The sequence below is a fragment of the Hylobates moloch genome, unplaced genomic scaffold (genome assembly GCF_009828535.3).
Source record: "Hylobates moloch isolate HMO894 unplaced genomic scaffold, HMol_V3 SCAFFOLD_3, whole genome shotgun sequence".
Lineage (NCBI taxonomy): Eukaryota > Metazoa > Chordata > Mammalia > Primates > Hylobatidae > Hylobates > Hylobates moloch.
In genome coordinates, this window is record NW_026652278.1 from 72,536,084 (window position 1) to 72,679,847 (window position 143,764).

Consider the following 143,764-nt stretch of genomic DNA (forward strand, 5'->3'; position numbering starts at 1 on the left):
GACCTGAGTCTTTTCAGCGCCTCCTACTGGGGCTGGATTAGCTGCATCTCAGGGGGCACTTTATTTCCTACATTTCTAAGTCACAGGGGTGGGGGTAACTGGGGCATTCACTGTTGACCTCCAGCACCTGAAGAGGTGAGCTCCTGGCAGGGGTTGGTTATCATTCTAGGAGTTAGAGCTCATACAAGGCCAATGTCCTTTTTCACAACCCACAAGGATGATTCTGCTATAGTTTTAGGTAACGCAAATATTTCCTCTCTTGGGTTTTGGTTGAAAAATAAAGAGGTCTGCCAACAGACAGCAAAAATCAAGAACAGTAAACATACAATGTCAGGTTCAATCAGACATGAATCAATGCGAATACACATGGATAAACTCTGAAATAGAAACATGGCACCATAGTTTAACTGACACATATATATACTGAAAGAGTCCAGAATGTCTCCCCACCCCTAAAGTGCTGAACACAGCAGGGGGCTGTAACTGAGTCAGGAGCTATTTTAATCTCCCTTGTAAAAAAGACATAAAAACGGCAAAGAACTGGACAGACTGCTAGTCAAGAATATGTAACTGTTCATGGATGAGATGGAATTCACACGTATTTTTATTTCTTCCAAGCAGGTACAGAGACTCAAATGTAACCCTTTGAGCTCTCATGCTTGAGGATGTGCTGCTACCTGGCCTTTGAGCTCTGTGCTGGCATAAAGCCCAAGGCCTGGGCAGGGCAGATGATCAAAGTAGGGAGAATTTTAACACCAGTCACGGGACACAGTGGGGAGCACAGACAGTAGGGTTTACCAGGCAATGCTGTTGATGTTGATAGTCCTAGCAAGGCTGGCAGTTCCAGGAGGAGGACCAGCACCTCCAGGATGTATGACTTCCCATGGGTGATGTGATCCTTCACATAACCATTCTGCTCCAAGGTCTGCCTTGTTCCCAAGTGCTATACACTGATCTGCACCCATCACAATCACACACGTCTCACACAGACTCCAGACTCTGCAGCGCCCAACTGAGTACTCACTCAAGCAAGATGAGGCTCCTTGGCGGTGCCATCTTTATTATTCCCAGCCACAAGTTATAGCCACAACCTCTCTTCCATTTAAAGTGTGCGTCACCCGCAGAAGAAAACAGGTGCCGGAGTTCCCTCCCATGATTCAATTCTACCCTCCCCTGGCCTTCGCACGGATCCCAGTGGTCCTGGCTTGGATCAGGCCTACAGCTTACTTCCCAGGCACGCTTCCAGGAAGGCAGTTGGGGTGGGGGGTACCCCTTTATGGCTCTTCCCAGGTTACATGGGAACTGGTGATCTCGGTGGGGTCTCAAGTAGAAGCCCTGAATTAGTGTTCGTTAACGAACTTAATCCTTTGTCCTAAACCGGGCTCTAGCTCAATTCAAAGATAAAGGGGGGGTTAAACTTTAAGAAAAATGGCATTTTTTTCCACATCACTGATACCCCAAGAGAAGTTAATAGGTCTACCTTGTAGATGCAGGGAAATCAAAAGGTCAAACTATAATTTTTTATAAAAACTAATTAATTTTTTTTTACGCTTAATTTTTTTTCTTTTCTTTTCTTTTCTTTTTTTTTGAGACAAGGTCTTGCTTTGTTGCCCAGGCTGGAGTGTAGTGGCACGATCTTGGCTCACTACAACCTCCACCTTCCAGGCTCAAGTGAACCTTCCACCTCAGCCTCCCCAGTAGCAGGGACTACAGGCATGTGCCACCATGCCTGGCTAATTTTTGTATTCTTTGTAGAGACGGGGTTTCATCATGTTGCCCAGGCTGCTCTCGAACTCCTGGGCTCAAGCGATCTGCCCTCCTCAGCCTCCCAAAGTGCTGGGATTGTAGGTGTGAGCCACAGCACCCAGCCCAAACTACAAATTTTAATAGAATTTTAAACCCAACCACTGGCCAAAAGTCACTCAGGTCAAGAATTCCTAATCCACAATCACATCAGTAGGAAGGGAAAGCACTCGTTCTAACACAGATCCAAGAACCAATGGCTACCCCGGGTACCTTAACAGCATCAACTCAGAACTTAAAAAATCAACTAGAGATCATCCAAGGAACCTAAGTATAATTCTACAAAAAACCATCTCATCCCCATTGCAGCAGGCCCCAAACTCCAGTGTGGCTTCCATAGGCCATGGAGAATGGGTTTGGCTCTTGTCACAGGGTTAGAGCCCCATGATGGGGTCTGAGGTAGATGAAAACAACAGGGTAGCCAGGGGCATCTATAGAATATGTTACAGAGCTGCCTGGACCTCATGACAGTTGCAGCTCAGTTGCAAATCCCAGACGGCTCTATTTGCTTAAACCAGTTTTTCCAGTGATGCTTACATGCTGACTTTCTTGGTTTCTATAGATGCTTGGTTTCAAAAATAAAACTAAAATAACAAAAATTCCAAATCCCTCAAATGGAACAAATAAATAGTAGTAACAATATTTACATGAGTATGTCACATTGAGAGATTCCAGCATGACCAAGGAATGGAAAATCCAAGAACGTGCCCTGGCCTGTGCGGGGCTCAGGCCTGGCTCACCGTCAGGTGTGAAGACACCATGGGGAGCCAATGGATGTATGCAGTGAGCTGGGATGGATCATGCCACCTGGCTGGGCCTTAAGTCCAGGGTGGCAGGGTGTGTAGGAGCTGTGGGGCTGTCTATGGATTAGGTTTCAAGCAAGCAAACAATAAAACCCGCAGCTCTCCCGAGCAGTGTGGCACAGTCAGGGTCACTGGTGTGAGCCGCGCCCTATCAGAGGAGAAGCTGCTCCTGGGGATGTCAAGGGGGCTTCTCTGATTGCTGGCATAGGTGGGGACCTCAGGACCCCTGTCCCAGGGAGCACAAAACTCTTCACATCAGCTGGAGACAGGACAAGGAGTCAAGGTCAGGCATGGTCCCCTCTTTCCTTGGACTATGTGACAAGGGGGATGTGGAATTCATTTGTGTCGAAGATCAGGGGCCTCTTGGGAGGGTTCGGGTCCCTGTCGGCCTTGTGAAGCAGCTTGAAGAGCCCGGTTCCAATGTTCATTGGGATTCCCATGATGATGCACTCAGACACCCCTGAAATCAACCAGAATGAACATCAGAGAGCCTCTAAACACAAGGTAGGTTTTCAGGAAGAAAGACTATTGGCTTAAGTGTCAGAAAATTAGGATGTGAGTCCCAGCGCCACTCCACATCAACTGACTGAACTTTGGCAAATCCCTTTCCTTCCCATCTAAAAAGCGTGGCTGTGGAGTGCAGACAGGGGGATTCTGCGCTTTCAGGGAAGGGCAGTGCTTGCTCATAGCCCAGGAGCTTGTTGGAGACAGAGTCAGCTCCTCCAGTTCTCCTCTCCCACCTGAGCCGAAGGCATCCTGGGAGGGCCCTGCCTTTGAGAACACAACTTAGCAAGAATACTGAAGGATGCTCAGGAAACTCTAAGTTTGCCACCCAGTGCTTCCTTAACTTAGAGCCTCCAAGAAAAGCAAACGACTGGGACAGTAGTGAGCAGAATACAATCCCCTTGGAGACTGCAGTAGGCAGCTGTTAGCTGTGCTCAGGGGAAGGGGCCAGGCCAGGCTTAAGAGCATCTGAGCCTTGATGATCTACAGCCCTGATGAGAAACACCCAGAAGGCAGGGCACCAATAGAGTTACAGGATCAAGGGGGTGGTGCAGCTTCTTTCTCCAAGCCCCACGTCAACCTGGCATAAGGCTTGAGTCTACGATGAGCAAGCAAATGACTACTGTGTTGTAGACTTTGTGCTAACAAGGAACCGGAGAGGCAAACAACTAAATTAAAGACCAACATGCAGTGAGGGCGAACACTGGGTTACAATGTGCTGAAGGACCAGGAGGAGGGGAAACTTCAAATTGGGGGTGGGGTGGCAGTGCCAGGCAGTCAAGGAAGTTGGTGGTAGAGAAAGGTGGTGGTGTGTGGGGCCGCAGAGCTGCAGCAAAGGCCCGGTTTCCAGGTGTCAGGCTTGAGTGCTGGGTCTCAGCCCTGTTGTCAGGCTGACTTTCTCTTCTCTTGGCCTTGGGCCTTCTTCCAGTCTTCCGTGTACCTCCCTCTTGCCCCACTCTAACTGCTGCTCCTTTTTCTTTCCCTTCATGCACTTTTTTTTTTTTTTTTTGAGACGGAGTCCTGCTCTGTTGCTCAGGCTAGGGTGCAGTGGTGCGATCTCGGCTTACTGCAACCTCTGCCTCTCAGGTTCAAGAGATTCTCCTGCCTCAGCCTCCCGAGTAGCTGGGATTACAGGCGCCTGCCACCGTGCCCGGCTAATTTTTGTATTTTTTTTTAGTAGAGATGGGGGTCTCACCATCTTGGCCAAGTTGGTCTTGAACTCCTGACCTCGTGATCCACCCGCCTTGGCTTCCCAAAGTGCTGGGATTACAGGCATGAGCCATCACGCCCGGCCCACGCTTGTTTTTCAATTTTAAAAATATTTAAATAGACACGAGTTCTCATTATTTTGCCCAGGCTGGCCTCAAACTCCTGGGCTCAAGTGATCGTCCTGCCTCAGCCTCCTGAGTAGCTGGGACGATAGCAACACCATGCCTGGCTCTCACCCTTCTTTATCTTAGAGAATTATGTAATATTTCTTTCCCTCCATCTCCAATCCCTGTCCCTTTTGAAAAGAGAAAGAGTTAATCTTAGAGGCAAAAAATAGGCATATACTCTAATGATGCCGATCTGTACAAGAGCAGGAGGTGAGAGAGCAAAGGGCTACTGGGAAGCAGAGCTCTGGCCTGGAAACAGCAGCCAGACTTGGAATCCCTGCGTGAGCCTGACTGGTGTGTGCCGGGGGCAGGTTGCTGGCCCTCTCGAACCCCAGCCCCTTACCAGCTCCCACCCCAGGCCTGCAGCGTCTTCCTGTGGAATCAGAAAGGCTCGAGCAAAGCTCAGTAGTCAGTGCTGGTCTCACAGAAGAGGCAGGGAAGCCAGACACTGGGGAGAATTCCCCTTGTGCTCTCTCTCCCCCAGGCCAGCACAGCCCCATAAAGCCATGTTTTGTCGAGTGGCGGGGATGAGGCATGGCGCAGAGCAAGACTCTGCTGGTAGACTCGACAGCAAGTGAGGTCACCTTGGTCTTCTGACTTGTCAAAGGGCTTAATATCCACACCCCACGGGTGGGTTGAGATACTTGGCACATATGGTGCCTGGCACAGGGGCTCAGCAGGCATCGATGGCCACCTCCCAAGGACAGTAGGACACTCTGCTCTGCCCAGTGCCCAGCCAGTACCCCCTCCTGTCAGCCCTGGTGTCACACACAGGGGTCAGGATCAGTGTGGCTGACTACAAAGTCAAGGGCTAGAAAAATTCTTACACACCCAGGGTTGCTCTTTGCTTCGTGGACCAAAAACCATCTGTTCTGACACAGGGAAGTCATCTAACAGATGTAAACGGGGATGCAGGATGCTACAGTCAGGCTTTGGAGATAAAAGATCCAGCAGTTCCAATTCGTGATCTATGACATTATTCTTGAAAAAATAAACGCTCTGCCACTCAGTTTTTTTCATTCTCTTAGAAGCCTAGCCATGGTCTAAGTCATAAATAGTAAAGGCCTTTGATGCTGTTCATAGAAACATCAAACCTACCACACACGGAGTCCTTCTGCCCGAAGTAGGCAGCGTCAAAGAGATGGTCAGCCGTCTTCTCAAAGGAGGCCAGCATCAGCACACTCTCCTTCATCTTGGCCAGGCCAAACCTAGTGATGCCCAGGACTTCACCCTGTGTCAAGGGAGAAAGAGTCACGGTGGTACTCACAGCAATGGCAAAAGCTCGAAACCAAAGCACGGTGCACCTTCAGTATAATCAACAAAAATCCTCCAAGACCCAACGTCAGGTGTTTGAAAGGCCCTGGGGAGCTATGTGTCTGCCCTCTGTGTCCCACTGAGGTGGTCAATCATTGGCAACATGGAACTTCACACTCGCATCCAGATGCCATCAGAACAAAGAAGAATTGAGAACTAGAATTCAGAGACTAACTTTTAAAAAGGGGAGTATTTCTGAAGAGATTTCTTATGGCTCAAAGAACTAAAAATAAAAAGAATGTAAAAACCTCAAGTATGAAGAGAATTAAATTTAGGTAATTCTACTCAAAGGAATATTGTGCCATAATTTTAAAAGTATATTTATTAAAACCATGAAACAAGATGGAAAATATTTGTGATGTTAAACAAAAAGTCAGAACAAAAACTGCATGCACACAGTTTCCTGCGACTAAAGTAAAAGATGCACAAAGAATAGGACTTCACAGAAGATGTCAAACCGACAGCCTCAGGGTGGTAGGAAATGGGCCATTTCCCTCACCTGGTTTCTAAATATTCTGTAATATACTATCGACTTGTTTGGGGAAGCCTTATGAAAACCTGCTGCCCTAAGGCACAGCTAGAGGGAAATACTTTTTTTTGGAAAAGAGAGAAAAAAAAATCAAAACAACCAAGCCACCTCAGCCTCCCGCCCCCAACTTCAGATCATGTTAACTTATTCTTTCCTGGGAATGGCTACATGATGGATGGGTTTAATAAGAAAGAAACACCTCAACTTGCCATGGGACTCTCTGGGCTTTGGCAGTGGCTAATTTTGCTTTAGGATGGATGACATTCAGGACGAGGACGGAACCAAGCTCCAGCTCTCTTCACTCTACCGACTGGGTGTGAGTTTGCCATGAGGCTGTAACTCTCATATTGGGATTTCACCAGGACACTCAGCCTGACCAGCATACTTTGGTTTTTGAGCAATGTTCACATCTTATTTTCTCTCTATGATGGTCCTCACAGCAGCGTATTCTACATGTCTTAGAAACTCCACAGGCTTATTCTCCTGAAAGTGAGTTTTGGGATGCCCAGGCAGCCCGGGGGCCTCCTGCCCACATACCTTGTAGGTCATGAGGTCGGACAGCAGCATCACGTGCCTCCTGTCGATGCTCATGCCGTGGTTCACCATGGTGTACTGGATTTCATTGATGATCGTTGTCCGGGCAGCCTCGATGCCCAGAGTTTTCTCCACCTACAGAGAACCAGGAATGAGCAGAAGCAGCCCCTTCTGGGAGGCCACTGCAAATTCTCTCCACTTCCTCCTCTGCCCTGCAGGTTCAAAGCAAACCCTGTGCCGTTTTCCAGAAATGGATTTCTGGGCAATTTTTAGTTGTAGACCCAGGGCAAATGGGATGGTCAGAGAAGTATGCTGGGAGGCCGGGCACGGTGGCTCATGCCTGTAATCCCAGCACTTTGGGAGGCCGAGGCAGGTGGATCACGAGGTCAGGAGATTGAGACCATCTTGGCTAACATGGTGAAACCCCATTTCTACTAAACACACACACACACACAAAAAAAATTAGCTGGGCGTGGTGGTGGGTGCCTGTAGTCCCAGCTACTTGGGAGGCTGAGGCAGGAGAATGGCGTGAACCCGGGAGGCAGAGCTTGCAGTGAGCGGAGATCAGGCCACTGCACTCCAGCCTGGGCAACAGAGCAAGACTCCATCTCAAAAAAAAAAAAAAAAAAAAAAGAAGTATGCTGGGAACCAGTGGAAGGCCTGCAGATGGCACAAGACAGCCTAACCCTAAGGCGACCCCGTGGGCTGAGTGGTACCTCATAGGTGTTATTGGAGGTGGTTCGGGTGCCCTTCACACCGTGTGTGGCCATGACTGCCCGCAGGTTATCACCTTCCACCAGAAGCTTGTACTTCTCCTTTCCACTCTGCTCGTCAATGTGGATGACAGCTCTGGACACCTCTGGAATGCCCTGCACCACCACCTGGATTCAGAGACAGAGAAAGCTGTGAGGACGGGGTAAGCCATGCCCTGGGCTGATCACCTTGATCACCCCAGCTTTCAGCAGTGGTCATCTGTGACACACTAGAGCTAGTTTTAGGGATAAGGGAGAACAGAAGTTGTTCAGGGGACTGTACCTCATCCTAACGTCAGTTTTTTGATAGAACAGAGAGGAATCTAACAGACTAACTCCTTGGGGATAAGGCCAAGAAGAAATGAAGAAATGGGACTAAGTGACAAAGACCTTAGGTCCCAGCCCTGGGTGTCACACCACAGGGAGATGCTGGGTCTCCATGAGAAGCGACTGCTGTTTCACCTTGGGGAGATCCTCTTTTAGGAACTGCAGCACGTAGTACATGGAGCTCTTGCTGTTCTCTCTGGGGGTGACACACACCACAGCCTCACCATGAACAGCCACGTCGCCGGGCTTCACACGGAGCTTGGATGTGCAGATGGAATATCGCACTGTCTCTGCGTTCACCTGCAACATGGCCAGGTGTAGGTGTTACTGATTCCAGTGTTTTTCTTCGTTTATTTTATTATTGCCCCTCTAAGAAGTCCTTTTAGTCAGGTTTGTTCTAAGCAGCCCCCACCCGCACCATGAAATTAATACCATAGACATACTACATATCTGTTTTATGTACTATATGTGTATATATATCTGTGCTTTATTCATAAAAAGAGTAGTTTTTTTCATCCACAACAAAATATTTGCCCTCGAAAATTCATGCTCAGTTCATGGCAACACACGCAGCCTCTGTGGGAAGCTCTAGGGAGGCTGGAGGTTGGAGGCCAGGCTAATTAAAAGCTTCCGTGGGGCCTCCCCTTTACCTGACTCTTTCACAATGGTTCATGTGCTACGTTCCTGGATACAACTCATCTCTTCTGCAAAGGAGCCACAAGGCAGGCAGCAAGAGACAGGCTAGAGAAATCCCCAAACTGGAGTGTGGGTTGCTGCATTTCAGAGTCAACTGTTAATATAGGTAACATGAACTTGATGCGTGAGAGAACGAGCTGAGAGAATGTGTTTTAAGGGCTAGTATAGCCTTAACTACCCGACAGAAAGAAGAAGGTGTCAGGAAGTTACTCAGTTTGCACCCCAAGTTGGTCTGTTTGTGAGAAAGGCTGATCATCTTTCAACTGTTGCCTATTACCCATGCGTGCCAGTTTAAGAAGCCAGGTTAATCTCCCCAACTAAAAACATTTACTGAACTTCCTAGGCTAGCTGCCATGCTGGGCGCTGGGGACCCACAGATGAGTAAGACACAGCCAGCCCTAGAGTCCTTCTAGACACTGGGAAGAGGGACAACAAGACTGCTTACCATAATACCGTGTCACAGTGAACTGGTATTGTGGTCTGCACAAAATTTCAACTAATTTTCTGTGTGTCTTTAGATGGGTATATTCATATCAAGGTCAGGTTTAGAAAGAAAATGTGAGGGGACAACAGAATCACAAAAACCAGAAACCAAACAGAAGCTTCTGCAATGCTTCCTCTGTCTTGCTTAGCTCTTGCCCTAGTTTATCAGTACCTATCTTGGGACTAACAGGATGACTTCCTCTCTACATTTAATTATGTGACTCACTTCCAGTCTCAGAAGCCTAATCCGTTCCAGGGAGAGCTTGACGAGAATAAAGCAGTCATCAGGAAGAAACACTTCTTCAATATACTCGGAAATCTGGAGTGTCAAAAGATCAGAGTGTTAATCAGCCGCTTTCCCCTTTCCTAAGAGCACGCGACTGCTTGCTTTTTTTGAAGAGCTAGAGTAGTGTGGACGCCACAGACTGGTCAATAGATGGCAGCTGATTTTTACACTTCCCTGCAACATTGCTGAGCTAGTTTTCTTGTTATCAATAGGGATTTCTTCTTACCTCTCCCAAGAGGGTTTTCTCAATTCTCCCTTTCACGAGGCGAGCATAATCTGCGTCGTCATCCTTGTCTAGCTGTGCTGTGATAATTGGAGTGCTGTTGAGAAGCAAAGGAAAAATGGCACTAGCACAAGGGAGGAGCCTGTTTGAAGACCACTGCTTTGTTAAACCCAAGTGCTATTTAGAATCATAATGTTACTAGCAACCCCAGTTTACTGAGCAAGCTCCGCCTCCCAGGTTCATGCCATTCCCCTGCCTCACCCTCTGGAGTAGCTGGGACTACAGGCGCTTGCCACCACGCCTAGCTAATTTTTTGTATTTTTAGTAGAGATGGAGTTTCACCATGTTAGCCAGGATGGTCTCCATCTCCTGACCTCGTGATCTGCCCGCCTCAGCCTCCCAAAGTGCTGGGATTACAGGCGTGAGCCATTGCGCCCAGCCGACTATCTTTCATTTAATGCTATGTATTATCATTTTGTTAAATATAGGTCATAGGCAAAAATCATTATTTTTGTCATCAAAGGCACTGTAATACATTTCTATTTCTTCTAGCCTTAGATCAACTAGAAATCCCATCATGAAATCACCAGGGGCTCACAGAATATGACCACAGGGCAAGTGGCAGACACCTCAGTCAGGCCTAGTTAAGCTGGAATAATGACATCAAAAGGATGAAATCTCCACTGACACATTGCTCCAATTTTTCCAGTCATTTTTAACATTTTCTCTCTTCATGTTACTTGTGGCCATAACAAAACCATTGCTTCTATTTTGACTGTATCCGGTTTAGACTTTTTCTTGAGTGGCTTTTTAAAAAACCAAAATACGATTAACACAACAAGCATGCCACCCAGAGTTTGAGACACAGTCCTATGAGGATATCACACATATGCATGTGACACGAGGATCATTGTTTCTCAAGAAACAGGACAGGCATGTGTGGAACAAGAGGGAAATGAAAGCAGGCACCTGATGGCCTTGGAAGCGTTGATGATCTCTTTAATCCGGGGCACGCCCAGGGTGATATTCATGGAGGCCACGCCTGCAAAGTGGAAAGTCTTCAGGGTCATCTGGGTGCCTGGCTCACCAATGCTCTGGGCACACAGAGCGCCCACTGCAGAACCTGGCTCCATCTGTGCCCTAGAAGGCAAAGGTATGGATGAGAACGCAGCATGCCAAAGAAAAGTCCAGCAAAACTGCTGGGGAGAGGCTTCTGGTTATCACCTTTCAACAGAGAATATAGATGCTATTAGGGTTGGGAAGGGTATGTTTGTGACAGAGAAAAAGCCTGGCATAGACCAGAAATAGGTGCAGACAGGGGAAAGTAATGGTCAGAGAGGGGCCAGCAGTGCAACTCAATTCTGCATGGCTACTTGTGGTCAGCATGTAATGGATGCAGAAAATCTAAGTGGTCTGCTAACAAATGGTACTGGTGGCAAACAGAGCAGTGGCATCTGCCATATTCATTAGCAGTTTCCCCGTGGGAAGAAGACACTAAGAAATTTCCTTGCAATTATTTCCGTATCTTGGAGCATTCAGCCTGGCAATTCATCAGACCCCTAGAGAAAATGTGACAGAATCTGATCAAATACTGGCAGTTAACAAGTGAGCTGGCGCAGGGTTTTGTACACATGGGGAAACAGAAGGGATACGTGAGACCTATGTAGATGACCGTCAGTCTAAGACAAAAGCATCCCTACCTCATGTACTTGTCCCTGCAGGTCTCCAGAAACTTTTCTACTTGGGTGGGGGTGATGCGGTCCAGCTGGTACAGCACACGGGGCTGCGAGAATACAAGCCAAGCACAGAGTTAGGGCCGGCGGCACCTGCAAACAGCTTGGGGTTCTAATGCGTCTTGGAGGAATGTTACCTCTGTTGTGCCGTTATCATTGATGCCATATTTATCTCTGGTTTTCTTGATCTTCTCAGAGACCCCCTTAATGAATTTTTTTATTTCCTGAAAGATTACACAGCAAACATCATTTGTAAGTTTCACAGTCATGTAGATGACATATTTCATAAACCTCAGTTGTATATGACAAGTCCATCATATTTTAGTGTTAGCTTAATATATAGTATAAAGGACCCAATCTGGATACTGCTTCTACTACAAAGTGGTTTTCCAAAGAACACACCACACTGTCCAAACCCCAGACACACACTCCATTGGTTAATGTGTCTCTAAGGCCTTCTCCTCCAACTGCTCTCATGGCACTATCTACAGAGCCCACAAAGTGTGTGGGAGCCTTCGTTCTTGCTCTCCCACGTGTCACGAGGGCTATAACACAGCTCAGAACAGGTACAACTGAAGCATTTACACTCTTCTTCTATAGATTGATTTTTGATGGTTTCTTCTGAAGGTATTATGATCAGTTTAAATACTACCAACTAAAGCACAGCTTTGTTGACAGTAAATGCATTTCAAACACACTTTGAGCTTACCTTCATTTCAAAGAAAACACTCCCCAAACCCAGCTTATCTCTTCCCCTCTGGTAACCACCTCTCCCCACAGGCCTAGGCCTACGCTGTCTTCTCACACACAATCAGAAGTCTGTAAGGATTCCGGGAAACCACTGTCAAAGCCAGATGTGAAGCAGCAGCACATACTGCGATTCCCACTATATTTAAGAATAGCACTCTCAGCCCTGGGAGGATGAGCAAGTAGATCAAGAAGAAGGTGAAAAATACACAGGTGGAAGATCAGGGCAGGGCTAGAGACTACAGCCCTGATTCAGGTTTTCTGGCAACCACTCAAATGGGTAAAACTATCTGTTTTAGGATTTACAGTGTGTCTGTGAAATAGACCTAGCCCACCACCACTCCTAAAGCCAGGATCAGCCAGCACGTTCTCCTGGGGAGTGCTCACAGGGAAGAAGCACTTACAGAGGAGCGGTTAACATCCTGCTCACAGTGGGTCAATCATCAAGGGCTATAGACTGGCTCTTAAAGAAATTCTCAGGGTGAGGTGATGGCACCTGCCATGCAGTAGCAACCATCCTCCAGAGGCCATTATCTTGCCATCCTGGGAGCTGGCATTGGCTGCTCTGGTGTGGCCCAGGGACAGGATAGTCTCTGAGAATATGGGGAAGAGGAGATAGACTGCCCCTCCTTTGTAGCAGCAAGGAAATCACAGTGGCGGTAAGCTTGAATGGCACTCTGGCCAAATGCAGGCATCCAGCTGCTCTGTGTGTCTGGATGAGTACAGACACCCACACACGGAGGACAAGCAGCTTGAGGGCAGGCTGCATACTGTGGTGGCTGAGAAGCCTCGTGAGGTTCCGTTTCTTGATTCTGGGGTAGGCTGAGGGTCCCCCAGAGAGAAGGCCAGCATGCCCTACCCAAAGTCCACTCAGCCTATTACATGGCTGAAAATGCCTAAGCCTGAACCAAGAGCCCATTTTTGCAAAAATAAAATCCTATAAGGTACTCACAGACAGCTTAAGACTTCCTAGCCCCATTCTATCCTAACCTTGCAAAAAGAAATCTCATTAGCCTCCTAACTAGCCATTTCTAGTTACTACCCTTTCTACAAGCAAACCGCTAGAACTTTATGTTCTTGTTAAAATAGCCTTAGCATCTGTGTCCACATGGTCTTATGCCTTTCCCAGCCAGCTGCTGCCCAGCTTGGCAAGACCTCCCTGTGAGGTGGCATGGCGTTAGCCCCACCACACTAGAGCAGAAGGCACTGAAGGCCTGAATGAGGTCAGCGCTTGGCCAAGGCAACCAACCTCTCCATGAAGTCAGATGCTTTCTTCAAAGTCTTTTCTCTGAACAGGGGTTTCTTCAATGTAATCTTTGCCTACTGGGAAATTCCGTCTGTCTCCCAGGAGCCCAGGCAGCCAAGGGGCTACCTCAGGGGCCCATCACCTCCTGGCCGTCAGTTCCCATGAATACTGCTTTCTCATGACTGCCTGTGTTGGCCCACTCTGTTTCTTCCCACTGAGAAAGTGCAGAGGCCCATGGAGGGTGACCCTGCAGCCCAATCATTATTCTACATAGAAAGGGCTTTTTATTTAAGAAGTTTTACCAGCTGGGTGCGGTAGCTCACGCCTGTAATCCCAGCACTTTGGGAGGCTGAGGCGGGTGGATCACCTGAGGTCAGGAGTTGGAGACCAGCCTGGCCAACATGGTGAAATCCCATCTCTATTAAAAATACAAAAATTAGCTGGGCATGGTGGCACGTGCCTGTAGTCCCAGCTATTTGGGAGGCTGAGGCAGGAGAATCACTTGAACCCAGGAGGCAGAGGTTGCAGTGAGCTGAGATCGTGCCACTGCACTCTAGCCTGGGAGACAGAGTGAGACTCTGTCTCAGAAAAAAAAAAAAAACAAAACACCACCTTTATTAATTCGCAAGAACTTTAGAGTTCTCAAGAAACTCTTTTTAAAGAGAAACTTTCCTGATTCCTTGTTATTAATGATGAGTCTGACACCGTGTTTTCAGATACAGTTACCTTTTGCAAACCAGAGATGAAAAATAAAGCTGGAGAGGGCAGTGAGACAACCTCTCCTGGCATGGCTCTAACAGAATATTCAAAGGCATTTGCACTTGCTGCCACTGAATTTTTCCTCTATATATTCAGTATAAGAGGGGGCTTTGCCTGGCAGTGGCTGGGTACTTTTGAGAAAGGTCCCGAACGAAAGCCATCTTGGCCCAGATGTTGCCATTTGATCACCAGTTGTTAAAAGCTGCCTTACCTGTTGGCACAGGAAAAACAGGAGCAGAACCTAAGGCCAGCCTTAGACCCAGAAGGTTTTCATCTGCAAGGGACTGTGCACACATAGGGAGTAAAAATAACACACCTAAAACAATCTGCCAGCTTAGGCACTGGGAATGACATAGCTCAGCTTTCACCTCAATGGACACACTTCCTGTGGGTTTGCTGAATGACTTTCCCTACACAAAGGTTCTGGAAATTAGGTTTAAAAATAAAAAAAGAAAAACAGCTCACTTTTTGGAAATGAAAACTGAAACAATCTGCTAACAATTCACATTGAGTCAACCCATGCACACTAGAGGGAACAAACTCACAACATGGCTATTGGCAGGCAATTCATCACACGATTAACCAGAAGTTAGCGTCTCATGCTCCACAGCAGGCCTATGAGCACGGGCATTCTCCTCTGGCAGGGACCTGGGCTCAATGCCACTCAGGAGTGCCTCTGTCACCTCAGCTCTGATACGGGCTAGGGCTGGAGAACATTTCACGGGCTCAGACACATCTGTTCTGGCCAGTGGATTTTGGACCCTCTCGGCAAATCTGAGCTTATCAGATTGTGAGCTGCCGGTGGCAAGGACATGTTTAGTCATCCTTGCATCCCCAGGATCTGTGGACTGTGTGACATATGGTGAGGGCTAAACCAATGCTCACTGAATAAACAAATGCTGCCGGATAGGAGGTCACCTGTGTTAAACCTTTTCAAGGGCAAGAAAGGAACCAGTCCAAAGCAAAGCAGTGTTTGCCAGAACCGGGACAGAAACCTGCTCTTTCTGGCACTGGGAAATGCTGGGGTGCTGCTGGAGTGGGCCCTTTCTGTTGGCGTTCACAGCGTGCTAAGTACGTTACCTCGTTATAACTCTCATAACCTGTCTCAGTTAACGTCTTTGAGGACAAACAGATAAATACGTAAACATGAGCGTGAAGAAAAACCAAATTACAACTCTAATTTGTTAGTTAAAAAAAAAGAATAAGAAAGCCTTTGGAGGGGAAAAACAGACAAAGGCACCCAGCCTTGCCACATTCTTGATTTTAAAATCTGGAAGAGTCTCTTTTTCACCTTTCACACCTTGACACATGAACACAAGAAGCGAGGAGCTTCCTTAACACAAATATTCTTATTTAAGCTTCACTGACTGTTTTTATTTTTGATCTACTGAAAGAGATACATTCTTCTTTGGCCGCTGATCTTGTGCCACATTTGAATTACTATTTAGTACACAAAGGAAACCATTTACTGATTTCTGTATCCCTTTGCTTTTGATCCTAACCATGATTATAAACATGAAGGAGCTGCCTGAGCAGGTCAGAACCATAAAAAAAACAAAAAACAAACGAGCCAAAAAACCTTAAGAGGGTATCAAGGTAACAGCCCCCTGGAAGAATAGAAAAGACTGATTCAATGGATTTTTGATCCATAATATAGCAAAAGAAAGAGCAGTTTAAAATAAACGGTATCAAAACAAGACTACTAGTACTAATAATTATTGGGATTCAGAATGATTGAGGGAAGAGTTGGCTCACAGGATAAGTAGGCTGGTGTTAGGGACAGGGCTCAAACAAAATCAGCATTTTTCTTCTAAAAGGGGAAAAAAACATTTTTCTTCTAATAGGGAAATGGCTTGAGTGAAGGACATAAACTAAGAAAGTCATGAGATAAATTCTGCATGTTGGCTGGTGAGATTTTGCCTTGGCCATTTTTGAATGACTGCCCATTTTTTTTTTTTTTTTTTTGAGAATGGCGTCTTGCTCTGTTGCCCAGGCTGAAGTGCAGTGGTGCCATCCCGGCGTACTGCAACCTCCGCCTTCCAGGTTCAAGCGATTCTCCTGCCTCAGCCTCCCGAGCTGGGAGTACAGGTGTCCGCCACCACGCCCGGCTAATTTTTGTATTTTTAATAGAGACAGGGTCTCACCGTGTTGGCCAATCTGGTTTCAAACTCCTGACCTCAAGTGATCCACCTGCCTCGGCCTCCCAAAGTGCTGGGATTACAGGCATGAGCCACCACGCCTGGCCCATTCTTGAACTTTCTAACAAAGGAACAACCCTACCTTAAAAAACAAAAACCCAGCTTATAAAATCCACTTGCCAGCCCTTGGCAAACAGAGTTCTTTACGACAGCCAGGCTGGGTGCAGTAGCCAGCACCTGGCAGAGCTCACCTGCAGGAAGCTGTCCTGGCAGCAGAGGAACTCACTCTTCTTCATGATGGACTCTGTGGTCAGGATCAGCTCGTTTTTGCTGAGAGCAGGCTCACTCGGACACGGGAAGACTGCCTCGAGTATTAAAAGAAAATTACATTATGTGTGGGTGCCACAGAGAGGGGGCGGTAGTAAATGAGAGAACTTACAAAGGATAAAATGACCTTACCCAAGGTGAGCTTTTAGCAACCTGTGATTTTTCTTTCAAAACAAATTGTGGACTCTACCTTTCATGTGAAGGTGAAAACTGGATAAATGGATACTCCATCCTACGCAAAAATTTCTGGGCTATTCAGCAGGTGTTGTCTCATCACTTCTCAGCCTTCGCCACCCCGCTGCCCCCCACCAGATTTACATTAAAAATACAAACTGTTATTTAAAAAACTCAAACATTTCAAGAGTGAAAATACTCTCCCACTTCTGAAGCTCATACATTTCTTTTTTTTTTTTTTGAGATGCAGTCTTGCTGGATTGCCAAGGCTGGAGTGCAATGGCGCCATTTTGGCTCACTGCAACCTCTGCCTCCCAGGTTCAAGTGATTCTCTTGCCTCAGCCTCCCAAGTAGCTGGGACTACAGGCATGCGCCACCACGTATGATTAATTTTTTTGTATTTTTAGTAGAGACGGGGTTTCACCATGTTGGCCAGGCTGGTTTCGAACTCCTGACCTCAAGTGATCTGCCCGCCTCAGCCTCCCAAAGAACTAGGATTATAAGTGTGAGCCCTAGCAGAATTTCCTCTTTTTTCCTCTCCTCTGCTAAGTCCAAGTTGACTCAATGTTTTAATGGCTGCATTATTATTCTTTTGTATAGACAGACCATCATGTATTTGAACTATCCTCTACTGATGGTTTGCCTTTACTGTAAGCAGCCTGGAAAAAACATTCTTGGCATAGTTAGACCATTTCTAGAGGACAAAAGGAGTTTCTGTAAGGGAAACTATTGGGTCAAAAGGGACACGTATTTAAAACTCAGAATGATATTGTCCAACTACTCTCCAAAAAGGTTGTTCCAAGTTATATTCTCAAAATATGTGAAGTGTGAGTGCTTTTCAATACCCATGACTTACAAAACTGGTCTCTAGTACGCTCTACTTGACACGAGCGAAACCAAACAAAGCACCCTTCTGTTGGCATTTGATTACTATCAACACTAGACTTTCAAATGAAAATAACTTTTTTTCTCATCTTTTTTTTTTTTTTTTTAAGACAGGGTCTTGCTCTGTCACCCAGGCTGGAATGTTGTGGTGAGATCAGCTCACTGTGGCCTCAAATTCCTGGGCTTAAGGATTCACCTGCCCCAGCCTCCTGAGTAGCTGGAACTTCAGGAGCATGCCACAATCCCTGGCTAATTCTTTTTTTTTTTTTTTTTTCCGAGACGGAATCTCGCTCTGTCGCCAGGCTGGAGTGCAGTGGTGTGATCTCGGTTCATTGCAACCTCCAACTCCCTGGTTCAAGCGATTCTCCTGCCTCAGCCTCCCAAGTAGCTGGGATTACAGGCACGCACCACCACACCCAGCTAATTTTTGTATCTTTAGTAGAGACAGGGTTTCACCATGTTGGCCAGGATGGTCTCGATCTCTTGATCTTGTGATCTGCCCGATCTCTGGCTAATTCTTTAAAAAATATTTTTTTAGAGATAGAGTTTTTACTCTGTTGCCCAGGCTGATCTCAAACTTCTCGCCTCAAGTGATTCTCCTGCCTTGGCCTCCCAAATTGCTAGGACTCTAGGTGTAAGCCACTGTGTCTGGCCTTTTTCCTTTAAACATTGGAAATTAAAAAAAAAAATTTTTTTTTCTTTTTTTTTATAGAGATGGGGTCTCACTTTGCTGCCCAGGCTGGTCTTAAACTCCTGGCCTCAAGTGATCCTCCTGCCTTGGCCTCCCAAAGTGCTGTGATCACAGGCATAAGCCATTGTGCCTGGCCCTTCCCTTTTAATATTGGAAAATTATACAGAGTAACACAAAGAAAAAAGATACTAATCCAGTGCTTGGGATTATAAATACTGAAGTATTTATTAACTGCAAGTGATAGTCCAAACGGTACTTCCATCCTAAAGAAACTTCCTTAAAAACACTCTAACCCCAGATATGATGCTAAATCTTACTTTGATGTTGTCCAGAACCCTTTTAAACTCCAAAGGTTCATCTTTTCCCTCCATAGCTGCAGGATCTAAGCCATCTCCTCCGTAAATGAACTGGATAATATCGCCAGTAGAGCTTCGGACTGTCAGATCATACTGGGAGCAAAGATCTTCAAGAGATTTGACAAGCCTTCGCTAAAGGAAAAGGAGGAAAAAGCTCAGCTGCTTTGAGAAGACTAGTCACATGGGGAGAGGATAAGATTTGCAACTCAAGAGTCTCAAGGTTACAAGCACTTTAATCACATAAAAATATTTTATTAGAAATCCTTTAAAAAGAGTCCTCTCACCCCAAGAACAAGAGCAAGAATGCCTTACTAGCCTGTGCAGTGGGATTTGGAATATGCTCCAACCTCCAGCATTTTAGTGTATTTTAGAACACATGCAATTTAAACCGCATCACCCACAAAGGACTCTGCAAACACTGTTTACCTAGGCTGTTTTACCTTCCTTCTCTTTCTCCCTAAGGTACAAATTAATGCAATAGCTTTGCATTTCTAAACAGAACTTAAGCCAGGACCCCTGCAGACTTCAATATGAATTACAGAGGATCAGGTACAGGCCCTTTTCTGGGACAGAGGGGGAAGAAGAGAGAACAGGGACAGTATTGTGTCTGAACCAGCAGGCAGCAATGACTTCTCAAATCTGCTTAGGGAGAACAGTCCACCAGCTGAACACTCCAGCCAGCAATGCTATGGTGGCTCAGTGAATTAAAGAGAAAGAAATCTTCCTCTAGGCAACTTCAAAACAAAAAATCCCTTATGCCAGAACTAATTTGGTTTACGTTAACACACTGCTCTGGCAAAGTCATACTCTCTAATTCAAAAAGTAAAGACAAAAAAATTAAGTCAAAACACACATTATGGCAAGAGTGGTAAAAGTATTTCACGGTCTATTGGGTTTCTGACAAAAGCAGCATGCTCCCACACCGAAGGGCAATTTCCCATTGAAAGATGATTAATTGTATTCCACAGATGACACACAAAAAAGATGATTAAAAGTATCAGACAATGATACACGAGGTACAGGAGAGATGATGGAAATAGGCGTCTACTGACTTGGAAATAGGTGTCCACTGTCACACTAATCACAGTGTTTGTTCTGGCCCACTCATTCACATCTCTGGTTTATCTACCCCTTTTCCAGCTTGCAAAGGGCCATGCTTCCACAGTAGGGAAAGAGAAGACACAAAGCCACAGCAAGTTCGTGGCCCAGCAACTTGTAGTGTTGACTTTATCTGGTGTTTTAAGTAGTTAAAAACATTACTTAAAAACAAAACCAAACCAAACAAAAAACAGTTAAATTATTGAGTGGAGAGTACAGGGATTGAAAAGACATCTTTTGCCTGTGGTCTTATGGAAGAACACAAGAAGACGTATTTTTCACTCCTCAGCCATTAGGGGTACTTTTGTGGTAAAGTTTGAGAAGCACAAACGCTGAGAAGCCTCTAGTTTAGCCCTGTGCCCTAGAGTCTATTGTCTCAGAGCTATACACTCTCTGAGGAAATGCTTTCCTTCTAAGCATTCAAGCCCAGGCTGATCTCAAACTTCTCGCCTCAAGTGTTTTTCCTGTCTTGGCCTCCCAAATTGCTAGGACTCTAGGTGTAAGCCACTGTGTCTGGCCTTTTTCCTTTAAACATTGGAAATTAAAAAAAAAAATTTTTTTTTCTTTTTTTTTATAGAGATGGGGTCTCACTTTGCTGCCCAGGCTGGTCTTAAACTCCTGGCCTCAAGTGATCCTCCTGCCTTGGCACTGGAATAGGTCATTAGAGTTAATTAGAATGATATTAATAATGAGTTACATAAATAGTTCCAAAGAGAGAGGCAGAGGCCTCGCAATAATCCTCATTGTCACGTGTTAGTAAAGCGAGGCTTATTGAAGTTGAATGACATATCCCACAACGTACTTCCAGCCATGTTCTCCTGTAACAACGCTTTGCTATGCGTGGCTCTGGCCTGGTCTTGATCATCATAGGATGATTTGGAACATACTACATTTTTTTGGTTGTTCATTTCTAGGGCATCTACCTTTCTAAATTTTTTCCTTTTAAATTTAACCCAAGACTAGACAAACTACAGCTCATGTGCAAAACGTGCAAACACTCAATAGTCAAAACCCACAGAGCTCTGTCCTGCTCTGTTGCTAATGGCCTACATTTCTTCAGGTTACCTGCATGTATCCCGTTTCAGCTGTCTTTACAGCCGTGTCGACTAGACCTTCCCGGCCGGCCATTGTGTGGAAGAAAAACTCAGTTGGTGTCAAACCGGAATAAAAGCTATTAGCCACAAAGCCTTTGGCAGCTGGGAGCTAAAGAGAGGTAGAAAAAAGAAAATCAAACAAAAAAAGTTCAAGGCCCACGATTCTGAAATCCACTCAAATCAGAAAATGCCCCACCTTGAGACTATAAATACCTGGCCAGTATATTGTCATGAAATGGCAGGCTTTCTTTGCCCTTTCCTTATGGAGAAATACTTTATACCGGGGACAAGGAGAATGAGGGCCCAGCCAGGGCTGGTGCTGGTGCCAGTGGCAGGCAAATGGCCCGGGAGAGGGAAACCTAAGATCCGGATGCTCTCCTTAAAGTAGGCAAGCAGTCAAGGACCTCAGAGGACACCCTGTGGATGGAGGCTGCCTGCCCATTCCCTGGGAAATGACACCTTCAAGATATCCTTCCTGTGGGCCAGACCTGCCCACCTCCAAAACATAACCATGCATTGTTAATGTCTACAGGGTTTCATTCTGGGCACTGAAAATGTTCTAAAAGTAGATTGTAGTGATGGCTGCACAGCTCTGTGAATATATTAACAGTCACTGAACTGTATGCCTTACATGGATAAATTACATATGAAGTATACATGTATTTAAAGTTTATTTATTTGTAGAGATGGGGTCTCGCTATGTTGGCCAGACGAACTCCTGGCCTCAAGCAATCCTCTTGCCTTGGCCTCCCAAAGTGCTAGCATTTCAGGCATGAGACACTGTTCCCGGCCTGAAGTGTATCTTAATAAAACGGCAAAAAATACATATATAAAACTCCACATGAAATTGGCCAATGGTCTTTGATCTGAATAGGTCTGTGTTCCTTGGAGGGAAGTGTAGATGAAGAGATCTTCACAGTTCTACCTGATCTGCTACTGCTTACCTTTGAGTGTTTTTCAAAGTGAGGCAAGGACCTGTTTTCAAAGCCGTCTGGCACTCGAGAGCCACTGATGGCCTGCTGTCCCACACAGGCAATCATCTGTGATATGTTAATGAAGGAACCTGGGGACATGGGCCAGAAATGTAACATTCATTTACCAAAATAACACTAATTGAAGTGCACGCAGATCGGAAGGGTAAAACAGCAATAGGCCCTTATGCTCAACAAGGTCATGGTCCTGGAAGAGTAGAAGACAGAAATACAGTCAAGACAACAAGGAGCTGTCGGGAACCCAAGAAAGGCGGAACGAGGGCAACAGGAGCCAGGAGCATGTGTGGGTTGGAGGAAAGGCTGGGGAAGTGACAGGCGAGTCTTCAAGGAGGCTTCAGCAAGTCCAGGTTGGACTCCTGTAGGACATTATGATTTGGACATAAAGGGAGAGGGGGAGGAATTCCAAAGTGGGTGGAAAAGTGGGAAGCAAAGACAGAAGTGGGAAAGTGTGGGCTATGTCCTGCGGGCAGGAAGCAGGAGAGCAATGGGGTGAAAGGCAGCAAAGTTAAAGAGATTGGACTTTATCCTGTTAAAAAAAAAAGTGTACAGAAATAGAAGCACAGAGGTTTTAAATTTGAATGCATTATCATAAAACCAAATGCTCTGAGGGCCTCTGTATCTACAAAATTAAAGAATTCTGCCACATCATTAAGTATATTAAAAAAATCCCTGGCTTTCTTCTTCTTCAACCTGCCTGACCTGCTGGGCTCAAGTGATCCTCCCATCTCAGCCTCCTGAGTAGCTGGGATGACAGGCACAAGCCACCATGCCCAGATAATTTTTTTTTTTTTTTTGTATTTTTTGTAGAGACGGGGTTTCGGCATATTGCCCAGGCTGATCTCAAACTCCTGGGCTCAAGCAATCCATCGGCCTCGGCCTCCCAAAGTGCTGGGATTACAGGCATGAGCCACTGCATCTAGCCTCATTTTTTTTCCATTTGCTCAAAGAACCCTCGAACTCAGAATCCACACACATTACCAACAAGTTCCTCCAAAGCAGTTACACTTCCCAAAATGCAGATAATTAAGTCTCTCTCTCTCTGATTTAAAAAGATCCCCTTCAATAAATGAGATGCCTGTTTGGAGTTGTAACTATCACATTTTCTGGAGCCAAACAGCCTGTATGGAGAACACACTGCCAGCAGGTGAGAGAGGGGCATGCACACCTTTGGAGCCACACAGAGCCATGGTGAGGGGGCTGTTGCTCTTGTCCAGCTCCCGGAGGCAGGCACTGCCGGCGTGGTCACGGATCACAGACAGCTCCTTCAGGATCAGTGCCTAGTGGGAGAAAAGGAGATCCTTGGTAGGTTGTCCTCATTGCCTCTGTGGATTAAAAATGTTCAATCTAACATTTAAAGAAATTTGAAAATACTGAGGCAAGATGCCCGATTTCCGATCAATAAATGTTTCAGAACCTTAGAGGAGCAAAATGCCCTGGCTATATGAACATGTGCATCTTCTACAAGGCTATAAAATCAGTGTATAAAGCAAAAAGTTTTTCTTTTTTTTTTGTTTTTGTTAGTGACAGGATCTCGCTCTGTTGCTGAGGTTGGTGTACAATGGCATAATCACAGCTCACTGCAGCCTCAAACTCCCAGGCTCAAGCGATCCTCCTGCCCCAGACCCCTGAGTAGCTAGGACTACAGGTATATGTCCCTGCCAGGCCTGGTTAATTTTTAAAATTTTTTTGTAGAGATGGGGTCTTGCTATGCTGCCCAGGTTGGTCTTGAACTCCTGGCCTCAAGGGATCTTCCTGCCTTGATTATAGGCATAAGTCACCAAGCCTGGCCTAAAACTGACAGTAATAAAAACTTGAAAAATCCTTTAAATGGCCCATAAGGTAGAATGTATGGCTTTGTGTATGCTACCCTACACAACAAAATATCTGTATACAAATAGCTGTGTGGACACACACATGCACCCCATACAAATGTATTAAGATAATATGTGGTATGTAAAAGAGAATTGCTTGTACTGTTTGTAAATTTGTCTTTCTACTTTTTCTTGCCAAGCACACATGTGAATGTCCACAAGCTAGGCATGTGATGAGGTGACTTAACAAGAATATTCCAGCTCATGAGCTCATCCACAGTGACTCCTCAACTTACAAACTAGGATGCTCAATCAGTTACGAGTCTGGTTCCATGAAAAATTGCTGCTGCAGAGGCCTCATGTAATTTTCTAGGAGGTACCAGTGAGGGATATCCTTTTCTCTCTCTTTAAGACTCAGTGAAAGTAAGATTAAGAATGAGCTAATGGTAAATACCTAATAAAATTCTGGTTTCTCCCTGCTTTAGAAAATGTATTTCATCAGAAAACTTCCTAATGCTTAAAGAGCCTTTCTTCCACACTCAGGTGAATCAAAGCTCAGTGCCATGGGTTATCGGTGAGGCAGAAGACGGCCAGGTCAAAGCCTGGTGCACTCAGACTGCTGAGGGAGTTTCAGGTTCTCACAGGTTGGTGGTGATTCTGATTCTGACCCATGCTGGTTGAGATCTTAGCTAAAATAGTTTCAAATGAGGGACAGCAGGCTGGGGATGTGACTATTAGACATGAATTCTCCCTCTTCTGCATCCAAGTCTCTTTCAAAGACCATACATTCAAAGAGCTGTGGTGAGGCTGGGCGCGGTGGCTCATGCCTGTAATTCTAGCACTTTGAGAGGCCGAGGTGGGTGGATCACCTGAGGCCAGGAGTTCGAGACCAGGCTGGCCAACATGGCAAAACCCTGTCTCTACTAAAAATACAAAAAAAAATTAGCTGGGCATGGTGGTGGGTGCCTGTAATCCCAGCTACTCAGGATGTTGAGGCAGGGATAATTGCTTGCACTCGGGAGGTAGAGGTTGCAGTGAGATGAGACTGCACAACTGCACTCCAGCCTGGGCGACAAAGTGAGACTCCATCCTAAAACAACAATAACAGCCGGGCGCGGTGGCTCACGCCTGTAATCCCAGCACTTTGGGAGGCCGAGGCGGGCGGATCACGAGGTCAGGAGATCGAGACCACGGTGAAACCCCGTCTCTACTAAAAATACAAAAAATTAGCTGGGCGTGGTGGCGGGTGCCTGTAGTCCCAGCTACTCGAAGAGGCTGAGGCAGGAGAATGGCGTGAACCCGGAAGGCGGAGCTTGCAGTGAGCCGAGATCGCGCTACTGCACTCCAGCCTGGGTGACAGAACAAGACTCCGTCTCAAAAAAAAAAAAAAAAAACTGGCTGGGCGTAGTGGCTCACACCTGTAATCCCAGTACTTTGGAAGGCTGAGGCGGATGGATCACGAGGTCAGGAGATTGAGACCATCCTGGCCAACATGGTGAAACCCTGTCTCTACTAAAAATACAAAAATTAGCTGGTCATGGTGGCATGTGCCTGTAATCTCAGCTACTTGGGAGGGTGAGGCAGGAAAATCGCTTGAACCAGGGAGTCAGACGTTGCAGTGAGCCAAGATCGTACCACTGCATTCCAGCCTGGCTGGAGTGCTTCATAAAACTATGAAGAGTGAGACTCCGTCTCAAACAAAAACAAAAACAAAAACAAAAAACAAACCCCCAAAAACCAAAGAGCTGTGGTGTCAGTTTCTACTTGAAGGATGCTGAAAATAGAAAAGGCAGGAGCACTCAAGTACCAGTTATAGAAGCGACCTGAGTGTGCCACCGGAACAAGAGCAGCCCCGTGTGGCTGAATGAACAGATGGCTATGTTTTCAACACCTGGATGTGAAAGCTAGGAGGGACATGAGGATCTGATGAAAGGCCCTACCCTCAGGAAACAAATGAGGACACACACAGTGAGCCCAGGGCCCCAACAGGACAGACGCCACTGCCTTGACTTGCCCCACTCCTTTGCTACCTCTCTTCATGGCTCAGCACAACCCCAGAGGGCACCACCTTAGCCACTGTGCACGGAAAGTGGCGACCCTGAACCAAAGGGCCGGGCTCACCTCCAGGGTCTCCTCAGCAGTGCAGCCAGGCTGCTGCTGCAGCTTGCCCGTGTTCAGGGCTTCGATGTACTCATCACATTTCTTGTAGCCAGCATTCAGCAACTCATACTTGGCCTTTAGCAGTCCTTGGCCAGGTGTGACATCACCGATCCCAATTGAGAAACCACGGTTAGCTGTAGAGTTGGTACAGCAGGAAGAAAGGGCCATAAATGAGACTCAGCAAACCTACTAAATATAATTTATGCCTGCTAGATATAGTTTGTACTATATATAAACGACGTATGTATAAAGTATAAAAAAGTGTATATTTTCACAGAATTCATCACAATTCAATTAAATAATGGCTTTCTTTCTCAGTCATTAGGGAGTTACACAAAATGACTAAGACTCAACTGACTTCTCTCAGAGACCTTACGATCTGGTGGGGAAACACAATACTGTTTCCAACTATTATCTAAAGCACAGTGACATTAAACACTAAAGGGTGGCCTGAGGGCTGGGTGCAGTGGCTCAGGCTCGTAATCCCAGCACTTTGGGAGGCTGAGGCAGGAGGCTCGCTTGAGCCCAGATGTTTGTGATCAGCCTCGTCTCTACAAAAACCTTAAAAAATTAGCCGGGCATGGTGGCACATGCCAGTAGTCCCAGCTACTTGGGAGGTGGAGGTTGCAATGAGCCATAAGCACATCACTGCGCTCCAGCCTGGGCAACAGAGCAAGACCCTGTGTCACACATACACAAAAGTATTCTCCACCTTTGATGGAACTAGATGCCACCATTGATCCTAGCCACAATATACTGTATGTAGAAATAAAGAGAGTAAATGAGTGGTTTCTGGCTTAGCAGGATAGGAAGGTATGACCTACAAGTATCTGTAGATGAGAGGACTAATGGGCCTGGAAAGGCTCAGAAATGAGATCATTAGGTTCTGCAAATGCTGGAGATGACGAATGTGCTGGAAACAAGGAAACCTAGTGGAAAGTCTGTATAAGGAAGGCTCCAGGCCCTTATTCCTGTAGGAGATGGGAGTTCACTCCCAGCGAAATGGAATCAGAGAGGCTCTGGGTCTAGGAATACCAGGCAGATGAAATAACTGTAAACAAGAGCACTGAAGGAAAGTCTGTATATTCCATGCTTGAGAACTCTAAGCCTGATTCCCTGCGCAGCTCCCGGAATCCCAGTAGCCAGGTCTCTAACCTAAGTTAGGAGATGGAGACTGCAAAAGACATCTCTGGGAAATCAAGCTTCCCTAGAGAAAAGTGTTACTAATAAGGATATTGGGTAGCCCCTCAATAGATTTTTTTCCTCAATAAAAAAACTGAGAGGTCCATCAGCCAGTCAGCTCCATTTCCAATCAGTGCTTCAGTCCTTACTCCTGAAGGACCACCAGATGTTTGAGGAAAGATTTTAACATGAAAGACAAAAGACACAAATGCACAGGAAAAAGAAACTAAAAGGACACAGAAAATTCAGGAAGCAAATATAATAAAACTATGAATAATATTCTCTCAGAGTGATGAGAGAAGATACATTCAGGGATCAAAACAAGAAAGCTTTAAAAACAAAGCAGGCTGGGCGCAGTGGCTCACGCCTGTAATCCCAGCACTTTGGGAGGCCGAGGTGGGTGGATCACTTGAGGTCAGGAGTTCGAGACCACCCTGGCCAACATGGTGAAACCCCGTCTCTATTAAAAACACAAAAATTAGCCGGGCATGGTGGCAGGCACCTGTAGTCCCAGCTACTCAGGAGGCTGAGGCAGGAGAATCACTTGAGCCTGGGAGGTGGAGGTTGCAGCGAGCTGAGATTGCGTCACTGCACTCGAGCCTGGTGACTGAGCAAGACTCCGTCTCAAAAAAAAAAAAAAAAAAAAAAGAAACAAAAACACTACCTGTAAGTAAGAATATTGAAAAATATTATTGGAAATTAAATACATGATAGTGATAAAATTTTAAAAATCAACAGAAGTATTAAAAGATAAAGTGAATCTAGAATAAAGAGATGGCAAACGGAAAAGAAGATAAATAATTAGATAATTAATCTAGGAGTTCTAATATGTAATTAACAGAAGTTCCAAAAAGAAAGAACAGAGAAAGTAAAAAAGAGAAAATTATTAAAGAAATAACATAAGAAAATTTCCAGAATGGAAGGACACACAGTTGCAGATTAAAAGAAATTACCGAGTGCTTAGTACAGTGAATGAAAAAAGACCCACACCAAAGGTATATTGTTGTGAACTTTCAGAGTGAGAACAGAGAGGATTCTCAAAGTTTCTAGAATGAAAAAACAATTCAAGGGCCAGGCATGGTAGCTCATGCCTGTAATCCTAGCACTTTGGGAGGCAGAGGCAGGCGGATCACTTGAGCCCAGGAGTTCAAGACCAGTCTGGGCAACATAGTGAGACTTCATTTCTACAAAACTTAGTTGGGCATGGTGGCACATGCCTGTAGTCCCAGCTGCTCGAGAGGCTGCATGAACCAAGATCACACCACTGCACTCCAGCGTGGGTGACAGAGCAAGACCCTATCTTCAAAAAAAAAAAAATCAAATACAAAAACTGGGGAATAAGAATGACAATACCGGTTAACAACTCTGAAAGCAAGAAGAAAGTAGAGCAGTACCTTCAAAATTCTGAGGGAGAATAATTTTCAATCTAAAATTGTATACCCAGGCAAGTATAAGAGTAGAATAAAGTTTTGGGGGGCATGCAAACATCACTTGACTCATGGCCCACTCAAAGCATGAGCAAACAAACAAACAAAAAAAATAGAACAGTGAAAGTATAGTAGGCAAATATTGAGTAATCTTGGAGAACTGAATCATGGACAGCCAGCCCCGAGTGTTCTAGTGCTTCCACAGGTACCTTGGAAGCAGCCCATCAAGGATGTTTTATAATCTAACCCTGTCTAGAAGACTGTAGGGAGCTACTGCTGGTTTTGAGAAGAGAACTGAAAAGCAAATTCAAATCTGTTGTGAAACTATTCAGTACTGAGTTAATTTCATTAATAACAGCATACATGATTTAGCCTGGAACGAGTATCTTTTTCTGTATGTATATGTGTGGTGGGGATGAAATGGCAGTAAAAGAACAAAATAACATAAATCCTTAAGTCTCTAACAACTGCAGCTTTAACTAAAAGAAGGATGCTGAGATACTCACACAGGTAGACAGGAGCCAGCCTGGCGAGCCGTGACATGGCATCCGCAGCTTCATTCTGCCCCCAGTCTCGCAGCAAAATGTAAAAAATATTGTTCTTGGATCCTGACCCCAGGGTTCCTTTGTCCATGCTGCCACTCATCAACTCACTGTTCTGGATTGTAACATCTGGAAGAATGATTATATATTTAGACAACAATTATTTATTACTTTGCCTTATTCCAAAATGAATTTGAGACAGTTGAGACAATATGTTCCCATACTGACACTTAAAGCAGAACAAACAGGAATTCTCCTCAAAGCCTTTTTTTTGGAGGGGGGGGGAGGGGTTAAAGGAAAACTTGGGAATTTTTGAAAAATATAAAAACTCCAGTTAGTGTGTAGTCCTAACTGTGAAATATACCAGTTGACTCTCACTCTCCTCATCTGTGAACTGTGGGTAACAGTATCAAGCACTTGTCATCTTTATGTTATGGGATATTTTGAGCATCAGATGAAATAACATACAGTGAAGTGCTCTATAAACTGTAAACAATTTGTTACTCATATAAGATATTAACAAAGGTACCATCATGTACAGCCTATATAACAACCAAATGAAATTCATATCCAAAAAGAAACAAAACACAGTCTAAAACAAGAAGCTGAAGTATTTTAAAGATCAGAGAGCATATTTCCAAAGAAATAAACCTGAGGAGTATCAGTGCCCTTCAAAACATTTGCTCTTCATTAGAAGACAGCAGAAATCCTGACCTTTAGAAGAACTCTGCAATTCAGTTCTTCAGTACAGAGTCCTGGAGATCCATTTCTAGTCCCAAGGTCTCGCTAGCAAAGCCCATTCTAAATCAGTGCTACTCAAACTAGGCTGCCGGGGAACTGTTTGGTAGTGGTCTGGGTGAGCGAATGCGCTCACATCAGAAAGTAACTCAATGGATGCTGGCTAAACAGCAGGGCTCCGTGGACTGCACTTCGCGTTGAACTGGTTTAGACAGACTCAGATGACTTGCATGTAAATCCTTTCCCTGGCTGGGTGTGGTGGCTCACACCTGTAATCCCAGCACTTTGGGAGGCTGAGGTGGGAGGATTGCTTGAGCCTAGGAGTTCGAGACCAGCCTGGGCAACGTAGGGAGAACCTGTTTGTCTTTATTTAAAAAAAAAAAAAATCAATCCAGGCTGGGTGCAGTGGCTCATGCCTATAATCCCAGTACTTTGGGAGGGCAAGGCGGATCACTTGAGGTCAGGAGTTCAAGACCAGCCTGGCCAACATGGTGAAACCCCGTCTCTACTAAAAATACAAAAATAAGCCAGGCGTGGTGGTAGGCGCCTGTAATCCAAGCTACTCGGGAGGCTGAGGCAGAAGAATTGCTTGAACCCAGTAGGTGGAAGTTGCAGTCAGCTGAGATTGCGCCACTGCACTCCAGCCTGGGCGACAGAGCAAGACTTGGTCTCAAAAAAAAAAAAAAAAAATTAAATGCCTTAAATAGTAAAATCCTTGTTTATTGCCCCCCCCAAAAAGATGACAAAATAAAGACAAACTACTAAGTGAGAAAAACTAGTCACTTAAGACAAAACACAGAGAGAACATTCTAACCACTGCGTCACATGTCTACATGATCTCTATTTTTAAGAGAAATGGGGAATTACATCTGAGAGAAGAAATACCAGCTACATTTTCCTGAAGAAAAAACTTTCCACCCAAGGCTTAGAGAAACAATGAATTTGCTTGCTTCGCGAAGGTACCAGCAAAGCTGATGACCAGCCACTTGCTTTTCTGTCACGTTCCTCCTCCTCCCCACCCGAGTTCTGTCCACTCACAGGAATCATTGGCACAGAGATCTTCCCCTTTGCCACAGTACTGCTTGCCCTTGGTTCGCAGGTTGGCCCTCACTGGATTGTCATCGCTAGGCCTGAGGATGACACTGAAGATCTGCTTTCCGGTCCACAGGGTGACAGGCTGAGGGAGGGGAGGAAGCCTGAGAGTCAGTGGGCTAAGCCTGGTCTCAATCCCCCTTCAGTAGACAAAGCCAGGCGGCCCAGGGACTGCACTCAAGCCTGGCACCAACACGGTTCCACTCATTTCACCAGTCTACCCCCACGGACACATACACACACCTGTACACCAACACACAATTCCCACACACACCTTTAGGATCGTAGGCGGTGGGAGGCGAACTTTAATTTTCTCATCCTTGCCAACCAGTATTGAAGCAATGATTTGGCAAGCCTTGGCTCGATCAAAGAAAGTGTCCTTGAGAGTGAGCAGATAGGCACCTAAGCATTAGGAACCAACACAAAACAAAGAAAAGGAATGAAATTGTGAGAATACTGCAAGGTTTCAATTTTAAAATAAATTTGAACCATGACCAACAGCGTGAATTGAAACAAACAGCCGCTTACTAGCTTTCTCCTCCAACTAGGATCTACCTCCACAGGAACGTGACTTTGTTTTGTTCACTGCTGTATCCCCAGGCAAAGTGGACAGATTCTAAGCCAGACACTAGGTTTAGAAAATGCCCAGTCCATGAGAGGAGCTCACTAAAGACTTGCCAAATTAATGAATAACCAACCAATTAAAAAAAAAAAGAAAAAAAAAACCACGGGGAGGTTCATGATCAAACTTAGTAAACAAAAAACCAAATTAAACACAGGCTATTAAAATAGCTTTTCAAGTCATCACATGAATCACTATGAATGAGGAACACTGTGTTCCAGTCAGAAGTCTCCTTTCAAGTGAACTTCACCAACCCACCTGTTAGAAAATCCTGAATAGCAGCAATCAGTGGTTCCCCATTCCTCGGGGTTACAAGATTTGCTTTAGTCTGTAGGAAAAGTAAGCGCAGTCAGTTAGCTGTTCTCGGATGCATGATGCAGCCCAAAGCCTGAATCACAAGGTTTTTGAATAGTTATGAACAAATACAGAGTAGCAGAAGGACGAGGCTGAGAAATGAAAGCCAGGGGTCTGAATCCCAGCTTTGTCACTAACTCCCAGTTCCTTTATCTGTTAAGGGGAGAGAAAAAAATACCAGCAAGATTGACCTAGGAGGGTCCTACCAACACCAAAATGAAATACCAAGTGAAGTTGTTTCAGAATTCTATGAAAAACTCTACCCATGTAAGAAGATTTTATTGTTGTTTGTTTTTGAGACAGAGTCTTGCTTATAGCCCAGGTTAGAGTGCAGTGGTGCAAATATGGCTCACTGCAGCCTCAACCTCGTGGGGCTCAAGTGATCCTCCCAGCTCAGCCTCCCAAGTAGCTAGGACTACAGGCCCACATCATCATGCCCAGCTAAGTTTTTGCATTTTTTTTGTGCAGACGGGGTCTTACTTTGTTGCCCAGACTGGTCTCGAACTCCTGGGCTCAATTGATCCTCCCACCTCAGCCTCCCGAAGTGCTGGTATTACAGGCATGAGCTGCTGCACCCAGCCCTATTGTTATTACTATATGCGCTTCTCCAAAGAGAATTCATTTCTGTGAATGATGAGGAGCGTTGTGACCTCTGAAGTCAACCAATTCCACACTTGTCCACAATGATGACAGAACTGTTAAATGTCCCTTGGTTAAGACATTACGTTCTAATAATAATCAATCCAACAACAGAATTTAATTAAACATTTAATGAGGGCCTATGTTGGGCAAAAAAGGGTGTTAGGTAGTAAAACATAATTAACTCATGTAAAGAAGGCTCTGTGTGTATGAGTACTTTTGCTCTAATCTTGATATGAAAATGCACGTGTATATTTGTGGGTTTTCTGGGCCTTTTCACCCAGAAAGCAGGGTCCTCTCAGAGAAAGGCCCATTACCACCTACTTCTGAGCCACTATCCAAAGCAGGGACCCTTCAACCAGAGTGGGAGACAGCTATTCAGCCAGATGTGCCTCTTTATTGCACACTGCCTGACTGCTCTTACTCCTGGTTTAGAGACTCTCTCTGAGGTGGGATACAGGTAGTCTAGGGGTAGAAGCAGAGTGCAAGGGGCTGAGATTCATGTATTTTGAAAAGGTCTCCTGGGTAATTTGGGCCCACATCCAAATTAGAGCCCTATGCACTCCACTGAGAACAGCATTGCTAAATCAGAATGATAGGTATTTTCTCACTTGAGGAAACTTGTCCACATGGTAACTAAGGATTCTTCTACCCCAAAATCCTTGGAGACTTTGTTTTATTATTGCCATTTGTAACCAATGAAATATGCAGTTTTTAACACAATGTCCACAGTAGGGATCCTCAATGGCAGAGTCGACAGCAAAGTCTAAATGGTTGGTTGCAAGCTGATAGCTGTTATTTCTAGCAGCATTCTAAAAATTACTTTTTGTTACAAAAATAATATATGCTCATTATAGAAAATATATCTAAGGCCAGGTGCAGTGGCTCACACCTATAATCCCAGCATTTGGGGAGGCTGAGTCGGGCGGATCACCTGAGGTCGGGAGTTCAAGACCAGCCTGACGAATGTGGTGAAACCCTGTCTCTACTAAAAGTACAAAATTAGCTGGGTATGGTGGCAGATGCCTGTAATCCCAGCTACTCAGGAGGCTGAGGCAGGAGAATCACTTGAACCTGGGAGGTAGAGGTTGCAGTGGGCCGAGATCATGTCATTGCACTCCAGCCTGGGCAACAAGAGCGAAACTCCGTCTCAAACAAACAAATAAATAATCAAACAAAAAAAAAAAAGAAAAAGAAAATAAATCTAAACATATATACAACTTAAAACCCCAAAACGATGCATGCAATACTAAAAGCCTAAACCAAAACAGGTTAAAAGCATCACATCAGAAATGGTAATAAATGCTTTGGGAGGCAGGGACACTTACAACTATAAGACTTACCAGTTCCTAATATAGGAGGTTGGAATACAGGAAAAAAGAAAGCCCGAAGCTCTAAAATACTCAATAGTTGGGGATCATGAAGTTCAGGAGGGGAGAATCCTACACAGCAGGTGCCATGTCCCACTGTGCTATTGCTGGGTCAGGAGTGAATAGTACCTGTAGTGCCAACAGGTTTTTTTTTTCTTTCTTTTGAGACAGGGTCTTGCTCTGTTGCCCAGGCTGAACTGCACTGGTGTAATCACAGCTCACTGCAGCCTCAACCTCCTGGGCCCAAGCAATCCTCCCACTTCAGCTTCCTGAGTAGCTGGGACTACAGGCGTGCACCACCACACCTGGCTAATTTTTGTAGTTTTTGTAGAGATGGAGTTTCACCATGTTGTCCGGGCTGGTCTTGAACTCCTGAGCTCAAGTGAACCACCTGCCTAGGCTTTCTATAGTGCTAGGATTACAGGCCTGAGCCACCACGCCAGCCTGTGCCAACAGTTAAAGCCCAACTGTAAGCTCCTTAAGAGCAGGCACGTGCCTCACTATCACCGATCTCCTGCAGCATCTACTGGGCACTCCTTACGCATTTGTCAAATAAAGTGGTGGTAAGAGTTATCATTATGTATAATACTGCATCCTTTAAGAAGATGAAGTATGTAATATAGTTTAGGAAGGTTTCCATTCAGAATGTTCAATAAAATGTGCTGGTGCTTAAAGAATCTTCAGCTACTGGAAAATTTACTTAGGTAGGACATCTTCTTCCCCTGTGACCTCCAGCATTGAAATTGCTATATTCTTTTCTTACCTTGACATAACTGGCCCTCATGTATACATTTTCTCCCAGAACCCACATTTATAGGCCAGAAAATCCCCTCAATGCATCTGTTACAGACCCTAACTCATGTACACACTATAATTTCCACGAGAGATTCTTCAAAGGCTCAAAAGAAACCAATAAAAAGAGAGATATATAGGCAGTTAGTGGTCGGATTTAAGAACAGAAAGAGACGTGAAGGACCTCTTCAAGGAGAACTACAAACCACTGCTCAATGAAATCAAAGAGGATACAAACAAATGGAAGAACATTCCATGCTCGTGGGTTGGAAGAATCAATATCGTGAAAATGACCATCCTGCCCAAGGTAATTTATAGATTCAATGCCATCCCCATCAAGCTACCAATGACTTTCTTCACAGAATGGGAAAAAACTACTTTAAAGTTCATATGGAACCAAAAAAGAGCCTGCATCGCCAAGTCAATCCTAAGCCAAAAGAACAAAGCTGGAGGCATCATGCTACCTGACTTCAAACTATACTACAAGGCTACAGTAACCAAAACAGCATGGTACTGGTACCAAAACAGAGATATAGATCAATGGAACAGAACAGAGCCCTCAGAAATAATGCTGCGTATCTACAACTATCTGATCTTTGACAAACCTGACAAAAACAAGCAATGGGGAAAGGATTCCCTATTTAATAAATGGTGCTGGGAAAACTGGCTAGCCATATGTAGAAAGCTGAAACTGGATCCCTTCCTTACACCTTATACAAAAATTAATTCAAGATGGATTAAAGACTTACATGTTAGACCTAAAACCATAAAAACCCTAGAAGAAAACCTAGGCATTACCATTCAGGACATAGGCATGGGCAAGGACTTCATGTCTAAGACACCAAAAGCAATGGCAACAAAAGCCAAAATTGACAAATGGGATCTCATTAAACTAAAGGGTTTCTGCACAGCAAAAGAAACTACCATCAGAGTGAACAGGCAACCTACAAAATGGGAGAAAATTTTCGCAACCTACTCATCTGACAAAGGGCTAATATCCAGAATCTACGATGCACTCAAACAAATTTACAAGAAAAAAACAAACAACCCCATCAAAAAGTGGGCAAAGGACATGAACAGACACTTCTCAAAAGAAGACATTTATGCAGCCAAAAAATACATGCAAAAATGCTCATCATCACTGGCCATCAAAGAAATGCAAATCAAAACCACAATGAGACACCATCTCACACCAGTTAGAATGGCCATCATTAAAAAGTCAGGAAACAACAGGTGCTGGAGAGGATATGGAGAAATAGGAACACTTTTACACTGTTGGTGGGACTGCAAACTAGTTCAACCATTGTGGAAGTCAGTGTGGCGATTCCTCAGGGATCTAGAACTAGAAATACCATTTGACCCAGCCATCCCATTACTGGGTATATACTCAAAGGACTATAAATCATGCTGCTATAAAGACACATGCACACATATGTTTATTGCGGCACTATTCACAATAGCAAAGACTTGGAACCAACCCAAATGTCCAACAACGATAGACTGGATTAAGAAAATGTGGCACATATACACCATGGAATACTATGCAGCCATAAAAAATGATGAGTTCATGTCCTTTGTAGGGACATGGATGAAACTGGAAATCATCATTCTCAGTTAACTATCTCAAGGACAAAAAACCAAACACTGCATGTTCTCACTCATAGGTGGGAACTGAACAATGACAACACATGGACACAGGAAGGGGAACATCACACTCCGGGGACTGTTGTGGGATGGGGGGAGGGGGGAGGGATAGCATTAGGAGATATACCTAATGCTAAAGGACGAGTTAATGGGTGCGGCACACCAACATGGCACATGTATACATATGTAACAAACCTGCACACTGTGCACATGTACCCTAAAACTTAAAGTATAATAAAAAAAAAAAAGAACAGAAAGAGCCTGGCTTCTTTGGCATTGTTAGTTGTGGTGGTGTTTTCATGTAAGTTTCCCTTTGCCTCCTTTCAAGCAGCTGTTATGCAAAAGCTGGGCTGTGCCACCCTACATACCCCCATGAGAACAAGGGCCTCTGCTTTAGCTTCTTCTGTTTGAGGAAGATGAAGGTTCATTTCATCACCATCAAAGTCAGCGTTATAGGGTGTACAGACACACTCATTAAATCTGAAGGTCCGGTGAGGCTTGACCCTGGCCTGTGGAACACAAAACAAAACAGGAAGAGGACTTAGGCATTTATCCAAAAGCTTCTCTGTTTTGAAACATTAAAAATGGCTTCCTGGAAAACTCGGCACTGGCTTAAGAAAGTAGATTTCCAGTATGTTCTGTCAAGTGATATATATCATTTAAGACTCATTCCCAGCCTGGCTAACATGGTGAAACCCCATCTCTACTAAAAATACAAAAATTAGCTGGGCGTGGTAGCACATGCCTGTAATCCCAGTTACTTGGGAGGCTGAGGCAGGAGAATTGCTTGAACCCAGGAGGCGGAGGTTGCAGTGAGCCAAGATCGCGCCATTGTACCCCAGCCTGGGTAATAGAGCGAGACTCCATCTCAAAAAAAGAAAAAAAAAAAAGACTCATTCGAGAAGCTTTATTAGATTGAACCAAAGCAGTGAATTTCAACAAAGGTGCCAATGTGAAGGCTCCCACCGGCCAAGGATGTCATGGTTTCAAGTATCAAAAAGATTAACAGCAGAAGTTGATTAAAATAAACCAACTAAATAAAAACCCATGTGTTTATAATGACACTGAAAAAAGAGAAAGTCAAAACAAAAAACTCCAATCAATCTAGTTGGAAGTTACTGAGCACTAACTCCCCTTTTTTTTTTTGAGACAGAGTCTCACTCTATTGCCCTGGCTGGAGTGCAATGGTGCAATCTCGGCTCACTGCAGCCTCTGTCTCCCGGGTTCAAGCAATTCTCCTGCCTCAGCCTCCTGAGTAGCTGGGATTACAGGCATTTACTACCACGCCAGGCTAATTTTTATATTTTGGTAGAGATGAGGTTTCACCATTGGTCTAGAACTCCTGACCTCATGATCTGCCCACCTTGGCCTCCCAAAGTGCCAGGATTACAGGCATGAGCCACCGCACCTGGCCCTTTCTTTTTAAAAAAATTTTTTTTTTTTCCTAAGCACATGAACACAGGAGAGCACTAAGTTCTTACTTCCCAAAATGACAATAAAGGACAAAGACTTAACCATTTACACAGCCTTTGCTTTATGAGCTGCACCTCTGGGCAAGCAAACAGACCTAATTAACAAGCGGGTATTTTCCATTATAAGAATTCTAGGTAATAAATGTGAAAGGAATGATAGATTCAAAAAGTGGGGTTCCATTTTGTAGCCCAATAAAATAACACAGGCAATGATGATAAATTAATTAGAATGAATTCATTGCTTGCATCTTGACTCAAACAAACCACTAAAAGACATTTTTGAGACAAATGGGGAAATCTGAATATGAACTAGGTATGGACCTGGGAATGCCAAGAGATGACTGTTAATTTTGTTAGGTATGATTACAGCACTGTGGTTATGTAAATTTTTCTTACAAATGTAAACTGGATACATATTGAAAAATGACACAGATGTGGGTTCATTGAAGAAAAATGGGAAAGATAAAACAAGTGTGGCTAAACCTTGAAAATTATTGCACATAGAGGATGGGAATATGTAAGTTCATCAGACCATTCTTTCTACTTTAGTGTACATTTGAAAATTTTCTTTTTCTTTTTTTGAGATGGAGCTTCAGTCTGTCGCCTAGCCTGGAGTGTAGTGGTGCAATCTCAGCTCACTGCAACCTCTGCCTCCTGGGTTCAAGCGATTCTCCTGCCTCAGCCTCCCAAGTAGCTGGGATTACAGGCACGTGCCACCACATCCGGCTAATTTTTTGTATTTTAGTAAAGATGGGGTTTCATCATGTTGTCCAAGCTGGTCTTGAACTCCTGACCTCAAGTGATCCACCTGCCTTGGCCTCCCAGAGTGCTGGGATTACAGGCATGAGCCACCACACCTGGCCTCAAAATTTTCAAATAAAAAAAATTTCTACTTTTTTTTTTTTAGAGACAGGGTCTCATAACGTTGTCCAGGCTGGAGTGCAGTGGCTATTTATAGGCGTGATATAGCACACTGTAGACTTGAACTCCCAGGCTCATGTGATCCTCCTGCCTCGGCCTCCTGAGTAGTTGGGGCTATAGGTGTGTGCCACTGCCAGTCAAAAAAAAAACTAATAATTATATTTTGTAATGTTCCAAAGCCAAGCAAAACATTCCAGAAAGAGAAGGCTTTAGTTAACCCTTCACATTCTCACAATCATAATCCTATCATTACAAACTAATTCTTAGTTATTTCTACTGTTACGTAAACAGACTGATATAATGTGTTCAGACTACCCCAAAATGAATCTAGAAAAAAATATTACCATAAGAGCCTGCTTAAACACTGTTTGCAAAGGCTCATGGATTAACAGCTTTACAGATAGGAGAATCTATGAATATTGAACAAATTAAAGCTGTATTTTATTTGCATTTTAAATCTCCAGAGAAAGGAACTGCTGCTGTTGCAAAACTAAATCACCAAAAAAATATGGTTTAAGGTCTTAGTTAGAGGACTACTGCAAAGAAAAAATCTTTTAAGCATTTTAGTTACTTAGTTAATATGCAAAGTTAAATCAAAAGTCAATTTTCTGGCTGGGCACAGTGGGTCATACCTATAATCCCAGCACTCTGGGAGGCTAAGGTGGGAGGATCCATTGAGCACAGGAGATTGCGACCCATCTGGGCAATACACCAAGACCTCAGCTCCACTTAAAAAAAAAAAAAAAAGGCTGGGCACAGTGGCTCATGTCTGTAATCGCAGCACTTTGGGAGGCCAAGGTGGGTGAATCACCTGAGGTCAGGAGTTTGAGACCAGCCAGGCCAACGTGGTGAAATGCTGCCTCTACTAAAAATACAAAAATTAGCTGGGCATGGTGGCATGCACCTCTAACTCCAGCTACTTGAGAGGCTAAGGCAGGAGACTCACTTGAACCTGGAGGCAGAGGCTGCTGTGAGCCAAGACTGAGACACTGCACACTAGCCTGGGCAATAGAGTGAGACTCTGTCTCAAAAAAAAAAAAACTGGCCATCATGGCACATGCCTGTAGTCCTAGCTACGGCAGGCTGAGGTGGGAGGATTGCTTGAGCCAAGGCGGTCAAAGATGCAATGAGCCAGATTGTGCCACTGCACTCTAGCCTGGGTAACAGAGTGAGACTGCCTCCAAAAAAAAAAAAAAAAAAAAAAAAAGGTCAATTTTCTGCCATACCTATTTTACGTAAGTTTATGCACACAACACATATACGTGTATATGTTTTTGTGAAACCATGCTAGTCACTCTCAATTAAATCCTCTCTTAGTGTTTTGTATGAATATTATGTTGCAAATATTAAAAATTTAATGTTAAAGCTTACTAAAAGGAAGCTTGAAATTAAAAAGTTTCACTCAAACTAAAATGCGAGAGAAGAGGGAGACCAATAGTTATGAAAGCTTGGGCCAGCTGTAGGGGCTACTCACGCCTATAATCCCAGAACTTTGGGAGGCTGAAGGAGGATTGCTTGAGACCAGGAGTTCCAGACTAGCTTGGGCAATATAGTGAGACCCCTGTCTCAACCAAAAAGAAACAAACAAACAAACAAACAAAAAAACAAATTAGCCAGATTTGGTGGCACATATCTGTGGTCCCAGCTAGTTTGAAGGCTGAGGTGGGAGGCTTGCTTGGGCCTGGGAGGTCAAGGTTGCAATGAGCCGTGATTGTGTCACTGCACTCCAGCCTGGGTGACAGAGCAAGACCCTGTCTCAAAATAAAAGTTATGAAAACTTGAAATAACAGGCAATTTTAATTTTAGAAGTCCACTGTTTAGCACTGAACAGTCATGGCAAATTTCTACATGATGGAAAATTAAAAAAGCAGTGCTACTCACCAGATGAGCCATAATGCTCAATTTGTGCAGCGATGGCTGCCGATTGAATAGCACCACATCTCCATCAATGAGGTGTCTCTCTACGATGTCACCATACTTGAGCTCTTGAGCCATCTTTTCTCGATTTCCATATTTCAAAAACCTGAATGTGCAACAATAAACATGATCTGTGAAAACAAAGTTCTCTCACCAAGTTTCTCCCTCTTCAGATCAGGATTCAATCATTAATACATTATTTCACCAAATCTAGGATGCCTCCATTTTTTTTTTTTTTTTTTTTTTTTTTTTTTTTTTGAGACAGAGTCTCGCTCTGTCGCCCAGGCTGGAGTGCAGTGGCGCAATCTCGGCTCACTGCAAGCTCCGCCTCCCGGGTTCACGCCATTCTCCTGCCTCAGCCTCCGAATAGCTGGGACTACAGGCGCCCGCCACCGCGCCCGGCTAATTTTTTGTATTTTTTAGTAGAGACGGGGTTTCACCGTGGTCTCGATCTCCTGACCTTGTGATCCGCCCGCCTCGGCCTCCCAAAGTGCTGGGATTACAAGCGTGAGCCACCGCGCCCGGCTAGGATGCCTCCATTTTAATGTCATATAGTTTTATGTGCCAAGAAAAAAGTTCCCTATTAAACTATGACAGGGTGGGCAAGGTGACTCACTTCTGTAATCTCAGCACTTTGGGAGGCCCAGATGGGCGGATTGCTTGAGCCCAGGAGATTGAGACCAGACTGGGCAACATGGGGAGACCTCGTCTCTACAAAAAAATACAAAAATTAGCCAAACGTGGTGGGGTATGTGCCTTTAATCCCATCTACTTTGGAGGCTAAGGTGGGAGGATCACTTGAGCACAAGAGGTGGAGACTGCAGTGAGCCATGATTGTGCCATTGCACTACAGCCTGAGTGACAGAGACATCAAAAAAAAAAAAAACTATGATAAATTGATCTTAAGATATGTCTGGTCGGATGTGGTGGCTCACGCCTGTAATCCTAGCACTTTGGGAGGCTGAGGCAGGTGGATCACCAGGTCAGGAGTTCGAGACCAGCCTGGTCAACATGGTGAAAACCCATCGCTACTAAAAATACAAACATTAGCCAGGTGTGGTGGAGGGTGCCTGTAATCCCAGCTACTCGGGTGACTGAGGCAGGAGACTTGCTTGAACCTGGGAGGCGGAGGTTGCAGTGAGTCAAGATCGTGCCACTGCTCTCCAGCCTGGGTAACAGAGCAAGACTCTGTCTTGAAAAAACAAAAAAAGATATATCCTAATTTTAGAAATGCTAAAAGCCCTGAGAGCCCAGGTGACACAGGCAATGATCCACGTTATATATTTATTGTATTTCTGAGACAGAGTCTTGCTCTGTCGCCCAGGCTGGAGTGCAGTGGTGTGATCTCAGCTCACTGCAACCTCTGCCTCCTGGGTTCAAGTGATTCTTGTGTCTCAGCCTTCTGAGTAGCTGGGACTACATACGTGCGCTACCATGCCTGGCTAATTTTTGTATTTTTAGTAGAAAAGGGGTTTCTGTGTCATGTTGGCCAGGCTGGTCTTGAACTCCTGGCCTCAAGTGATATGCCTACCTTGGCCTCACAAAGTGCTGGGATTACAGGTGTGAGCCATCAAGCCCAGCAATAATGATCCTCTTTAGACTTTAGTATCCATGGTATTTTGTCCTCCTGGATCCAATAACATTACAAGCCTGAGAACAAAGGAGCACTTCATGTATATTCAATGACTGAACAGAGCAAATGACATACCCTGGCTCGCGGAAATTTAAACAGATATTTTCCGCATGCCAAAATGTCACGCAAACTGTATTCTGGATTGCATTCTGTGGCTGAGTATGACCACAGTGAGCTTTGCCATGAGAAAGCAGTTAAATCCAACTAGATTGGGAAAAGATTACCTTTTCATCTGCGTATGTCTCTGCTGAATGAAGTTTGCTCCTGGGTGAACCTCAGGGCCATTTTGAACCAGTTTCCTCAAGAAACTGATGTTTGCTTTGTTTACCTGCAGTACAACAAAACCACAATAAGTTACTCCCAGGTATCTAGAAGCTAACAAATGATACTGAAATGCGTCTTCATCTTTACTTTCCTTGTACAGATTCTAGGAGAAAGAGAGGCATCCTGGGCAGCCTGCTGCCTATGGTCTTGAGTATAATGTGAACAACAGACTGGCAAACAAGCGTCCAGCTTCCAGTGTGAACTCAGCTGTTTGCTCACTCAGTGACATGGCCAATTCCTTTCCTGGTGCTTGGTTTCCTCACTGGTAAAACGGGTAGGCTAGACTGATCTATAGGGACCTTCTGTGATCCTAGAAACAGGTGGCAACTTGATCTGCAATAACTTACCGGGGGCTTGTAAGGTTTAAAAGTTGTGACACCAGCACCACAAGCCCTAGTCTGCATTGAATGTGTTCTGGAACCTCTTAAACAATTGTCTTGTGGAACACCATTTTGGAGAAATAAACTCTTGGATCATTAGTAACTCAGCTGAGGACACACAACACAAGCTGACCAGGAACATCTATGATCTGGGCTAACTGTGAGTCTCACAGGTAAAGCTAATCAATATTCTCGTTAGCAGGCCCTGCAGTTATCTAGACCTCAATTAAAAAAAAAAAAAAAAAAAAAGTACTAGCTGGGTACAGGGCCCTGTAATCTCAGTGACTTGGGAGGCTAAGGTGGGATGATCACTTGAGGCTGGGAGTTCAAGACCAGCCTGGGCAACATACTGAGAATCCCATCTCTAAAAAATTTTTTTTAAAAATTAGTTAGGCATAGTGGTGTGCACCTGTAGTCCTAGCTACTCGGGAGGCTGAGGCATAAGAATGGCTTGAGCCCAGGAGTTTGAGGTTACAGTGAGCCATGAGCATACCACTGCACTTTGGCCTGGGTGACAGAGTGAGAGTCTGTCTCTTAAAAAAAAAAAAAAAAAAAAAAAAAGCCAGGCCAGATGCAGTGGCTCACGCCTGTAATCCCAGCACTTTGGGAGGCTGAGGTGGGCGGATCACGCGGTCAGGAGATCAAGATGATCCTGGCCAACATGGTGAAACTCTGTCTCTACTAAAAACACAAAAAATTAGCTGGGTGTGGTGGCAGGCGCCTGTAGTCCCAGCTACTTGGGAGGCTGAGGCAGAAGAATGGCGTGAACCTGGGAGGTGGAGCTTGCAGCCACTGCACTCCAGCCTGGGCAACAGAGACTCAATCTCAAAAACAAAAACAAAAAATAAAATAAAAGGCTTTCTGGGTATGTAGCAATAGCCTTAAGATGTTCAAATGCTTTGACTCAGCGACTGTAAAGTTTTAAAAATAAAAAATCTATCCCAAGAAAATTAACTACGGATGTTTACCGTTTAGTTAGTTTAAAATATGAGGTATGAACCAACACAGAAAAGTGTTTACTTTTTTTTTTTTTTTACGATGGTCTCACTCTCACCCAGGCTAGAGTGCATTGGTGTGATCTTGGCTCACAACCTCCACCTCTCATGCTCAAGCAATCCTTCCACCTCAGTCTCCCCAGTAGCTGGGACCACAGGCGCCTGCCACCACTCCTGGCTAATTTTTTGTATTTTTGGTAGAGACAAGGTTTTCACTGTGTTGCCCAGGTTGGTCTTGAACTCCTGGGCTCGGATGATCCATCTGCCTTGGCCTCCCTAAGTGTTGGGATTACAGGTGTTAGCCACCATGCTCGGTCAAGATGTTATTAATTGGAAAAAAAAGTTGCAAAAAAGTATAGCATATATATGAGTACATACACATGAAGCTAGAAACAACTGTGGCTGCAGATGGTTTAGAGAATATATACCACCATATATGTACAAAACAAACTGGGAAGACACACACACTCATATAAACCAAACTGTGGGTTGAGTGGGTTACTGGGGACTTTCTACTGCCTGTTGTTTGCAATACCAAAATATAACGTAAAAGACTAAATTTAAAACAAGAATTGAGCAGCTGAGTGGTCACTTACCTTCTCAGGAAAAGTTAGAATTTTGGCCACATGAACTGGCACAGCTACCTCATCAATCCGGAGGTTGGGGTCAGGCGAGATGACTGTTCTGCCAGAAAAATCCACTCTCTTTCCTGAGAGATTTCCTCTAAATCGACCTAAATAGCCAAAAACATGTCATAGGTCCCCATGGCATACCATGTGCTGATGGGAACAATAAGAACAGAGAGACTGAGGAAAGCCTGTGACCTCCAATCAGAGAAGCTGGACAGACACTCCATGAAAAGGAACCAAAGAGAGTGGGCTGGCTTCTGCACATCTTGTGGGAAACCTACCCTGTTTTCCCTTCAGGCGTTGGACGAAGCCTCTGGTCCACTTCTTGGGCGCCATGTTGAGGGGAATGCCCGAGAGCTCACTGTTAATGTAGAGGGCACACTGCAGCTGCAGGAAATCCCAGTCCTCCATGATCATCTGGGTCTTGGCTCCTGAGATCCGATGCTAAAACCAGCACAGCCCGAACAGAAACAAACCTGGTCAGTTTGACTTTTCTCACATTTTCTTGACCAGAAGTTTTTGGATGGATATACTACAAAACTTACAAGCAAATGGGAGGCACTGACCTTTTTAATAACATCGTTCAGGAAAATGATTTCTGTCAGTTTCATTGTCAGATCATCTTCATTGGTGCCAGACTTCAAATCACTCACAACGGAGGGTCTGATACACAAAGGAGGCACCAAAAGTCGTGTGAGAATCAAATCAGATGGCTTTCCGGCTTCTGGGTTCATCAGAAGTAGAGGAACATCTTCAGCTGGGATTCGTTTAAATAAATTCAGAACTACTAAGGGATTCAAGTTTTCCTATGGAAAGGAAGAAAGGCAGAAATGGAGATACTATGTTAGTTTTCCACAACTTGGGCAAGGTTTTCCTTCACCATGTTTTCTAACCTATCTGTCACTAAGGATAAGTGACAACAGAGATTTCTATGGATGACATGCTATGCTGCAAGAGCCTTAAAAATGTGTATGTCCAAGATGGCTGAATAGGAACAGCTCCGGTCTACAGCTCCCAGCGTGAGCAACACAGAAGACGGGTGATTTCTGCATTTCCATCTGAGGTACTGGGTTCATCTCACTAGGGAGTGCCAGATAGTGGGCGCAGGACAGTGGGTGCAGCGCACCATGCGCAAGCCGAAGCAGGGCGAGGCATTGCCTCACTCGGGAAGTGCAAGGGGTCAGGGAGTTCCCTTTCCTAGTGAAAGAAAGGGGTGACAGACGGCACCTGGAAAATCGGGTCACTCCCACCCGAATACTGCGCTTTTCCGACGGGCTTAAAAAACGGCATACCAGGAGATTATATCCCGCATCTGGCTCGGAGGGTTCTACGCCCACGGAGTCTCGCTGATTGCTAGCACGGCAGTCTGAGATTAATCTGCAAGGCGGCAGCGAGGCTGGGGGAGGGGCGCCCGCCATTGCCCAGGCTTGATTAGGTAAACAAAGCAGCCAGGAAGCTGGAACTGGGTGGAGCCCACCACAGCTCAAGAAGGCCTGCCTGCCTCTGTAGGCTCCACATCTGGGGGCAGGGCACAGACAAACAAAAAGATAGCAGTAATCTCTGCAGACTTAAATGTCCCTGTCTGACAGCTTTGAAGAGAGTAGTGGTTCTCCCAGCACGCAGCTGGAGATCTGAGAACAGGCGGACTGCCTCCTCAAGTGGGTCCCTGACCCCCGAGCAGCCTAACTGGGAGGCACCCCCCAGTAGGGGCAGACTGACACCTCACACGGCCGGGTACTCCTCTGAGACAAAACTTCCAGAGGAACGATCAGGCAGCAGCATTCGTGGTTCACGAAAATCCGCTGTTCTGCAGCCACCGTTGCTGATACCCAGCCAAACACGGTCTGGAGTGGACCTCTAGCAAACTCCAACAGACCTGCAGCTGAGGGTCCTGTCTGTTAGAAGGAAAACTAACAAACAGAAAGGACATCCACACCAAAAACCCATCTGTACATCACCATCATCAAAGACCAAAAGTAGATAAAACCACAAAGATGGGGAAAAAACAGAGCAGAAAAACTGGAAACTCTAAAAAGCAGAGCACCTCTCCTCCTCCGAAGGAACGCAGTTCCTCACCAGCAACGGAACAAAGCTGGATGGAGAATGACTTCGACAAGTTGAGAGAATAAGGCTTCAGACGATCAAACTACTCCGAATTACAGGAGGAAATTCAAGCCAAAGGCAAAGAAGTTAAAAACTTTGAAAAAGAATTAGACGAATGTATAACTAGAATAACCAATACAGAGAAGTGCTTAAAGGAGCTGATGGAGCTGAAAGCCAAGGCTCAAGAACTACGTGAAGAATGCAGAAGCCTCAGGAGCCGATGTGATCAACTGGAATAAAGGGTATCAGCGATGGAAGATGAAATGAATGAAATGAAGCGAGAAGGGAAGTCTAGAGAAAACAAGAATAAAAAGAAACGAACAAAGACTCCAAAAAATATGGGACTACGTGAAAAGACCAAATCTACGTCTGATTGGTGTACCTGAAAGTGACGGGGAGAATGGAACCAAGTTGGAAAACACTCTGCAGGATATTATCCAGGAGAACTTTCCCAATCCAGCAAGGCAGGCCAACATTCAGATTCAGGAAATACAGAGAATGCCACAAAGATACTCCTTGAGAAGAGGAACTCCAAGACACATAATTGTCAGATTCACCAAAGTTGAAATGAAGGAAAAAATGTTAAGAGCAGCCAGAGAGAAAGGTCGGGTTACCCACAAAGGGAAATCCATCAGAATAACAGCGGATCTCTCGGCAGAAACTCTACAAGCCAGAAGAGAGTAGGGGCCAATATTCAACATTCTTAAAGAAAAGAATTTTCAACCCAGAATTTCATATCCAGCCAAACTAAGCTTCATAAGTGAAGGAGAAATAAAATACTTTACAGACAAGCAAATGCTGAGAGATTTTGTCACCACCAGGCCTGCCCTAAAAGAGCTCCTGAAGGAAGCACTAAACATGGAAAGGAACAACCGGTACCAGCCACTGCAAAATCATGCCAAATTGTAAAGACCATCAAGGCTAGGAAGAAACTGCATCAACTAATGAGCAAAATAACCAGCTAACATCATAATGACAGGATCAAATTCACACATAACAATATTAACTTTAAATGTAAATGGACTAAATGCTCCAATTAAAAGACACAGACTGGCAAATTGGATAAAGAGTCAAGACCCATCAGTGTGCTGTATTCAGGAAACCCATCTCACACGCAGAAACACACATAGACTCAAAATTAAAGGATGGAGGAAGATCTACCAAGCAAATGGAAAACAAAAAAAGGCAGGGGTTGGCCGGGCATGGTGGCTCATGCTTGTAATCCCAGCACTTTGGGAGGCCGAGGCAGGCGGATCACGAAGTCAGGAGATCGAGACCACGGTGAAACCCCATCTCTACTAAAAATACAAAAAATTAGCCGGGTGTGGTGGCGGGCGCCTGTAGTCCCAGCTACTTGGAGAGGCTGAGGCAAGAGAATGGCGTGAACCCGGGAGGCGGAGCTTGCAGTGAGCCGAGATTGCGCCACTGCACTCCAGCCTGGGCGACAGAGCAAGACTCCGTCTCAAAAAAAAAAAAAAAAAAAGGCAGGGGTTGCAATCTTAGTCTCTGATAAAACAGACTTGAAACCAACAAAGATCAAAAGAGACAAAGAAGGCCATTACATAATGGTAAAGGGATCAATTCAACAAGAAGAGCTAACCATCCTAAATATATATGCACCCAACACAGGAGCACCCAGATTCATAAAGCAAGTCCTGAGTGACCTACAAAGAGACTTAGACTCCCACACAATAATAATGGGAGACTTTAACACCCCACTGTCAACATTAGACAGATCAACGAGACAGAAAGTTAACAAGGATATCCAGGAATTGAACTCAGCTCTGCACCAAGCGGACCTAATAGACATCTACAGAACTCTCCACCGCAAATCAACAGAATATACATTTTTTTCAGCACCACACCACACCTATTCCAAAATTGACCACATAGTTGGAACTAAAGCTCTCCTCAGCAAATGTAAAAGAACGGAAATTATAACAAACTGTCTCTCAGACCACAGTGCAATCAAACTAGAACTCAGGATTAAGAAACTCACTCAAAACCGCTCAACTACCTGGAAACTGAACAACCTGCTCCTGAATGACTACTGGGTACATAACGAAATGAAGGCAGAAATAAAGATGTTCTTTGAAACCAATGAGAACAAAGACACAACATACCAGAATCTCTGGGACACATTCAAAGCAGTGTGTAGAGGGAAATTTATAGCACTAAATGCCCACAAGAGAAAGCAGGAAAGATCCAAAATCGACACCCTAACATCACAATTAAAAGAACTAGAAAAGCAAGAGCAAACACATTCAAAATCTAGCAGAAGGCAGAAATAACTAAAATCAGAGCAGAACTGAAGAAATAACTAAAATCAGAGCAGAACTGAAGGAAATAGAGACACAAAAAACCCTTCAAAAAATTAATGAATCCAGGAGCTGGTTTTTTGAAAAGATCAACAAAATTGATAGACCACTAGCAAGACTAATAAAGAAGAAAAGAGAGAAGAATCAAATAGATGCAATAAAAAATGATAAAGGGGATATCACCACCAATCCCACAGAAAGACAAACTATCATCAGAGAATACTACAAACACCTCTATGCAAATATACTAGAAAATATAGAAGAAATGGATAAATTCCTCGACACATACAGCCTCCCAAGACTAAATCAGGAAGAAGTTGAATCTCTGAATAGACCAATAACAGGCTCTGAAATTGTGGCAATAATCAATAGCTTACCAACCATAAAGAGTCCAGGACCAGATGGATTCATAGCCGAATTCTACCAGAGGTACAAGGAGGAACTGGTACCACTCCTTCTGAAACCATTCCAATCAATAGAAAAAGAGGGAATCCTCCCTAACTCATTTTATGAGGCCAGCATCATCCTGATACCAAAGCCGGGCAGAGACACAACCAAAAAAGAGAATTTTAGACCAATATCCTGGATGAACATTGATGCAAAAATTCTCAATAAAATACTGGCAAACCGAATCCAGCAGCACATCAAAAAGCTTATCCACCATGATCAAGTGGGCTTCATCCCTGGGATGCAGGGCTGGTTCAACATACGCAAATCGATAAATGTAATCCAGCATATAAACAGAACCAAAGACAAAAACCACATGATTATCTCAATAGATGCAGAAAAGGCCTTTGACAAAATTCAACAACCCTTCATGCTAAAAACTCTCAATAAATTAGGTATTGATGGGACGTATCTCAAAATAATAAGAGCTATCTATGACAAACCCACAGCCAATATCATACTGAATGGGCACAAACTGGAAGCATTCCCTTTGAAAACTGGCACAAGACAGGGATGCCCTCTCTCACCACTCCTATTCAACATAGTGTTGGAAGTTCTGGCCAGGGCAATCAGGCAGGAGAAGGAAATAAAGGGTATTCAATTAGGAAAAGAGGAAGTCAAATTGTCCCTGTTTGCAGATGACATGATTGGGTATCCAGAAAACCCCATTGTCTCAGCCCAAAATCTCCTTAAGCTGATAAGCAACTTCAGCAAAGTCTCAGGATACAAAATTAATGTACAAAAATCACAAGCATTCTTATACACCAATAACAGACAGAGAGCCAAATCATAAGTGAACTCCCATTCACAACTGCTTCAAAAAGAATAAAATACCTAGGAATCCAACTTACAAGGGACGTGAAGGACCTCTTCAAGGAGAACTACAAACCACTGCTCAATGAAATAAAAGAGGATACAAACAAATGGAAGAACATTCCAGCTCATGGGTTGGAAGAATCAATATTGTGAAAATGGCCATACTGCCCAAGGTAATTTATAGATTCAATGCCATCCCCATCAAGCTACCAATGACTTTCTTCACAGAATTGGAAAAAACTAAAGTTCATATGGAACCAAAAAAGAGCCTGCATCACCAAGTCAATCCTAAGCCAAAAGAACAAAGCTGGAGGCATCACACTACCTGACTTCAAACTATACTACAAGGCTACAGTAACCAAAACAGCATGGTACTGGTACCAAAACAGAGATACAGATCAATGGAACAGAACAGAGCCCTCAGAAATAACACCGCATATCTATAACTATCTGATCTTTGACAAACCTGACAAAAACAAGCAATGGGGAAAGGATACCCTATTTAATAAATGGTGCTGGGAAAACTGGTTAGCCATATGTAGAAAGCGAAAACTGGATCCCTTCCTTACACCTTATACAAAAATTAATTCAAGATGGATTAAAGACTTACAGGTTAGACCTAAAATCATAAAAACTCTAGAAGAAAACCTAGGCAATACCATTCAGGACATAGGCGTGGGCAAGGACTTCATGTCTAAAACACCAAAAGCAATGGCAACAAAAGCCAAAATTGACAAATGGGATCTAATTAAACTAAAGAGCTTCTGCACAGCAAAAGAAACTACCATCAGAGTGAACAGGCAACCTACAAAATGGGAGAAAATTTTTGCAACCTACTCATCTGACAAAGGGCTAATATCCAGAATCTACAATGAACTCAAACAAATTTACAAGAAAAAACCAAACAACCCCATCAAAAAGTGGGTGAAGGACATGAATAGACACTTCTCAAAAGAAGACATTTATGCAGCCAAAAAACACATGCAAAAATGCTCATCATCACTGGCCATCAGAGAAATGCAAATCAAAACCACAATGAGACACCATCTCACACCAGTTAGAATGGCCATCATTAAAAAGTCAGGAAACAACAGGTGCTGGAGAGGATGTGGAGAAATAGGAACACTTTTACACTGTTGGTGGGACTGTAAACTAGTTCAACCATTGTGGAAGTCAGTGTGGCGATTCCTTAGGGATCAGAACTAGAAATACCATTTGACCCAGCCATCCCATTACTGGGTATATACCCAAAGGACTATAAATCATGCTGCTATAAAGACACATGCACACGTATGTTTATTGCAGCACTATTCACAATAGCAAAGAGTTGGAACCAACCCAAATGTCCAACAATGATAGACTGGATTAAGAAAATGTGGCACATATACACCATGGAATACTATGCAGCCATAAAAAATGATGAGTTCATGTCCTTTGTAGGGACATGGATGAAACTGGAAATCATCATTCTCAGTTAACTATCGCAAGGACAAAAAAACAAACACACATGGACACAGGAAGGGGAACATCACACACCAGGGCCTGTTGTGGGGTACGGGGAGTGGGGAGGGATAGCATTAGGAGATACACCTAATGCTAAATGATGAGTTAATGGGTGCAGCACACCAACATGGCACATGGATACATATGTAACAAACCTGCACATTGTGCACATGTACCCTAAAACTTAAAGTACAATAAAAAAAAAATGTGTATGTCTTTTATTCCAATTTTTCAAGCCAAAAATTCCACTTCTGGTAATTATTCCAAGGGGTGTAACTTCAGAAATGAACATAAAGATTTAGCTACAAGAATGTTCACAAAAGCTGTTTTTTGTTGTTGTTCTTATTTTTTATCCATGTGACAGAACAGGAAGGTAATAAAAGCTGTTCTTAATAGTGAAAAGTTGGAAATAGCCTGACAGTTTATTGGCTAAATAAAATCATGGTATATCCCTATGTGGAAAAGCAGCAAGCCATTGGGGGAAAAAAAAGATACTAGACAAACACAGCAATTGACATAAAAAATGTCCATAAAATATTGATAGCTGGAGGCTGGGCGTAGTGGCTCATGCCTGTAATCCCAGCACTTTGGAAGGCCGAGGCAGGTGGATTACCTGAGGTCAGGAGTTTGAGACCAGCCTGACAAACATGGTGAAACCTCGTCTCTACTAAAAATACAAAAATTAGCTGGGCATGGTGGCACACGCCTGTAATCCCAGATACTTGGGAGGCTGAGGCAGGAGAATCACTTCAACCTGGGAGGCGGAGGTTGCCGTGAGCCGGTATCACGCCATTGCACTCCAGCCTAAGCAGTAAGAGTGAAATTCCATCTAAAACAAAAAAAAAAAGTGTTACTGGCTGGGCGTGGTGGCTCACGTCTATAATCCCAGCACTTAGGGAGGCCGAGGCGGGTGGGTCACCTGAGGTCAGGAGTTCGAGACCAGCCTGGCCAACATAGTAAAACCCTGTCTCTACAAAAATACAAAAATTAGCCAGGCATGGTGGCGGGTGCCTGTAGTCCCAGTAACTCGGGAGGCTGAGGCAAGAGAATCGCTTGAACCTGGGAGGCGGAGGTTGCAGTGAGTCTAGATCGTGCAACTGCACTCCAGCCTGGGTGACAGAGCAACTCTGTCTCTAAAAAAAAAAAGTGTTCCTGTTAAAAAAGAACTAAGGTAAGCCAGGGTGCAGTGGCTGACACCTGTAATCCCAGTACTTTGGAGGCTGACGCAGGAGGATTGCTTGAACCCAGGAGTTCAAAGCCTGGGCAACATAGCAAGACCTTGTCTCTACAACAAATTAAAAAATTAGCTGGGCGTGGTGGTGTGTGCCTGTAGTCCCAGCTACTTGGGATGCTGGCGTGCGAGGATCACTTGAGCCTGGGAGGTGGGGGCTGCAATGAGCCTTGATCACACCACTGCATTCCAGCCTGGGAGACAGAGCGAGACCCTGCCTCAAAAATTAAAATAAATAAATAAACAAATATATAAAATAATAAAAAAAAAAGAACTGAGGTAAAAACACAAACAAGGGGCCAGGAATGGTGACATATGCCTGTAATCCCAGCACTTTGGAAGGCTGAGGTGAGAGGATCTCTTGGGCTCAGGAGTTTGAGACCAGACTGGGCAACATATCAATTAAAAACATCTCAATTAAAAACAAAAGCGGCCAGGCGCGGTGGCTCAAGCCTGTAATCCTAGCACTTTGGGAGGCTGAGGTGGGCGGATCACGAGGTCAGGAGTTCGAGACCATCCTGGCCAACATAGTGAAACCCTGTCTCTACTAAAAATACAAAAAAATTAGCAGGGTGTGGTGGCAGGCGCCTGTAGTCCCAGCTACTCGGGAGGCTGAGGCAGGAGAATGGCGTGAACCCGAGAGGCGGAGCTTGCAGTGAGCCGAGATGGTGCCACTGCACTCCAGCCTGGGGGACAGAGCCACACTCTGACTCAAAAAACAAACAAACAAACAAAAAACAAAAGCAAAAACAAAAACAATTGGTGTTACAAGGCCAGTCCACATTAGCCTTAGTGCCAGATAAACACTGTTTGAGACCAGACTGGGCAACATATCAATTAAAAACATCTCAATTAAAAACAAAAGCAAAAACAAAAACAATTGGTGTTACAAAGCCAGTCCACATTAGCCTTAGTGCCAGGATAAACACTGTTATGGTCAAATAAGAATTACTGGAGAGCTGGCTGGGCGCGGTGGCTCACGCCTGTAATCTTAGCACTTTGGGAGGCTGAGGCGACTGGATCACCTGTGGTCAGGAGTTCGAGACCGGCCTGGCCAATATGGCGAAATGCTGTCTCTACTAAAAATATAAAAATTAGGTGGGCATGGTGGCACATGCCTGTAATCCCAGCTACTTGGGAGGCTGAAGCAGAAGAATTGTTTGAACCTGAGGTGCACAGGCTGCAGTGAACCAAGATTTGCACCACTCACTCCAGCCTGGGCGAAAGAGTGACACTCCGTCTTCTGTCTCAAAAAAAAAAAAGGAATTATCAGAGAGCTGTCGAACTAACTGGACCTCTCATTTTGGAAGAAAGTGGGTGTCTAGGGGTGGGGCGGAGGTGGGGGAGGGGGTGTGCGTGTGACATGTGGAAAAGGCAGGCGGAAGGCGGGTGTGCATTCTCAGGCTCACCTGTGCCCTTCCCAGCAGAGGCTCCACTTCTTTATTATGTTCAATGGCTGTTTCAAAAGACTGAAGGAAATTTGATACAATGGGATCCACCACTTTTTTGTTGGTCTTGTATTTCTCATGAATTATCTTCAGCAGTCCACACTTCTTTACAGTACCTATAAGGGTTAGTTTATTTACCAAGAAATAAAAAATTAGGTTCTCAGATTGGCCAGAGGTTGTAGTTTGGTTAATGAAATTACTGAAACTACTATAGCAATGAAAGATGAGAGGTCCATTTCCCAATAGGACATCAGTTGTTGGGCTCTTAAGCCTAATTTATAAGGAGAAAAGCTGACTCCCAAACATTACGTAAACCTAATAAACTAAACAGAAGACAGTGAGTGAAAAGGGCTATTGCTTAGACTTCTGTGCATTCCACTCACCATTAAAAGCACCACAGTGATGGCAGATGTTTTTCTTTCGGCACTTGTCAGAGATTTTCTTTTTCAGTCCTCGCTTCTGAAGGTATGTCAGGCCGGGCCTCTTTAGATAATCCAGAAACTGCTTCTTCTCCTCTTGGGACAGCATGATATGGCAGCAGGTTTTGCAGATCATCTTTTTCAAATTAAGCAAGACAGATAAAAGCATAAGGGAGAATGAAAAATTATTTTCTTTTAAAAATGCCAGCCGGGCGCGGTGGCTCAAGCCTGTAATCCCAGCACTTTGGGAGGCCGAGGCGGGCGGATCACGAGGTCAGGAGATCGAGACCATCCTGGCTAACACGGTGAAACCCCGTCTCTACTAAAAATACAAAAAATTAGCCGGGTGTGTTGGCGGGCGCCTGTAGTCCCAGCTACTCGGGAGGCTGAGGCAGGAGAATGGCGTGAACCCGGGAGGCGGAGCTTGCAGTGAGCCGAGATTGCGCCACTGCACTCCAGCCTGGGGCACAGAGCAAGACTCCGTCTCAAAAAATAAAAAAAAATAAAAAATAAAATAAAAAAATAAAAATGCCATCGCCCTGTCTTGTACCCTTAACCAAGTGACCATATACACAGATCTGCAAATGGCTCTATACTAAGGATATGCAGAGAGGAAGCCTGTGTTCACTAGATTAGCAGTACTCACGGCCAGTAGGCAGACTTTGTTAACTTAAGTTTTTTCTTTGTGCTATTCTGTATTGTTTGAATTACTATTATTATTTTCTTAACAACAAGTATCTACCATCTTCTCAAGGTAAATAAACAAAATAAATAATTCTTGAGTGATTTAATGTAGTGTGAGATGAAAATATTATGTATTTAGTATAAAAGAGTCCCCTAGATATATCCCCCACCACTCACAGTCCTAAGTTCATTCCAGTGTCCCTGACCAATCACTCCAGAATTTATGTCTTGGAAATCAGCACCTGTGTGCTTACCTGTAAGATGCCTATGACCGCTCTGAAGTACCCTACATGAAAACACGGCAATTCCAGGTCGATATACCCATAGTGGCCTAGACAGTCAGCCAAGTTTTTCCCACAGGTTTCACATGGACGATCCTTCTCACTCGTACCCTTTGAAAAAAAGCACACCCAATGATCAACACAGACTGCTGGACGGGAAAGAGTGCCCAGCCATCATGCCTGGCCAGGTGACACAGAATCATTTCTTTTGCTTTTTAAATTTCCTTTCTGAGATCACTTCCCACTGTTTTTCTTTCTTTTCTAATTTTCATGACTCAGAATCAGAATCAGGTTGCTGACTAAAGGCCGGAGTTCTTGACCTAGTCTGGTATGTGCAGGGGGAGTTGAGGAGATGGAAGGAAGCCCCTGCTCCTTTCAATCTGGTAAGTCACCAGTTTTATCAGCAGGGCAAGACACAGGTACCGAGAGGGGTCAGGGGGCCTTACCATCCTATGGTCGAGCACCCCATATAGCAAGGGGGCATGTTGGTTGTCCTGGCTGTACAGGTTCTTACTCACAACTTGGATGTGCGCCTGCTGGCGCATCTCCTCGGGTGACTTCATTCCAAAACAGATGTGGCTTCTGGAACGGGAAGAAAAAGGTGAAAATTACAGCAAAATCTGTGACCAAAAATGTCTATTACATACATAGCCCACCATAACCAACCTATCCTTCCAACTATCTCCACTGGCTTTTCCTACCAGTATTAAATATATTTAACCCTCTCTCATTTTTCCTTCACAAACATCCCTTCATCTTACTGGAATCCAGTTTCTACTCTCACCATCAAAGGAACAGTGCTCACCAAGGCCACCTAGACAACCTGCCTGCTGCTGAATCCAATAAGAACTTCCTCATTTTACCTCTGCAGCACTGGCAGCACCCTGCCCAATCTTGAAGTGCTTTTCTCTTGGCTTTGTGACACCATACACTCTGAGTTTTCTTCTTCCCTTCTCTGGCTGCTCCATGTACAGTCTCTTTTGAGGTCTTTTCTTCTACTGCTATCCCTTAAATATCGGTGTACTGTACCACCTAGCATTACAACCTTCACCCTCTTATCATCCTACGCATTCTCCTGAGTGATCATGCCACTCACATACATGTTGATATCTATCAAATCTATCTCTATAGGCCAGCTACTGCTACCCAACTGCACGTCTGCATAGACACCTCCTCCTGGACAGTTCCACCTAGATATCTCATAGGCACTTCAAATCCCACACATTGAAAACAGACCCCAATACTTTTTCTCCCATGTCTGTCCCTTCATTCATTCTTCCAACAAATTGGCTATTTCCTATGTGCCAGGCACCATCCTACAGGCTGAGGATACAGATTAGCTAAGACAGACCAGGTCTTTGCCAACACAGAGCTCACAGGTCAGGGTGGGAAAGACAGACCACAAACAAACAAATATACAAATGCGAACAGATGCAGAAGTGATGTAAGCAGCAGAGTCTGAGGAATTACTTTATGTTGCATGGTCAGAAAGCCTCGCTGTAAAAGTGACAATCAGAAGGCAGAGCATCTGAAGTAGAGAGAATGACTAGGGCCAGGGTCCTGGGACTGGCACAAGCTTGGCATTTTCAAGGAACCAAATGAAATCAGTATATACTGGAGCATAGAAAGCTAATGGTACAAGATGAAGTCAGTGAAGCATGCAGGAGCTAAAGCACGAGGGCTTGAGAACTTTGGTAGGGAATTTATTTAAATAACGTAAATGTGGCCGGGTGTGGTGGCTCATGCCTGTAATCCCAGCACTTTGGGAGGCTGAGGTGGGTGGATCATGAGGTCAGGAGATTGATACCATCCTGGCTAACATGGTGAAACCCCGTCTCTACTAACAATACAAAAAATTTGCTGGGCGTGATGGCACACACAATGGAAAGCTGCTAGAGGAATTTTTTTTTTTTCTTCCTGAGACAGAGTCTTGCTCTGTCACCCAGGCTGGAGTGCAGTGGTGTGATCTCAGCTCACTGCAACCTCTGCCTGATGGGTTCAAGTGATTCTCCTGCCTCAGCCTCCCAAGTAGCTGGGGTTACAGTCATGTGCCACTTCACCCAGCTAATTTTTGTATTTTTAGTAGAGATGAAGTTTTACCATACTGGCCAGTCTGGTCTTGAACTTCTGACCTCATGATCTGCCTGCCATGGCCTCCCAAAGTGCTGGGATTACAGACGTGAGCCACCACTCCTGGCCTCTGCTAGAGGATTTTAATTGACAATACCCCTAATCTGCACTTTGACATAAGCACTTGATCTGTTTTGTGAGAATGTATTTTATCTGACTGGGTGCAGGTGTACAGGTGGGTGTGAAGGGCCAGTGTCAATGTGGAGCTACCATATGGGAGGATGCTGCATTCACCTATGTAAGACACCTGTTCTAGTGAATGGCAACCATCCACACAGCTGCCCAAGCAAGGCATTCTGTATATCCGTCTCAAGGTCTCTCGACCTCTAATTTTTTCCACCATGAATCAAGAGATTTTCCAGAAGGAGAACTCTTTTTTTTTTTTTTTTTCTGAGGCAGAGTCTCGCTCTGTCGCCCAGGCTGGAGTGCAGTGGCGCCATCTCGGCTCACTGCAAGCTCCGCCTCCCGGGTTCAGGCCATTCTCCTGCCTCAGCCTCCCGAGTAGCTGGGACTACAGGCGCCTGCCACCACGCCTGGCTAATTTTTTGTATTTCTAGTACAGACAGGGTTTCACCGTGTTAGCCAGGATGGTCTCGATCTTCTGACCTCGTGATCCGCCTGCCTCGGCCTCCCAAAGTGCTAGGATTACGGGCGTGAGCCACCGCGCCCGGCAAAGGAGAACTCTTATCAAGATACTCTCCTGTTGAAAATCCTTCAAAGGTTCCTCACTGCCTGCAAGATGACTTCTTAACACAGCTTCAAGCCTTCTGCTTCCTTCTCATCACCTGTGCTCTCTCCCTCCGGTCTGCTCCTTGAAGAAAACAGTTTGGTCTGCTTTCTTTTTCCTGGACCCATTATGTGCTCTCAAAACCCCCTGGACCTACCCTTGTCATTGCACTTGTCGTACCCAGTGTTGACTTGTGTACCTTCTCCAACTAGATTAGGCAGCAAAAGTTTTATTCAGACCGTATCTTTAACGTCCAACACTGGGAATAACGCGCAGTATCCTCCTCAGTGTCTGCGGTAAGAATGATGAATTCAGCCAGGCGCGGTGGCTCAAGCCTGTAATCCCAGCACTTTGGGAGGCCGAGGCGGGCGGATCACGAGGTCAGGAGATCGAGACCATCCTGGCTAACACGGTGAAACCCCGTCTCTACTAAAAATACAAAAAATTAGCCGGGCGTGTTGGCGGGCGCCTGTAGTCCCAGCTACTGGGGAGGCTGAGGCAGGAGAATGGCGTGAACCTGGGAGGCGGAGCTTGCAGTGAGCCGAGATCGCGCCACTGCACTCCAGCCTGGGGGACAGAGCGAGACTCCGTCTCAAAAAAAAAAAAAAAAAAAAGAATGATGAATTCACTTTTTTTTTTTTTTGAGACATTGTCTCACTCTGTCACTCAGGCTGGAGTGCAGGAGGTTGCCCACTGCAACCTCTGCCTCCCAGGCTCAAGTGATTTTCCGGCCTCAGCCTCCCGAGTAGCTGGGACCACAAGGGCGCGCCACCACGACGGCTAATTTTTGTATTTTTGATAGAGACGGGGTTTCGCCACGTTGCCCAGGCTAGTCTCAAACTCCTGAGCTCAGGAGATTCACCCACTTCGGCCTCCCAAAGTGCTGGGATTACAGGAGTAAGCCACGGCGCCCGGCTGGATTCACTTTCTTACTGAGAACTCTAAGGAGCCACCGCCTAATAACGTATTTCTGAAGGCAAAAGCCTGGAATATAGCAGCTTTGTTTCTGACACTGCCATCCGTCGGCCTGTGGTACAGCTTTCTAGTGGGCAACCCCATCCTTTTAGTAAGCAACTACTGCCTCCGTTTCAGACGCTCTGCGGCTGACAGAATTAGAGACAGTCCCCGCCCCAGATTGCTCCCCTCGCTGCAGCAGGGGATAGTTCGCTGAAGAACAGGGATCATCGTATGACTTCAGGAGAACGCGAGCTTTGGCCCAGGGTGCACAAATCATTAAGGCTCAGGCCACTCCGACTTCTCCGCCCAAGTCCAGGGACCTCTCGAGGTGCCGAAATCCCCTCAGCCTGGCCAATGCTCTTTGACCAACGCTGGTACTTCTGGGCGCTGGTCACACCTATGGACTACTGGCCCTCCCCTTCCCATTGCACCCCATCTCCGACCCTCCAAGACCCGGGACCGCTAACCTCGGACCCCTTGCCCTATTTCTCAGCCCTTTGGCCACTCTTTCTCCGTCTTACATTTTCTTGGCCACATCCGTCTCCCGGAACTGCTCCTTCACCATGATGACCGCTGCCAGGACGCCTCCTTGGCACTCGGGAGGCCAGATTAGAGAAACGATGCCTCCGGCACCTCCTGAGGCTGCTTCTGGACTCGCCGCTAACACATCTGCAGCATCTTCTCGGCCACCGTAGAGTGTCTCACGTGTCCGCTTCCTCTTCCGCTACTCGCCCGCACGTCTGTCTGTCAAGAGAGACTTCCGGCACGCCGTTTTTTTTTTTTGTTTTTTGTTTTTTGTTTTTTTTTTTGCCCTTTCCCCGCACCGTCTCCTGGTGGCGCTTCCTGGAAGCCTCACCGAGGCCTGGGCTGTATTTTAAAAATCCCATTTCTGGTCAATTTCTCCAGGTAATCAGACACCTGCAGAGAAATTGCAAATAACTCTTTGCCTCAAGACTTTTAGACAAGCAGAGGGCCAAAACTTGCATAAAATGGAAAATCATCATCATTAACATCAGTACCATCTAAATTAAGAGCTTCTAATTGTTTTAAGGGAAGGTGGAAGCTAAAATGAACCGGCCCATCCAACAGAGGGCACTATCTGTGGAGGACCAACAAAGGAAAACAGAGAGGAAAATATGGGCGCACATGTGCCTCCATTTCATGAAGTTATTTGGAGGGAGGGGGGAAGAATTAAACTTATATTCTTGATTACAAAAACAGTTAAAAATCTGTTAGAGTGAAAACAGCCATGGTGATCTACAGAAGAAAAGGGAGAATGGAAAGTAAAGATCATTCATGTCTTGAAATAAGTTGTCTACAGTCTGTGACAACTTGTGGGAGGAGATCCTAGTGTGATATATTAGTGCATGAGCCTAGCAAGGAACTCACATCACCACAGGGCTCAGCGCTATAGAATCTAGAACTAGGCCGGGCGCGGTGGCTCACACCTGTAATCCCAGCACTTTGGGAGGCCAAGGAGGGTGGATCACGAGGTCAGGTGATCGAGACCATCCTGACTAACACAGTGAAACCCCATCTCTACTAAAAATACAGAAAAATTAGCCGGGCGTGATGGCGGGCGCCTGTAGTCCCAGCTACTCGGGAGGCTGAGGCAGGAGAATGGCGTGAACCCGGGAGGCGGAGCTTGCAGTGAGCCGAGATCGCGCCACTGCACTCCAGCCTGGGTGACAGAGGGAGACTCCGTCTCAAAAAATAAATAAATAAATAAAAAGAACCTAGAACTAAGTCCTCATTATTTGTGAGAAACTCAAAACAGAAGTTAACGAAAGTGTTTAACAACTTTCAATTTTTAAGAAGGGACGCTATCTCATTTTCAGACGCCATGGATCCTCACTAGCAAAACACAATGTCACAATGTCTCACTAGCAAAAAACAAGGCATATCGGGTTTTCCTAAACTCATTTCGGTACTCCACTTAATCATGGAATAATGTTGACTACATATATATATATATATCTTTTTTTTTTTTTGAGATGGAGTCTTGCTCTGTCGCCTAGACTGGACTGCAGTGGCGAAATCTCGGCTCACTGCAACCTCTGCCTCCCGGGTTCAAACGATTCTCCTGGCTCAGCCTACCGAGTACCTGGGACTACAAGCGCCTGCCACCATGCCCAGCTAATTTTTGTATTTTTAGTAGAGACGGGGTTTTACTATGTTGGCCAGGCTGGTCTCGAATCCCTGACCTCGTGATCCGCCTGCCTCAGTCTCCCAAAGTGCTAGGATTACAGGTGTGAGCCACCACACCCAGCTCTAATGTTGACAATATTATACCAACAAGGTTTGGATCATGTGTGACTTATCTAGAGGTTAAAAGCAAAAGTTATGAAATCACAGTGCCATCATGGGAGTCTAGCTTTCACCATTTAAAGTTGTGTAGGCGGCCAGGCGTGGTGGCTCACGCCTGTAATCCTAGCACTTTGGGAGGCCGAGGTGGGCGGATCACCTGAGGTCAGGAGTTCGAGACCAGCCTGGTCAACATGGTGAAACAGACTCTCTACTAAAAATACAAAAATTAGCCGCGTGTGGTGGTTTGCGCCTGTAATCCCAGGTACTTGGGAGGCTGAGGCAGGAGAATCGCTTGAACCTGGGAGGTGGAGGTTGCAGTGAGCCGAGACCACACCATTGCACTGCAGCCTGGGCGACAAGAGTGAAACTCCATCTAAAAAGAAAAAAAATAAAAAATAAATAAAAACTAAAGTTGTGTAGGCCCGGCGCGGTGGCTCACGTCTGTAATCTCAGCACTTTGGGAGGCCAAGGCGGGCAGATCATGAGGTCAGGAATTTGAGACCAGCCTGACCAATATGGTGAAACTCTGTCTCTACTAAAAAATACAAAAGTTAGCCTGGTGTGGTGGCGTATTCCTGTAATCCAGCTACTCAGGAGGCTAAGGCAGGAGAATCGCTTAAATCAGGGAGGCAGAGGTTGCAGTGAGCCAAGCCTGGACGAAAAAACTTTGCCTCAAAAAAAAAAAAAAAAAAAAAAAAAAAAAATTATATATATATATATATATATATATATATGATATATTTAATCTTATCGTGTGTTAGTTTCCCCATTTATAACATGCGTGAGTAATATGTATCCCATTTCTTAGAGTCACTGGGAAGGTTAAACAGCAAAATGAAGGTAAAAGTAATTAGAAGGTAACAGGCACATTACAATCACTCAATAAATATTCTTCTGCCTCAGCCTCCCGAGTAGCTGGGACTACAGGTGCGCACCACCATGCCCAGCTAATTTTTGTATTTTTAGTAAAGACGGGGTTTCACCATATTGGCCAGGCTGGTCTTGAACTCCTGACCTCGTGATCCGCCTGCCTCGGCCTTCCAGAGTGCTGGGATTACAGGCATGAGCCACCGTGCCCAGCCTGCTGACTATTTTCTTAAGAATAAGGATAGTTGGTCACCTCAGGAGGCTGAGGCAGAAGAATCGCTTGAACTTGGGAGGCAGATGTTGCAGTGACCTGAGATCCTGCCACTGCACTCCATGAGTCTCAAAAAAAAAAAAAAAAAAAAAAAAAAAAAAAAGAAAATATTGGTGGGATGGTGGGGATGCCTATAATCCAGATTTGTGCTGGCGCAGGCCTGTAATTTTAGTTACTCTGGAAGCTGAGGCAGGAGAATCGCTTGAGTCCGGGAGGTGGAGGTTGCAGTGAGCCGTGATCAAGCCATTGCACTCCAGCCTGGGTGACAAGAGCTAGACTCGGTCTCAGGAAAAAAAAAAAAAGAAAATAGGAAAGCTGCCTGCAAAGCCTGCACCTTGGACACCTCGTCTGCACTAACATTTGGGAAATTCTTCTTATTGTTTCTCCGGAACATATATATTTACATTCTTTACATGTCTGTTTCACGTTAAAGAAAATATTTCTGGAGCAATCAAATTTTTTTTCCATTTTTTTTTTTTTGAGACGGAGTTTCGCTCTTATTGCCCAGGCTGGAGTGCAATGGTGCGATCTTGGCCCACTGCAACCTCTGCCTCCCGGGTTCAAGCCATTCTCCTGCCTCAGCCTCCCAGATAGCTGGGATTAGAAGCATGCACCACCACGCCCGGCTAATTTTTTTTTTTTGTAGTAGAGACAGGGTTTCGCCATTTTGGCCAGGCTGGTATCGAACTTCTGACCTCAGGTGATCCACCTGCTTCAGCCTCCCAAAGTGTTGGGGTTATAGGCGTGAGCCACTGCGCCTGGCTTCCAATTTTTTTTTTTTTTCTGAGACGGATTTTAGCTCCTGTTGCCCATGCTGGAGTGCAATGGCATGATCTCGGCCCACTGCAACCTTTGCTTCCCGGGTTCTAGCAATTCTCCTGCCTCAGCCTCCCTAGTAGCTGGGATTACAGGCATGAGCCACCATGCCCTGCTAATTTTGTATTTTGTATTTATTTATTTATTTTCGTAGATACGTGGTATCGCCATGTTGGCCAGGCTGGTATCGAACTCGTGACCTCAGGTGATCTGCCCGCCTTGCCCGCCCAAAGTGCTGGGATTACAGGCGTGGCCATCGCGCCCGGCCAAATATTTTTCAAAAGCTAATTTTGCATAAGGACCAAGATTTGCAGAAAAATACAAATTAAAGAGATCTTTTATTTTAAAGACTCATCATAAAAGTCACAAAAATAATACTCATGAATAATAAATTAGAATGGGCAATGTTAAGTACTTGAAATAACAAAGGTTTTAGAGTCAGGGTTTCTGCAGTTTCCCTAGCTGTATAACGAGGAGACTGTGAGAGAAGATATCCTAAGATGCCTTCCAAGTTTACCCACCTCTAACTCGGAAGAAGTCAATTTAAACTAATTTGGTTTACCGGAATTCAAGCACGTACAATTCAACATAATGAATTGAACTGAAATTGAACACCTGCGTGCGTAAACCTAGTCCGCTCGGGTTGTTCTGGCTCCGGATTGGCCAGTCTAGAGTTCCAGGGGTGTGGCCAAAGGTCTCTGAGGCGGGGCCGTAGGCAGCCTAAATCAGGCATCGGCGCGGTCAGCCTCGCGGCGCGGCCACGCCCCCACGCCGGCCCTTCCCGGGGGTCCTTCCGTGCGCGTTGATATGATTGGCCGGCGAATAGTGGCTCTCTTTTCCTCCTTGGCTGTCTGAAGAGAGGTCGCCATCATGGTGAGTCTCCTTGAGGCCGTGCAGTCATCTGCCGCGTATCTGAGCCATCCTTGGTCCCCGGGTCCCAGTACTTGAGCTATAGGCACGCGAAGCTCGGTTGCTCTTCTCTGGCCGTTTATGTCGGAGGATGGTTGTCGAGGGGCTCGGGGCTGTTGGCAGGGAGTCCGGCCTGGCGGGCTGCGCTGCAGACCCGGACATGCTGGGCTTCGGGCTCCAGCGCCTGGGCAGTGCAGAAGCTGTTGCGCTTGTTGACTTCGTGGAGCACAGTGGATGGGGGTCGGGGTCGGGGGCGGGCGGGATAGATGGGCAATGGGAGGCGCATCTCGTCTGCAGTTCCAAATTGGGCTAGGTAGGCGGTTTGCAGGTGATGGCAGCCCAAGAGGTGAAGAAGGTGCGGGCAGCGCCTGGGCGAGTTGCGGCAAGTGAAACCATTCCCACGTGTAAGCTAGAAAACTTGTCAGCTGGATGGATCTTCATGTTTCATACTGGGGAAACAGGCCCTGGAAAGAGATGTTATAAAAAGGTAGTCCTGCCCTAAGTCATGCGTTATTAGCTCCTCCAGCATCCGTTTTTAACTTTACCAGCAATCTTTTTTTTTTTCCTTTGTTCCTTTCAAGAATTGAGTACCACTGACGTGGATTTAATTTGGTGTGGTTTCTCGAAGTAAAATGGAGAAAGTCTAGCAAGTCATTTGCTGCCATGAAAGTCTCTTGCGCCTCCTTTTTGGTAAAATTGTTAGCATAAATTGCTTAATGCCCACATTTTTTGTTAGGTATTAAGTAAAGGTGCAGTTCAGTCCTTCAGAAGGGAATATTGTTTTCTCTGATCTCTGCTATGGCCATTCTAGAAGGATAGATTACATGCAGGTAGTGAGTACAAGGTTTGGGTGACATTTGTGCAAGACATGATAAACACAGTTCATTGAGTGACCTTTATATGAGCCACAGCAGTTTGTACCCCAGAGAAGTGATTCTCAACCCGGAGTGATTTTTCTCCTAAGGGAACAGTTGGCTAAGTCTGGAGACATTTTTGATTGTCACAACTGGGAAAGGTGGGAAGTGCTTCCGGCATCTAGTGGTTAGAGGGCTGGGATTTTTACAGTTATTCTAAAACATACAGTCCCCACAACATACCCATATGGAATTATCCATATGGAATTATCAGTAGTGCTGAGGTTGAGAAACCCTGCCCCAGTGATACACATAACCTAGTGAAGTAAGTTGTACAGATTCATGTAAAACCATTGTATTCTTCGTATTTTACGCATTTGTTAGGTGTATGCTGTGAGTTTGGCCTTGCCCAGTGGGTTTTATTTACTTTAGTTTGCTGCATGACTAATGGCTACAAATTGGACTACAACATTCTAGGTCTTGGAAAATCACAGCAAGGCCAAGAAAAATTTGAGTAGTTTTATTAACCAGAGTGTTTATGTTTTCAGAACGACACCGTAACTATCCGCACTAGAAAGTTCATGACCAACCGACTACTTCAGAGGAAACAGATGGTAAGGAAGGGCACGTCAATCTTTGCTTAATTGTCCTTTACTCTAAAGATGTATATTATCATAGTGAACGCTAAACTTGCTATCTCCTTTTAGGTCATTGATGTCCTTCACCCCGGGAAGGCAACAGTGCCTAAGACAGAAATTCGGGAAAAACTAGCCAAAATGTACAAGACCACACCAGATGTCATCTTTGTATTTGGATTCAGAACTCATTTTGGTGGTGGCAAGACAACTGGCTTTGGCATGATTTACGATTCCCTGGATTATGCAAAGAAAAATGAACCCAAACATAGACTTGCAAGAGTAGGTGTCTTTTCATTTGTTGATCAGCTCCTGAAGACCTATTTTTTCAGTAGCGTTGTGTTGTGAGTGTGGTAAAAAGGGCAAGACCAAGCAGTCTGGGAGACAACTCTAAAGGGATTAAGAGACAAAGTTGGCCGGGCGCGGTGGCTCACGGCTGTAATCCCAGCACTTTGGGAGGCTGAGGCGGGCGGATCACGAGGTCAGGAGGTCGAGACCATCCTGGCTAACACGGTGAAACCCCGTCTCTACTAAAAATACAAAAAATAAGCCGGGCGAGGTGGCGGTCGCCTGTAGTCCCAGCTACTCAGGAGGCTGAGGTAAGAGAATGGTGTGAACCCCAGGGGGCAGAGCCTGCAGTGAGCCGAGATCTCACCACAGCACTCCAGCCTGGGTGATAGCGAGACTCCATCTAAAAAAAAAAAAAAGACAAAGTTATTTCATAAAATGCACAGGTGGAGTACGGAGGTTCAAAACTGAAGTCTGGCATTTGAGCTGAGTTCAGAAGGGCAGCTGAAGTAGTGTTCTTGGAGATGGACTAGGGGTAAGGATTGTTTTCCAGAGGGGAAGTAAGGGGATGTGTTTGGAAAGGTAGCCTGGCGCCAAATTCATTTAGTTTGGATTAAGTCTGCATCTGGGCTTAAACTCATAGGTAGTCAGGAACCAGGAAAGGTTTTTGATTGTATACTGAGTGCCAAACACTGCAGAGTGAACTACAGCAGTGATCTGGGCAAGCTTCCCAGCTTACATTCTAGTAAAGAAGCATCATTACCTTGAAGTGCTTGTTTTGTTTGTTCCTTTAACCCACTTTACCCTATCCTGTTAGATAAACCTTCCCATATGATAGCTGTGAGGGAAAATCCTGGTGATGTCATAGGTAGAGGCTGCACTTTTAAAATTTTTTTTTTTTTTGAGAGGGAGTCTAGCTCCGTTGCCCAGGCTGGAGTGCAGTGGTGCAATCTCCTCGGCTCGCTGCAACCTCTGCCTGCCAGGTTCACGCAACTCTTCTGCCTGAGCTTCCTGAGTAGCTGGGATTACAGGTGCGCGCCACCATGCCCGGGTAATTTTTGTATTTTTAGTAGAGACTGGGTTTTGCCATGTTGGTCAGGCTCATCTCGAACTCCTGACCTCATGATCCGCCCACCTCAGCCTCCCAAAGTGTTGGGATTACAGGTGTGAGCCACTGTGCCCAGCCGAGGCTGCATTATTTTTTATTTTTTTATTTTTTTTTTGAGACAGAGTCTTGCGCTGTCACCCAGGCTGGAGTGTAGTGGCGCGATCTCGGCTCACTGCAAGCTCCGCCTCCTGGGTTCTCGCCATTCTCCTGCCTCAGCCTCTCCGAATAGCTGGGACTACAGGCGCCCGCCACCACGCCCGGCTAATTTTTTTTATATTTTTTTTTTTTAGTAGAGACGGGGTTTCACCGTGGTCTCGATCTCCTGACCTCGTGATCCGCCCGCCTCGGCCTCCCAAAGTGCTGGGATTACAAGCATGAGCCACCGCGCCCGGCATGGCTGCATTATTTTTAACTGATGTTGCGTTCATGTTCTGAGAAGGCCTTGCTGAGGTGGTGACATTGAAGCTGAGATCCTTGTAAAGATTTGGAAGTAGTCTTTGTAAAGATACAGAAACAGTCTTGTTGGCCCCAGGAACAGCAAGTGCAAAGGTGGGCAGAGTGGAGATGAGTAGATCCTGAATCTCCATGGCGTGGGGATTGTAAAGGCTTCTCTGTCATCAGGGAGTAATGGGGAGTTGAAATGGGAAGAGATCCCCTCAGCCACTTGGGAGGTGCCTTGTTTTGGTAGTGCAAAAGAAGAAAAAATAGTGATCTGTGAGCTCAAGTCTGGACAAGAACAGCCATTCTCCCAAACTTCCTGTTCAGAGAATGTTGAATGGACCATTTGTTTCCTGTGAGGCTATTCTATACTTAAAATCCCTTGATGATCCTTTCTGTTGTAGCAAAAACATGCATTAAATGTACTTGAAAAGTTTTGGTTTAGAAAGCTGTGTTTCTTAAGCTCAGACTGGATCAGTTTCCCTACCAGAGTGGTGGGTAATGATTTTAATGTTTACAAGTCACCTGGATGTACTCTTTTCTCATTCAGCATGGCCTGTATGAGAAGAAAAAGACCTCAAGAAAGCAACGAAAGGAACGCAAGAACAGAATGAAGAAAGTCAGGGGGACTGCAAAGGCCAATGTTGGTGCTGGCAAAAAGGTATAGTCCATCAAGGAAAATACAGAAACGTCATTAATTGTAGGTCTTTAGTTTCTAGGAACGAAGGGATCTTACTTATTTTTAAAATAACTTTTCTTAATGTTTCTTCTTTTCCTCTTCTTCTGGATTACAGAAGGTAACATGTTTTAAGAAACTATGTAGCATAGTGTCTTAACAGCTCAGTAGAGTAGCTTGGCCCACCCCTTGTCAGCTCACAGCACAATCTGGAGGCCACATTGATCCTGGTGGGCACCTTTCAAGCCTATCACAAGAAGTTTTAATTTTACTAATTGGCGTAGAACCTTCAATGCAGAGCGGATCTCATTCCCTGTGATTTTACTTACTAATATGGACACTGGTTTAAGAAGCAGTTGGATCAATGTGGCCTGTGTTTTCCTGGCACACTGGAAAGGCAACTGAGATCTCAGGATTGCTTTCCTCTCCAGTTGGCCAAGACAAGTGATTTTAGCGATAAGCAGCTTTTTACCAGCTTTGCTAGCTGTAAATAGTTGGACATTGTAAATCATTGAATAGAATTAAGGTGTTGGGTTGTTAAATTAACAAATAATCAAGTGTTCTGTGAACTTTTTTTTTTGTTTTTTGTTTTTTTTGCTTTTCCTCTCTACTTTCTTGGATTTCTTGTTCATCAGAAATGAAGTGTCTAGCAGGTACTGAGATTGTAAGCACGGTGTGGGGATGCATCACCTTCACTGAGTTTGCTTTGATGATGCTTTGCATGTTGGCCTTTGGACGACGGTTTTATAATATGGTTGATTATAATGCCAGTGCTATTTAGCCTGGTGCAAAAGTAATTGCGGTGGCAAAAACCACAATTACTTTTGCACCAACCTAATATGTTTTAAGATAGTATATTATGAGCAAAGGAGAAAACGTTTAAAATCATGTTTATTTTGGAAACTCCAAAATGCATGTTACATGTGAAGTGACTCACTGGAGGAAGGTGAGTGCTTTACCAAGTAGGCACTTTTTAGCTTGCACTTGGGAAATGCTGTGTCCACATACTTAGGAAATGGCTTCAGTTAACACTGGGCTTGGGAAGGGCTCTCTTATGCAAGGAGCAGTCTTCTCTGGAGCCATGAAACCAGCCTGGCAGCTCTGGTAGTAAACTAGTCTGTGAAATCCGGCAAAGCCTCTATCCTGTTTGGATACATGCAAAGCTGCCTTTTACCATTTCCATTGCTTTTTATTACTTAATCTCCCAACTTTCTGCCTGGTGTCTTTTTTTTTTTTTTTAATAGAAAATTTTCGAGGTAATTATGTATTCATATAAAAGTCTGGTGGATATGCTTTTTCCCACAAGCACTTGGTTAGAGTGGCCCATTGCCTCATTTATTTATTTTTTGAGACAGGGTCTCTTGTCACCCAGGCTGGAGTACAGTGGCATGATCATGGGTTACTATACCTCCTGGGCTTGGGTGATTCTCCCACCTCAGCCTCCCTTGTAGCTGGGACCACAGGCATGTGCCACCATGCCCTGCCAATTTTTTGTAGAGACAGGATTTAGCTGTGTTGCTCAGGCTGCTCTTGAACTCCCGAACTTGAGCTATCTGCTTGTCTAAGCCTTCCAAAGTGCTGGGATTACAGGTGTGAGCCACTGCGCCCAGCCTGTTACCTCATTTAAAACAAACTTTGCACATCTGAACAGCCTAAAATTGTAATGTGTAAAGTGGGGCAGGAGTGGGGTGGGCATAGTGGGATTTTGAATCAATGAAGGCCCTTGTTCTTGTGGCATCCTTTTGCAGGGATTCCCTGCCAGGCAAGGCAGTAAGCCTGGGATTGCCTGCCCAGGACTGTAATCACATTGACAACCCAGCGCCATGGAGTATGTAATGAATGAACTGCCAGCAGAACTATTCACTAAGAACCACTCCGTTTGTGAGGATTGTACCTGTTGAGAGAAGTTGCAAAAAGAATTAGTCAAAAGAATTAGTCAAAATTTGTCCTCTGACCTATGTCTGAAGGACATTTAACACATTGATTTTTCTCTTCATCCAGCCTTTGAGCCCTACGAGTTAGTGCGCTTAGCCTTTGAGTCCCACAAGTACGGAGGAGCTACCTGTGGGGACCTGAGCCATCACTATTCCTGCTTCAAGTTACACTGGTGCCTCTCACTAGCACTGCTCTGAAAAGCCAGCTGGAAAAATCAATGCATTTGAGTACATGAATTCTTTGGCTCCAAAGAAATGCATAGCAACATTGCTTTTAATTCAGTTTTGTTCAGATGTTAGAATTGGTATTTGTTCTTGCCTTTTGGTTGCGATGGAGTTATATACTAAGTTACTTATACTAAGGCATTAGTAGTCTCATATCTGAGGAGCAATTGTATTTTTAGTTCAGCTAAATTAATGCTTCTTTTTAAATACTAACTTGTACTACTTTTGTGGCTGTGAATGGTGTCTTTTATTGAACTGAGGCAGCTTTTAAAAGACTTGCCCGATCATTTAGAGCACTCCCATTGAGGTTAAATTAGACTTGAATCTGTAATGATTCTCATATCTGTTCCTGGTGTGTGTCCAGCACAGTGTTGCTGGGCAGAGCAGAGGGTCAGAGGCTCAGGTATGTACTTCATTGACAAGTGGGCAAGGCCATCCTGGGTACCACATTGGCTTAATGATCTCTTCATTGTGAAGTCAGGCTACCTTGTTTGCATAAGAACTACAGTAATCAGGCAAGGTATTGTCAGAATTGGGAGGAATAAAATCAGTGAGTCTCGAAGGAGTGCTCTGTATACAATTGCAAAGAACAAAATGGTCATCTTTAAGGTACCTGATTGCATGCACTTAAATGCAGATTATTTTGGAGTTTGCAAAGGGACTATTAATGAAATCTTTCTTTTCCCTCCTTTCTCTTTTTCCCTTCCCCGCCACTGATTCAGTGAGCTGGAGATTGGATCACAGGTATAATTCAAGCTTTTCATGTAGTCACGTAGATCACTAGACTCCCTGGTGTACTGACATAGCAATTTAAAAGCAGATCATGTGTAGTACATCTAGAAGTAGATTTACGAATATTCTGAAGAGTTGTAACCTTTTAAAATACTAACAGTGACATGGTTTTGTTTTTAAGGTTTAGCAATATTTAGCCCATTTTTGTTTTATTCCTAACTTGAATGTTTGTAAGTTTTATTTCATGATGCTTACGTTGTGTTATGATAACATCAAAATAAGTTGATATTCTAGGTTACTAATAATTGTTGTGCATGAAGGTTACTGCTTTTGGAATTTAAGACTTTAAAGAATTTTAAAGGCAGGCAGTTGCTGACTAAACTTCTTTCTCTTGATTCACAGCCGAAGGAGTAAAGGTGCTGCAATGATGTTATCTGTGGCCACTGTGGATGTTTCACGAGAACATTAATAAACTAAAAACTTCATGTGTCTGGTTGTTTGAAATGTATTCGCAGTTTCCTGGGACTGCTAGGAGGTTAGTCTGCTGATTTCAGTTGCTACCCAAGTTCACATGCTCCATGAAGCATTCAGTGAAACTTAATGTCATGGGGTGGTGTTTGTTTGCTGATTGGTTTATAGCTTAGGTGGGTTCATCTGGGAGTCAAGCTTGTAAATGCTGTGTTAAGAACCATGTCCGCACTGGACGCAGTGTAGTGGCTCACAGTAATCAGCACTTTTGGGAGGTTTGGGTAGGATGATTACACTTAAGCCCAGGAGCTCGAGGCTGCAGTGAGGTGTTTTTTTTTTTCGAGACAGGGTCTAGCTTTGTTACCTAGGCTGGTCTTGATTGAACTCATGGGCTCAAGCGATCCCCCTGCGTTGGCCACCCAAAGTGCTGTACTTTGGCCACATAAAGTACTGGCATGAGCGACCACTTCCGGCTTAGAGTCTAAAAAGTACCATGTCTAGATAAACTGGAGAAATCTCAGGAAGCAGTAGAGAGCTGAAAGACTTGGTTGGGCATGAAGGGGACCCAGGAAAAGGAATACCACGAAGGCAGAAGGGTTGAGGTTGCAGGAAGGGTGGTGGAATGTTTTGGAGAAAAGGTGGTCAGAGCCCCATGCATGGAGCACCTACAGATGGGAGGGCAGGGCTGTGAAGAGTTAAGTCATGGGGCTGGGCCTGCTGGCCAGGGGGTGGTTGGAGTTCTGTTTTCATATCTACAGAGGTTTGTGTACTTCCGTTTGTGGGGCCTCTGGCCCTGTAGGTTCTCTTGCTAAGGAATCTGCTACTCCTTTGCTAGGACCAGGAAATATCTTACTAGTACAGAACATGTGTAAGAATGGGGTCCTTGATGTGACTGACGTTTTCTGATGAACAGTGCATACAGGCTGAAGGTAATGCTAGGGGCAGCAAAGGTTGGGGTTTGAGATACAGTTTCCTGTGAGTGAGCTGGAGTGTGGAAGCAGAGAAGGCACCCTGTGAGCAGCTTGCGGAGGCAAGGTGGTGAGGATCCTGACAGTGCTGCAGCGACAGGATGGGACGTGGAGCTGGGGGTGGTTGCTGAGTTGATGCAGGGAGAGTGGAAGGAAGCAATTGACTGAGAGCTGAAGGGTAGGAAATAGTTTCTGATGTGAAGAAAAAGGGCATAGCTGCAGAGAGCCTGAATGATTGAAGGTTGGCATCAAAGTCACAAAGTGGGGAGGCTTTTCTGTTCGGCTGTGCTCAGGGCAGAAGTTGTAGTCTTAGCCAGTAGCCTTGGGAAGGGGGGTGGGATGAAACTCAGTCTTGGCCTATTTTTCCAGAGGATCCACTTGGGTTGTGATATAGAAAATGTGGCAGTCTTGCTGTGAGCCTTGTTAGGCATAACATTTGGAAACTTGGCAAATTTTACATAAAGGTCTGGATTTCCAGCCTCTTGAAATACCAGAAGCAGCAGTAGTAGCCCACCTTCCTGTTTGATGACAATTGGCAGGGCTCCAGGCTGGCTGCGTCTGTTGGGACAGGTATTCTCCAGTCTCCACAGCCAGCTAACACCCTCCTCTACCTGCCCTCTGGTCTTCTGTCCCCGCTGTCTGCTGCTCTTCCATCTAGTCCATCTGAGTGCTTTTTGGGGAAGTCACCTGGTACCTTGTTTGGGTTAATTTGTCTTAAATTGGGCTCCCAAGGGTATCCGCTAGCTGCCCTGGCTCACAAGGCTATTTTGAGGCTGAGGATGTAACAACTGTGAAAACAGTTTGGAAACTAGTGCTAAGCAATTGTGTGTCAGGAAGCAGGGACTTGTGGGAACTCAAATTGTGGACAGATTCAGCACATTGTAGGCCCTCACAGTAACCAGGCTACCCTGTGCTGTCAGCAGGCTTTGGAAGAGCCTCCATAAAATGCAAACTTTACTAAGCTGAATCAATATTGAGGGAGCACATCCCTTCCTTCAGCTTGTCACTGATGGGAAGCTGTGGCTTAAATGAGAGATAGCAGGGATCTTTGAAGAGTGATGAGAAAAGCTGGAGGTGGTTCTGGGAAAGTACCTGCAGTGAATATTTGGGGTGCTGCTTTTTAGCTTTTCCTAGCACCATACCCATGAGTTCTATTTGTAGCTGGATGTGCCTATGTAATCAGGCAGCTTTCTATTCTGCATTCTTCCTTTCTTCTCTGGCAAGTTGCTTATTTTAGGCTGTCCTTAAAGACAGCATGTTAAATGGTGCTGTCATGGAGCTGAGACAGGTGCTGTCCTAAACTCTGAACAACGATCTCCATTAATCTGCACGCGCGTGCGCGCACACACACACACACACATTTTTTTTTTTGAGACGGAGTCTCCCTGTCGCCCAGGCTGGAGTGCAGTGGCAGAATCTCACTGCAAGCTCTGCCTCACAGGTTCGTACCATTCCGCCTCAGCCTCCCAAGTAGCCTGGACTACAGGCTCCTGCCACCATGCCCAGGTAACTTTTTGTATTTTTAGTAGAGTTGGGGTTTCACCATGTTAGCCAGGATGGTCTTGATCTCCTGACCTTGTGATCCGCCCGCCTTGGCCTCCCAAAGTGCTGGGATTACAGGCGTGAGCCACCGTGCCCAGCCTAATCTGCATATTAACTCCAAGAAGCATGTCTTACTGTACCCATGCTGGAAAGGGTGTAGAGCACTTAAGCATCTTACCAGTGTCTCACCCATTAAGTGGTGGGGATGGGATTGGAATGCAATCATCTGACTCCAGTGCATTTTTTCAGGCACTCCAGTATTAAGCTACTTTGCACTGTGCATATAATGGTATATAAAACTCATGACTGCCAGCAGGGTGCCAGTTGCCATGGGTTTATTGAGCAAGTGTTAGATGGCTAGCCAAATTCCCCATTTACTGACCGCCTGCTATGTGTGCCTGTTCTGCAAGTTGGGGATAAAGAAGCTGTTCTGTCTTGAAAGCTCTGAGGTAGCTAACGACGATCTCATGGTCTGGCTTCTGTTCCTTTCTGTGAAGTAGCAGATAGTGTATGACTGACATGATAGAAATTGAGAGCCAAGAAGATCTGTGCAGGGAGGCTGGGTCTTGGAAGTCTTCCAGGAGACATACAGCAGTCCCCACCTATCTAATTTCAGTTGCCGTCCGTCAACTGCAGTCTGGAAAATTATGACTCAATGATCCGGGATCACCCAAAAGTGATGATCTTCTTGAAGTGTCATCAGGTGGTCAGTAGTAGCCTAACACATGTCACCATGCCTACGTCATTCACCTCTCTTCCTCTCACCACATAGGTGTTTTATCTCCCATCAAGAATGTGAATACACGTAGGTATTCAGAGGAAAAGAGTTCATGCAACCTACTACAGTATAATTGTTTATTAATAACTGACGACTGCCTAAATTATAAACTTTAATTATGTATATATAGCAACAAACTTGGTATAGATAGGATTTGTGGTTTCAGGCATCCACTGGGGGTCTAGGAATGTTTGCCCCATGGGTAAGGGAGGATTACTGTAACACCAATGGCGGCAAGAGACATGATCCAATTTGGATGCACAGGAGAAAGTTCTCATTTGAGGCCATGAAAAATAGGAAAGAAAGCAGGGAGATGGGAGCAGGCAGTGTGGGACAAGGTGAGACCAGTCATTCTGCAAAGTTAAGAGAGGATGACCCTGGGGAGGTGGGAGCAGAGTGGGTAGGTAGGCATTCTCTTGAGTCAACAAGATGGAAGGCCCTACATGACTTTGTTGCCTTTGAGCAGAGTTTTGCACAATGCATTTCTGGTGGGAGATACTCCATTTCAGAAATAGTCTTCAGGTTGGCTGCTAGAGCACAGAAGTATGACACCTGACTCATTTGTGCTGGCAGAGAGGCTCCTGGGTTTTGAGCTCTGTGAACACACCTCCATACATTCATCCAACTGTCCTTCCCCATCCACTCACCCTTGAGCTTCCCGCATGCCAGATGTTGAGGGGAGGCAGAAATGAGACCTGCCTCCCAGTGCCCACAGTCTGGATGAGAGGGTACAGGTGAGGTACTGGTAAGAAATGAAGCTGGAGAGGTCAGCGGAGAATAGATAAGGGAGGATCTTGTATGCCAGGCTAAGGATTTCACTTGTTCGGTGTTTTGGTTGAAGAAAATAAAACGTTGGAGAATTAGATGTTCTGCAATGGATTGTGTGTTCTTTTCACATGCTGAGTTCCTCCACACAGGAAATACTTCGGCAACGCTCTGGCTGCTCATCATGAATGTTGGAGAGGGGATTTATGTAGAAGGTTATGGGTCGATGAGATGGCATCCAAGTATTTATTGTATTTTTTTGAGACGGCGTTTCACTCTTGTTGCCCAGGCTGGAGTGCAATGGCACGATCTCAGCTCACTGCAGCCTCCCCTTCCCGGGTTCAAGCAATTCTCTGCCTCAGCTTCCTGAGTAGCTGGGATTACAGGCATGTGCCACCATGCCTGGCTAATTTTGTATTTTTTAGTAGAGACGGAGTTTTTCCATGTTGGTCAGGCTGGTCTTGAACTCCCGACCTCAGGTGATCTGCCCACCCTGGCCTCCCAAAGTGCTGGGATTACAGGCGTGAGGCACCGCGCCTAGCCCCAAGTATTAATAAGTCGGAAAAAGGGACCAGATCAGGAATCAGGAGTCACAGTTCCTGATTTCCACTCAGCTTCCAATCAACTGTGGTCATGGATGGGCAAAAGACCTCCCTTTTCTGGGCTTCTATTTCCCTCTCTGTGTCTGTGTGCTATCCGGGCTAGATGAGTAATTCCCAAACCTGGCACGTGGGGGCTTTCTTTTTTTCTTTTTTTGAGATGGAGTGTTGCTCTGTCACCCGGGCTGGAGTGCAGTGGCGCTGTTTCAGCTCACTGCAACCTCCGCCTGCCGAGTTCAAGCGATTCTCCTGCCTTAGCCTTCTGAGTAGCTGGAATTACAGGTGCCTGCCACCATGCTTGGGTAATTTTTTGTATTTTTAGTAGAGATGGGGTTTCACCACGTTGGCCAGGCTGGGGGCTTGTTAAAAATACAAATGCTGGCGAGGGGTGGTGGCTCATACCTGTAATCCCGGCACTTTGAGAGGCCGAGGCGGGTCGATCACTTGATGTCAGGAGTTCGAGACCAGCCTGGTCAACATGGTGAAACATCTCTACTAAAAATACAAAAATTAGCTGGGCGTGGTGGCGCCTGCCTGTAATCTCAATTACTCAGGAGGTGGAGGCACGAGAATTGCTTGAACCCAGGAGGCGGAGGTTGCAATGAGCTGAGACCATGCCACTGCACTCCAGCCTGGGTGACAGCGAGGCTCTGTCTCAAAAACAACAACAAATGCCCAGCCTCTTGCCCCAGTTTTCAGAGTTAGTAGATCTGGGCAGCCCCCAAGCACCTGATGTTTTAATAGCTTCCCAGGTGAGGCTGCTTGGGAAACTGGACTGAAGGGCCTCTAAGATCCCTTCTGCCTCTGAGAATTCTGTCTCTAATGGGAATACTGTCTGTCTTCAAGAAGCTGGCAAATGAACAGTAATACTATTGCTAATTAATGACTGCAGAATAGCTAAAATTTATTGTTTACCATGTGCCAGGTACTGAGCTAAGTCTTGCACAAAGTATCTCATTTACCTTTTTTTTTTTTTTTTTTTTTTGAGAATGAGTCTTGCTCTGTCACCCAGGCTGGAGCTCTGGATTGCACCAGTGGTGCAATCTCAGCTCACTGCAACCTCCACCTTCTGGGTTCAAGTGATTCTCCTGCCTCAGCCTCCCAAGTAGCTGGGATTACAGGCATGTACCACCACACCTGGCTAATTTTTGTAGAGACGGGGTTTCTCCATGTTGGCCAGGCTGGTCTTGAACTCCAGACCTCAGGTGACCTACCTGCCTCGGCCTCCCAAAGTGCTGGGATTACAGGTGTGATCCACTGCACCTGGCCTCATTTACCTGCACTTGAAAGTACTATTACCCCCATTTTATAGATGAGGAAATTGAGGCTCAAAGACGTTAAGGAACTTGGTTAAAGTTACACAACTATGTCATTCTATGATAAGCCTGGGGGCATTTGTGGAACATCTCGCCGAGGAGCTAGAAATGGTCCTGAGCCTTAAATGGGTGGAGGTGATTAGCTGAGGCAGCGATTCTCCAGGTGTGGTCCTGGACAGCAGCAGCAGCGTCACCAGGGACCTTGCTAGAAATGCAATTTCTTGGGCTCCACGCTAGAATTACTGAATCAGAGGCTGTGGGTGGGGCCAGGGAACCGGTTTTTTTTTTTTTTTTTTTTTTTAGTTGCCCAGGCTGGAGTGCAGTGGGATGATCTCGCTTCACTGCAACCTCTGCCTCCTGGGTGCGAGTCTCCACCTCAGCTTCCTGAGTAGCTGGGACTACAGGTGCCTGCCACCACGCCCGGCTAATTTTTTTTGTTTTTTTTGTACTTTTTAGTAGAGACAGGGTTTCACCATGTTGGCCTGGCTGGTCTTGAACTCCTGACCTCAGGTGATCCGCTGGCCTCGGCCTCCCAAAGTGCTGGGATTATAGGTGTGAGCCACCGTGCCCAGCCGGAACCTGTGTTTTGACAAGCCCTCCAGGTGATTCAGATGCACGCTAAAGTTTGAGAACCACAGCTTAGGGAAGGGGAGGATATTCCAGAGGGGGACAGCTGTGGAAACCCGGAAGGACGGTGCTGTAGACTGCCCCATCCCTGCCTTTTCACTTGGTGAAATAAAGGCGTGTGATGCACTATGCAGACTCCCACGAGGGGGCACTGTGGGCACAGGCGTGGAAGCGGTCTGCTTTGTTGTCAAGACCGCTACCCTTGTGGAAGCATGAAAAAAGCCTGATGCCGGATCAACTGGAGAGGTCACTCTTTCTTCTCAGAGAAGGTCTAATGGGGGTGGTAATCTTGTTTATAGGATTCGGCCCTCGTAGGGAAGCTGAACCTGGGGGGCTTTCTGCTGTTCATATGTGCATGGTGATGTCTACCCATCCGTGCTGCGAGGTCTCTGCAGATCCTATGCAAACAGCATTCCCCCTTTTGTAGCTGCTCAGCCAGGCAGCTTGCGGTTTCTGTTGGCGGAGGGGGCGGCGAAGGCTGGGAACCCCAGCAGCCTGATTCTGCTTCAGTCTTCTCCCTGCAGTGCTATGCCTCTGTCCTATTCTTTGACAAGCATGGGTCTGGGGCCACAGTGCTGGGTCCAGGACCTGTTTTCAAGCCTTAGCTCTGCCCCACCACACTTTAAGATTTCTGGCAAGACTCTTTTCTCTTCTGGGACCCAGTTTCCTACGCTGTAGGATGAGAGAGTGGTGCTATGAAAGTGGCTGTCAACATCCCTTTCCACTATAAAATCCTGCCCTGGGAGTTGAGGAAGAGACCGCCTTGTGCTTCTCAAGGACCTCCGATTGCAGGGGATCTGTAAGCCCTGCTACATGACATCCATCTCCAGTAGCCACTTAAGCATTTCCAGGGATATGGTGCAAGTCAGTAAGGTGGAATCTCTCAAACTAGATTTTTTAAAAAGTCCGTATCTTCAGACATCCAGAATTTGCTTTTATAGGTTTCTATTCTGCACTGTTTGGAAGAAGGAAAATTTATACCATGTTCTCTTTTCTGCCGCAGTGTGTATTTCTTCCAAAAATACATTGCCTCGGTGGGTCTTTGGCATTCACCTCGTTAATCCAGGGATTGGCATCCTGTACTCTCAGTGACTGCTCACCCAGCTGAGCCACTGCTCTGCCTGGGCAGGAAATCTCCAGAACTGCCTTTTCAGAGCGCTATAGATGTGCTCATCCCTGGGTTATAAGGGGATTCAAGAGAGTGGTCCAGCCTTCTGCTGGCTCCCACCGTCGATGATGATATTCAGAGAGTCTGGTTAGAAATTGCCCAACCCAGCCAGGTGCGGTGGCTCACGCCTGTAATCTCCACTTTGGGAGGCCAAGACGGGCAGATCACAAGGTCAGGAGCTTGGCCAATATGGTGAAACCCCGTCTCTACTAAAAATACAAAAATTAGCCGGGCATAGGGCCATGCACCTGTAGTCCCAGCTGCTCAGGAGGCTGAGGCAGAAGAATCGCTTGAACCTGGGAGAGGGAGGTTGCAGTGAGCTGCGATTGCACCACTGCACTCCAGCCTGGGTGACAGAGCGAGACTCCATCTCAAAAAAAAAAAAAAAAAAAAATTGCCCAACCCATAGGCAAACATTGTTAACTGCAGCTGTCCTTGGTGGAGGAAACAAGTTAAACACGATGTCTCTTTCCATCAGGTCTCCTTGGAGCGGGGAAGGAGAGCTCTTCAGTTCCTTTGGCACCTTCATGCAGCATGCAAGACGGGCTGCTTTTTCTTCTGTTTATGGATGAGGCACAGAGAGGGTAGATGACTTGCCCCAAGTCCTTCAGCTCATTCATGCTGGGGAAAGGAGTGAGCTTCAGGCGTCTTCCCCTGGAGTTCACGCCCCTCCTGACAGCAAATGAGCCATTTGCTACTCAAGTGCTGTTTCTTGCATTTTTAAGGTAACAAAGCACTGCATGCTGTCTGGGGTACCTTTTCCCTGCTGTTCAGTTCATTGCCCTGTGTCGTCTCACAGAGTGTGTCACTGGTACAGAAACGTTCCCTGGGAAGCTAGAGTTGAAACATCGCCCACTGGTGCTCCTGAGCTGGCTTTGTCATGAGTTTAGAGGGTATGTTAGGGAGGAGGCCTTCTGCTGCAAGTCAGCTTACACTGCCTTGAACAGTGAGGTTGCTTATTAGCTCCTGTAAGAACCCCCTGGATGCTCAGGGGCCTTCAGGGTTGGTCGACACTGCAGTTTAACAGCGTCTTCGAGGGCCTAGACGTTTTCTCTCTCCACTTTGCTCCCAGTGCTGGTGCCATTCTGAGGGATAGTTGCCAATCACAGTGGGGCTGGGACTGGGTGAGGCAATGAAGCGCTTAGCATGTGAAATCCAAGGAGGTCTTCACCCACGGTGGTGCTAGTGCAAGGTCAGCATCTCCTTGACCCTAAGAGCACCTTGCCCTAGTCCTGGGGCCTGTGGGAGGCCACCCACTCTCCACAAAGGCCAGATCAGAAGTCACCTGTGTTTTTTCTGCTCCTCTTCCATCGGCTGGGACTTATTCTCCTGCAACACCTAATAACTGTGAGGTGGGCTGGGAAATATAGGCTCAGGCAGATGTGGGAGCACAGTTCTGGGGGACAATGACCAGTCTTTGCCACAGCAGGAAGAAAATGGTTGCTTCATAGGGATCCTTTCAACAGAAACCTCCCAGCAGAAGGGGGAAGTTTACTTGGAAGCTGTGGGTGGTCTAACAAAACCAAAAGGTAGGCGGTACTGGCAGCCTCCCTGGATTTGGGTCTGGAAAATCATTTCAGAACAAATCAGCTCTTCCTTCTCCCCTCCTTCCTCCTTCCCCCTCTTTGAGTCTGTGCCTCTCTCTCTCTCTACAGGCTGGCTTTTCTTTGTTCCCCTTTCTGCCCCATGGCTGCCACAACCAGGATTTTATTGCTCCCCATTCCAAATTTCCGGCCAGATTAGTTAGACCTGCATCCTCCTTGCCACTTCCCAGGGACAAGACGCTGACTGGTCTGCCAGCTGTGGAGCCCACTCCCACTTACCTGGGGCTGAGGAGCACCTGCTGGGAAGGTTTGAGGGCAGGAGGGCTGCTGATATGTCCAATGCAGCCACCACTCCCGCTGCTGAGACATCTGTCTTTCTCTCCTTCTTGTCACTCCCAGACCTCTGCGAGTGGTGCTTTAAAAAAAGAATAAGAGCTTTATTGAGGTTTAATTCACAGACCATATATTCACCCTTGTAAAGTGTGCAACTCAATGGGTTTCAATATATTTGCAGAGTGGTGCAACCACCACCACCACCTAATTTTTAAACATTTTAATTTTTATTTGGTCTCACTCTGTCACCCAGCCTGGAGTGCAGTGATGTGATCATAGCTCGTTGCATCCTCGAACTCCTAGGCTCAAGTGATTCTTCCACTTCAGCCTCCCACATAACTAGGACTACAGGTGCACAGCACCAGGCCCAGCTGTTTTTTTTTTCTTTTTTTTTTAGTTTTTGTAGAGACAGAATCTCTACATTATGTTGCGCCTCCTGGCCTCAAGCCATCCTCCCACCACACCTAGTCATTTTTGATCATTTTTATTATGCCAAAAAGAAACCCTTAGCTGGGCAGGTGGCTCATGCTTATAATCCCTGCACTTTGGGAGGCTGAGGTGAGCAGATCACCTGAGGTCAGGAGTTTGAGACCAGCACGGCCAACATGGCAAAACTCTGTCTCTACTAAAAATACAAAAATTAGACGGGCATGGTGGTGAGCACCTGTAATCCCAGCTGCTTGGGAGGCTAAGGCAGGAGAATCGCTTGAACCTGGAAGGCAGAGGTTGCAGCGAGCTGAGATTGCGCCACTGCACTCCAGCCTGGGCAACAGAGTGGGTGAGACTCTGTCTCAAACAACAACAAAAAGAAACTCTGTAGACATTAGCAGTCACTCCCTATTTCCCTCAACCTCTGCCCCAGCCCCTGGCAACCACAAATCTGTTTTCTGTTTATAAATTTGCCTATTCTGGAAACTTCATGTAAATGAAATCATACAGTGTACAGGTTTTTATGACTGGATTCTTTCACTCAGCGTTGTGTTTCCATGCTATGTCCACACTGTAGCATGTTATCAGTAATTTATTCCTTTTAATTACCAAATAACATTCCCTTGTGTGGATTTACCATATCAACATCAGTTGTTGGATATTTGTGTTGTTTCTGCTTTTTGGCTATTCTGAATAATTTTGCAGCTATGAAAATTCATGTGCAAGTTTTTGTGTGGATGTTTTCACTTCTCTTGGATATATACCTGGGGGTGGAATTGCTGGGTCTTATGGTGACTCTCTGGTTAACTGTTTTCCACAGAGGCAGCACCATTTTATGTTCCCACCAGCAATGTACGAAGGTTCTAATTTCTCCACATCCTTCCTGACACTTGTTATTATCTATACTTGATTTTAGTCATGCAAGTAGGTATGAAGTGGTATCTCATTATGGTTTTGATTTGCATTTCATAACTAATGGTGTTGAGCATCTTTTCATGTGCTTATTGGCTGTTTATATGTCTTCTTTAGAAAAATGCCTGTTTGAATCCTTTGCTTATTTTAAAATGGGGTGATTTGTCTTTTTATTGTGTTGTGTTAGTTTATATATCCTGGATACAAATCTTTTATCAGATATATGGTTTGCAAATATTTTCTCCTATTCTGTGAATTGTCCTTTTTTTTTTTTTTTTTTGAGACAGCGCCTCGCCCTGTCGCCCAGGCTGGAGTGCAGTGGCTTGATCTTGGCTCACTGCAACCTCTGCCTCTCAGGTTCAAACGATTCTCGTGCCTCAGCCTCCTGAGTAGCTGGGATTATAGGCGTGCACTACCACGCCCGGCTAATTTTTGTATTTTTAGTAGAGATGGGGTTTCACCATGTTGGCCAGGCTGGTCTCGGACTCCTGGCCTCAAGTGATCCACCTGCCTTGGCCTCCCAAAGTGCTGAGATTACAGGCGACCGCCACCACACCTGGCCTAGTTCCTGGTTTTTCTGTCCTTGGAAATTGCTGTCAGGGTTCCCAGGAGACTTTGAATGTAACAATAATACCTTCCTTTTATTGAATGCCTACTATTCACTGTGTTGGGCACATTGTATATATTACCTTTTGTCCTGGAAAGAGTTTTACAAGGTGGGGATTATTGTCCCCATTTCATGGTGTGATGAGGATGCTAAAAAAAAGCAAATGTTGCCTCCAGCTGCTGCCATGGGAGGTGGGCACCTGGAGCGAAGGCATGGCAGGTTCTGCTCTGCCCTGTCTCCCTTTGGACCCCTTCTAGGGGTTATGTTGGATTTGAAAGCCACGAGGAGGAGTCTACTCAGACAAGAGCATCCTGATGGGGGCTGCCTTGAGATAATGGGAAGTAAGCCCTGTTTAGCTGGAAATGAGGAGAGAGAGACGTACCCTTGGTCAAGGGCTATCATGTGAAAGAAGGGTAACATTTGTCCTGGAGTGTGAAACATATGGGGAAATGGTTTGGGCTGGATAGCAGGCAGTTTTTAAAACTTGGAGCAAGCCGGGCGCAGTGGCTCACGCCTATAATCCCAGCACTTTGGGAGGCCAAAGTGGGTGGATCACCTGAGGTCAGGAGTTTGAGACCATCCTGACCAATATGATGAAATCCCATTTCTACTAAAATACAAAAAATTAGCCAGATGTGGTGGAGGGTTCCTTGTAATCCCAGCTGCTTGGGAGGCTGAGTCAGGAGAATTGCCTGAACCTGGGAGGTGAAGGTTACGGTGAGCTGAGATTGTGCCATTGCACTTCAGGCTGGGCAACAAGAGCGAAACTCCATCTCAAAAAAACAAAAAAACAAAAACAACAACAACAATAAAAAAAAGAAGAAAAAAAAGAAAAAACCTTGGAGCTAATGGAAGGGGTCTGCTCCCTGGGAAGCAGCAAGCTTTCTGTTGCTGGTGGTACACAAGCAGAGCCTGGCTGCTTTCTAGGTGAGGCAGTTGTAGAAGCTCTTTGGGTTCAGAGTCCTGGGGGGTTTTTAGTGTTTCCTTGAATGCCCAGAGCCTGTATGTCATAGCTTCTGATTTCACAGGGACTTCCTGTCCACGCAGCTGGGATCTCTCCCAGCCCAGATTCATCATGTCTCACCCATCCTGAGGGCTAAATTTGGAATTTAATAACAACACTTTGGATTTATGTGGCCTGTTTCCTTGGAGGCATTACATCTGTTATCCCATTAATTCTCCTAATATCCCTGGGTGGAAGGTGAGGGAGCCTGAGAAGGGAGAAGGAACCCCTTTGGCTTCTTCAGCTCCTGAAGGGGAGAGGAAATGGCGGAGCAGGAGTGGGCCAGGGCTGGGGGAGCATCTGTACCACAGCCCCTCTGGCTTTCCCCTCTCATAAAGAGCAGGTTGCTCACCGGATGAAGGGGTGTCTCCCAGCAGAAAGCTCCTGTGTTGAGCACAGTATATTGGTACGTAAGTCTCCAGGTGGACTCTTTGAGAGCTGGGAGTGGGTAGACATCAAGGTGGGCAAGGTGAAGCCTGAGCCCCAAGCTTGGGAGGAGACCAACATGTCTACCACAAACCAATTTCCAGAGCAGGATGGTCTGGAGGAAGCAGGATGGCTTCCTGGGGAAGGGGGATTTGAGCTGAGTTTGGAAAGAGTCCTGGAGCACCCCGGAGTCCAGTTTCCTACCTCCTAGTCACGTGGTGTGGGTGAAGGCCATGCCTTGGTGAGCTTTCCCAGGGCATGGGGGGGCCTAGGGTGCTCCTCAAGATCCTAAGGCTTGGCCCGGAATGCTGCTGGGCGAATGGCCGGAGAGTCTGGGCAGGCAGAGGAGGGCTGGGGACTAGTGCAGGGAAGGAGCCACTGGCGCTGGCCATGAGTGAGGAGTGGGAGGGGAAGGGAAGGGTGGCCCAGGTGGAGGGCTCTGTGGGGCAGAGGCAGATTGGTGTGGGGGTTCTTGTCTACTCCAGACCATGCTGTTTTTATTCCTCCCTCTGTTCTGAGGCTTGAACTCCTGCAGGTACCTGGCTTTTACAACCCTCCCAAGTGCCCTTCCTTCAAGCTTTGGCTCTGACTGCTGCTGATCTTCCCTGGTACCAAGTGAGGGAGGTGCAGAATCCCAGGCCACAGGTGCAGAACAGGGCGGCTGGAAGGCACCTGGACAATCCTCTGAGACTACTCTCTCCTTCCCGCTTTTGCAGATGAGGGAATTGGGGCTTGGAGTGCAAGCATTGGGAAGAATTTCCCAGGAAGAGAGATGCACAGATGTGAAGAACTGGAAGGCAAGAGAAAGCCGGGGGGTTGTGTGGCAGGTAGAAATGCCAGGACTGTGGAGCATGTGGACATGTGGCAGGTTGTGGAGGGGCTGTGGCACGTATTTACAGGTGGCCGTTCCCTGGAGGAAGACTGAAAACAGAGAACAGTGCTGCCAGGCGTGCCTTTTGGAGAGGGCACTGGTCAGAATCGGAGCCTTGATGTCGCCTGCGTCACCTGCTCCTGCTGGTTGTCCCCACCCTGTGGATGGCGACTTGGTCCTCCACTTGCCAGAAGCCTTGTCAGCAACCTTGACTCTGTCACCCTACATCCAGGCCATCAACAAGTCTTTTGGCTCTTTCTTTGAAATCCACCAGGAATCCAGCTGCTTCTCCCCACCTTCCCGGCTCTCTGGTCTGGACCACCAATGTCACTGCTGTGGCCGCCTTGCTGCATTTCTGAGGATGCTTCATCCCTCCACCTTCTTCTCCACGCAGCAGCCAGCAGGGCACTGTGGAAATCGGAGTCAAATGAGCTGGCACCTCTGTTCAGAACCCTCCAGGGCTCCACATCTCTGTCACCCAAATGCCAAAGACCTCCCCACGCCCCCACAATCCCCCACGACCTGGCCTCTGGCCTCCCACCACCTTCCAGCTCCAGCAGCTCCTACCACATTTAAAGATTTCCTTCCTAGTTTTAATTTTTCTTCCTCAGCAGTTGATTTTATTATTTTCTTGTTTATTGGTATTTTCCCACTAGAAATGAAGCTGCGTGAAGTTAGAGATTTTTTTTTTTTTTGGTCTGTGTTCCTAATTAGCTCATTGCTGTACCCCTGGTGCCTAGAACAATGCCTTGGACACAGTACGCAGTAGACTAAATAAATACTGTTGAATGACTGATGGAATGATGGCTGTGTAGGGAGTGGATTGGGCCGTGAGGTAGAGGCTGCGGTGGAAACTCAGGCAGGAGGTGACAGTGGTTCTTGGGGCTGCGGAATGCCAAGTTTAGAAGCTCTTCCTCTGCTGTGGCACATGAACCGGTCACTCAAGAAGGCTTTTAGATTTAGTTTGCCTAATCCCCTCTTAGTGCATGTGGGGAAACTGTGGTACACAAAAGGAATTCCCCACCAAGTTAGGGGCAGAACCTAGCCCCCCTTGTCTCCCAGATGGATATCTTCTTCTTTTTTTTTTCTTTTTGAGACGGAGTCTTGCTCTGTTGCCCAGGCTGGAGAGCAGTGGTACAATCTTGGCTCACTGCAACCTCCGCTTCCCAGGTTCAAGCGATTCTCCTGCCTCAGCCTCCCGAGTGTCTGCGATTACAGGTGCATACCACCATGCCTGGCTAATTTTTGTATTTTTAGTAGAGGTGGGGTTTCACCGTGCTGGTCAGGGCGGCCTCAAACTCCTGACCTCATGATCCACCCAGCTAAACCTCCCAGCGTGCTGGGATTACAGGCATGAGCCACCGCGCCTGGCTGGACATCTTGTTATTAAAGGCTTCTCCTCTTTTTGTAGGGGAGGGGGGATGCCTCTGGTGGAGAAGACCGGTGTGGCAGTGACTGTGTCTGTTAGTGAACCTGGTGGCTGGTTGAGGGTCTGTCTTGGTGACTGAGGACACATACAAAGTGCTTTTCTCAGTGGTCACCTTGGCGTTGGTGAATAGGGAGTCAGAAGATGGCTCCTGTCCTAGGGCACTGCCAGTTGGTTTGGAAGCTGAAATCCCTGCTTAGCAGTTTGAGGAAACACAGACCTTGGAGGATCTTCTGGTTGCCTCTTCAAGAATTCATTCTATTCCCCTTCTGCTCTCCAAATTTGCTTTTTTTGGGGTGGGTCTTGATTGGCCTAAGCCAAGAAAGTATGGCATCTACTCCTTCCATAGCGATAGCTCAGGAATAGGCAGTGACCCAGACCTGAACCAATCAGTGCATGAAATTGCCCCTGGCCAAAGTGGTTGATTGAGGCTGGGTGTAAGCAGAGTTGCAAGAAGGCTCCCATTTGATGGTTGGAGAGATCGCACTTGCTCCAGAGCTTATGATGTGCAGATCTGAGGCTTGGAACTGCTGCAGACATTTTGCTACCACAAGTGAAGCCAGCCTGAGGACACAGTTGACAATTTGGAGCAGGGCAGAGCTGAGAGAACAGCAGGGAAACAGCCAGAGTCTTGCTCAAGCCTCCCTGAAGAATCTATACCCTTGGACTCTAGTTATGGGGGCTAATAAATGTTATATACTGTTTAAGGTAGTTTGAGTTGGCTTGTCTGTCATTTGTTATTGAAAAAACATTTTTTTTCAGCTGGGTGTGGTGACGCACACCTGTAGTCCCAGCTGCTTGGGAGGCTGAGGCAGGAGGACCGCTTGAGCCCAGGAGGCAGAGGTTGCAGTGAGCTGAGATAGCGCCACTGCACTCGCTCTGTCAACAGAGCAAGACTCTGTCTCAAAAAGAAAAGAAAAAAATTTTTTCCATTTTCATCAAAAATTGTATTAAAGATTTTCTATGTGGTGGGTTCTATAATATATTCGTATAGGAAATAAGATCTATATTATCCTTCCCCTCTGAGAGCAATGAAAAAAACACAAATACTGAGGTGGGCAGATCACTTGAGCTCAGGAGTTCGAGACCAGCCTGGGCAACATAGTGAGGCCTGTCTCTATTAAAAAAACGAAAAGAAACACAAATATCACACGTAATTATAGACAGACACATAGCCAAGTTGAAGAAGAACAGAAACAAAACCAAAACAGTTTTTCTGGGCTGATCACCGATCAGATAGAGATCATTTACTTGCCCAGCCTTTACTCTAAAGATCTGGTTTCATGTTGGTTTTCTCCATGTTACTCACGAACCCCAGGAATTCTGGAAAATTCTTACCTTTCTAAGATCAAGAGCAGGTGTAGCAGTAGGAGCAGTTTGAGTGTCAGGGTGACAGAGCCCAGAGGCAAGGCCCATCTGCAGGAAGTGAAGTGACAAGTTCCTGGGTGGCCCCTTGTGTAATCCTAGCATTGTCAAGGAAGAAATCTTAACTGATATTTGGGTGATAGGGAATCATGGGGAAGTGTGGGTGTGGATGGGGACAGCCAGAGACAGATGTGACTATTTTTTTCTTTTTCTTTCTCTTTTTTTTGGAGGCAAGGACTCACTCTGTTGCGTGATCAAAGCTCACTGCAGCCTCGACCTCCTGGGCCCAAGTGATCCTCCTACCTCAGGCTCCCAAGTAGCTGGGACCACAGGCATGCGCCACCATGCCTGGCTAAAATATATATATAATGTGTGTGTGTGTGTGTATATATATATAAAATATATGTACATATATATTTTATATATGTACACATATATATTTTATATACTTATATATAAATATATATTATATATGCACATATATATATTTTATATATCTATATATATATTTATTTCTAAGACAAGGTCTTGCTGTGTCACCCAGGCTGGAGTGTAGTGGTGTGATGATGGCTCACTGAAGCTTCAACCTCCCGGGTTCAAGAGGTCCTCCTGCCTTGCCTCCTGAGTTGCTGGGACCACAGGCACACACTACCACACTTGGCTAATTTGTTTTTCCTATTTTTTGTAGTGACAGGGTCTCTCTATATTGCCCAGGCTGGTCTCGAACTCCTGGACTGAAGCAATCCTCCCTCCTCGGCCTCCCAAAGTGCTGGGATTACAGCCGTGAGCCACCACATCTGGCCAGCTAATTGTTTTTAATTTTTGTAGAGAGGTGATCTCCCTTTGTTGCTCAGGCTGGTCTCGAATTCCTGAGCTCAAGTGATCCTCCCTCCTTGGCCTCTCAAAGTGCTGGGATTACAGGTGTGAACCACTATGCCTGGCCAGATGTGACTTTTGCTTGAAATGTGCTCCAGAGCCCTGTCTAAGTCCCACTCCCTGAGAAGCCTTCTGTCCCACCAGGTCTGGAAGGCAAGTGCCAAGAAATGCCCTGAGCTGTTTCTTCCTGAAAGTGGGGCAGCTTGGGCTGTCAACATGGTTTCTAGCACCATTGGGGCCATGGAAAGAGATCTGTCTTCCTACAGAGTCACTGGCTTTTTTTATCCTTCCACTCTGTCCGTGGACACGTACCCTTTTGGGAGGGTATTGATCAGAGGGGACAGCACTGATCATGGCTTTGCCAGAGGTCTGTGCACACATCCACATGGGCACCTGTTAGCATGCACTTGCTAGAGCTACAGATGGCTTCCTGCTGCCCCACAGGTGGGGTTCTTTACCTTACTTTGCCCCTTGGTGGGTGGTGACCAGTGGGCTCCTTCCTGGAGTATTTATACATGCGGAAAAAACATGAACTTACAAAGAAAACCAAGTCTGTTCAAGTACACTTAGCAAAATATTTAAACATTTGTGATGAAGTAACATAAGTGGTTCCTTATTAATGCAATAATAACTATCTTGTGGCAGATCTAATTACTACTATAATTCAAAGTAGGGATGGAGACCCTAGTGACATTTGAAATATCTGTAACAGCTGTGATGTTATATGAAAATATCTGTGATTTCTACTGGCCACAAAATCTCTGGAAATGCTCAAAGTACAGGGATTTATTATCTACATTCATGATGGAAAAATCTTAGAAAAGAACCAAAAAAACACACAAAAGAAAAAACCAAAAATCTTGGAGGTCAGGGCCGGGTGCGGTGGCTCACGCCTGTAATCCCAGCACTTTGGGAGGCTGAGGCGGGCGGATCACCTGAGGTAGGGAGTTGAAGACCTGCCTGACCAACATGGAGAAACCCTCGTCTCTGCTAAAAATACAAAATTATCCAGGGTGGTGGTACATGCCTGTAATCCCAGCTACTAGGGAGGCAGAGGCAGGAGAATGACTTGAACCTGGGAGGTGGAGGTTGCGGTGAGCCGAGATTGCACCATTGCTCTCCAGCCTGGGCAAGAAAAGTCTCAAAAAAAAAAAAAAAAAAAAAATCTTGGAGGTCAGTGAAAATAAAGATGTAACTTTTTTCCTTTCCAAGTTCATGGGACCCCTGCATTCTATCCATGGACCCCATGGGGAGTGGCTGTGCACCCCAAGTTAACCCCTGGGTGACAGGTAGTTTAAAAAATGCTTGTGCGTGTGTGTGTGTGTGTATTACATTCTGTAAATATATGCACCTATGCATCTACCAGGATTCTCCTACCCACAGAGAAAGCTACAGGGGACACGACACCTCTTACCACTCCAGGTGGACCTGCAATGCACACACACATACACAGCCACAGGCATGTCAGAGACACACTGCATGTGTACATGCACATGCTCATATGCAGCACATGGGGTCATGTGCACACACCCCCCGGAGAAGTGTACACACAACTTACACTTATACCTGCCCACAGAGCTGCAGGGACAAAACATGCTCACACACACAAGCATGTAGACACATACGCCTGGCTCTGTACCCAGCGCTTCCTGTACACATGTGCACACGATTCTAAGTCCTAGGCAGGATGGACAGAGGAGGTCAGATTCATGCCATCTGGATACTGTCCCCAGGCACTAAGGAGGCCCAATCCAGGAGGATCAGAATTCTACCCAATCCACTCTCCCCAGGTGCAAACCAAGGAGCCAGGGAAGCTCTAATCTGCCCCCTAATGGGATTTGATCAACGTCGCTGTGCCACCATGAGTGGGGTTGCCACGGAGCCCTCGATTTGAGCTTGTCTGACCCCATGGTGGGGGAGTAGGGCAGTGGGCCCAGTACAGTGCGGGGGCCCCCTCAAAGGAAAGCATTCTTCATTGGTAATGAACATTATGTCTGCAGAAACTAATGGCCCAACCTCCTATTCAGTTTATGTAAAATAAAACAGGCCATATGCTGCTGCTTTCAGAGTTTGGGTGTTTAAATTAAATGTTGTTCAATGAATATTCAAGCCCATTTGCTCCAAAGTTGTGCTCAATGTGGTGGTGGCTCTCATCCCCCTCCTTCCTCGCAGCCCCTTCCTGCTCCAGTACCCAGGGTATTAAGCCATTAGAACGGGGTGTGAACATCCAGGCATCTGTCTTCCAACGGAAAGTTGGATATTAAAATGCCAGAGCAGATGACAGTATAAATAAAGACATACAGTGAGAGGCTCGTCTGGTTATTTTTTTGTTTGGTAATTAAGACTGAGGAGGTTTTGACTTAAGTTCTGTCTTATTGAGAAACAGAGGTAGAGGGCTGAGACCATTCCACCTCTTCCTTCTTTACTTTGCCCATCTGCCCAGAGAGGGGCTTCTGTGTTGGCCTCCATGTAACTGGCTTATTGATGAGTGTCATGTTGGTGGCATAGAGATGTGAAATGATTTTATTTTTATTTTTATTTTTTTGAGATAGAGTCTCGCTTTGTCGCCCAGGCTGGATTGCAGTGGCGTGACCTCTGCTCACTGCAAGCTCTGCCTCCTGAGTTCACGCCATTCTCCTGCCATGGCCTCCCGAGTAGCTGGGACTACAGGCGCCTGCCACCACACCTGGCTAAATTTTTGTATTTTTAGTGGAGACGGGGTTTCACCGTGTTAGCCAGGATGGTCTCGATCTCCTGACCTCCTGATCCACCCGCCTCGGCCTCCCAAAGTGCTGGGATTACAGGCGTGAGCCACTGCTCCCGGCCGATTTTATTTTTCTCCAGCTACTTTTTTCTGCTGAACTCTGTCAAATTATCCTTAACACGAACTGGAGCAGAGTCCAGAGTTTTATGGTCACTTATAACCGAGTCTGGTTCAAAACTGGCTCATCTCTGTTGGAACTCCCACCTTCCCCATCGGAGGCCGGACCCGTGCTTGGGTGAGGGAAGTGGGGAGGGGCAGTGTCTCTTCTCTCATACCTCCGCCCACTCCAGAGCCTTGGGTCTTCCTGTCTGGGGTTGGAGGCAGGGCTTCCTGTGGGTGGTGGAAGGTGACTCGACTCTGACCCTGCTCCATCAGGGTTTGCTTCTCTGGCTGATGTGGTGGTTTCCATGTAGATGGTGGGGCAGGTGTCCTTGGGACAGAGTTCAGCTCATGCCAGCACCATCCATCACTGAATATCCCCTCCGAGAGAAGCTGGGGCTCTCTTCAGCCCCATGAGTGGTGCACTCCTCCAGCCCTCTTTCTGAGTGGGGCATTGTGTCTCCTGGACTGTCCTGGGATTCCGGTCCATCCTCTGACCTCCACATCTCCATGTGGCTCCACAGGAGGGGCTGTGAAATGGGGGTGCAGAGGCCCACACTCTTTTTTTCCTGAGCAGTCTACCCTGTGCCCTCCATACTCTGCTGGTGGTGTGGGGGTCTTCCACAAGCCCTCCACCTTCTGAGATCTCTAGGGGGACGTGGGCAACGTGCTCCATGCTCACATCTATTCCCAAACTCCTGGTGTCCTGGGTTAACCTCATGGGAGCACTCCCTCCCTAGATTTTGTTCCTCTCCCACCGCAGCCACAGAGTGGGGCTGCAGATCCTGCAGGTCGGCAGGCACCCGGCTGGGGAGGGAAACACCAGCTTCCATCTTTCGGGCACCCCCATTTCTTTTTTTTGTGGTAAGGAAGATTGGGGACTCTTTTTACATTTAATTTTTGAATAATATATTTACATGATTCAAAAACCAAAAGAATATGAAAAGGCAAATATTAAAATATTTTAAAAATAATTTTAAAAATAATTTAATATTAAAATATTAAAGTATAATAAAAATATAAAAATATATTTTTATTATACTTTAAGTTCTGGGATACATATGCAGTATGTGCAAGTTTGTTACATAGGTATGCACGTGCCATGGTGGTTTGCTACACCCATCAACCTGTCATCTACATTAGGTATTTCTCCTAATGCTATCCCTCCCCTATCCCCCACTTTCCGACAGGCCCCGGTGTGTGATGTTTCCCTCCCTGGGGCACCCCCATTTCTATGAGGGATTCTCTTGGAGCTCCTCTTATCACAATGACGGCTCTCTACATGACCACTTTCCCCACCACCCTCTTCTTTCTCTTCCCTCCCCAGTCTTTCCTATAGATGGTGTGTGTTGGTGGTTTGGGGTGGAGCCTGGTATTAGAGGGGCTGGTTGTGTTTCTTTCTGATGGAGACCTTGGGGACATGTCTGCTGCTGGTGAGTCTCTTTAGATGTGTGATAGTGAGCACGTCTTTGCCCTTAGTTTTGTTTCCAGTGTCTTGGGGCAACAGTAAAAAAAAAAAAAAAAAAATCCCATTTGAGATCCTGTTGCACACATTTAGACTGAGGGTTTGTTTAGGACTGGAAAGATTTTAGAAACATCATGAGGGTCTTCCTGCTTTTCCCCTTCACTCCTATCCCTAAGTCACCTCCCAACCCAAATTGCTCCATGCTTCTAATTATCCCCTCCGTGCGGGAGACCCTGAAGCCTCCTCCACCAGCCCTGAGCTTTCTCTGTAGGAGTCCTCTTAGCTATCCCACGACTTTCAGTCTGCTCATACCCAACCTCATCATCTTGCCTTCCCTTCCGTCTCCCACAATCCAGGCCAGTGTTTTCTCTATAGTGAGAATTTGCCCCACAAGCATTCAATTGAGCAGCTACTGTACACCAAGTCCTGTGATAGGTGCTGGGGATGCAGGGACAACCAAAAATGGTTGCTGCCCTCAAAGAACTCTTGGCACAGTGGGAGCAATTGACCCAAGGAGAGGTCCTCAGTGTGAAATGGGAAGAGCTAAGGTAAGCACAAGGCATGAATATGCCACCTTTCCTGGGCACACAGGAACGGCTTCCGGCAGGGATGATCTCTGGGCTCAGTCTTGAATTGCAATAAGTAGCAAAGTAAGAAATAGGAAGGCATTGCAGGGAAAGGAAACAGCAAGAACAAAGGCATGGAGGCATGGACTAGCATGTGCTGAGACCTTGGAGCAGTTCCATGTTCCTGGGGTCTAAAGTGCAGGGTGGAGAGTGGGAAAGATAAGCTGGTTTCCTGACTCTGTTCCTAGCACCTCCCTCCTTTCAATCATCCATGGGCAAGTTGTGGTCGACTCCTCTGCAGCAAACCTTCACCCCTGCCGTTCACCCTACCACAGAGTTAATGATGGGGTGGGGCGGCTGACCACATGCTATCTTCTCACTTGGATGCCATGTTGCCAGTAGGTGAGGATGGTGAAGTCTCCCCTATGGGAGGTGGCCTGGAGGGACCATTTGGGGTAAGACAGCTACCCCAAGGCCAGCCCCTCTGCCCTCACCCTGATCCTTCCTCTAGGCTCCGCTTTTGGTCTGAATTCTTAATCTCCTTGATCTTTGACTTCCCTTTGCTTTCTTAATCCTTGAGTTTGCTGGTCCCTTGAATAGGCAGTTCAGTTGGATCCATCTCCGTCGGCATTGACATTTTACACATGGCAGGATGGTTTTCAGGAAAAGGACCTGTGTTGTGTGGACCCTTAGGTATCTTTATGAGTTCCTGCCTGGCCAGCTCCCCACAACTCCTGGCTGCCACTCAACTGTCCAAGAGGATTGGGATCCTCTAGGTGAGGTCAGTTGGTAGCCTTCTTCCCTATTGTGTGTGGTTTGAGAGAGATTGGCAGGGAGCCAGTGTCCCAGCTGAGAATCTGTTCCTGGGCTCAGAAGAACTAGAGTGTCTCTGCCTAGTGACTCAGGGACATTCACAGATACGTGATCCACGGTGGGTGTGCTCCATCCCAGCTTGATGGGATCCCTGGTCCAAAGCACGTATCTAGGCTCCTGGCTCTTCCAGGCAACTGGTGAGAACTCACAGAATGCATTTTCTTTTTTTTTTTTGAGACAGGATCTTGCTCCGTCTCCCAGGCTGGAGTGTGGTTGTGTGATCATGGCTTGCTGCAGCCTTGACCTCCCCAGCTCAAGTGATCCTCCCACCTCAGCCTCCTGAGTAGCTGGGACTACAGGCATGTACCACTACACCGGGCTAATTTTTTTATTTTTTGGCAGAAACAGGGTTTTGTCATGTTGCCCAGGCTGGTCTTGAACTCCTGAGCTCAAGCAATCCGCCTGCCTCTGCCTCCCAAAGTGCTGGGACTACAGGTGTGAGCTGCCGTTCCCCGGCCTAAATGCATTTTCTTTTTCTTTTTCTTTTTTTTTTGTTGAGATAGAGTCTCGCTCTGTCACCCAGGCTGGAGTGCAGTGGCGTGATCTCGGCTCACTGCAAGCTCCGCCTCCTGGGTTCATGCCATTCTCTTGCCTCAGCCTCCCGAGTAGCTGGGACTGCAGGCGCCTGCCACCACATCCGGCTAATTTTTTTTTTTCTGGTGTTTTTTTTTTTTATTATACTTTAAGTTTTAGGGTACATGTGCACGATGTGCAGGTTAGTTACATATGTATACATGTGCCATGTTGGTGTGCTGCACCCATTAACTCGTCATTTAACATTAGGTATATCTCCTAATGCCATCCCTCCCCGCTTCCCCCACCCCACAACAGGCTCTGGTTGTGATGTTCCCCTTCCTGTGTCTATGTGTTCTCATTGTTCAATTCCCACCTATGAGTGAGAACATGCAGTGTTTGGTTTTTTGTCCTTGTGATAGTTTGCTGAGAATGATGGTTTCCAGCTTCATCCATGTCCCTACAAAGGACATGAACTCATCATTTTTTATGGCTGCATAGTATTCCATGGTATATATGTGCCACATTTTCTTAATCCAGTCTATAATTGTTGGACATTTGGCTTGGTTCCAAGTCTTTGCTATTGTGAATAGTGCCGCAATAAACATACGTGTGCATGTGTCTTTATAGCAGCATGATTTATACTCCTTTGGGTATATACCCAGTAATGGGATGGCTGGGTCAAATGGTATTTCTAGTTCTAGATCCCTGAGGAATCGCCACACTGACTTCCACAATGGTTGAACTAGTTTACAGTCCCACCAACAGTGTAAAAGTGTTCCTATTTCTCCACATCCTGTTCAGCACCTATTGTTTCCTGACTTTTTAATGATCGCCATTCTAACTGCACACCTGGCTAATTTTTTGTATTTTTTTATTTTTTATTTTTTAGTAGAGACGGGGTTTCACTGTGTTAGCCAGGATGGTCTTGATCTCCTGACCTTGTGATCCACCTGCCTCAGCCTCCCAAAGTGCTGGGATTACAGGCGTGAGCCACCGCATCCGGCCTCTAAATGCATTTTCTTGATAACTAGAGCCAAGCAATTCTGGAGGGGAACATGCTATAAGGAAACCATTAATTGATTTCTTCATTCTTCCACTCTGGCAGAGGCTGTACTGGGAATTGGAGGATAGCAGAATGAAGAAGATACAGCTCCTGTTCTCAAGGGGTTTGTGGTTTAGTGGGAGCTGTGAGCAGGCTCTGTGATGTGTATGTTTAATGGCAGTGGGCAGCACAGCCAGCCACCTGCAGAGGGGGAGGGGTGCTTCTTAATTCCTGGGTGCTTTTAATCTGCGTGTGGGGGCAGGCCCACCTACAGGAACAAACTGCAGTGCATCAGACTATGGGGTATAGTTCTGGGACATATTGTGTGATACAGAGAGGATGAGGTCCCCCCCCAGGAGAGGAAGGCTCTGAACTGTGTCCATCAAGAGTGGCTCTGGGGTTGGCAGAAGTGATCTGTTGTTTCACTGGGCAGAGGCAGCCCTCCTGGCTTTCTGAGATCGAAGAGTCAGGTCGTGCTAATAATCCTGGACCTATTCCAGGGGCCCCTCCCACCACCCAGTGACAAAAGGAAGCAGCTCCAAGGCTTGGAACTTCCTTTTGGTCCTGAAGCTAGGAAAGGGAGTGCCCAGGACAGGAACAGCTGGTCCACGCGTGCGGGGCTCCCTCCTGGTGTCTCTGCAAAGAGGAGTCGGATCATCCCAGTGAGAGGCGGGAAGGGCAGGCGGGAGTCAGATGCTTTTTCTGTGAGTTGGGATTGCAGTTCTGCCTCCCCCAGAGTGTTTGTTATGAGCAAACACATAATTTGTGAAAGTGTTGGGAAAAGATCAGCTCCTGTGAAAAAATAAAACACTATTCACACTTCTACCTGAATTTCTCTCATTCTGGTAGAATTCCCCCCACCACAAATGAGTTTCTTAAAACCAGACAACAAACCAACCAGCTCACCCCCATCCACCCCATCACAACACATTTATTTAGTGCCTACTTGTTGTTGGTAACTTACAATGAAAGAAAGGCAGGCAGATGGATAACCTAGTTCAATATTTTACATGAGATGCATTATTTTACTAAATCCTTTCCAAACCATACCCATCAGATCCTATCTCCATGGGAGTGGAGAAACTTGAGCAACAGAGAGGTTAGGAAATTTTCCTGAGGTCACAGGGTTAGGCAGTAGCAGAGTCAGAATTTAAACCCCAGTCTTCTGTCTCCAAGTGACCTGCTTGGCTAATGCTAGATATGCCTTGAAAGGTTATACTTTTATTTGGTTGAGGAGACTCTTTCAGTTCCAGGCGACCAAAACAAACAATTCTTTATGCCATGGCTGGGCTGAAACTTCCTCAGTGAAGGGCAGTGGCTCTGGGAATATTTTTCACATCTCTCTTCTCATCTTCAAAGGCGCCTGAGCCATGGTGTCCTGAGTTCTGTGGTGGCCTCATCTGCAGACTCCCACAAGAATTTGGGGAAATCTTTGCAGGCATGTGGGGGTTGGCCCCTTGGGAAGAACATTCAGACAGTGTGGAGTCGTAGCTGGTACCCAGGGCCAAGAAGATGCCCCACTGCTCCTTCGGGATGCCCCACGGGAAGCGCCGTCCCATTGTTGTGGGCGGGATTTTGTGGAACACAACCCCTTGGAGCCAGCTCAGGCACAAGGGTTGCGGGTGCAGGGGCCCGGGCAGGGCATGGTTATTGCAGTGGGACAGGGATGGATCTCTAGATGGAAAGTGAGGCCAGCGGCTGGTGGGAACTGGATCTTGGAAGCCCCAGAAAGGGAGCAGCTGCTCACTCTGTCTCCCGTCTCTCTTGGGCTGTGTGGCTTAGCTCTTTGCCTATTTCTGAGCCTCTGCTCCGTTTTCCAATTTGAGCCAGGCTTCCCCTGCTTGCTTTGGCTTCTCTGCTCTGTGTGCCCCCTCCAACTTCAGTTTGCAGGTAGCTTGGTTTTCTAGAGGGCCCCTTGCGGCTGTGACCACACACAACCCTAAATGCCATCACCATCTTACCTACATTATGTTTTTTCTTTCTACATTTTGTAATTTTAAACTAGATGAAGAATTCCGTAAAACATGCGAAAAAAGCAAGGATGTGCCCAGTGCTGAAAGCCTGGGCCTGGAGTGAGAGTGTGGGGGCAGGAGGCAGCACTGGCTCCCGGGTTAGTGCTGAGAAGCTGCATTTAGGTTAATGGGGACTGGGCCAGGGCAGAGGTGGGCCTGATGGTGACATTGGCAGTTGTCTGGAGCAGCCCTGGGAATTTAGCTCTGTGGAAGGCTGGGCAGGGGTGGTGTCCCCAGGGGAAGGGTGGTATCAACCCACAGACACACTCAAGGCTCAGAATCATTGGAAGGGGGTGGGTGGATGCTGGTCAGTGGGTGCCCAGGCTCGACAAGTGAGTGCCCCTCCAGACACAGGCCTTGGGAGACTCAGCATGTGTTCCCCTCCCCATCACAGAGCAAGGCAATGTTTAAAAACTAGAATAGATGCCTAGGAAGTGGGTACTGTGGCCATTCCAGGCACCTAGAACAAGGGAAGGCTTCAAACAGGGAGGCCTGTGGTAACCCCTCCCATCTCTGGAGCTGAGGGAGGGGACAGGGGGAGCCAAGAACAGAGAGAGGAAAAGGGGAAAAGTGGCCAGGGGGACAGACAGAAGGAGGATGGTCTTCTTGACCCCATCACCGTCAGGGCTAGGGGCACAGAGTTGGCCCATCCTGCCAGCCTCACCGCCCCTCAGAAGAGGCCACAGTTCTTCTGGCTGTGATTTTTTGTTTTGAGACAGGGTCTTGCTCTGTCACCCAGGGTGGAGTGCAGTGGTGTGATCATAGCTCACTGCAGCCTCTAACTCCTGGGCTCAAGCGATCCTCCTGCCTCAGGATCCTAGTCCCAAGTAGCTGGGACTACAGATGCATGCCACTGTGCCTGGCTTTTTTTTTTTTTTTTTTGTAGAGATGGGGTCGCACTCTGGTGTCCAGGCTAATTTTGAACTCCTGGCTTCAAGATATCCTCCTGCCTTGGCCTCTCACAGTGTTGGAATAATAGGCATAAGCCACTACACCCAGCCTTTCTGGTTGTTCTTGATGGTGACGTCAACCGTGCTCTGCACATTCTGTTTTTCATGTCGGTGACAGCACAGGTGACGTGTGCATGGATCTCCCTGGTGTTCTTGTGCTATTCAGGCCCTCTCACTTACTCTGATGTAGCTGGCAGCCTTGTCAGACTTGCTGACCTCTGTGTACTTGTGGAAGCAGATGGTGGGGGCTGCTTGTGATCTTCTCCTCACCGAGGTCCTTCTTCTTGATGAAGAGGATGACAGACGTTTCCATGACCACTTGACACAGATGCTGCCAACCAGCTTCATGTTCTGGTGTGTGTGATTCAGCTTGTCCTCAGCTCAGGCCACAGATGCTCAAGGCTGCACAGAAGATGGTGGCTATAATGCCCTCAAAGCAGCGGGTCTACTGCTGCCCAGACTGCTGACTGCCACATCAGCCATCTTGAAGAGAGTAGGTCCCTGGAGGTGAAGGGCGTCTTTAAGCAGCTCCGCAGCTCGACCTTCTGTGTGGGGGCATGGTCACTCTGTGCCCTGTGGCTCCAGGTTGTTCAGGTGGAAGGCGGCTAAACTGTGGAGCTGGTGTTCTATGGGTAATCAAAGCAGGATGAAACAGGCATCCCATGGAGCAAATCCAGTGGGCAGCCCAGAGATTCCAGATGATGCTGGACAGCTTCAGTTTGCAGGTGGCATCTGGACAGGTCCTCAGGGAGTGCACTCTGGCCCACAACTGTGCAAGACATTGCAAACAGTTGCCTGGCATCATCCATATGGAAAGGGTTGGCAAAGTCAGTCTGTAGGTTGCCTGTGGCCTTGATGATGGCCATGATGGCCTGGAGGGTGTGGCTGTAGATGACTGCCCTGCACAGCCAGCCTTCCTCCTCTGAGTAACTATCCTGTTGGATGATCTGCTTTGAGGTCCTTAGGGCAGGTATCTATTTCTAGTCTAATCAAGGGAGAGCGTGTGGTACAACCGTGGCTTCCTACTTCCTAGAGCTGCACCTAAGACAAAGATGCTTTAACACATCTGCCTGGACCAGGGGCTAGCTGAGGACGTTTGCTTCACTCCAGACCATCAGCGGGAGGGCAGAACCTGGAGCATGGCTTCCCGGGCTTAGTGTCTTGTGGTCTGATATTTTCAGAGTGGGCAGCTGCCTCTGAAGGCTCTGAGCCGGGAGACCGTGCTTTTAGGGAGGACCACGAAACAGCCATTGGCTGATGGGTTTCCATTTGAATTCAAGTCATTGGGAGCCCATGAAGAAGAGTGCTGTGGGAGACCCACATCCACAAACTCAAGAGTCTAATAATACCCTGCTCTGAGCATCTCCCACATGCCAGGCACTGTGCTCAACATTTTACGCAGGGAATCTCATTTCATTCTCATAAGCCTGCCAGTAAAAAAGGACCTGATTACTGCCATTACACAAATGAAGTCACATCCATTCGTTCATCAAGTACTTACTGAGTGCTTCCTGGGTACCACGGCTGTACTGGGGATATGATGGTGTGCAACGGATAATGCTACTACAAGCTAACTATGGACCAGAGACCATGCTAACTAAGGGTTTTACATATATATATCCTCCCCGCCTTTTTTTTTTGAGACGGAATTTCGCTCTTATTGCCCAGGCTGGAGTGCAATGGCGCAATCTCGGCTCACTGCAACCTCTGCCTCCCAGGTTCAAGTGATTCTCCTGCCTCAGCCTGCCAAGTAGCTGGGATTACAGGCACCCACCACCACGCCCAGCTGATTTTTGTACTTTTTTTAATAGAACGGGGTTTCACCATGTTGGCCAGGCTGGTCTCAAACTCCTGACCTCAGGAGATCCACCCGCTCTGGCCTCCCAAAGTGCTGGGATTACAGGCGTGAGCCATGGCGTCCGGCCCGTATCCATTTTAATTCTTAGAACAACCCTATAAAAGAAGTTCCATTAAAAAAGTCATATCCCCATTTAATTAAAGGGACTTCCCTTTTAAACCCATTTTACAAATAAGAAAACTGAAGTCCAGGGAGGTGAAGTTCCTTACAGAAGGTCACACAGCTAGTAAGTGTAACAATGTGAATTGGAGCCCAGACCTGATGGCCTCTTATCACGCAATACAAAAATTCTGGGCAAAGATGAATCTCTGCTGGCCAAGGGGCAGCCTGGGGAAGAATGTTGTCATGGCCTTGGCCTAAGCTGGTTACTGTGTGTGTTGAAGTGGGGATGGGGAGTGGAGTTCTTGCGTGTGCCCCTCCCACCTTCCTCCTCAATTTCTGCCTCCTGTCCTTGATCCTGCTCCTCCTGCGCAGTGCTCCCCATCTTGGGGTCACAGGGATGCTTGGCCTCCACACTGTGGCACTGTGTGTCTGGGAGCTCTGCAGGCCCAGCTGGCTGAGCAGGGCCATGTTTGTCAGAGCTGCCCCTGCCAGCCATGTCCCCTCTGCCCCTGTGGACTCTCCTGATGTTGGAGTCATGTCTTTACTGAATAACAAGCTGTGTGTGTGTGTGTGTGTGTGTGTATGTATGTGTGTGTGAGAGAGAGAGAGAGAGACAAAAGGAGGCCTTGGCATTAGGCCTTTTAATGAGCAAAGTGACAAGGTGACTGTCCTTAATTGGCTATCACAACAGCCAACCAGGTCCTGCTCCCTCCATACAGGCCTCCTGCCTCCTTGAAGTGGCAGCCACCACTCGATGCTCGGAAGGCTGGGGAGCAAGCAGCAGCTTTTCTCTCACTCTCTGGATCCGAGACAGCTTCTCCCCAGCAGGCACCAACTGGCTTGGCTGGCTTTCTGGAACCTGGGTGACAGCCTTCTCCCCTCTGCCTGGTTGCCTTCATTGCATAGAGAGGGAGCTTTTGGCTGTTACTTTGAAGCTCCCAGGTCATTATGATAAACTCCTTGTGTTAGAGCTATTGCAGAAGCCGCCACTGAGAGTATGTGGTGAAGAGGCCAGTCCTATTTTGGAGAAGTTGGGAGAATGAGAGAAGACCTTGGGTTCCTGTTGCTTCAGGATTTCCATTTTAGCTGATGAGAGAAAACACTTACCAATGTCAGAGCCCTAACCTGGCAAGAGGTGGCTTTGATGTCATGGAAAGAGCACTAATGTGGCAGTCAAGGGACTTGGAGCCAAGTTCTACTAAGATAGTAAGTAGCTACTAATAGCATATAGTGCTTACTATGGGTGAGCACTCTTCTAAACACCTTATATATTTTAATTCACAGCAACCCTATGAAATAGGAACATTACTTCCTCTATTTTATAGTTGATGGAACTGAAGCACAGAGAGGGTGGTGACTGGCTCAAGGTCACAGAGCCATTAGAGGCAGAGCAGACAGTCACAAGCCACTTCCCTGCACTCGGGGCCACTGTGTTGCCACTGTCCTGCTGCCGGCTTGGGGGCAGGGCCGTGGGCCTCATGACCACAGGGGTAGCTGGTTGCCTGGCCCACCTGCCTGTTCCACCCACTGCAGCTAGGCTATGTCCCAAGAGTGTGAGGCAGCAAGGAATGGAGCTTCTCTTCCCGGGGACGAAAGGAGCTGCACGGAGGGTGTCAGCACAAAGCTGCCCTAGCCAGCCTTTCCTAGTTGATCACACCAGTCATTAATCCACACGCAGAACACAGTTTGGGTCCGGGCTCCAGGTTCCACAGTCATTGCCATGTTTTCACGGGCCTGATAAACGATTCTGCTGTAGAGGCTTGAAGGGCATCTGTGCAAAATGGTTCTGAGCAAGATTCTTTTTTTTTTTTTTTTAATTTTTTTTTTATTAATTTTTGCACACAAAAACAATAAACATTTTCTAATAATACATACAAACAAAAAGATGCGTATCAAACATATTAGGAAGGTTGCACATGGGAAGTCAGGGAATAGAAATGGGGGGTGGGAGTTAAAATAAATGAGAGAGGGACTTTATATGGATCAGTGATAATAACCCAATCCTCTATTTGACAAAGAAGAGGGAGAAGGAAGAGGAAGAAAAAGAAAGTGGGATAAAGGATCAGAAAGGGAGGAAAATAGAAAAAATTAGAGTATGACTCCAGGGTAGACCTGTTTTGTTGTCACTGAGTTGGTTGGTTAGTTTGTCTGTTGTATTTTTCATGTTTCGCCATGTTGGCCAGACTGGTCTCGAACTCCTAGCCCGAAGTGATCAACCCGCCTCGCCCCCCAGAGTGCCGGGACCACAGGCGTGAGCCACCACGCCCAGCCCCCACATTGCTTCTGGCCTCCGTGGTAGACCTCCGAGACGGAGCAGCCGGGCAGAGGCGCTCCTCACTTCCCAGACGGGGTGGCCAGGCAGAGACGCTCCTCACTTCTTCCCAGACGATAGGTGGCTGGGCAGAGGCGCTCCTCACTTCCCAGACGATGGGTGGCCGGGCAGAGGCCTGAGCAAGATTCTTTAAGACCTTTTTACACATTCCCATCGATTCTGAGGCCACCTTGGGACCAGGGGAAGGAGAAGCTGGCAGTGTTGGGAAGCCAGAGGTCTTTGGTCTGGAGTCAGAGGAAGCCTGTAAGGTCTTGTTCCCAAAAGTCAGAGGAGCAGGGCCTTGGAGAGCATTTAGTCCATGTTTTTCACAGTATATGAGAGGAGGCTTGGGTCCAGACAGAAGGGAGTAGCTCAAGGTCAACCAGGATTAGTCTTGTTCTGGGGCTCTTAAGACTGCCTGGCCTTTTGGAACCCTGTTACAACACATTGCATCACATGCATTATCTCATTTTAATCTCCACACCAACCCAAGGAGGTGGGTGTTACTAAGGCCATTTTACAGATGAGGAAATCAAGGCCCAAGTGGCAGAACTGGGATTTGGCCCCAGATACTTCCATATTATTTCATGTGCTTCCCTTTAAGACCATCTTTATGTCTTCCAGAGCACCTTCTCTTCCATGTATAGTTTGTTTGTCCAGTGGCCATAATTCCTGAGCCAGCAATTCCTGACTGGATGGTCAGTCTAACCTCAGATAGGCGAGGTTCAAATCCAACTCCTCCGTTTAGTAAGTCTGACCTGGAGCAAGTCATGCAATTGTTGAAACCTTAGTTTCTACTTTGTAAATTGGGGATAATAATGTCTAATTACAGGACATTTTTTAAGGATGAAATGATACAATCCTTGGAAGACACTTATATTGCCAAGGATGTAAGTGGTAGCTCTAAATTTTTATTATTATTGTTAAGGAGTGCCAGTATTTGATACTGAGTCTTACCCTGAAAACCTGGAATTATGTTTGTTGCAACTTAGTGCAGTCTGATTAATGCAATAATTTTTGGCTAAGATCTAAAGAAGGCATGGCTATTATTATAATCTTAATAGGTTTTATTTTTATTTTTTATTTTTTTTCCATAGGTTTTTGGGGAACAGGTGGTGTTTGGTTACATGAATAAGTTCTTTAGTTGTTACCATAATAGGTTCATTGCCCAACGCACACAGCAAGTCAACATGCCAAGACACGGGAGACACGGGTTGCAGCAGATAAAGAGATTTGATCATAGGGTCACTGAATCAAGAGATGGGAGGGGACCTCAAATCCATCTCCTCAAGGAAGTTGGGGTAGGAGTTTTAAGGGTTTTGGAGTGGGCCAAAGTGTGGAGGTGGAAGAGTGAAGGGTGAAGTCATTGGGCAGGTAGAAGCAGCAGCTGTATTCTCATGCTAATCCCATTCCTCTCTCAGGGTCTTCAAACCGGTTGCTGGAATTGGGGCCTGAAAAACATCTTAAGTGATCCTTCAACAAAAGCCTTATGATTCTAATGTTAGAGATCCTGTATGTGGGAACAATGGGGATGCAAATCAATTATTATTATTATTTTTTGAGATGGAGTCTTGCTCTGTTGCCCAGGCTGGAGGGCAGTGGCTTGATCTTGGCTGACTGCAACCTCTGCCTCCAGGTTCAAGAGATTCTCCTGCCTCAGCTCCCAAGTGGCTGGGATTACAGGCACCACACCCAGCTAATTTTTGTATTTTTAGTAGAGATGGGGTTTCACCATGATGGCCAGGCTGGTCTCGAACTCCTGATCTCAGGTGATCTGCCCGCCTTGGCCTCTCAAAGTGCTGGGATTATAGGTGTGAGCCACCGTGCCCGGCTGCAAGTCAATTCTTAAACAGTCTTATGATCCTAATGTCAGAAATCCCGTCTACAGGAACAAAGGGATACAATTGGTCAGGATCTAGTGCTGCGTGACTTTCAGCAACAAGGAAGTGAGCCAAAGTGCAGCCTGATTAATGCTTAATTATAAGTATATTTCTGTCCAGAACTAAGCATGCAATTCTCGTCAACCCTATAGGAGTAGTTTCATTATGATTTCATTTATTAAGGTCTGTGGTTGAATAATGGCTCCCCAAAATATCCTAGTCCTAGTTCTGGACCCTGTGAATATGTTAACTTATGTGGCAAAAGGGATTTGCAGATGTGGTTCAATTGAGAATCTTGAGATGGAGAAATTGTGGTAGATTATCTGGGTGGGCCCAATGTAACCACAAAGGTCCTTATAAGAAGGAGGCAGGAGGGTCTGAGTTGGAGAAGATAGGATGATTGAAGCAAAGGTCAGACACAGAGAAAGACGAGGGTGGTTTGTTGCTGGCTTTGAAGATGGAAGAGGGGGCCATGAGCCAAGGAATATAGGCAGCCTCTAGAAGCTGGGAGCAGCTTCTCCTCTAGAGCTTCTGTGAGTAGTGCACCCTTGCCCACTTATTTTGGACTTCTGACCTCCAGAACTGTAAGGTCATAATTTTTTTTTTTTTTTTTTTTTTTGAGACAAGTCTCACCCTGTCGCCCAGGCTGGAGTGCAGTGGTGTGATCTCAGCTCACTGCAATCTCTGCTTCCCGGGTTCAAACGATTCTCCTGCCTCAGACTCCTGAGTAGTTGGGACTACAGGTGCACGCCACCACACCCAGCTAATTTTTGTATTTTTACTAGAGATGGGGTTTTACCATGTTGGCCAGGCTGGTCTCGATCTCCTGACCTCGTGATCTGCCCTCTTCGGCTTCCCAAAGTGCTGGGATTACAGGCGTGAGCCACTGCACCTGACCAAATTTGTTTTTTTTTAAGCCACTAAGTTTGTAGTAATTTGTTACTAAAGCAGTAGGAAAATAATACAAGATCCTTATTTAATACTTTCTACTCAAATTTCCCAGGCTTTTTTTTTTTTTTTTTTTTTTTCTTTTGAGACAGAGCCTTGCTCTGTCGTCCAGGCTGGAGTGCAGTGGTGCAGCCTTGGCTCACTGCAACCCCTGCCTCCCGGGTTCAAGCGATTCTTGTGCCTCAGCCTCCCCAGTAGCTGGGATTACAGGTACGCACCACCACGCCTGGCTAATTTTTTTTTTTTTTTTGTATTTTTAGTAGAGACAGGGTTTTGCCATGTTTGCCAGGCTGGTCTCGAACTCCTGACCTCAAGTGATCTGCCCACTTCAGCCTCCCAACATGTTGGGATTACAGGCGTGAGCCACCATGCCTGGCCTGCACAGGCATTTAATAGCAACTCTGCTATTAGGCCAGGCGCTGCTGGGCGCTTTCACCTCAATGTGTTTCTCTAAGCATTGTGATGAGTGGATGCAGAATGGGCTTATTTTGTTGTTTGTTTGTTAGAGATGGGGGTCTCTCTCTGTCACCCAGGGTGGAGTGCAGTAGCAGGATCACAGCTCACTACAGCCCTGCAGCCTTGAACTCCTGGGCTCAAAGTATCCTCCCATCTCAGCCTCCTGAATAGCTGGGACTACAGGTGTGCACCACCACACCCACCTAATTTTTAAATTTTGTGTAGAGATGGGATCTCACATATATTACCTAGGCTGGTCTCAAAATCCGGGGCCTCAAGCTATCCTCCCACTTTGGCCTCCCAAAATGTTGGGATTACAGTCATGAGCCACTGCACCTGGCCTGAGTGGGCTTTGATGTAGAAGATCTGAGCAGGAATCCCAGCTCCACTCTCATTTGTGGTGTGATCTTGGGCCAGTCACCTGACCTCTCTGAGCCTCAGTTTCCTTATCTACAAAGTAGAGAGTTTAACAGTAAAAGTACTTGATGTGGTGGGCTTGGCACTTGGCAGATTCTAACCCAATCCATCTTGCTACCTCCTTCTCCTAGGCTTGGATGCATCTGGAGATTCTCTTCCCTAGGATAGCCCCTTTGACTCTGGGGGTCATGTTGAGTGTTTCCTGTCTTAGGGGTCCCCTCAGGGACAGAATCAGGACTAGGCAGTACAAAGAGCTCACTTTCAGCCAGGGCTTTCCTGAGGTTGAACCAGCTCCTTGATACCTCCCCTGTTTTGGGGGACCCAGATGTTATAACTGTCCTCACCTGGGGCCTGTCCCTCTTGGGCATGGATGGGACATTCAGCTTAGGGCTTACAATATCAAAGGCTTCAGATATGGACTTTTGAGGTCATTGCCCCATGAGGTCATACTTGCAGCCCCAGAGCTGGCTGGTGGGCCTGAAAGAAGATGTACATGTTGGGGTTTTGAACTCATGCCTCAGTCCTGCCCCTCATTACCAGTCATGCTCTTGACTTTGACTTCATACTTGTCAGGAATACAGGATTTATTTTATGACCAGCAAAATCACATTGCATTGCACTTTATTTTGGATTGGTGGGTTAAAACAATATATTGGTAAATGCACACATTGAAAATTCTTCACTTTTTTTTTTTGGTTTGCATTCTGGCTTTGGCAGTTCTTCATTTTTCACTCTACTCTGAGCTTCTGGAAGGGGAAGTAGCCTGAGTTGATCTTAATCACATGAAAGCTTTGCCCCTAACCTTCCTTTTTATCTGGGTCTCCTGTATTTGAATAGAGGCTTTTCCCTTTTGAAGCCCCATCCCGTTCATTACCTCCTGCAATGCTCTCAACAGATCTGAGTGAGGTATTATTATTCTGCTCCGATTCAACCAGGATGCATGGGCAAGCAGGTTATTGCCACCATCCACTCCAATTGGTCAGGGCCCGTGCTGTACTTATGGTTACGTATTTAAATAGTAAACCTGATTATCCCCATTTTACAGATGAGACAACTCAGATAGGGGAAGAATGTGTGTGAAGCCAGGCAGCTGAAACCAGGGCCTCTAACTCTGAGAACCTGTGAGCTTTTCCCTCTGTCCAAGCTCCCCCTCTTTATGGAAGGTTTAGTCACACTGGCTTTAAAGACCCCATCACAATATCTCAGTTCCTTTTCTTTTTACCACCTCGGAAGTGGCTGTAAAAATATTAAAACCAATTGCCATCATCTTTCAGACTGCTGCATTTATAAGATATAGCTTTCAAATGAATGGAAATAAGCGAAACTCCCTCCCTGTTCCATTCTGTGGGGCCATTTCAGATTTATACAATATTTCTGAAAGCTCTTATAATAGAGCATATGCACTTAGGGCATTAATGAAGTCGGCTCAGTGCTTGCTGGTCTCATTTCATGGAGCTAATTGTTAAGTGTTTTGCATACTTACAATTGAACTAAATTATTCCAAGCTAGCTGGTTTCAGGAAGTGTTAATTATATTTCAGTAAAGGAAAATCAAGGCTAAAAAATCATCCACTTAGAGCTTATCTATTTATGAACATCTCATTCTGGAGATCTCAAACATATATTTTAACGCCATGTGAATATTGAGATTAATATTTCTTCACCAAAGAAACCTTTATTCCTTTCTTGAATAGGGACCCTCATCCCATCCTTCCACTTTTATTTAGCAGTCTAGTCTGGAAGTTGAAAGAAACCTTCCTTTGTATTTCTGGTGCCTTGAATCTTTAAGTTGGATGCCAAGAACAGCATTAGCTCCGTTCATCTGGAGAGCAACTGGCCTTCTGTAACTGATATTAAGTAATTAATTTATGGGTCCTGCACAGGCTATTTAGGACCAAGTGCTCCCTTGCTTCTGGGGTTTGAGGAAATCACTGGGACAGTTTTCACCTGGGACTTAGCTTAGAGGGGCTGAGTGGTGAAGGGTTGTCACTCAGGCCTTAGTTCAGGGGCAGGTGTGGGGGCGGGGTGGGTGGGAGTGGTAGATGAGCTCCCAGTTGGGGAGGGGAGTCTGTAACACCTGTATTGTCCTCTCCCACCCTTCTCTTCCTCTTTGTTGGATCAGCAGGGCTGAATGAATGCCTGAATGAAGTGCTCCGAGCTTTTTTTGTATCTGATGCTCAATTTCTCTTCCACTTGTTTTGAACTTTCTGTTTATTCACCATGCATGCATTCATTCGCTCACTGAGCACACATATATGAAGCTAAGGAAGGCTCATCACTCGAGAGCATTGGCCAGGGCCTGCTAGGGAGAGCTGAGACTGGCAGAGCCCCCACCTTCCGAAACTCTCACAATACATAAATGGACCCGGGCATCAGCACCAGTGCAGGGCCTGTTCAAACACAGAGTGCTGGGCACCACCCCAGAGTTCCGATGCAGTGGGGCTGGAGAGGGCTGCTAATTGGCATAGCTAACACGTTCCCAGGGGACACTGGTGCTCAAGTGTAGTGATCACCCTCTGAGAACCACTGCAGGAGACTGGTTACATCCTGAGACCATCCTGATTTGCTTATTTATTTATTTATAGACAGAGTCTCGCTCTGTTGCCCAGGCTGGAGTGCAGCCTCATGATCTTGGCTCACTGCAACCTCTGCCTCCCAGATTTAAGCAATTCTCCTGCCTCAGCCTCCCAAGTAGCTGGGATTACAGGCACGTGCCACCACACCCTGCTAATTTTTGTATTTTTAGTAGAGACAGGCTTTCACCATGTTGGCCAGGCTGGTCTTGAACTCCTGACCTCAGGGGATCCACCTGCCTTGGCCTCCCAAAGTGCTCAGGTTACAGATGTGAGCCACCGTGCCTGGCCCGCATCTGAATTTATATACATCACTGTCACAGAGCCTTTTTGGTTGGCATTGATGAGAGGGGCATTTGTTTTTCAACAAATAAAGATTTTTTTCATTAAAAAATCACTTTACCTCATATATGATGACTAGAGAATAACCAATATGTGTTAAGATGTGGATGCTGGTGGTTAGTTGGGCTCAGGTATCTGCTGCACAACTCCCCCTGCATGCCAGCCTTCCTACCTGAGATTCAAACCCACAGCTCTGCAAAATGACAAACTACTCCTTTTCAGAGGCCTGCAGGGATGCTTGTGTATCTTTGGGACCTTGAATAGAATTAATATATATATTTTTTGAAATGGAGTCTCACTCTGTTGCCCAGGCTGCAATGCAGTGGTGCAATCTTGGCTCATTGCAACCTCTGTCTCTCGGGTCCAAGCGATTCTCCTGCCTCAGCCTCCCAAGTAGCTGGGATTACAGACGCCTGCCACCACACCCAGCTAATGTTTGTATTTATTTTAGTAGAGATGGGGTTTCATTGCATTGGCCAGGCTGGTCTCAAACTCCTGACCTTATGATCTGCCCACCTCAGCCTCCCAAAGTGCTGGGATTACAAGTGTGAGCCACCGCGCCTGGCTGGAATTAATATTTAAGAGTAGTGATGTGAATGTGATCTCAGTATTCAGTCTTCACAGGTCCAGGTCTGCCCAAAGCTTATACAGGCCTGAGCTTGGTCCCTGGGCACTAAGTGAGGCATGCCCCACAGGCAGAGAGGAGAAGGGGATCAGGAAAGGTCACGGGGGGTGGTGAGTTGACAATTCACTTGGGGTCTTGAAGGATGAATTGTTTTCTAGCACTGGAGCGATGGTGGGATGAGGGACATTTTGAGCAGAGGGAATAGTCTTTGTAAGGCATGGAGGTGAGAAAGGGCAGGACTTGTTCAAAGAACAGAGAGAAGGGTGCAGATGTTGCTTTGTATGTCTGCATGCTGGGGGGCAGGAGGAAGAATGGCAGGAGATGAAACTGTGTTACAAAAACCTTGAGCGTGAGACTGAAAAGTTAGACTTTATTCTGACATACAGGTGATAGAGGATCACTTGACATTTTATAGGAGTGGGGAGTGACTCAAAAACTGCTATTGAGTGGGGCTGGGGCTACAGAAGAAGTCTGGTGGTGATGGGAGCCAAGCGGGAGGTAAAATGAATGAAAGAAAAATAAAAAAATCAGTTCTTCAGTAGTAGCAGCCACATCCCAAAGGCTCCATGGTCACATGCAGGCCGTGGCTACCACTGGACAGTGCAACTGCAGAACTTCCCCATCCTTGCAGAAAGTTGTGCAAGACAGTGCTGGTCTAGAAGGGGCCCATGGTGTCTGCATGGGCATATCCCCTTGGATTCACAGATTCCTCACTTCAGGGAGAGAGGGGTGTGGCCACAGGAGGACCAGAGTGGAACACTCTAAAAGTGGAGGGCATGCTTGTTGCCCAAGGTCAAGGAAAGTTGGCAGGTGGTGCTGACTTGGAAGGTCATTAGACTCAGGGCCTGGGGCTGCCATGTTTGGGTGGCTGGGAAGGCTGAGTGCAGGGAGATGAGAAGCCTGTCTGTGTAGAGAGAGGGAGCAAGGCAACAGACCTGCATCCCTGCATGTGACAGAAGCAGACAGAATGGGGCTCTGATGGACTTCCAGTTCCTGTGACACCTGAGTGTCTTCAAATTAATGCTGCCCCCACTTTTACCCAAGATAGTTTGAGTGGGTTTTTGTTTCTTGCAACCCCAATGATGAGGAGTGGTTGACTCCCCGTTACCCAGCCCAGGATGGGGCACACACCAGTGTTCCACCAAAGCTCGTTGAGCTGTCAAGTGAACGTGGGACAAGCGGAGAGTGGGAGAAGGCTGAGGGCTGCCCCTTTTTTCCTCCTCACACCCCCTCAAATGCAGATGGAGATACTGGGGATGGGAACCTGAAAGATGTTCCCTTGTCCCTTCACCTTTGGCACCTGGAATATGGTTCCCCCTCCATCCCAAGCTACACGTGTGCATTGGTGGTGCTGTCTCTGATGTCTTCCCTCACATCACCAAGCGCTCACATCAATTCAGGTGGCAGTTTAGAACCAATTAAAATGTATAAGCCACAGGTAATGAATGAAATCCCAAGGATTAATTTGCTCAGTGGAGTGTTAATCTGTGTAAAGTCATAGGCGCTCCTTCAACCAATGTGGCAAGATGGAGCCGGGAGGTGCTTCCCCTCTCCTGTTTTCCTGTAAATGCCCTAATTGGTCCCCCTGGGCTGGGTGGGTGTGGCTCTGTCTCCTCTGAGCACTGGGAAGGGCTGAGTTAGCTTTTTGGGTCCCCACCTGAGCCTCCTAGAACCCAGTCCTCTTTGCTACCGGGCAGGGCTGCCACCCGCACTGGCAGAGATAGGCCCTCTCCTCTCTGTCCAGCCTTCCTTTGCTCTGTGCTTCCTTTCTGCATTGCCCCTGGGGCAAGGTGCGGGAAGGCACAGTAATGGGCAGATCCAACCTGCCCCCAGGACTTGCTTCCCAGGGCTTTGTAATTAAAATCCTTCCCAATTAGCAGGTAGAGTGGATCAGCATCCAAGTTAATAACATGGCGATGCCCACCTGTCCAGCCAGTCCCTCTGCCTCCAAGACAGCCCAAAGAGCAAGAGAGAGGACGTACTAATGATGAGCTGCATGTCCAGTTAGGGCCCCATGGCTGGCTGGATGTGAGCCTGTCCACTGAGTCTTGGTGCTGGGATTCAGGAGACCTGTGTTCTAATTAAATTCCTTCCCCCACCAGAGCTTAGCTCAAGAAAACCTTGTCTCAAGGGAGCTTGGTTTTCACCTGGAGAATCTAAACGTCAGTGTGTACAAGTCAGAGCACTCACTTTGCAGCCAGTGACACTGCACCCTGGCTTATGTGGCTTGTCTGGAGAGGTAGGCAGTGGCCAACAGTGGGAGCCATTTAATATAATGGCTAAGAATTATCGCTTTGGAGCCAGACAGACCTAGATTCAAGTCCTTTCTCTGAACTTAGTAGCTGATGCCCGTAAGCACATTTTTAAACTTCTCTGAGCTTGTTTCTTATTACTAGAATGGTGATCAAAATACCTACATTGCAGAGTTGCATGATGTATATGAAGTGGTAGCACAGTACTTGCAAATAGCCATCCCTTAACAAGCAGTGGCTTGTATTATTGTTGTTAATAGTAATGATAACAAAAGTATCCTTAAGTGTCCTGAGCCCCAGCCTTCATGCTGTCTGGTCCCTATCAACCTCCCTTGCCAATAACAAAGACCTGTTCTGTCTACCTCACCTGTGGGCTCTGACAATGAGGTGGGACAATGGATAGCATAGCTTTGAAAAGGGTATAATTGGCCAGGCGCGGTAGCTCACACCTGTAATCCTAGCAGTTTGGGAGGCCAAGGCCAAAGCGGATCAGTTGAGGTCAGGAGTTTGACACCAGCCTGGTCAACAAGATGAGACCCCGACTCTACTAAAAATACAAAAATTAGCCAGAAATCGCTTGAACCTGGGAGGTGGAGTTGCAGTGAGCCAAGATCGTGCACTCCAGCCTGGGCAACATAGCAAGACTCCGTCTCAAAAAAAAGAAAGGTATAATTGATATTTAAGCATAAATAATTATTATTACCATTTAACTTTAAATGGAAGGCCCCAGAATTCTCTGGGGATGGCTCGCTCACTCTGATGACATGGGGGAAGGAAGTTCAGGACAGAATTTCCTCTTGGCTTCAGAAGACTCTGCATTGGGGTGAGCATTGTTAATTCAACTTCATTATTGCCAGCAACAGAAATTGATCTAGCTGATTTAAGTAGTAAAGAAATTTGTTGAAAAAGAATATGATCATTTGGAGCATTAGTGGGAAAACTGGGGAACCAGGATGAGGGTGGCTGGGCACTAAGACCCCAGTCTAAACTGTGCTGTAGGGAAAACTTAGCATGCAGCTTATGTTCCTTATGGACGTGTACCTGGACCACAACCTGGTGCCCTGTGAACATAGGTGCTGCCTAAACCGTTGAGATTCATTCTCTCCTGACTCTGCCTAAGTCACCTGTAAGTCCTGGGTATCTGTTTGGCTCTTCCTTGGTGATATGCTAGAGTCTAGTCATATAGAGGAGCAGGGAAATTTTAAACAAGTGTTAGATCTGTATTGTTTTCTGTATTAGGAGGAGGACTCTGCTCCCTGAAGACCCAGGCAGTAAGAGAGCATCAGGGGCTTCCTATTCACGGCACCTTTCTTGCATTCCTTCCAGGGAGGATTATATTGACCCCTTTCTGCCCATGAAAAAATGGAGGCTCCTTTCTTCCCAGACCTGCCTAAGATCAAATCGCTGGTAAGTGGCTGAGCCAAGATGATAGAACTCAGTTTGCTGGCTCCAGATCCTGTCCAGTGCAAATGGTGGAAAGAGGTTGTTGGTTGCTAATGACCTGAACAGGGGGTGGGCGGCACCCTCTTATGGCCCAGAGAGCTTTCCTTGCCTTGCCCGAGCTGCAAGAGCTCAGGGTCCCAGATTCAAGATCTGGATTAGTTAGAGCTGACAATTCTCAGGCAGTCGCTGACCTTACAGAACTTCCTTGGGCTGGCGCCACTGCTACTTCCTTGCAGGGAGGAGGAAGATGCTTCTGGAATGCTGGAAGAGGTTCTGCCATGACCTGGTCCCATTTTCCTCTTCTCATTACCAAGTGCCAGTCAGGTCAGACAACTGATCAAAGTGAACATCTCTGCCTATTGAAATCCCCCTCTTCCTTCAGATCCAGGTCAAATGCCCCTCTCTGTGAAGGTTTCCTGATCAGCCCCTGTGGGCTGGATCTTTTTATTTTGGTTTTTAAATTAAAAAATTTTTTAATTTTTATTTATTTTATATTTGCATAGGTTTTTGGGGAATAGGTGGTGTTTGATTACATGACTAAGTTCTGAGTGGTGATTTCTGAGATTTTGGTGCACCCATCAACCTTTTTCTTATTTTTTAGAGACCGGGTGTAGCTCTGTCACCTAGGCTGGAGTGCAGTGGTGCAATCACTCCTCACTGTAACCTTGAACTCCTGGGCTTAAGTGATCCTCCCTCCTCAGTTTTCCGAGTAGCTGGAACTACAGGTGCATGTCACCAAGCTCAGCTAATTTTTAAAGTTCTTTTATAGAGATGGGGACTCACTGTATTGCCCAGGCTGGTCTCGAATTCCAGAGGTTAAGTGGTCTGCCTGCCTCAGCCTCCAAAAGTGCTGGGATTACAAGTGTGAGCCACCATGACCAGCCATGGATCTCTTTATTCTTGCATTGCTAGAGTCCCAGGCAGAGTGAGATATTAATCCTTTCCTCAGAGACGGCAGCCAGGACTTGGATTCCTTGATATTGCCCACCCCATGGCAAATTATAGGTGCACAGTAATGTTTTATAAAAACAGAAAGGTCTCCTGCCTTCATGTCTTCTCTCCACAGATATAAGTGCTTTATGGTGAGGGGATTCATGTGGCTAGAACAGGGGGTATGTGGCAGGGTAGCTGGAGGCGTGGCAGGGTGGCTGGAGGCTAGACAGGGCTCAGTGTTGGGGCTGGCTGAAGGAGGCCCTGTATTCTCCAGGCTGCAAGGAGGCTTGATCCCGTGGGCAGTGGGAACCACACAGGTGCTCTGTCAACCTGTGCTGAGAAGTGGGCTCTGGCAGTGGTAAGGTGAGAAGCCCAGGGCTAAAGATAAAGTCTGGATGAGGACAACCAGGGATGCTTGATGAGTCTGAATTAGGCATGGGGAGGCCAGTGCTGGAATTAGCAGTCAAGAAAAAGAAGGGAAAAAGGACTGGGCATGGTGTCTCATGCCTGTAATCCCAGCACTTTGGGAGGCCGAGGCAAGCCTATCACTTGAGGTCAGGAGTTCGAGATCAGCCTGGCCAACATGGTGAAACCCTGTCTCTACTTAAATACAAAAATTAGCTGGGCATGGTGGTGCGTGCCTGTAATCCCAGCTACTTGGAGGCTGAGGCAGGAGAATCGCTTGAACCTGGGAGGCAGAGGTTGCAGTGAGCCCAGATCTCGCCACTGCACTCCAGCCTGGGTGACAGAACAAGACTCTGTCTCAAAAACAAACAAACAAACAAAACAAAACAAAACAAAAAGATAAAAAAGTAGGGAAAAGGGCAGGGGAGACTCACATTGCCTGGTGGCCTCTGATGGGCTGGACAGTATGTAATACCGTGAAAAGGGGTTCAGGAGAAGTCCCAAAACCCCAGGGGCACACCCTTTTCAAAAGGAGGGATAATAGCAACTCTATAGACTACAGAGGAGGCCGGTCTGTAGAGGGCTGAAGAGAGGTGGCTAGAATGGGCAGCGAGGAGGCCCATGGCAGCCCGGTGTGATGGTTTTCTAGGGCATGATGGTGGCACGATTGATGCTGCTGCTCGAACCACACAGCTAGTTGGAAATGCAAACACTGCTGGACCTGGCACAGCACGACTCGGCATTGCTAATTGGCCCTGAATTATTCCTTGCAAGGAAGCAACTCCATCACACCTGACTTATGGCTGAAGTACCTGAGCAGGAGGCAGGTTGAGTTCGTGGCTGCTGGTGGACACCTTTCGCCTTTTTTTTCAGAAATGCCCCAAACAATCACCCAGCTCCTGCCTCCTGGTCCTACCTCTCCAGGGTGACAATTCTTAGGTCTTATTAGTTAAGAGAGGGACTGATTTGCGGAACAGAAAAGTCATGAGGAAAGAATGTGGTGTAAATGTTAATCATTTTTTTAACTTCGCATTATGTGATCCGTTAACATTAATATTTAATTTAATGCTGTCAAAAGATTAATGCATATGTTTATTTCTAAAAAAGGCAAGGATGCTTCAGGCTGCTTTTCAGCTTGGTTGAGCTTTGGGAAAAAAGAAAAAAAACATCACCACAACAATCCACCCAGCCCAGAAGAAATGTATTCATGCCATAATAATACAAGTATCCTCTCTCCCACCCGCTCTCCCTCCTCAATTCCTAAAAATAAGCCACAGGGTTCTAATGGGGACCCTGATTAAATATTCGGCTCTGTAATTTATGCCCAAGTGAATCCCAACAGGAACCAGAGGCCCTGGAAATCTGTTGTGAAATAATTATCCTGAATGACATTGTGGAGATGGTCTGCGAGGGTGCTGTCAATAATGCATTAGCCCAAATCTGTTTGAAATACAGCAAGGAAATTACACGATATTCATGGGAACCTGAAAGAATTATCAGTAAACAAATTTAATCAACTTGATGTTATGCATACCACTCAACCTCTTATTATCTGATCATCTAGGTTTAGAACACGCAGGGGAATTGAATGACGTAGGATGCAAGGCTGAGGCTGTGTGTGTGTGTGTGTGTGTGTGTGTGTGTGTGTGTGTAAGCTTAGTGGAATTGGTCTCAGATCTTTGCATTTCTTCTCCTTAGCAGCATTTCATTTGCATTTTTCTCTAGGCCTGATTGTTGGCTGCCAGCTATCATCCCAGCCTGGCCCCTGAACTCCCATTTTTTTCCCCCAGTGTCAGAGCCATCTTTAGAAAAGTCAGCTGACTGCCCACCCATCCTCCAGATCCCTTCTGTCTTTCAAAGAAGGAGTGGCCGCCTCTGCCCAATATTTCAGAAGCAAAGAGGTAGGATGGAGAGGAATTGAGTGCTGTTATCTGGAGAGATGCTTCTACCACAGAAGAAAGAGCCCTATAACCTCATGGTGGGAGTGAGGATATGCTGCTAATTTGTTGGGTGATCTTATTTAAGTCCCTTTCAATCTCTGGGCCTTAGTTTTTCCATCTGTAAAATGGAACTTGGGATGGATGGTCTGTGTGATTTTATGGCACCTTGATAGAAGCTTGGCAGCATCTCATTTGCTCGATTGTTCTCTTTGTCCTCTGGAACCCGATGGGTATCCAAGAGGAAAGGAGCTTTCTCAAGATCTTATGGGAAGTTGGAGGCAAAGTCAAGATGAGAGCTTTCAGATCCACTTCTCACAACCCCTCCACCCCCAAAGTCAGAACATTGCTTTTCCTCTGCACTAAAAGCCCTGGGAAGCATTTTGGAGTCTTTGTTTTAAACTAAGCTCTTGGGTTTGCTGAGAGGGGACTTGGGTTGTCCTTCCCAGGTCTACAAATCCCTTTCAATTTCTAGACCTCAGCTTCCCAATATCCACATGACAAAAGGGTTGGATGAGGCAGCCTTTCAGAGACCTCTTATCCCAGCTTTGACATTCTACACTGTTATCTATGTTTTAAATTCCTTAATTGGCTATAGCTTTGTGCTTTGAGGAAGGGAGTCTAGTTTCCATTTCTACACTGAAAGCTCCTTTCCACTTTGTTGTGAAGTGCAAGTGTATTCTTGTTGAGCACCTGCTGTGGTTGGCACCCAGGACCAGGCACTGTAGGGTGGATATGCTCATTGAGTCCAGTTTTGTGCCTGGCCCTGCACCTAGTGTTGGGATAACTTGATGGAACTTGGGAAGTTCTACTTGCGGACTAAGTAAAAGCCAATTCGCTCAACAAGTTCTTTGGGGGCATCTTCCATGTGTCTGTCCCTATTCTCGGCATTAGGTGGGATAATAGTATTTATTGAATATGGACTATGAGCTAAGCACTGAGCTGAGCACTTCACATGTTTAAAAGCATGGTGAATTCCCCTTGCCTCAGAATGGATCATCAGGAAGTAAAGATAGGGACAAGAGGCGGAATGCACTTGTGTCATAAAGAATACTCAAAACAGCCGGGCGCAGTGGCTCACGCCTGTAATCCCAGCACTTTGGGAGGCTGAGGCGGGCAGATCACAAGGTCAGGAGATTGAGACCATCTTGTCTAACATGGTGAAATCCCATCTCTACTAAAAATACAAAAAATTAGCCGGGCATGGTGGCAGGCACCTGTAGTCTTAGCTACTCAGGAGGCTGAGGCAGGAGAATGGCCAGGAGGCAGAGCTTGCAGTGAGCCGAAACAGCGACACTGCACTCCTGCACTCCAACCTGGGTGACAGAGCAAGACTCCACCTCAAAAAAAAAAAAAGAATACTCAAAACAAAGAGGTGCAGGCAACCCCCCAGAAGCTACTGAATGGGTTCTTCTACTTCCAGCTATCACTGAAGCTCAGCCCTGTGTGAAGCCCACATAGTCCCAGCCTAATAGATGAAAGTGTATGTCTGGCACTGTCCAATGATGGTAGCCACTAGCCTCAGGTGGCTGTTGAGCATTTGAAATGTGACTAGTCCAGACTGAGAAGTGCTGTAAATGTAAAATACACAATGGATGGTGACGATTTATGCAATAAAATAGTGTGAAGTTATCTCATTAATAATTTTTTATATTGAGTACCTGTTGCAATATTTTGGAGACAATTGAGTTAAATAAAATATAGTATTAAAATTAATTCAACCAATAGTCATATTACTTGCTTTAATATGACGAAATATGATGAAAGTTTAAAATTACATATGTATCTTGCATTATATTTCATTGGACAGTGCTGGTTTAGATATTCAAAGAATTTATCTCAAGAGATTAGGGAGTCCTTGGAGGATGGTGATTGTGGCTCCTCTGACTTCTCATGGGAGAGGTTAGAGGGGAGTTTGTCCTCCACTCTATGTGAAGGGTTCTAAGAGAATTGCTCAGAGATGTGGAGGAACTGATGAAGATTGGTGATATGGTTTGGCTGTGTCCCCACCCAAATCTTATCTTGAATTGTATTTTCCATAATCCCCACATGACATGTCATGGGAGGGACCAAGTGGAGATAATTGAATCATGGGGGCAATTTCCCTCATCCTGTTCTCATAATAGTGAGTTAGTTCTCATGAGATCTGCTGGCTTTATAAAGGGCTTCCCCTTACTGGCAAGATGGCCAAATAGGATCAGCTCTGGTCTTCAGCTCCCAGTGAGACTGAGGCAGAAGGTGAGTGATGTCTGCATTTCCAACTGAGGTACCTTGTTCATCTCATTGGGACTGGTTGGACAGTGGGTGCAGCCCAAGAAGGGCAAGCCAAAGCAGAGTGGGGTGTTGCCTCACCTGGGAAGTGCAAGAGGTTGGGGAACTCCCTCTCCCAGCCAAAGGAAGCCATTAGGGACTGTATCATGTACTCCGGCCCAGATACTGTGCTTTTCCCATGGTCTTCACAACCTGTAGACCAGGAGATTCCCTCTGGTACCTACACCACCAGGGCCCTGGGTTTCCAGCACAAAACTGGAAGGCCGTTTGGGCAGACACTGAGCTAGCCACAGGAGTCTTTTTTTTCATACCCCAGTGGCACTTGGAACACCAGTGAGACAGAACCATTCACTCCCCTGGAAAGGGGGCTGAAGCCAGGGAGCCAAGTGGTCTGGCTCGGGGGGTCCCAACCCAATGGAGTCCAGAAAGCTCAGATCCACTGGCTTGAAATTCTTGCACCAGCAAAGAAGTCTGAGCTTGACCTGGGATGCTCGAGCTTGGTGGGGAAAGGGGTGTCCACCATTGCTGAGGCTTGAGTAGGTGGTTTTACCCTCACAGTGTAAACAAAAACTGCCAGGAAGTTTGAACTGGGCGGAGCCCACCGCAGCTCAGCAAGGCTGCTGTGGCCAGACTGCCTCTCTAGATTCCCTCCTCTCTGGGCAGGGTGTCTCTGAAAAAAGGGAGCAGCCCCAGTCAGGGACTTACAGATAAAACCCCCACCTCCCTGGGACAGAGCACCTGGGGAAAGGGGCGGTTGTGGGCGCAGCTTCAGCAGACTTAAACATCCCTGCCTGGCAGCTCTGAAGAGAGCAGCAGATCTCCCAGCACAGCGTTCGAGCTCTGATAGGGACAGACTGCCTCCCCAAGTGGGTCCCTGACCCCTGTGTATCCTGACTAGGAGACACCTTCCAGTAGGGGCCAAAAGACACCTCATAAAGGAGAGCTCTGGCTGGCATCTGGTGGGTGCCCCTCTGGGATGAAGCTTCCAGAGGAAGGAATAGGCAGCAATCTTTGCTGTTCTGCAGCCTCCACCAGTGATACCCAGGCAAACAGGGTCTGGAGTGGACATCCAGCAAACTCCAGCAGACCTACAGCAGAGGGGCCTGACTGTTAGAAGGAAAACTAACAAACAGAAAGGAATAGTATCAACATCAACAAAAAGGACATCCACTTAGAAACCCAGCTGAAGGTCACTGACTTCAAAGACCAAAGGTAGATAAATCCACAAAGATGGGGAGAAACTGGTGCAAAAAGGCTGAAAATTCCAAAAGCCAGAATGCCTCTTCTCCTCCAAAGGATCACAACTCCTCACCAACAAGGGAACAAAACTGGATGGAGAATAAGTTTGACGAATTGACAGAAGTAGACTTCAGAAGGTGGGTAATAACAAACTCCTCCAAGCTAAAGGAGCATGTTCTAACCCAATGCAAGGAAGCTAAGAACCTTGAAAAAAGAGGAATTGCTAACTAGAATAACCAGTTTAGAGAAGATAAATTGACCTGATGGAGCTGAAAAACACAGCACGAGAACTTCGTGAAGCATACACAAGTATCAATAGCTGAATCGATCAAGTGGAAGAAAGGATATCAGAGATTGAAGATCAACTCAATGAAATAAAGTGAGAAGACAAGATTACAGAAAAAGGAGTGAAAAGAAATGAACAAAGCTTCCAAAAATACGGGACTATGTGAAAAGACCAAATCTACATTTGATTGGTGTACCTGAAAGTGATGGGGAAAACGTAACCAAGTTGGAGAATACTCTTCAGGATATTACTCAGGAGAACTTCCTCAACCTAGCAAGGGAGGGCAACATTCAAATTCAGGAAATATAGAGAACACCCTGAAGGTACTCCTCGAGGAGAGCAACCCCAAGACACATAATCATCAAATTCACCAAGGTTGAAATGAAGGAAAAAATGTTAAGGGCAGCCAGACAGAAAGGTTGGGTTACCCACAAAGGGAAGCCCATCAGACTAACAGCAGATCTCTCTGTAGAAAGATCCAAGCCAGAAGAGATTGGGGCCAATACTCAATATTCTCAAAGAAAATTTTCAAGCCAGAATTTCATATCTAGCCAAACTATGCTTCATAAGCAAAGGAGAAATAAAATCCTTTACAGACAAGCAAATGCTGAGAGATTTTGTCACCACCATGCCTGCCTTACAAGAGTTCCTGAAGGAAGCACTAAACAGGGAAAGGAACAACTGGTACCAGCAACTGCAAAAACATACCAAACTGTAAAGATCATCAATGCTATGAAGAAACTGCATCAACTAATGGGCAAAATAACTAGCTAGCATCATAATGGCAGGATCAAATTCACACATGTCAATATTAACTTTAAATGTAAATGGACTAATTGCCCCAATTAAAAGACACAGACTGGCAAATTGCATAAAGAGTCAAGACCAATTGGTGTGCTGTATTCAGGAGACCCATCTCATGTGCAAAGACACTCATAGCCTCAAAATAAAGGGATGGAGGGATATCTACCAAGCAAATGGAAAGCAAAAAAAAGCAGAGGTTGCAATTGTAGTCTCTGATAAAACAGACTTTAAACCAACAAAGATCAAAAGAGACAAAGAAGAGCATTACATAATGGTAAAGGGATTAATGCAACAAGAAGAGCTAACTATCCTAAATCTATATGTACCCAATACAGGAGCACCCAGATTCATGAAGCAAGTTCTTTGAGATGCACAAAGAGACTTAGACTCCCACACAATAATAATGGGAGACTTTAACACCCCACTGTCAACATCAGATCAACGAGACAGAAAATTAACAAGGATATCCAGGACTTGAACTCAGCTTTGGACCAAGTGGACCTAATAGACATCTACAGAACTCTCCACCCCAGATCAACAGAATATACATTCTTCTCAGCACCACATCGCACTTATTCTAAAATTGACCACATAATTGGAAGTAAAACACTCCTCAGCAAATGCAAAACAATGGAAATCATAAGTCTCTCAGACCACATTGCAATCAAATTAGAACTCAGGATTAAGAAACTCACTCAAAACTGCACAACTACATGGAAACTGAACAACCTGCTCCTGAATGACTACTGGGTAAATAACAAAACGAAGGCAGAAATACAAATGTTCTTTGGGGGTGGGTGTAGTGGCTCATGCCTGTAATCCCAGCACTTTGGGAGGCTGAGGCAGGTGGATCACGAGGTCAGGAGTTCAAGACTAGTCTGGCCAAGATGGTGAAACCCCATCTGTACTAAAAATACAAAAATTAGCCAGGTGTGGTGGCAGGTGCCTGTAATCCCAGCTACTTGGGAGGCTGAGGAAGATAATTGTTTGAATCCAGGAGGCAGAGGTTGCAGTGAGCAGAGATCATGCCACTGCACACCAGCCTGGGTGACAGAGTGAGACTTTGTCTCAAAAAAAAAAAAAAAAATCTTTGAAACCAGTGAGAACAAAGACACAATGTACCAGAATCTCTGGGACACATTTAAGCAATGTGTAGAGGGAAATTTATAGCACTAAATGCCCATAAGAGAAAGCAGGAAAGATCTAAAATTGACACCCTAACATCACAATGAAAAGAACTAGAGAAGCAAAAGCAAACAAATTCAAAGCTAGCAGAAGACAAGAAATAACTAAGATCAGAGCAGAACTGAAGGAGATAGACGCATGAAAAACCCTTCAAAAAATCAATGAATCCAGGAGCTGGTTTTTTGAAAAGATCAACAAAATAGATAGACCACTAGCCAGACTAATAAAGAATAAAAGAGAGAAGAATCAAACAGATGCAATAAAAAATGATAAAGGGGATATCACCACCAATCCCACAGAAATACAAACTACCATCAGAGAATACTATAAACACCTCTACGCAAATAAACTAGAAAATCTAGAAGAAATGGATACATTCCTGGACACATACAGCCTCCCAAGACCAAACCAGGAAGAAGTCGAATTCCTGAATAGACCAATAACAAGTTCTGAAATTGAGGCAGCAATTAATAGCCTACCAACCAAAAAAAGTCCAGGACCAGATGGATTCATAGCTGAATTCTACCAGAGGTACAAATAGGAGCTGGTACCATTCCTTCTGAAACTATTCCAAACAATAGGAAAAGAGGGAATCCTCCCTAACTCATTTTATGAGGCCAGCATCATCCTGATTACCAAAATCTGGCAGAGATACAACAAAAAAAGAAACTCTCAGGCCAATATCCCAGATGAACAGCAATGCAAAAATCCTCAATAAAATACTGGCAAGCCAAATCCAGCAGCACATCAAAAAGCTTATCCACCATGATCAAGTTGGCTTCATCTCTGGGATGCAAGGCTGGTTCAACATGGGCAAATCAATAAATGTAATCCATCACATAAACAGAACCAATGACAAAACCACATGATTATCTCAATAGATGCAGAAAAGGCCTTCAACATAATTCAACACCTCTTCATGCTAAAAACTCTCAATAAACTAGATATTGATGGAACATATCTCAAAATAATAAGAGCTATTTATGACAAACCCACAGCCAATATCATACTGAATGGGCAAAAACTGGAAGCATTCCTTTTGAAAACTGGCACAAGACAAGGATGCCCTCTCTCACCACTCCTTTCCAACATAGTATTGGAAGTTCTGGCCAGGCAATCAGCCAAGAGAAAGAAAGAAAGGGTATTAAGAAAAAAGGAAGTCAAATTGTCTCTGTTTGCAGATGACATGATTGTATATTTAGAAAACCCCATCATCTCAGCCCAAAATCTCCATATGCTGATAAGCAACTTCAGCAAAGTCTCAGAATACAAAATCAATGTGCAAAAATCACAAGCATTCCTATACACCAATAACAGAGCGCCAAATCATGAGTGAACTCCCATTCACAATTGCTGCAAAGAGAATAAAATACCTAGGAATACAACTTACAAGGGATGTGAAGGACCTCTTCAAGGAGAACTGCAAACCACTGCTCAAGGAAATAAGAGAGAACACAAACAAATGGAAAAACATTCCATGCTCATGGATAGGAAAAATCAATATTGTGAAAATGGCCATACTGCCCAAAGTAATTTATAGATTCAATGCTATCCCCATCAAGCTACCTTGACTTTCTTCACAGAATTGGAAAAAACTACTTTAAATTTCATATGGAACCAAAAAAGAGCCCGCATAGCCAAGACAATCCTAAGTAGAAAGAACAAAGCTGGAAGCATCACGCTACCTGACTTCAAACTATACTACAAAGCTACAGTAACCAGAACAGCATGGTACTGGCACCAAAACAGGTATATAGACCAATGGAACAGAACAGAGGCCTCAGAAATAACACCACACATCTACAACCATCTGATCTCTGACGAACCTGACAGAAACGAGCAATGGGGAAAGGATTCCCTATTTAATAAATGGTGTTGGGAAAACTGGCTAGCCATATGCAGGAAGCTGAAACTGGATCCCTTCCTTACACCTTATACAAAAATTAACTCAAGATGGATTAAAGACTTAAACATTAGACCTAAAACCATAAAAACCCTAGAAGAAAACCTAGGCAATACCATTCAGGACATAGGCATGGGCAAAGACTTCATAACTAAAATACCGAAAGCAATGGCAACAAAAGCCAAAATTGACAAATGGGATCTAATTATACTAAAGAGCTTCTGCACAGCAAAAGGAACTGTCATCAGAGTGAAGAAGCAGCCTACAGAATGGGAGAAAATTTTTGCAATCTATCCATGTGACAAAGAATCTACAAAGAACTTAAACAAATTTACAAGAAAAAAACCAAACAACCCCATAAAAAAGTGGGCAAAGGACATGAACAGACACTTCTCAAAAGAAGACATTTATGCAGCCAACAAACATATGAAAAAAAGCTCATCATCACTGGTCATTAGAGAAATGCAAATCAAAACCACAATGAGATATCATCTCAAGCCAGTTAGAATGGCAATCATTAAAAAGTCAGGAAACAACAGATGCTGGAGAGGATGTGAAGAAATAGGAACACTTTTACACTGTTGGTGGGAGTGTTAATTAGTTCAACCATTGTGGAAGACAGTGTGGTGATTTCTCAAGGATCTAGAGCTAGAAATACCATTTGACCCAGCAATCCCATTACTGGGTATATACCCAAAGGATTATAAGTCATGCTACTATAAAGACATATGCACACATATGTTTATTGCAGCACTGTTCACAATAGCAAAGACTTGGAACCAACCCAAATGCCCATCAGCGATAGACTGGATAAAGAAAATATGGCATATATACACCATGGAATACTATGCAGCCATAAAAAAGGATGAGTTCATGTCCTTTTAGGGACATGGATGAAGCTGGAAATGATCATTTTCAGCAAACTAACACAAGAACAGAAAACCAAACACTGCATGTTCTCACTCATAAGTAGGAGCTGAACAATGAGAACACATGGACACTGGGAGGGGAACATCACATACCAGGGCCTGTTGTTGGGTGGGTGGCTAGGGGAGGGATAGCATTAGGAGAAATGCCTAATGTAGATGATGGGTTGGTGGGTGCAGCAAACCACCATGGCATGTGCATACCTATGTAACAAACCTGCACGTTGTTGGATATGTGTATACCCCAGAACTTAAAGTATCATAACAAAGAAAAAGGAAAGCTAAAAAAAATAATAAAAAAATAAAGGCTCTCCCCTTTCCTGGGCACTCATTCTTCTCCTTCCTGCTGCCACGTGAAGAAGGATGTGTTTGCTTCCCCTTCTACCATGATTGTAAGTTTCCTGTGGCCTCCCCAGTCCTGTGGAACTGTGAGTCAATTAAACCTCTTTTTTTTATAAATTACCCAGTCTTGGGCAGTTCTTTATAGCAACATGAGAGTGGACTAATAGAACTGGCATCTTATTTTTTGGCTTAACTTCTTAGGCAGGGGAATTGCTGATATGCTCACTGTGCTTATTTGAACTGGGGTAAAACGTAATTGGAGGGTGCAGTAAGTAGAGTAATTTCCCCCATTGGGCTGGGTGAGGTGGTTCATGCCTGTAATCCCAGTGCTTTGGGTGGCCAAGGCTGGTAGGATTGCTTTCAGCCAGGAGTTTGAGACCAACCTGGGCAAAATAGCAAGACTTTGTCTCTACGAAAGTAAAAATTAGCTGGGTGTGGTGGTGCATACCTATAGTCCCCACTACTCGGGAGGCTGAAGCAAGAGGATTGCTTGAGCCCAGGAGGTCAAGGCTGCAGTGAGCGACGATTGTGCCACTGCACTCCAGTCTGGGCGGGACCCTGTCTCTAAACAAAACAAAACAGAAAAACCCCATGCTTCCCTTAGCCCCAAATATGCCTATGTAGTAATCCCAGCAACCTGTGGATATGTTACCCTACATGGCAAAAGGGACCTTGCAGATATGATTAAGGCTAAGGACCTTGAGATGGGGGATTATCCTGGATTATCCAGTTGGGTCTAATCTAATCATACATGTCCTTAAAATCTGAGAAAGTTTCTTGGCTGCCATCAGAGATAGGATGACTCGGATGAGGGAAGACAGGCAAGAGAAATTAAAAGTGTTAAAGGGGTTCCACTTGCCATTGTGGGCTTGGCTTTGAAGATGAAAGAGGGTGCCATGATCCAAAGAATACAGGTGGCCTCTTGAAGCTGGGAACAGAAATACACAGATTCTCTCCTAAAGCCTCTAGAAGAAAACACAGCCCAGCCAATACCTTGATTTTAGCCCTGTGAGATCTTGCTCAACTCTGACATAGAGAACTTGTTCTAGAACTTTTCATTTTCTGCTGTTTATTTATTTGTATGTTCTTAATCAAATATCACACTGACCTGATTTCTATAGTTTTATAGTAAGTCTCAAAGCCAGACAGTATACATTTCCTAATTTTTAAAAAATTGTTTACTGTGTAGGTTCTTTATATTTTTATATAAATATTAGATTCTCAGAAAGCATTCTGGGATTTTGATTGGTATCTGATTGAATCTATAGATTAATTTGGAGAAAGCTGACATGTTATCCATATTGAGTCTTCCATTCCATGAATATGGTATATCTATCCATTTATTTAGTTATTCTTTAATTTCTCTTAGTAATAATTCATTGTTTTCAGTGAAGAGGTCTTTTATTATGTTCGTTCCAAAGTATTTTGTATTTTTTGGTGCTACTGAAAAAGTATTTTAAAGAAATTTCTTTTTTTTTTTTTTGGAGACAGTCTTGCTCTGTCACCCAGGCTGGAGTGTAGTGGTGTGATCTCTGCTCACTGCAACCCCTGCCTGCCAGGTTCTAGAGATTCTCCTGCTCCAGCCTCCCAAGTAGCTTGGATTACAGGCACATGCCACCACACCCAGCTTATTTTTGTATTTTTAGTGGAGATGGGGTTTTACCATGTTGGCCAGGCTGGTATCAAACTCCTGACCTCAGGTGATCCACCTGCCTCAGCCTCCCAGAGTGCTGGGATTATAGGTGTGAGTGACCGTGACTGGAGGAAATTTCATTTTTCTTTTTTTTTTTTTAACTAGTGTAGAAGTTCTCTTTTTAGAGTTTGCTAAGCTGGTGAAAAGTAAGCCAGGCAAGAGCCACCATAGGGAGGCTGTATCCCTGAGAATGAATTCAAAACAGAGAGGAGCAGAGCTGAAAAATGGAGGGGAGAGACAGAGAGAGAGAGAGAGAGAGAGAGTTAGTTGAGGGAGAGAAAGGGGCTTGAAGAAAGGGTTTGAACTCCTATATTCAATTCTGAGTGAACTTAGGTCTACCCTGGACTTTACTGGAGACAATACATTTTATTTGCTAAAGTCATTTTAAGCTGGATTCCTGTCACTTGCAGCTGAAAGAGTCTTGACTAATCCCATGTCTGAGCTGGCCCAGCCTTGAAGGCTAGTGTGTATGTATGAGTGAGTTTCATGCCAATGAGGAAAAGAAAAAAAACATGGTTCACTAATTCTTATTTCATTTTCCCATGAGTGAGAACTGTTGACTTGCTAGTTTCCTTACTAGGTGACTGTTAAGAACTAAATGTTTGTATCTTCCAAATTCATATGTTGAAGCTCTACCCCCAGTGTGATGGGATTTGGAATGAGGCCTTTGGCAGGTAACTAGGGTTGGGCCTTAATGATGAAACCAGCCCTTATAAGAAGAGATATCAGAAAGATCCGAGAGCTTATTCTCTCCCTTCCCCCCTTTGCACCCTCCCCTTCCCCTGCAATTTCATGCACAAGCACTGAGGAAAACCATGTGAACACACAGTAAGAAGGCAGCCATCTGCAAGCCCGGAAGAGATCCCGCTCCTGACCATGCTGGCATCCTGATCTTGGACTTTCAGCCTCCAGAACTGAGAGAAAATAAATTTCTGTTTTTCAGTCACCCAGTCTATTTTATTATGGCAGCTCGAGGAGACTAATAGAGTGACCTGTTAAGTGAGCCCACTACTCAAAAGCTTTTCTTCCTTCTTTTCCCTCCATCCCTCCCTCCCTCGCTTCCTTCCTTCCTCCTTCCTTCCTTCCTTCCTTCCCCCTCCCTTCCTTCCTCTCTCCCTCCTTCCCTCCCTCTTTCTATTTCTTTTTTTTAGAGAAGCACTATCTAAACCTATATGGAAGAAAAAATTTGTCCCTATTAGCAGGATTATGGTCCTGCCCTTTGAGAGACAACAGATCTCCACAGTTTTCCTGAAGAACATGGGATCTGTTCTTGCTTCTTTTGGGTCTATGGCATCACAGATAGCACACTAGCTTTTGATGGTTCCTTTCCCTGCAACTAGGGCAACGTCACTGCCTCTCACTAAAATGTTTTCGCCTAGTCTCTTCCTCTGATGAAGACAAGAACTAGGGGGTAGGAGTAGGGAATGTGTGTATGGGAAGCACTTGACATTTTCTGCAATATAGTTTAGTCATTTATCTGTTCAACCATCCATCCTATTAGCACTGAGCTTTTATTGGGAAGAAAGGTAACATGTATTTGGTGTGTTTCATACACGTTATCTCACTTGATTCTTATTGCAACTCTTTGAGATAGACATTGTTATTACCCCATTTTACAGATGAGAAAGCTAAAGTTTAGAGAGTTTAAGCCACTAATAGATCCAGACAATGAAAGTATAATGAAGCTGACATTCACACCCCAATGCCTGTGCTCTTTCTATCTTGAGACTCTATCTTGATTTTCTGTCTGCAGGGTCCATGCTAAGCAGTGCAAGTGAGGTAAGAGGGTTAGCAGGTGCCTGGGTGTGAACCTTGTCATCAAACCCAGCAGTCTATTAGAGGAGCTGAGACAGTGAGGGAATAACTGTAATACAAAATATAAAGCAGGAGTATCTTAATGTAGTGATACCAATCTTCAGGATTCTGGAATAAAAAAAAAAAAAAGAGAAGAAAATCAGAACTCCAAGGGATTCTTGGGAATTTTTAAAATCATAAGTTATTCTTAAGATACTAACGTTCTTCATTCTGTCTGCTCATTATTATGTATAGCTACAGTTTTGTTTAAGAAATAAGAAATATGAAGTTAGTAGAGTAGAACTGTAGCCTATAGTGGATATTAAACCATGGGAAAATGCCAGGGAACATTATTGGACAGTATTTAAATAATGTAACATTGAGATCTCCTAGCAAGGTTAACAGTACCATGCAGAATCATATATCAAAATTATGAATTTAGGGACTTCTCTTTTGTTTCCAAAACTTATTTCTTGGAACACCACTCATAGAATTTGTGTAAAGCATACTATGCATATGAACATGTTAATATTATTTTATTTGCAAGAATAACTCATTGATCATGCAAAAAGAGCAACAAACACACACCAATAACATGACGACAGTTACACGTAAGATTGACTGATGTCAGACTTGACCTTCAACTCTGGATGTCAGCGTTTCCTATTTTTGGGAGTGGCTCGACATCAGTGAATTCCTTTGAACCAGTAATGTCTTTCAATTGATAAGCTCTAATTCTCACAGGATATTATGATACTTTCTCTTGTTTTCTCAGTTTTTCTTAGGGAATTGAGATTTGGAAAACATTTAGACTTCCTGAGAAATTTAAGTTTAGAAAGGAAATTTAAATTTAGAAAAGAATTTCTGAGTGGATACACTAGCCTGAAGGGAGGTGAAGATATGAGCTAAAGGATTTGGGGAAGGTACATATAATTAGCAGCCGTAGGAATCCTAGTAGACTTCCGGTAGGAGCTGGCATTGGAGTTGGGCTGTGAAGGGTGGGCAGGATTTAGAGATTGGAGGTGGGAGTAGGAGTAGGAGTAGGGAGGAAGGCATTCTGAGTGGAAGACGCATCTTGAGCAAGAGAGACTGGAAGTGGAAACTGGGGGATATACCAGGAAGGTAGATTCACCTTGAGCAGTTTGTGAAAGGGAGTGGTTGATGATAAGAGCAAATGGGTAGAGTAGGACTCAATCTTTGAGGGCTGGAGCAGAGCTCATATATCATTTGTACCACCCACCCTGCAAAGTAAGGCTGTCTGTTTCCATGTTATGACAAGGAAACAGAAGCTCACGAGTTAAGAAACTTGCTGAAGGTCTCGAAGGGAATAAAAGGATATGAGTTAGGGAGTATGAACTCCGAAGAGCACATGTGATGTCTTGCTCAGCACAGACACTGGGATTCTGTGGAATAAGATAGTCACTGGGGCTTTCTTAAATGTCTGTTGAGTTAAATTGATGTGTAGAAATTAGAGGGAGATAGATTTTGGTTCAGTATGAATAAACACGTTCAGGAAAAACAAACTTCAGTAACAAGTTGTTTTAACCTTTTTTTTTTGTTATCTATGTATCTGTCTAATGATCTATGTATCTTTTATTTATTTCGTACTGATGCTGTGACTCGTAAGGGATGGTGGTTCCCTCTTTCTTTTGGCCACAAGAAAGCTTCGTATCAAATTTGTAGCTCTATACAATGGGATGGTTTGCTTTTCTAACGTTAATCATGCTAGTCACACTCCTTGATTTATTTTGCTGTTCATTTTACCCCTTGGCGTTGGACACAACCATTCAAGCTGTCTCAAGTTTGGATATAATTAACTAATTAATTGGGCACAGACTGAGAAATTCTAATAGTCAGATGTGTAAAATGGTATGTGCTGCCATGTGAAATCATGAGCTCACCGTTAGCAGAGGTGTGTAAGAGGAGATTGGAAGAGCATTTGGCTCCAAGTTCCCTTCAGCTCCGAGATTTTCTGATTATAAAGAGTTGGAAGTAGGTCACTGTTTCACTGCGCCCTTGAGCCATCCCCCAACAAACCTCACCCGAGTGCTGGTAAAAAAACATTCTCATCCTCTTACAGTCCTGGGGTCCTCTGGCCACACAGGCTAATGAGACTCTGGGGCTTGGGGATCCAGGTTGCCTGGTACTGGGGCAACAGTGCAGTTGACATTAATAGCATGTGACTAGCAGTGGATTGATTAAGCAGATGTTAAGGTTTTAGCTGATAATGATTCATTACTATTTGGGAAAAACCTGATAGGGATGCTCCCACTCTAAGAATTAATTAGTTTACGCTTCATCAGTCGTATTGAGCAGAGTGTAAATGGCCCTTCTGAGTACAGAGCTCTCCAGTTAGAGGAATTACCATTCCTTCCACCCAGAAAGACATGGGAGCAGGGCGCTTCCTTCCATGGAAGAGCAGGCAGAAGGGGAGGGGAGTAGCAAGGAGATCAAGAGGCCTACATGCTTGATGCTTGCCCACCAGGATCCACCTTGTTTTCCCCTCTGCCTATCATTTGGGGATGCTCTCATTTGCCACTCTCAATCCGTGCTACCGTGGGGCTTCTCTCCAGCTCGAGCGAGGGGCCAGCATGTGACCAAGGCTGGGCCAATCATTGCACTGCATTAACTGGGCAATGGTGATTGGCTCAGTGATGTATATGTGAGACCCAATCAGATGCTCTGGGGCTCAATGAGACATTTGCTGGGAATTTAGGGAAAGCCGTTCTCTCACTTTTCCTGAAGGGGATGTAAGACAGGAGCTGCCGCGGCTATTTTAATTCCAGCCTTGAAGCCATCGAGTCATTCCCAGCCTTTGAACCTCTTTAGCTGGTGCCACATGGAGCAGAGACAACTGTCCCCACCAAGACCTGTCCAAATTGCAAATTTGCAAGCAAAAATAAGACTCCTCCCCGCAACAGCCCCCCAGACAGTCTCACTCTGTTGCCCAGGCTGGAGTGCGGTGGTGCAATCTTGGCCCACTGCAGCCTTCCTCTCCTGGGTTCAAGTGATTCTCATGCCTCAGCCTCCTGAGTATCTGGGATTACAGGCCTGCGCCACCACATCCAGCTAATTTTTGTATTTCTAGTACAGACAGAGTTTGTCTTGTTGGCCAGGCTGGTCTCAAACTCCTGGCCTCAAATGATCTGCCCGTCTCAGCCTCCCAATGTGCTGGGGTTACAGGCATAAGCCACCACACCTGGCCAAGACCGTTGTTATTTTGTTTTAAGCCACTGTTTCTGTTGATTTGTTACTCAGAAACTGGTAACTGGAACAGCTCATGTCTTATGTTTTGAACTGTAGATGAATCTTTCCTTATTGCGAACCTGATCATCTTATTCCTCTGTTTAAAAAACTCTCACAAGCCTGTAGGTTAAAGGCCAACACTTTTGTGTGTTATTCACAATACCTTTCTGGATCTACCTCAGATCTCACTGCCGTTCCTTTCCTTTCAGGCCTCCTGTCCTTCTGTTACACAGAACTGTTTGTAGTCTCCTAAACAGCTCATGCTCTCTCAGGCCTCTGTGTCTTCGCACATGCTGTTCCCTCTGCCTGAAATGCCTGTCCCATCACTGTCAGAAGGCATCTCTCTGATGAAGTTCCCCTCTCTCCTTTTCTTTAGACCTCTTGGATGAATCACTGGATTCTTTCCTCAATTGTTTTTGCACATATACTTTATGGAGAATTTCCTTGACTGTCTTCTAACCCTTATGGAAAATTTTATTTCAATAATCTTATTTTAAATTTCCAGCAATTTTCTTGTTCTGTTCTTCACCATACTTTGTACTTGTTTCATGTCTTATATTTCTTGCTTCTTGAATTAAATATCTTCTTGAATCTCTCTGCTTTTCTTTCCTTTTCTTTCTTTCTTTTTTTTGAGACAGAGCCTTGCTCTGTCATCTAGGCTGGAGTGCAGTGGCGCGATCTCGGCTCACCTCCACCTTCTGGGTTCAAGCCATTCTTGTGTATCAGACTCCCTATTAGCTGGGATTACAGGAATACACCACCATGCCCGGCTAATTTTTGTATTTTCGGTAGAGATGGGGTTTCGCCGTGTTGGCCAGGCTTTTCTTGAACTTCCGACCTCAGGTGATCTGCCCACCTTAGACTCCCAAAGTGCTGAGATTACAGGCATGAGCCACCGTGCCTGGCCTCTCTCTGCTTTTCCATTTACTGAATTATCATAGCTTCTGACAGAGATTCTTTGCTTGACAAAATGTAGGTGTCTGAACTTTCTCTTAGGCCCATCTGTGTGCTTCCTTGCAAAGTTCTATTTTGGCAAAGAGCCTTGTGCTAAGTTAGTTTAGCAAGAATCCCTCACCCTTGATACTTGATCACTCATGAATCTGATAAAAAAAAATCCTTGTCCCCTACCCAGGGTATCTGATTACCTGGCCTGTCTTCAGCAGAAATCCTTTTAGAGTGTTTCAGCCAGAATTCCCCCACACTTGATGCCTCCTTAGTAATTTTCTGTCCACTGACCTCCTTGCTCCTTGGCTATAAATCTGCACTTGTCCTTGCTGTATTTGGAATGGAGCCTAGTTCTATTCTGGGGACTCTTTTCCCCAATTGCATTAGTACTGAATGAAATTTGCCTTTACCACTTTAACTTCTGTCTGGCTCTGCTTTTTATTGATGCTTCCTCAAAGATCTGTTTTTCTATCTCTTGGTCTCTTGCTTTTGTGTTGAAGGCTTGCCTCAAATGGCTGAGGATCCTTAGTTGTCCATTTTGTGTGTAAGAAAGAGGTGCTTGGAAACTCTGAGGACATAGGGCTTGCAGGGTTCCCCCATGGAGGTTGAGCAGGAAATTACTAATACCATGGGAGAGTTTCAGTACCAGAAGGTGGAGACCACAATGCTCACACGAGCTGTCTTTCACTTTCCCAGGTAGTTTATTCCAGTTCCTGAGAGCACACACTTCCTTCTCACATCCTTCCCTAACTGGATATGGAGGGAAAGGGAGGCACTCCTCATAAAAACTTCAATTTAACCCCCTCCCTTTTCACCCCCATTCTGCCCTCCCACCCTCCTTCTTACGTGGCAACTTTGAGTCTCAAACATCTCTGTGGTGGGACATGGCAGGATGGCTTCCGCACTGGCTGTAACCCCATTCCCATGTGTTCTAGGCTGCCTTTTCTTCCATCCTACGTCATCAATTTCTAATCAGTTTCTATATTCAAGACATATGTGAAATCTTCTCTCCACTGATGTTCTATCCCTGTTCTCTTTGCTGTCTTGTGTTTATGCCTCTTAAATTCCCTCACTGTCACTTTACAGGGTGTCACTTTACAGGCAGAGGAGAGAGATGCCTGCTTCACTATAAGAACTGCAAACTCAAACTATGCTCTCTGCCTCCTTGGCCTGAAAAGTACCTTAGAGGCCACTGAGTCCATTTGAAATAGGGAAAACAAAGTTAGAGTGGGTCTAGCAACTAGCCAAAGAGGAATGTCCCAGCAGGGACAATGGTAGAGTATATTACTCAGAGGCCAGATGGGCTGGGCTTGAAGTCCTGGCTCCATCACTTACTACCCTTGAGAACTTGAGAGAATAATTAGCATGTCTGAGCCTCTTTTTCTCACCTATAAAATGGGAATAAAAATATAGACTTATCCCTCAAGCATCTGGAGAATCCTTCTCTTGTCTCTTTTGTTGCTGCTTTGCTGAGCTTTAAATCTGTTTTGAAAAATAGACTTTTTTCTTGTTTATGTTCTGGCTCCCATCAAAATGGTGAACTCCTGGAAGGCAAGGACTGTGGCTTAGTCATCTTTGTCCCCTCTATTAGGTTGGTGCAAAAGTAATTTTGGTTTTTGCCATTTGAAAGTAATGGCAAAAACTGCAATTACTTTTGCACCAACCTAATAGAAAACCAGTGAAATACCTCATACCAAGCAGGAAGTAATGACTTGGAGATGGATAGAACTGGATGAGGTCTCAATGCCTCCAATGAATAGTTGTGCATCCTTGAGAAATGAATTAATTTTAAGTCTCAAAGAAAATATACCCTATACAAACCTAAGGGACTCTGAGAGGATGATTTTATTGAGGACCTGCTGGTGATGAGACAAGCTGAGTGGCAGTACAGTGACATGGATTCCCCTTAGGAAGGATGAGTTATGAGAGTGGAAACTCCAAGGATGTACCAGAGGGAAATGGGCAGAGACAGGTAGTGGTGGGCACCAACAGGCAGTCCTGGCAGGATTGTGTGCCTGTGGGCTTGTGTGGGATGTGGTAAGCAGGTGGCTGAGATGACAGGAATCTTTAGTGTAGCTGATTAGAAGGATGCTGGTGAGTGACCAAGATGAAGAAGATGGGAGGAGAGCAAGTCTGGGTGCCAGATCAGGTGTTAAGTTCGAGAAATGTGAAGTTTGAAGTGGGGCTCCCATGCAGATACTCCATCGGACAGATGAAAGTGTGAAACTCGTGCGTGCAAACAAATCTTGGATATCTCTCATATTGAGCTGATTGTTGGTCCCCAAGAAAAAGATGTGTTGCCTGAAAGGATGTGGAGATGGAAGATCAGAGAGCTGAAGACAGAGTTTCAGGGAAAAGAGATATCTTTTGAAGATTTAGACAAGAATTGTAGCCCCTGGGAAGAGGAGATCGCGTTAAGATATAGCAGAGACCAGGAGAGGACTATGCCTAGGAGCCTGTGAGTGGGGAATTTCAAGAATGAATGTTAATTGCTGACTGGGTATTTGTTGATATTAGAAAATTATTGTGAAATTTTTTTGGTTGTGATAATGGTATTGTGTTTACATTTTGTAAAAAGTCCCAATCCTTTAGAAATATCTACAGAAGGATTTACAGAGGAAATGATATGATGTTTGGCATTTGTTTTAAAATAAACTGCTGAGCTATCTATAAAAGACACACTTTAGGTTCAAAAATACAAATAAGGTTAAAGTAAAAGGATGGAAAAATATACTATGGAAATAATAACCAGAAGAGAGCTGGAGCGTCTATACTATTAGCAGATAAAATAGACTTTACGATGGGACTTGCTTCCAGAGGCAAAGAAGGACTTGCATAATGATGAAAGGGTCAGGCCATTATGAAGACATAACAATTATAAAAATATGTGCTTCTAACAATGGAGCCTCAAATACATGAAGCAAAAAGCTGACAGAATTGAAGGGAGAAATAGACAATTCAACAATAATAGTTGAAGACTTCAATACCCCACCTTTAATAATGGATAGAACAACAAGGCAGAAGATAAAAGATTTGAGCAATGCTCTATACCAACTAGACCTAACAGATACCTATAGAATACCCAACAAAAGCAAAATATACATTCTTCTTAAGTACTCATGGGACATTTTCCAGTTTAGACCATGCTATGCCATAAACCAAGTTTCAATAAACTTAAAATAGAAAATAGAAAAACAATAGAGAAAGTCAAGGAAACTAAAAGTTGTTTCTTTAAAAAGATTAACAAAATTGGTAAGTCTTTAGCTAGACTGACTAAGAAGAAAAGAGAGGTATCAAGTGACTAAAATCAGGAGTAAGAAGAAAATGTAACTGTTGGTCTTACAGAAATAAATGGATTATAAGGGAATATTATGAACAACTGTATGCCAACAAACTAGATAACCTAGGTAAAATGAACAAATTCCTAGAAAGACACCAACTACAAAAATTGGCTCAAGAGAAATAGAAAATTTGAGCCGACTTATAATGAGTAAAGAGATTGAATTAGTAATTAAACTTTCCACAAAAAAATACCAGGGCCAGATGGCATCACTAGTGAATTCTACCAAATATTTAAAGAAGAATTAGTAACAATCACAAACTCTTAAAAATAGCAGCAGCAGAAGAAACACTTCCCAACACATTCTGTGAAGTCAGATACCATATTACCCAGATATCAAAACCAAAGACATCACAAGAACTAAAATTAAAGACTATATCCTTTATGAATATAGATGCAGAAATCCTCAGCAAAATACTAGTAAATCAAGTCCAGCGACATATACAGAGGATTATATGCCATGATCAAGTAGCATTTATCCCAGGAATGCAAGGTTGGTTTAACGTCTAATGTTCAATCAAGGCAATATATCATATCAATATTATGAATAACAAAACCCACAGGATCATGTCAGGAGGTACAGAAAAAGCACTTAAAATGCAACATGTTTTTATATTAAAATCACATAACAAACTAGGAACAGAAGATGGAGTGAGTTGAATGGTGCCCTCCTCCTCAATATGTCCACATTCCAGAACCTGTGAATGTGACCTTATTTGGAAAACAGGTCTTTGCAGATGTCGTTAAGGATCTAGAGATGAGATTATTCTAGTGGGCCTTAAATCTAATGACATGAGTCTTTACAAGAGAGAAAAGACATAGAGACACAGGGAAGAAGTTAATGAGAACATGGAGGCAGAAATTGAGTGATGAAGCCACAAGCCAAGGAATACATAGAGTCACCAGGGGCCAGGAGAGGCAAAAAAGGATTCTCCTGCAGTGCCTTTGGAAGGAGCATGACCCTACAACACCTTGATTTTTAGACCTTGGCTTTCAGAATTGTAAGATAATACATTTCTGTTATTTTAAGTCATGAATCTTCTGGCAATTGGTTATGGCAGCCTTAAGAAACTAATACAGAGGGGAAATTTCCTCAACCTAATAAAGGAAATCCATGAAAAACCCACAGCTAACATCATACTTAATGGTGAAAGACTGAATGCTTCCCCTCTAAGATCATGTACAAAGCAAGGATGTCTGCCCTCCTACTTGTATTCAGCCTTGTCCTGTAGGTCCTAGCCAGAATAGAAACAAACTCATATTATAGAAACTAGATTAAGAAAAATGAGAAATTTATTGACACTAGTAATTGAAAATATGAGAATCCAGGCATTGCTGGACCTATTTTATTATCAGAAATATCTTGAGGCTTTGCTTCTTCTGTGTTGGGTTACTTCTGAGGCAGGGTCTCCAAAAATTGCCACCAGTTGCTTCAGGTGTACATCCTACCAGCTAAACAATGCCAGCAGAAGACAGAGTACCCTTTTCCCGAAGTCCCCAGCAGAGGACCTGGAGCTGGTTCTTACTGCCCAGCTGGTATTCCCAGCCCATCAGTGATCAAATTAGTAAGGCCAGGCCTCTTTTGGGTTCCTTTACTGGTTGGCTAGATCTTATCACTAGGAAGGGTTTGATTGGTGCTATATTTCCTGAGAAATTCTCATTTGTTTTTATACATGGTGACACTTTGACAGGGTTTATAAAAATTGTGGATCATATCCTGCCCACTTCCAACCCCTGAATTCTGTGAGTTTTCCTTTCATCTTTTGACATTGACTATTGCAGAGAGGAACATTGAGGCAAGCTCACTGTGTCCCCTCATAGCTGACTTGATTTCTTTGCTGGGTTGTCCATTGGAGTTTTTATTTCTTGAGTAAATTAGTCTGAGAGCACAAACTGTAGCTTTGCAAATCTTATCTGCAATTTCAGATCTTTCTTTATTTTAGGATGTTGTCTTCTGTCTCTGTCCATTTTCTGCTGCTATAACAGAATACCACAGACCGGGTAGTTTATAAGGCAAAAAGTTTATTTGGCTCATGGTTCTGAAGGCTGGGAAGTCCAAGAGCATGGTGTCAGTGTCTAGTGAGGGTCATCCCATCACAAGGAAGGGCAAGAGAGGGTGAGAGTGTGTGAGACAGAGAGAGGAAATCAGGCTGAACTCATCATTTTTATCAAGAACCCACTCCTGAGATAATTAACCCATTCCTCAAATAACAGCCTTAGTCCCTTCATGAGGGTGGTGCTTCCATGGCCTAATCATCTTTTAAAGGTCTCACCTTTCAGCACTGTGGATTAAGTTCCAACACATAAACTTTTGGGAGACACATTCAAAGCATAGCGTTTTCTATCATATCTTTGGCTATTTTTCTGCTTTATGAATTTTTTTTTAAATTCAGGAACATCAAGAAAGTGCTTGCTGTATGTAGTTTATCTGTCCTGAATATCTGTCATTTTACCAATAGAGATTATCTCTGATTTTTTAATTTTGCATATTTCTCTAAAGTTGTCTTCATGTCTTGATCCTGTATCTACTTCTTACTGTTTCTATTATAACTGTTTCTATAATAACACAGTTTGCATTTCTATAATTAATTTTATTTTATTTCATTTCTTTCCTGAAGTCTAATTTCTTGTCCACTTCAGGTCTGCTTTGGTCTTTTTCAAAGAACCTATGTTCTTTTTAATTTTCCTGGAAATTTAAAAGAAGGCTCTTGCCTCACACCCAAGATCAAGATGGGAGGGGCATTGTATAATGATCCAGGATGCATGAGAACAGCACTGAAGTATCTCATAAGCATTTATTTCTTCAGAAATTGCTGAGTCATCATTTTTGCACCTAAAGTTTGACTGATGGAAAAGATTAACTGTCTTAATAAATATTATATTTTTGATAAGTATCTCCAAAATATTATGATTATACACATCAGTTTTTTTGTACATCAGATTAAATGACTGAGTGTCTTAGCTTGGGCTGCCATAACAAAATACCATAGACTGAGTGGCTTAAACAATAGAAATTTATTTCTTATAGTTCTGGCGACTGGAAGTCCAAAACCAAGGTACCAGCAGGATTGGTGTCAGGTGAGGCTCTCTCCTTGAGTTACAGATAGCTGTCTTCTTGTTGTCTTCTTATTTAAATGCTATTTTCTTTTACAGAAAAAAAAAAACAGCCTCTCCTAACCCCACTTTTCCCAATTACCACTCCATGTCTCTCCTTCCTTTTTCAACAAAACTTCTTGAAAATGGAGCACAAAGAAGTTCAACAAATGGTGCCTGATATGGTTTGGATCTGTGGCCCCACCAAATCTCATGTCAAATGGTAATCCCCAAAGTTGGAGGTGGAGCCTGCTCCACTTCACATGGTCTTCACGTGGCCTTTTCACAGTGCATATGGTTGGAGAGAAAGCGAGGGAGAGTGAGAGTAAGAGCGATGGAGAGTGAGAGAGAGAAAGAGAGAGAGACTCTCTAGAGTCTCTTCTTATAGGGAGCACTAATCCCATCATGAAGGTCCCACCCTCATGACCTCATCTAATCCCGCTTACTCCCTAAAAGACCCATCTCCAACTACCATCACATTGGGGATTAGGGCTTCAACATATGAATTTTTGGGGACACAATTCCATCCATAGCACTGAGTCACCATTAATTTTACCAGGTGACAATATGTAAATTGTATAGCAAATGTAAAATTACAGACATCTGCCTTACTCACTGTCAAAGCTGAATTAGAGAATTTCTCCTGTGTTCCAAGAAACTAAGATCAGATTCTTTACCCTCCAACCACGTTGGCCCTCACCCAGAGAACATACCCTCTCTAGGTGTCCGTAAAGCAAATGCAAGGAATAATTCTGTTTCCTGCCCACTCAGATGCAGCCAAGGGAAAGAGCCCCATCCTTGGAGAGAGTGAAGGGGTACAAGGCCCATCTGTCTAGGCAGGTTGTGGCACACACCAATGGTGGGTACCTGTGGCCAGTCATCAGACTATATAGGAAGCATAATGCTGGCATTTGCTCAGCTTCCTGGGGAGGCCTCAGGTAGCTTACAGTGGTAGGAGCAGTAGAAAGAGAGTGAGGAAGGAGGTGTTACATGTTTTAAAACAACCAGATCTAAGGAGAAACCTCATTCACTATCGTGAGGACAATATCAAAGGGTATGGTGCTAAACCATTCATGAGAAATTCACCCCCATGATCAAGCCACCTCCCATCAGGCTCCACCTCTAACTTTAGGGATTGCCATTTGACATGAGATTTGGTGGGGCCACGGATCCAAACAATATCAGGCACCATTTGTTGAACTTCTTTGTGCTCCGTTTTCAAGAAGTTTTGCTGAAAAAGGAAGGAGAGACATGGAATGGTAATTGGGGGGAAAAGTGGGGTTAGGAGAGGCTGTTTTTTTTTCTTTAAAAGAAAATAGCATTTAAAGAAACTTTTTTTTTTTTTTTATTTTACAGACAAGGTCTTGCTCTGTTGCCCTGGCTGGAGTAGAGTGGTACAATCATAACTTACTGCAGCCTTGAGCTCCTGGGCTCAAGTGATCCACCCACCTCAGCCTCCCAGGTAGCTAAGACTACAGGTGCGTACCTTAGTACCACACCTGGTTAAATTTTTTTTTTTCTAGAGATGGAACCTCACTATGTTGCCAGGGTTGGTCTCAAACTCCTGGGTTCAAGCGATCCTCCTGCCTTGGCCTTCCAAAGTGCTAGGATTACAGGTGTGAGCCACCACACTTGGCTGATACTATGATAGTTCTTTTTTTTTTTTTTTTTAGACAGGGTCTCCCTCCGTCACCCAGGTTGGAGTACAGTGTGGTGATGATCTCTGCTCACTGCAACCTCTGCCTTCTGGGCTCAAGCAATTCTCCTGCCTCAGCCTCCCAAGTAGCTGTGACTACAGGCGCATACCACCACACCCAGCTAATTTTTGTATTTTTTGTGGAGACAGGGTTTTGCCATGTTGCCCAAGCTGGTCTTGAACTCCTGAACTCAGGTGATCCGCCCACCTTGGCCTCCCTAAGTGCTGGGATTACAGGTGTGAGGCACCGTGCTTGGCCCGATAGCATGTTTATATGCTGAAAGGGATGATTCTGTAGAGAGGGGAATGTGATATAGGAGAGGGAGGATGGGTTGCTGAAGCCACATTCTCGAGTAGGTAAGGGAGGATCTAACTATGGAAGGTTGGCTGTAATTAGACATTTTGTAGAAATTCAGATATCCTATACCCTTCAAGTCCCACTCTCTAGGAGGGGGTAGTAAATCTTGGGGAAAAGCCCTCTGATTTTGCCTATGGAAAGACTAGCTCTCTAGTGGCCCTGTGCTTACACTGAAGGGCCTAGGACAGGCTGGGTAATCTCTCTGAATCTCAGT

At 45.5% G+C, this 143,764-nt stretch overlaps 2 protein-coding genes across 9 annotated transcripts; one reads left to right on the forward strand and one right to left on the reverse strand.

Annotated features, from left to right (window-relative positions):
* Window positions 1-581: 581 nt before the first annotated feature.
* Window positions 582-60,257, reverse strand: POLR3A (RNA polymerase III subunit A). 3 transcript variants are annotated; one of them, XM_058436422.1, is made up of 32 exons: window positions 60,100-60,117; window positions 58,624-58,705; window positions 56,211-56,346; window positions 55,738-55,875; window positions 54,764-54,935; window positions 54,342-54,496; window positions 45,081-45,320; window positions 44,796-44,958; window positions 44,482-44,618; window positions 42,411-42,514; window positions 40,518-40,659; window positions 36,612-36,752; window positions 31,703-31,772; window positions 31,097-31,224; window positions 30,769-30,907; window positions 28,957-29,121; window positions 25,803-25,975; window positions 23,036-23,147; window positions 21,823-21,941; window positions 20,850-20,987; window positions 18,648-18,818; window positions 16,505-16,618; window positions 11,501-11,587; window positions 11,331-11,413; window positions 10,600-10,770; window positions 9,634-9,727; window positions 9,348-9,440; window positions 8,078-8,242; window positions 7,580-7,744; window positions 6,867-6,998; window positions 5,585-5,717; window positions 582-3,066 (listed from the first exon to the last, which is right to left on the reverse strand). In XM_058436422.1, exons 3-32 carry the CDS (start codon window positions 56,325-56,327, stop codon window positions 2,918-2,920), a joined length of 4,110 nt encoding a protein of 1,369 aa, XP_058292405.1. In that variant the 5' UTR covers window positions 56,328-56,346; window positions 58,624-58,705; window positions 60,100-60,117; the 3' UTR covers window positions 582-2,917. The 3 variants fall into 3 exon arrangements, with proteins under 3 accessions (XP_058292405.1, XP_031997080.1, XP_031997085.1); XM_032141189.2 differs by lacking the exon at window positions 58,624-58,705 and having other exon boundaries at window positions 60,100-60,257; XM_032141194.2 differs by lacking the exons at window positions 582-3,066; window positions 5,585-5,717; window positions 6,867-6,998; window positions 58,624-58,705 and having other exon boundaries at window positions 7,690-7,744; window positions 8,006-8,242; window positions 60,100-60,257.
* A 4,316-nt stretch (window positions 60,258-64,573) lies between these two features.
* RPS24 (ribosomal protein S24) lies at window positions 64,574-87,288 on the forward strand. Of its 6 annotated transcripts, XM_058436426.1 has the most exons (7): window positions 65,065-65,235; window positions 66,151-66,216; window positions 66,310-66,519; window positions 68,622-68,732; window positions 69,383-69,400; window positions 71,629-71,650; window positions 72,041-72,123. In XM_058436426.1, exons 1-5 carry the CDS (start codon window positions 65,080-65,082, stop codon window positions 69,386-69,388), a joined length of 549 nt encoding a protein of 182 aa, XP_058292409.1. In that variant the 5' UTR covers window positions 65,065-65,079; the 3' UTR covers window positions 69,389-69,400; window positions 71,629-71,650; window positions 72,041-72,123. The 6 variants fall into 6 exon arrangements, with proteins under 6 accessions (XP_031997100.1, XP_058292409.1, XP_058292410.1 ...); XM_058436427.1 differs by lacking the exon at window positions 69,383-69,400; XM_032141209.2 differs by lacking the exons at window positions 65,065-65,235; window positions 69,383-69,400; window positions 71,629-71,650 and adding an exon at window positions 64,574-64,712.
* Window positions 87,289-143,764: the final 56,476 nt, after the last annotated feature.

Coding starts and splice junctions, on each gene's coding strand:
- POLR3A (XM_032141189.2), bottom strand. CDS start 60,143: ATGGTGAAGGAGCAGTTCCGGGAGACGGATGTGGCCAAGAAAAT. Junction 44,959..45,080: donor TGAACGATGTTATTAAAAAG/GTCAGTGCCTCC, acceptor TGCTGGTTTTAG/CATCGGATCTCAGGAGCCAA. Junction 5,718..6,866: donor CCGACCTCATGACCTACAAG/GTATGTGGGCAG, acceptor CCCTTGACACAG/GGTGAAGTCCTGGGCATCAC.
- RPS24 (XM_058436423.1), top strand. CDS start 85,840: ATGAGGGAATTGGGGCTTGGAGTGCAAGCATTGGGAAGAATTTCCCAG.